Source organism: Lycorma delicatula, chromosome 11 (genome assembly GCF_047948215.1).
Source record: "Lycorma delicatula isolate Av1 chromosome 11, ASM4794821v1, whole genome shotgun sequence".
Classification (NCBI taxonomy): Eukaryota; Metazoa; Arthropoda; class Insecta; order Hemiptera; family Fulgoridae; genus Lycorma; species Lycorma delicatula.
The window spans coordinates 75,420,891-75,565,069 of NC_134465.1; positions in this window are offsets into that span (position 1 = coordinate 75,420,891).

Below are 144,179 nucleotides of genomic sequence, written 5' to 3' on the forward strand. Positions count from 1 at the left end.
CACGCCGAAACTAGTCAAAATAATTTCAGGGATGGTCAAGATGGATATTTCCGTTGAAATCTAAAAACCGAAATTTTTCGTGATCACAATACTTCCTTTACTTCATACAAGGAAAAAAAAGACGTTAGATGAAAGATTGAACGGTATAGAATTATTTCCTAGGAGGGAATATTAAAAATAAATTAGTATAAAATAAAGATATTAAGATAAAATTAATTGCAAATGACAAACTTGTATTAAAACTGAAAAACTGTCAGTCACAATAAGAAAAAAAGACGAATGGTTTTTTACTTTTATATAATTAGAATGAATAACAGTAGTAGATTAACAAACAAAATTTTTTATTTTTTCCGAAGTAAAAATTTAATAACAGATGATTATACAAGTATATGAAGATCTTAAACAACAGAAGATAATATAAGACATTATAAGAGCAATTTTAAGAAGAATATTAAAAGATGAAAAGAAAATTTTCCATCAAGTGCAAGATAAAAAGAGGTAAACATTCTGAAGAACCAAGGAATGAGCTATGCAAACAAATGAAAGAAGTTCTGGGCAGAGAGGAAAACAAAAAAAAAACAATCGCAAATGAATAAGTTATTTACTGTGTTCCAGTGTGAAATATTAAAAAAAAAGAATTATAACTTAAAGAAAGATAATAAAAAATTAAACATTAAATTAGGAAACCAGAAGTGGGAGAATTTTATTATTCAGATAGTAATATTACAATAAAATGACGAAGTAACACACTCATTAGAAAATCTGATGTTGACACCACATGACTTCCTTATGCACCTATTAAATTACTCTTTTTTTTCTTTTCTTTTGGTGAACCTCCGGGTTCACCGTTAGGCATGCTTCAGAGGATGAGATGAATGATTTGTAGCGTGCGTGAAAACGCCATACCTGACCGGGATTCAAACCCGGGACCTCCGGATGAAAGGCATTAAATGTATTATGTGTAATGTATTAAATTACATTATACATTTTTTTCTGCACTTCATTTAAACTAATTTGAAAGTGAGATATGATCCACCAACACTTTAATAAAGTGGACAGTTACACAATTGCATTGTAGTGGATACCACATTGCATCACATTTTTTTTGTGGTTTCCCTATCAGCATTTTGTATTAGTTTATATATTAATTTTGTTTCACGTCGTTCAAGTAGTTATTTGGTGTAGGTGAAAACGTGTCGGATCCGTAACCATGCACACATTAGTTCGACTCCAACTTCATATATATATATCCTAACTTTTTTTTTTAATTTAAATATATTGATTTATTAACTCAAAAAATTTTGGAAATAAAATGAAAAATACATAAAATTTAATTCACTAATAATTTCAGATTTTTTCATACTTTTTTTTTATTGTTGTTATTTATTGTAATATTTTTACAATCGGTAGATAATAATTATTATTAATAAATCAATAGATTTAAATTAAAATAAACGAAATGAAGTCTGATTCAAACCAATGTGCCTTGTAAGATCCAAATATTTCATTAATAAAAGTTTGGTTTGGCTTATAACTCTGGAACCAATGAAAATAAGAACCACTTATGATATATCTTTGAAAATCTGTCAATAAGGGCTTATTACTGCGGTTAAGAAAAAACCCAAGATCCATTTTTTGGGAGATTTTGGGCTTTTTTGGACACTTTTTGTCCACTGGATTGCAATCAAAAGAGGTCGTGCACAACTAGATGTTACAGAAGTCATAAATCCAAAATTCAACATCCTACGGCTAATTGTTTTTAAGTTATACGAGATACATACGTTCACATGTCACGCCGTAACTAGTCAAATGGATTCAGAGATAGTCAAAACGGATATTTACGTTGAAATCTGGATACCTAAATTTTTTCCGATCACAATAATTCCTTTACGATTTTCTAATTTAATTTCTGCTTAAGTTTATTCAATTACTTTGGAATTTCTGTTTAATTTTATCTACATTAAAGTTAAGTACAGAGTGACTGAAAAATAGACACTCACAATAACAACAAATACACTTATGTGTACATGCCCGATTTTTAATAAATTGGAAAAGAATCTTATTTTTTATTTCATTACTCCTCTGATTTTGTCGGACAATATTCTCCCTAAGTCAAAGTTGATAATCATTCCGTTTATTTGTTTTTATTGTCAATCATTTAATCGCTTTTTAGTTTAACATAAATCTTCTGATCGTAATTTGTGTACACGTTCTCTAGTTTCAGCAACTGTGTAACTATCCTCATTCTTAAAGAACTAGCTGTACCCGCCACGCTTCGCTGTGGCACATTGTGGTTGCATGGATGAGAAATGAGAAACAAAACAAAGCATACGATTAATTTTGCAATACTTGTGGATATACAATATTTTTCTGTTTTTCCACTATCTGCGTAGATATAAAAGCTATCTGGTTTGCCGACTCGGGAACCCGCACATACAGTTGTCCATGTGAGAAGCAATCCGCATCTAAATCTAAACCACACAATTCTAAAGATTGACCTTGAGCTTTATTGATTGTAATTGCAAATGCCAATCGAATTGGGAATTGCAATCTTTTAAATTGAAATGGTGTATCGTTCGGGATCATAAGTATTCGAGGAATGAGGACATCTTCACCTTTGAAAGGCCCCGTTAAAATCGTTGATTCCACTACGTTATTCATCAATTTCTTAACTGCAAGTCGCGTGCCGTTGCAGAGTTTTGGCTGATTAATATTCCGCAACAGGATAATTGGCACGCCTATTTTCAATTTTAATATGTGTGGTGGCATCCCTGGCAGATCAAGTGAGTTTAAAAATTCCGTCGGATAAGTAACTACTTCATCTGCTTCCACAACGGTGTCTATCGACTTATATGTAATTTCCTCACGTTGAATGCCGGATTGAATAACATTATTAAGTTGATAAACATCTTTATTCTTTGCGGCAAGGATAGCTCGTTCACCGAGCCGATCGTGATTTCTAAGATTAATTTTAATATCAGGAAATACTTTTTCGATCAGTTCTTATTTCAGTGTTACTAAATTACAAAAATTATCAGGAAATGATATTCGTCTAGACGTCTCATCGACTGGCAGCTGTCCGTTTCCAATGTCCAGTAACTGTCGTGAGAATACCTCAGCTGATGGATCATTCTGCAACTGGACACGCATATTCGTAGTCAACTACAATGTACGTACGTGTCGCCACAGGGTTGAATATTTCAGGCAAGCATTTATTTCGTCTGCTGGTGTCGATCGAGAAATTACAGGCATTGATTGCCTAAAATCTCCTGCGAGCAATATCAAAGCATTCCCGAACGGTTGAACGTTTCCACGCAAATCTCGTAACGATCGATCAAGAGCTTTAAGCGATTTTTTTATGTGCCATCGTGCATTCATCCCAAACAATGAGTTTACATTTTTGTAATACTTTTTCCATACAGAATGCTTTGGAAATATTGCACGTGGGAGTCTCGATGATTTGCATGTGTAATGGCATCTTCAGAGCTGAATGCGCAGTCCTTCCACCTGGTATCAATGTCGCAGCTATTCCAGACGAAGCAAGAGCTAAGGCTATGTCATTTTTTGATCGAATCGTTGCTAGAATCAATCTAATGAGGAATGTTTTCCCAATTCCTCCTGGCGCATCCAAGAAGAAGGTCTCCAACTCCGTCATTTATCATTTGCATTATGCGATCATAAATGCCTTTCTTTTCACGCGTTAATTTTGGAATGTTTGATTGGACATAGACTGAAGATCACCAATATTGTAACTCTGTTCACGGCGTAAATCCAAATCAAATGAAGCAATCGCAGCTCGGGTAGGTGCTGGCATTCCCAATCGACTAAGAACTTTATTTGCATTAGCCAAGCAGTTGTCTTCAATATTTATCAATGCTTCGTTGTAAATGCCTACTGTAAATTCAGACAAAAGTGAATATTTAACTTAACAAAGGATTTTTTGGTCATTATGTAGGGATATTATTTTCTGTGTATTTGGTTATTTCGACTTTTTTTGTTTGCATAGTCTTAAGTCTATCTGGGCTATAAGAAAGGTGGGTGTTTTAATTTATTTACTGTAAGTCATCCTTCTGGGTGGCTTTTCTTTTTGTTTTGGTGTTTTTTTTTTTGTTTTTTTTAAATAAAATACAGATGTTTTAGCTGTTAAATATAATTCAAAGAAATTTGGTCGTTGTGTTTGACAGCGGCCATCTTGCATTGATCTGATTGGTTTTCCTTTGTTTGCATTTCCAAATTAAAAATGTACAAATTAAAAATAGATAGATTTATTAAAAATAGATGAAAACAATTTTTGATGCGGGTTATATATCGTGCTAAAATTTGAGCTCAATCGGTGCAGAACATTTTGAGTTTTTGTAGCGTACACAAACGAACTTAATATTTATATATATATATATAGATTGGAGAATCGTACCGCACTTTGAAGTAAGTTTAAATGAACTTCAGCAAAAATGTGTGTATATAATTTAACAGATGTACAAGGAAATCATGTGGTGTCCACATCATATTTTTTTGTTGTTGAACTATTTGTATCCAACGTAAAGATTTGCAAAACCCGATATCCCATTTTTGATATGATCATTATACTTTCTCTCTTTATCTAGTTATTCTAGCTATATTCACCGAGAATTTATAATAATTTTTTTTTCAGATTTTTAAAAATATTTATACAATATTCTATTTTATAAATAAAAAAAAAAAAAAAAAAAAACTTGAAATTAATTTAATTAAAAAGGTTAAATATTATTCTTTTCGTATATAAATGTAGTTTAAATTTTTAAGTTTTAGGTTTCAGTAAGTAAAAGATATTATGAACGAAATAATAATAATTATAATTTGCGTTTCGTAATTTATTTAGATGACCCAACACATTTTTTTTTCAGTTTTCGATAAGCTTTATTTATGAACCTTGATGTGTTGAATAGAGGTAAACATAGTCGATAGATAAGCTGAGATGTCACATGTATTGATTGTACTGTATTATTTCAAAATATTAAGGGACTACTGAAACATCACGTGATGTTACGTCATACGGATAACTGCCAAAACCATTCATCAATAACATATGAAGCACATGTGAGCCAACGAGTTGATCGATCATTGACCGGTATAGGTTTCTATGTCGAAGGGATCGGATGGTGGGAGTTACGTATTTTGGATGTCGATGTTTTAAAGGAGGGGTTGAGAGAACGATTTAGTGAATAAGGGAGGAGGAAAATAGAGGTGGAATATTTAGACAGGATCGGTTTGACGCGTCAGAAAAAGGGGTTTGTATTCGGGAGGAGATACTGGTAGAGAAAACAGCGTCAGACTGAAAAATGATCCCTCAGTGGTTTTCGTAATTAAGCAGAACCTGTCCTTTTAATCGTTTTTACCTCATGTGCTACTATTCAACCGTGACGTTAACTTAACTCCTCCCCGTTTCCTTCTCATAACTCCTATCCCTTACAGGACCATCTTCACTGGCCCCATACAGTGTACCTTTACTGTGTCTACCTTTACTTCACCATATTTCACTCTAGGGGAAAAACTGTTAATTTTTTGAATTAAAAGTTACGTAATAAACTTTATGTCGTTATTTTTTTTTAACTACAATTTTTAATATCGTATATAGGTTATAGAATAATAAATATGTGATAAATGTTTTAGTTTTACAAATTAAAAACTATATTATAACTGACAAGCGTACATTTTTCTTAATTTAAACTGTTATAAATATATTAAAAAAACTACCGTTGTTGAACTTTTTTTTTTAAATATCACTTAATTTTTAAATATTTCAAAAATTTTATTTTTATTTCAACCGGTATTAAAAATAAACGTTAAGAATGGTCGATTATAACAAATTAAAAAAAATAAATGTGTAAGAAAAATTTTCAAAATTGTATCTTTAACTCAAGATGTATCTTCAAAACTTCATGTACAATTTAAAATACTAATAAATTTCTTAAACATGGTTTCGCTGGAGTATTTTAATAAAATAATTAAAATAAAATAATAAGTGATATATCCACCTTTTTTCCTGTTTAGCTCCGAGAATCACCTTCAGATATTACTTCATAGAATAAATGAGGATAATATGTATGAGTGTAAGTTAAGTGTAGTCTTGTACAGTCTCAAGTCGACCATTTCTGAGATATGTGGTTGATTGAAATCCAACCACTAAAGAACACCGGTATCCACGATCTAGTATTCAAATCCGTAAAAATATAGCCTTTACCAAAATTTGAACGTTGACTTCGAAATCAGATGATTTGCGAAGACGCGTTCACCAGTAGACCAAACCGGTAGGTTGATACATCCACCTTACCTGCAAATAAGGGTTAAGTTCTCGAGACTTTACGGTTTTTTCAAACTATCATTAGGAGTTAAACTGTAATTAAGTCAAAAGTAAAAATACATATACAGCCATGACTGTTTGCATGTTAACAACATACTGAAGATAATATGAAGATACTCTAGTGGACTGAAATATAATTAAAAGGAAAACCATGTTATCAGAAAATATATTTTAGTTATGATTATTATTTCTTTATGTTTGTATTTATTAATTTTTTAAATAATTTATCCTCTTAAAAATTTTTTGTTCATTAATTAATTTTTTTTTTTTGTTGGTATTATATATGTGTAATTTCTCTAAATTATGTGTATAAAATGATTGTAAGAAATATCTAAAAATTTTTATAAGTGTATTTGGATTTTAAATATGATCATTATTAAAAATATTTTTAGCAAAATTAGAATTTTCAAAACTATTTAATATATATTAAATCTCTCAGGCATGAGTGTGTGAGTGATCGTGTAACCCCCTCTTCGTTAAGAAGGAATGCTTCGTTAGCGGTTCCAGGAAGGGTGATAGCCAGGATTGGCGGTTTAGTCGGTAGTGCGCAGGTTTACATACGCATATTTATAACATTTTGCTGCACCTGTTAGCGAGCCCGACACTGCTTAGGCGTCCGTAAATGGGATTCCCCACCTTTTTAACAAAAAATAAAAAAAAATATATATATATTAAATCTATATAAATAAAAAAAGTTCTTTACCGATTGTTTTGAAATTTTGATACAACGTTGCATCCAAATACGCTCGTGTTTTGATATACCTTTTATTTATATACCTAAGATGTCATACCTGTGACAGGTAAAAACTTCCTTTTTTTGAAAAACTGCGTTATCTGTTGGACGTAAAAGCAACACACGCTATACTAACTATTTTACGATTCCATTTCAATGTTTCCGATATCTGTCATCGCTATAAACTAAACAACTACTAGACCGATATACGCGCAGAGAAAAGGGGAGAAAGGAAAAAAAATGGGAAAAGGGAAAAATCGAAAAAAGTAAAATGGAAGAAGGGGAAAATATAAAAATATAAAAAGGGAAAACGGGGAAAATGAAAACGGGAAAAGAGAAAAAATAACAGGAAAAAGGGGTAAAGGGGAAGGTGAAAGGGAAACAAGGGAAAGGGGAAAGGGAGAGAAAATGGAAAATGGGTGAAAGGGAAAGGGAAGGTGGAATGGGAAGGGGGAAAGGGAAAGGTTAAATTTTATGAAGTTCCGTAATGTTCATTTTGTTAATGTTTTATAAAACTATCAATTATGTTCATTTAATCTATATATATATATATATATATATATATATATACACTCAAACGTAGCAATAGTGAAGCTTTGCCGGGTGTGCTAGTATATTAATAATAATTATAATAAGTCAATAAACAGTAATGATTCTAAGCTTAACAAACAGGGTGTATATAGTATAGATTGTGATATTATATACGTCGGTATGACCAATCGTAAATTTACTATACGTGCAAAGGACATATTGATAATTTTATAAACAATAAACCCGAAAATTCTAAGTTTGCTAAATATATTTTAGATAATGGTCATCATCCAAATACATTTATAGAAATTTAATAAATTTAGTCGTTCCTTCCTATCTACCACTTGAATTTCAGGATTTTCCCTTTACCGAATGTCGAATCTTAAATGAATTTTCTAGATTATACATTGCTCTAGTGAGAATTATATTTTAGTACTTTTACGGATAATAAAATAATAGCGCTAAATAAAAGTATTTATTATTGTTACTTATTTTTTACGGGTCATTAATTCCATTTAATTTCGTTTACAATTGATAAAAAATGGTGGGGAGATACAATTACCATGAATCCGTATAACTCAAATTTTTACTCAAAGAGTAAATCGATTTTTTTACAATAATTTTATTATATATATTGTAAAAAAAAAAAAATGAACTAAAACGTTGAACGTTTTAGTTCATTTTTTTTTTTTTTTTTTTTGTAATAGTCAGCCGAAAGGAAAACCCCCAGTAGCTAGAATTGGATTACTTCCTTCTTTTCGACTTCACTGGGAAAAGTTGATAGAATTTTTTCCCTGTACGAAGACAAAAGTCGTATGAAAACAAAAAGTTGTATTGTTTGTAAAAAGACAAATGTTTAAAAATCATAAACTTAATTTCTTACATAATTTTTTTATTCAGATTTTTTGGTTGATTGGAGAATGCAAAGAAATATTTTCTTCTTGTATTTCATTTTTGGTATTAATTTTATTGATTTTATTATTATAAAGCGAAATATGAATTTATTTATTTATTAATATACAGAAAAAAATAATTTTAAATTTTTTATTTCCTTTTTTTTAATATTTCTTTACCTAATAGGTATTTTATATATTTATGTGTATGTGTGTGTGTGTATATTTCAGTACGTATCTGGGTTGCCTTGTGCAGTAAATCTCTTCGTATAGAAATGAAAGCTGAAAAAAAATTATATAGGTTGAACTAACCTGACGCGTTTTACTCGCGACAGGTTGCAAGGCAAGTCGGCCTGCTGCTACGTTTATTTTTTATTTTGTTTTTTTGGAGTGAGGAAATTTTAGAGAGTACACAGGTGCCTTTATTGCCCCGTTTACTTATACCTTCGCACACACCTCTCACAGACCATATTCTATCTCTCATTCTCTCTCTCAAATTCTCAGTCGCTCTCTTTATCTCATTCATTTTCTTTCTGCAATAGGCTATCTCTTTTCTCGTATAATCTTTCCACACCATCACTCTTGTAACTTTTTACAGCACTAATTAGCTAGCGACTAGATGAACATTTTTAATTTAACTTTTAACTGTAAACTTTTCAGGTTGTTACAAAAAGTTTTTTCTAAACGTGGACAACTTTTATCCCTCTTCTTGTTGTTGTTGTTGTTTTTGTATTCCATGAGGTTGTTCTGCTTTTACAATGTCCAACCACTTTTTTTCACAGCATTTACATTTTTATAAGTAATCGTTTATCAACTGATAACTATTCTATTTTTTTTTTTTTTTTTTTTTTTTACAACTAAACATTGAAACTGTAAAATACTTGAATAAGTGTTGTTTTTTTTTTAATAGTTATTCTGAGGTCTAAATCCTAATAAACGTTAATTTCTTTAATACGGTTTTTAATACTAGATAGTAGATACTGATGTACTTTGAAAACTGGGGTTTGATTTATCATATATCATTCAAATGATCAGCCTCAGTTGGTATAAGCCTACACACCTCATTTATATATCGTATATCTCATCGTCATTCATTTAAACGGAGGAGGGTGATTAAAAAAATTAGTCTTTTTTTTTTTGTCCTAAGTCATTTGACTGGTTTGATGCAGCTCTCCAAGATTCCCTATCTAGTGCTAGTCGTATCATTTCAGTATACCCTCTACATCCTACATCCCTAACAATTTGTTTTACATATTCCAAACGTGGCCTGCCTACACAATTTTTCCCTTCTACCTGTCCTTCCAATATTAAAGCGACTATTCCAGGATGCCTTAGTATGTGGCCTATAAGTCTGTCCCTTCTTTTAACTATATTTTTCCAAATGCTTCTTTCTTCATCTATTTGCCTCAACACCTCTTCATTTGTCACTTTATCCACCCGTCTGATTTTTAACTTTCTCCTATAGCACGACATTTCAGAAACTTCTAATCATTTCTTCTCAGATACTCCGGTCGTTCAAGTTTCACTTCCATATAAAGCGACACTCCAAACATATACTTTCAAAAATCTTTTCCTGACATTTAAATTAATTTTTGATGTAAACAAATTATATTTCTTACTGAAGGCTCGTTTCGCTTGTGCTATTCGGCACTTTATATCGCTCCTGCTTCGTCCATCTTTAGTAATTCTACTTCCCAAATAACAAAATTCTTCTACCTCCATAATCTTTTCTCTTCCTATTTTCACATTCAGTGGTCCATCTTTGTTATTTCTATTACATTTCATTACTTTTGTTTTGTTCTTGTTTATTTTCACGCGATAGTTCTTGCGTAGGACTTCATCTATGCCGTTCATTGTTTCTTCTAAATCCTTTTTACTCTCGGCTAGAATTACTATATCATCAGCAAATCGTAGCATCTTTATCTTTTCACCTTGTACTGTTACTCCGAATCTAAATTGTTCTTTAACAATTTAGATTGTTAACAATTTAGAATGTTAATTTTACGACTAAAAATTAGTCGTAAACTAAATTTTAAACTTTTTTTTTTTTTTTAAAAGACAAATAAATGAATTAGAAAAAGGAAAACGTTTATATATTTTATTTGTGAATCAATTTAAATTATTTATTCTTTCTTTCGATTTCTTTTTTATTTATTAGATTCCATTATTGATTTTTTTCATCAATTTTTTTTTTAAATATAAATAAAAGGATGAATAAAAATATATTTAATTTTCTAATTATAGTTCAATACTATTCATATTTATTGGTGCCGAATAAGAATCTAATCAATCAATTATATATCTTAAAAACTCGTTCTGAGTTTATCGGTTTTGGGTTGAAATTTTTCTATATGATCGCTAGGTTTTGCTTTAATGGCTGCACAATATCATCAGAAATAATTATTTCGTTATTTTATAATTGAAAAAGGTGTGGTTAAATTTTTATTAAACAATGTAAAAAAAATGGCAAAAATATCCCAATTTTTTCTTTTTTTTCCTAGATAACTCGATAACTGTTCATTTTAGAGGAAAGATCAAAAACGGAAAAAGGGTTATTATTAAATCTTACACACATTATCATCGGTTGTAAATCAAAAATACGTTATTATTGATGCAAAAATAGCCGTAACTGTCAAAAAGATTGATGTGGACACCACATGGGATTTCTTTGTATGCCTATTGAATTACATATAAACATTTTTTTAAAATGAAAAGTACATAATAGTTTATTTCATTCATAACCTCTGATAAGTTTTCAATTTAATTTTTTATTTTTATCATTGAATTATTATTCATTGTAATTTTATTATAATCAGAGGTTAACAATTATTAGTTAATCAATACATTTAAATTAAAGAAAGGAAATGAAGTCTGATTCGATTCTAAGTGCCTTCTCCTTTTACGTAGAATTCTAAGAAAGCTACCTATTGTAATGTGTACCATCATTCGACTTCCAGAAAATTTCGAGATACCTTCGTATTTCACATCTCCCAGACCTCAAAACACCGTCAGTATATATTAATGACGTATAATAAGTATATATATATATATACATATATATATATATATATATATATATATATATATACAGGGTATCCCATATAAAACGCAACCCAACCTTAATTGGTAGGTATTGAAATAATAAAAAGGCATGTGTAAATGTAAATGTAATTTTTATTATTACCATCCATTACCTTACATTTAGAGTAAATGTTGGAAGTGGCCGCCATCTTCTTGAATACAAGCTTCAATTCTTTTTACAGCGTTTCTTGCAACTTTTTTCAAAGTTTGTGGCTGGATATTTAATACACCTTGTTCAATATTGACTTTCAATCGTTCACGTGTTCGTGGTTTGTTGCTATAGGCTTTTTCTTTGAGGTAACCCCGTAGAAAAAACTCCGCCGCAGTCAAATCAGGAGATCTTGGTGGCCACAAGCCTCGACCGATAACACGATTACCAAAGAATTCCTCGACGAAATCAGAAGTTGAACCTGCGTAGTGCGATGTCGCACCGTTATGTTGTAGCCAGCAGTGTCTGTCTTCCTCTTCCAAGAGTGCGATGAACCGAAATAAAATATCCTGATATCGTTCTGCATTAATGGTGTACTCGAAAAAAATAGGACCAATTATTTTCTTCCGCGATATCGCGCACCACACGCCCAAATTCTGCGGGTGTAATTGTTTTTCGTGATAAACGTGTTGATTTTATGCGCTCCAAATTCTACTGTTTACGTAGCCATCCAAATGAAGCTGCGCTTCATCTGTGAAAAATAACGAATCCATAACATTAATTCCCTCACGCAGAAATCGACGGAACCGTTGAAAATATTGTAGCCGTTTTTCTTTGTAGGGCTCAATAAGTCGATGAACCGTTTGAATGCGATAAGGTCGTAATTGTAATCGTTTGGTCGCCCCATGAACAGTCGATTTAGACAAATTAATTTCAGCAGACAAACGACTGATCGGTTTATTTGGCGAGGCGAGTAATAGGTCTTTGATTTCAGCGACTGTATCTGTATTCAACACTGACGCAGATCTTTTGTGTTCCTTGTTATTAACACAACTAGTCTCTCTAAATTTTGAGACTAACCTTAATACTGATGTATTGTTAGGAGCCGGTTTATCTGGGTACTTATGGCGAAACAAATCTTGCACTGCAACCACGGATTTCGTACTGAAGTACGACTCGATAATGAAAACACGTTCATCTAGCGTAAACACCATCTTGTCTCAAGCAACACACTGAACGTTATGATTGCATTATTGTTACTATCGGTAGTGTTCTACTGCGTCGCCGCGATGTTCAGATGTTGGACGAGTCCATTTCAGTAACGAGTAGGGGAGTAAGCTTGACTTTTGAAATTTCATGGATGATTGATTGATGGGTTGGGTTTTATATGGGACTCTGTAATTTAATAAACATAGTACTAAATAGATATAAGACGAAAATTTATTTAAAGAATAATAAAAGGACTTTACTCTAACTTAATATTTCAGGTAAGATTGTTGAATTAATAATTGCTTAAATATTTGATAAAAACAAATATTTTAACAGTTGTGTAACTATCCACTTTATTAATGAATTGGAGGATCGTATTTCACTTTCAAATGAAATAAATTTAAATGAAATGCAGCAAAAAATTTATAAATGTAATTTAATAGGCGTACGAGCAATTCATTATGTGTCCAAATGAGATTTTTTTTTTATGCAAGGCATTAAAACATAAAATTTTTATTTCTTTCGATTCGATTAAAATCGATGTCAAATTAAGAAACTATTAAATAATTTCCATTTTGTATTTACTTCTGCTGACTTAGAAATTTAAATTTAAAGAATAAAATTTGTTTACATTTAATACTTGTTTACAGATACTTGGGAACTTTTTATATGAGATTTATGTATCAATTTAAAGTTTGCATTTTTTATTCTTTAATTTAATTTTTTTTCTTTTGAATGATATTTACTTTATGTATAATCAGATAAATTATTTTATATTTAGAAAACTTTAGGAAAATGTGGAATTTACAAAATTTTAGCCTATTAAAATAAAAGATGCTATCTAGTTCGTTATTAGTTATTATTAACTATATACACCATTTTCATTAGACCTGATTACACACACAAACAACAAGTGCACACAAACACACACACACATCTGGCTACCATATCAGATAATACAAATTATAATTTAAGGAGGCGCTGGAATGTAGGCTTTTATAATCCAACTTTCCAACCCCTTTATATTTTCCTGCAACATACATTTATTTAAAACGTCTAGACTATACGTTATATTAATATTTGTGTATCTTTTAAAAACATATTTTCGAAATAAAAATCTTTTGTAAATTAGACGATAAATTTTATTACTTTTTTCTTTTTATTATTAGCTCTTTTTTTTTTTTTTAATTGTAATCGGAGAAAATTTTAAGAATTGTTAGATAAATATAATAATATTACAAAAATAAAAAAAGAATAATTGAATAAAAATTTTTTCCGATATAAATTCGCCAAACAAGAATATTTGCCAATCTCTGTGGCAGAGTGGTGGCGTCTCGGCCTTTCATCCTGGAGTCTGAATTTCGAATCCCGGACAGGCATAGCATTTTTCATACGCTACAGATTTCTACTTATATATTCCAAGTACAAGTTCCTCTATAAGCTTCTGTGGTGAATTAATTCATCATTTAAAATAAACTTATAAATACCACAAAAGTTCGTATATCTGAATTCAAAATAAAATATTTTATTCATATTCCAGTTTGTTTGGTGTTTATTGTCTAATTATTTTTGATCATTTAGTTTTATTTAAGTCGATATTATCGTTTTTGCGAATATAAAAAAACTATGGTAAAAAAATAAAACAAAAAATAAAAGAGTTATTAAAAATAAATCCATATAGATAACATTTGTAGTAAACAAGAAAGAGAATTTAAATTATAATTTATGGAAGAAAAATGTTATGTACGACAGGTAGAATTTAAAAAAGATGGAGAAGTACAGGGTGTCCCATATAAAACGCAACCCAACCTTATATTGGTAGGTATTGAAATAATAAAAGGGCATGTGTAAATGTAAATGTAGTTTTTATTATTACCATCCATTACCTCACATTTAGAGTAAATGTTGGAATCTTCTTGAATACAAGCTTCAATTCTTTTTACAGCGTTTCTTGCAACTTTTTTCAAAGTTTGTGGCTGGATATTTAATACGGCTTGTTCAATATTGACTTTCAATCGTTCAAGTGTTCGTGGTTTGTTGCTGTAGGCTTTTTCTTTGAGGTAACCCCGTAGAAAAAAATCCGCCGCAGTCAAATCTGGAGATCTTGGTGGCCACAAGCCTCGACCGATAACACGATTACCAAAGAATTCCTCGACGAAATCAGAAGTTGAACCTGCGTAGTGCGATGTCGCACCGTCATGTTGTAGCCAGCAGTCTGTCTTGCTCTTCCAAGAGTGCGATGAACTGAAATAAAATATCCTGATATCGTTCTGCATTAATAGTGTACTCGAAAAAAATAGGACCGATTATTTTCTTCCGCGATATCGCGCACCACTCGCCCGACTTCTGCGGGTGTAATTGTTTTTCGTGATAAACGTGGGGTTTTTCAGCACTCCAAATTCTACTGTTTTGGCTGCTTACGTAGCCATCCAAATGAAACCGGGCTTCATCTGTGAAAAATAACGAATCCATAACATTAATTCCCTCACGCAGAAATCGACGGAACCGTTGACAATATTGTAGCCGTTTTTCTTTGACTGGCTCAGGAAGTCGATGAACCGTTTGAACGCGATAAGGTCGTAATTGTAATTGTTTGGTCGCCCGATGAACAGTCGATTTAAACAAATTAATTTCAGTAGTCAAACGTCTGATCGATTTATTTGGCGAGGAGAGTAATCGGTCTTTGATTTCAGTGACTGTATCTGTATGCAACACTGACGCAGATCTTTTGTGTTCCTTGTTATTAACAGAACCGGTCTATAAATCTTGCAACTAACCTTAATACTGATGTATTGTTACGAGCTGGTTTATCTGGGTACTTATGGCGAAACAAATCTTGCACTGCAACCACACATTTCGTACTGAAGTACGAATCGACAATGAAAACACGTTCATCTAGCGAAAACACCATCTTGTCTCTAGCAATACACTGAACGTTATGATTGCATTGTTGTTACTATCGGTAGTGTTCTACTGCGTCGCCGCGATGTTCAGATGTTGGCCGAGTCCATTTCAGTAACGAGTAGTGGAGTAAGCTTGACTTTAGAAATTTCATGGATGAGTGATTGACGGGTTGCGTTTTATATGGGACACACTCTGTATTAAATTACTATTTCGGCTGCACAGGTTAAAAATTGCTTTTGTAAAATCAAAAAATTTAAAAACGTAATGTTAAAATAAAGAAAACTGAGACAAAATAGTAAAAAAAAAAAAAAAAAAATCTTACAAATTCTTTACATGTTCTTGTACAATTTTTCCGTAATAAAATACTAATTTTGCTAATATTCACCAAAATTAGTTTTTCAAACGATGAGTTGGAAAAACAAAAAAAAGTTTTTGAAATTTTTTTAAATTTGGGAGCCCAAGTATCAAGAGAGCTTTGTTATTGATTTAATGATTACAAAAATAAGATTTAAAAATAAAAATTTCCAACAAAAAATTTATGTTTTTAAAACTTCCTTATTGTTAGGAGAAAATTTTCAAAAATTTATTTTAATGCAAGTGTTCCACAACAACAAAAAATTTAATAGAGAATTGTTTAAAAATATTGAAAAAGAAGCTGACAACATAGTTGTAGGACTTTCCCATCATGCGGCTTTTTTTCTGATGCACAGATTTTTTTTTATTATTTTTTTTTTAAACATTCTCAGTAAGATCGGTATACCCTTAAAGCACTACCACGATCACTCCGGAGTTTCATGGCAGCAGATTGCCCCGCCCTGACTTGGCCCCCTTAGGGGCCCCCCATCGGAGTCTCCCCTAGATCATAGGAACAACCCGATTTCCGCTTCTGGATAGCCGAGATGCCCATTCCCGGCCCTAATCTACTAGGTTCCAGAATTACATTTTGCATGCCCTTCCCCTCAACACATCCTCTCATCAGGGTCCTCCGTACCATTTTCGGAAGCACCCCGACTTCCCCGCTCTTGCGTGCGGGCGAGCCAAGGTGTCCTAGGCAAGGATCTGATGCACGGCTTACACAGACATACACGCACAATTTAATTAAAAATATTTATAATTTTATTTAAATATAATATTTTTTGAACAGCTGTACGTCAGTGCTACACTAGCGCTCCTTGCGGTGACAGGGGATACTATTGACACAATATACCCGCTTAGCCACTAATTTAGAGCAATTCTTAGTGCGGGGGAGTGCGATTTTGAAAAACGTTTTTTGAAAATATTTTTATTTTTTAATTAACAAATGTGTTTAAGAAAAATAAGATGTTAATTAGGCGAAATTTCGAAATACTGAGGGTGACCTTAGTGTACAGCCTCACCCCGTTGACCTTTAAAGTTGAAAATTTAATGTCGTCAATGTTCCCATTTACGATGTGTGATCAAACAATACGGTGAATGAATTTTTATAGCGGCAACTGCCGACGCTACATCCATATGCTGTAATTTATCCAATAGCTTGATCAATTGAGACAGGCAGGGACAAGTTGTAACACGTTCGAGCTTGCCAGCCAGCTGCCAGAGCCGCTAAAGTGAGGTTGTGTTTATCGTGTCTGTCGCGCAACATGGATTTTGAACAACGCATTAACATTAAGTTTTGTTTTAAGTTGCAAAAGAGTGCCAAACAAGCTCACGAAATGTTAGAATCGATGTGCGGCGATAATGTGGTAACTTTGAAGACTGTGTACAAGTGGTATGACCGATTTAAAAACGGAAATGAGTCTGTTGAAGACGAGCATCGTGCGGGACGTCCAGTAACTCAAAAACAGTTGAAAATTTGCAAACAGTGGAAACAGTGGTTCGTTCAAACAGGCGAATGACTATTCGAGAGCTATCGGAAGACCTTAACGTCTCGTACGGATCCGTTCAAAGCATTTTAACTAATGAATTGCAAATGAGACGAGCGAGTGCAAAATTTGTTACCAGACTTTTGAGTGATGAACAGAAGGAAAATCGTGTGTCAATTTGCACGGAGTTGAAGGGTCGTCTTCATGCAGATGTTACGGTGTAAAATATTCAGTTTTTATTATTGGATTATCTGGTGAATAATTAAAATTATAAAACAAACAATCATACAGAAAAAAGAAAGATAACATGAAGAAATATATATCAAAAAAACGACAAAAAGATGAATATGAATAGAATATATCAGCTCCGACTTAGGGAGAATATTGTCCGACAATATCAGGGGAATAATAAAGTAAAAGATAAGATTTTTTTTTGCAATTTATTAAAGAACGAAGCGAGCGTAGTTAAGTTTGGTTAAATTATATTTATAAAATAAATAAATATAAATAACCATTTATTAAAATTAATAAAGACACTGTTCATTTTCCACCGAAATTCGATTGACTACTTCGGTTTTAAATAAAGCTGTAGCTACGGTGGCGTTAATACGTAATTACCAAAAAAACTGCTGTCTTCGTGAAATAGTCACAAGAAACTCAAATAGAAAGAAATCTAGATCTTTTTATGATGTGATGTGAGATGTAGAAGTAATTATTATCGAGCCCAGACTAAGGTTGTATGGAATATAGAAATATTTTTGTTTTAATACGTTTACCTGTAACGTAAATACAAATGTTATGTTAAAAAAAATACGATTAAAAAGATACTATACTTATAAAAAAATAATAATGATAAGTAAAAATGAGGGGTAAATAATCAACCAAAAAGGAAATGTTTTTGTAAACAATAGCATATTCCATAATGACGGGTATTAAATCTATAAATCATTTTACAGTATTACTTTTATAACTAATTCGTTAGCAAAGCGTAGAGCTGTATAATATGTTAGATTAAAGCATAGCTAAAGCTTACATTTAACCATGAAAATTATTGAAGACAGTTGATGCTTAGAACTCATTAATTATGAAGTAAAGGATATAAATCACTGTATGAGTAAAAGTTTACTTGGGTGTACGATCGTCGATAGCTTCACTTTATATAAATTATGTGTAACGATTCTTAGACCTAATTTATTTTGAATTAAATTATAGTCATGCATTTTATGTGTGTGTGTGTGTGTGTGCACACGTACGTCTTTCGTTCGTAGTTTCATAAAAAAAAATACAAATCAATTGTAGCTAATAAAGTATATACATAAAAGCATGTCTTTATTTTATTTTTTTAATTTTTTTTTACATTAAAAAGAACGTATCACGTTTTCAAGGCACTATTACGTGACTAATTCCTTTCCCTCTCAATTTCTCCCTCCATTCTTTACTTTAGACGTTTCTGCACACTTTCATATAGAACGTGACACATAATAAAAGTTAAGAACCTTCTTAGAAATCTAATAAATTAATCGTTCTTTTTCATTAGTTAAAAAAATACTGTTTAAATTTTTTTTATTCTTTTCCTTCCTCTATATTTTTCTTCATATAGGTGATAATAGATGTCGAATTAATAAAGTCTGAACAAATATGTAGCCTAAGTATTATATATATTTTCTTAATTTCTCTTACTTAATAAAATTAAAAGTAAAACAAAACAAAAAAAAAAAAAAGAAGGGAAAGAATTTTAATTTCGACGAGGGAATTTCAAACACTTTTATGTCGTTCGGCTATTAGGAATACTTTTTACAAAATTAAAAAAGTAAATTTGAAAATCATGTTTAAGCTAATTAAGAAAAAAAATAACTGTAAAAAAAAGTTGTTTTTTTTCTTTTTTATATTCTTCTTACAAGTTATCCTATCCGTTTTCTTTCTCATTTTACTTCAACCTTTTTTCTAACGATCTTTCATTATCTCTTTTATTGTTTTGCAAATCATCTCTCTTTGTTTTCTCAAATGTTAATAGTGTACACAAGAATTTTATTGGTGTAGTTGAAAGATGTCTTAAAAATGTTTAATTATAAGGATAAATTTAGTACAATATATATTGATTTTATTTTCCTTTAGCCGTTTGACTGGTTTCATATTCTTCATTATCCTTCCTGTTATGTGTTTCGGTTTCTTACAATCGATAAAAACCATCTGTTTTTCGACGATCAGCTCCGTGAATCTGATCGGCAGCGTTGAATGTGTTTGGTGGGGGAGGGGTGTGAGGACTGTAATTACTATACGCTACATCTACTATGCTAGTTAAACGCACTTATTACTTCACAATACTTAAAAAAAATGATATAAAATAAAGAGTGTTCAAAAAGTTACGTATTATTTTGGGAAAATGAATAAATTTTAACAGTTGTTGAAAGTAGCCACCAACATGTGATTCACTTAATTGAATACGACTTTGCATGCTGTTAAACACATGTTGTAACGTTGAGGAATTACAAAAGACGCATCGTTTAATTTCGCTCTGCAATTTGGAAATGGAGGGAAGATGAGTTTTGTAAACGAAATCCTTAAGGTATCCACACAAGAAAAAGTCAGGACCAAGAGAGCCACAACCTCTTCGAAATCCCTTGTTCATGAAAACACTGATCTAAAAAAGCCATAGGCTGAATGAGTCGTAGCATTGTCCTGCTGAAACCATTGTCCTGCTCTAACCGGTTTGCAAGTATAATGCTTACAAATTGTTGCTCTATATATATGTAGCGGTCACGGTTCACTGTGCCGTGAAAGAATGTCATGAAGATTCGTCTACGTGACATTTCATACCAAATACCACTTTTTATCCGTGCAGAGGAAATTCCTGCAGCTGACAATTTTTGTCAGCTGGATTTTGTGATGGATTTTTCGCACACAAAATCCGTGATTTCTGTGTATTCACGTATCCATCGAGGTGGAACTATGCCTAGTCAGACCAAAATCAATTATCGAGTTCTTCACCGTCTGACGTTACAGATGATATGAATCACTGACAGAAAGCTACAAGTTTTCCAGCGTCTGCCGATAACAACTAGTAAACAACAGGAGTTCCATTCGCATCTTTAAACAAGTACCTAATGCCGTGTGGGCTCTACCAACGGGGAGACCAGACTGACTAGACACACAGACTTCTTGGGACGAACAGAATATGCAGCTTGCGCGTCGATCAATTTTTCGGGTGTTAACACTTTCGGTCGACCATTTTTGATATGTCACATTCCCTGTCTCTTTGAACTTGTGCAGCCGCTTGATAGATATCAAGCGGCTAATTTCCATCGGGCGTCGTTTGTTGCATCCACACCATACTTTTCTGTGAAGGCATTCTGGGTCTGGGCATAATTGGCACATCTACCGTATTGGGAAACAATGAATATTCTCTGCTACATTGTGTAACCCATTTTTCCTCAATTAAATCTGCAACAAAGGAAGGAAACATTCTTCCATAACGTTGCGTCACTTTTTGAATATCCGTTACAAGTATACAGTAATTAACATGTTTTCACAAATGCACTGCTATTCGCTGAAGGTCATTATACTTGATGACATCATGCTTACTATTACTCAGTACCCAAATTCACAGAGCTCTACATCGCGTAATACATCATTCAGCCTTAATTGTTTTTATTTTACTGACTAAATTGTTATAGTTAGGCCGAACGAAATAATTCATTTAGAGAGAAAAAAATTGTTACCTGGACTTATATAAGTGAAAATAGTAAAGGGGCTTATAATAAACATTAAAAAAAATTAGTGCGTGGGCGAGGTGGTGGAAGGTTGATTTGCGGGTTGAAAAGAGGTGGAAAGAGTATTATTGCGATTTCCGGAGAAAGTTGGCGTCAAAAAAATTAGTGGTTATTTAAGACAAAGAAAGGTATACTTTCATCAAGTTTCGTCAAAATTAAATTATTTTTGCGGAAATGAAAAAAAAAAAACGAAAGAAAAAAATATATTTTCCCCATTTTTCTCGGAAATGTTGAGGTTATGTTAAAAAGAGACCTCTACAATAGTTGTAGATTTTTTTTTCAACCCACCAGCCACCCAAATCACCTCTCCACCACCTCCGCTTTCACATTTATTATTTTTTTTTTACGTTTTTTATAAGCTCCTTTACCATTTCCACTTATAAAAGTCCAGGTAACCATTTTTTTTGTCTAAATGTAATTTGGTTGGACTAAGTATACAACAACAATACAGTATACTACGCAAGAAAAAAATATACTAATCGGGTCAAAGCTTACATGACGGGATTTTTGCTTTCGTTTGAAAATCTTGGCATTTCATGACTCTTTCTAACCAAAACGCGTTTTAGCCTAAAATAATTACAGAAGAATATATGTATTTTGTTTGATATCTCCAGACTGAATGAACTGATTTTGATGAAATTTATCTCGATGATTTCTATGTAGGAGCGTTGATTGATTCCGTTTAATATTTGTCACATTCAGCTAAGGGAGTAGGGAAATATGGATATGCCTTTTCTTCCTGCCAGGTATATTTTATTATTACAAGATTTATCAATTTTTTCAGGTAATTTAATGTTCCCCTAAGGGATAGCTAAGTCGTCGTAGGAGCCACCTGCCAAACGTCGTGAAGTAGACTGATCCTCGTCGCGAGGAGCCCCAGACTCTCGGCAAAATGCTTAATTTCGACAGCGGTGTCGGGATTACGACCCAACTGAAATTCCAAGGCCTTGACTTGACGAGGCAAAGTATCCATATGGTATAGGAAAGTTTCTCGCCGATCACCACCAATCAGAAAATCCAACTCCTCTACGTCCTCCATTCGGGACTTCTCGACTTCCTCAGTTCGTGGCTTTTTTTGCTCTTTTATAGCCGGAGGAGAGAGCCTCAACCTCCGCTTGGAGGATTTCCCCGCCCACCCTGCGTCGACCACCGCGGCAGTAGAGGCTGCCGATAAGGATGGGTAATCTCTTTCATATCCGCTGAAATCATCACTGTTATCGCTGAACTCTATAGCGAAGGCGATCACCCGTTGCTGACGGCGCGCCGACGCCTTCACAAACGTACTTTCCTTTCTCCTAGTTTCCATCTGCTTCGCAACTGACCTCCGATGAGTCCTATCATTGGAACTTGCAGCGTTCTCTGTACTGCTATCACCAGAGAGAATCTCTCGGACATACGGGAACTCCTCGTTTTACTGGATTGCCTCCTTCCAACTGGGGTAAAACCCCCTTCCCGGGTTGGGCTCGTATCCCTATTATTATTGTTACTATTATTATGTGTTCACGTTTATATGTACTTTTGTGTATATATAACGACTAATATAATAACAATGATCAGTGATTTATAATTAAAACTGCAATTATTACTTTCACTTTTATGAATTATAATTATTATTATTAAAATTGTATTCCGAATTGTATATATTTTTAATTTATATGTAAATTGTTAACAATTATTGTTATGTTTTTATGTATATATTTTATGTGTATGTTTATGTTTTGTATATGTTTTTATGTACTATTGTATAATATAAAAAAGGTTTATGTAGCTACCCTATTGAACAAATAAATAAATATTATTATTAATCATAATCATAATATATAATAATCATAATATTATTATAATCATTCTTATTATTGATTTGTCTTATTTTATATTTTTACTTATGTCCTTAAACTAATAAATTGTAATTTTCTAATATTTTCAATTGTTAATAATATCTCGATATCCTGACCGAGCCGCAAACACGCTACAACAGGTTTATATATATATATATATATATATTTATTTATTATTATTTTTTTTTTTAATATAAAAAAATTAAAATAACATTAGTTAATATACAAAAGTGTTAAAAATATTTTGTGAAAAACGTCAGTAAAACTATTAAAAATGTAACAAGCGTAAACGCAGTATAAATTTTATCGTTCTTGTTCATTTTATTTATAGCTTTACATCCTGTGTTAAATTGCTGTCTGCAATAAAAACGCTATTATACTGATGAAAATCAAGTAATATATCATTAAAAAAAAGCAAGGATTTTGTTTTATATTATGTTTTCTAAATTAAAAAAAAAAAATAGTTTGTATATTACAAATGTATATCTCTGGATATGCAACCGTTACATATTCCTGTAATACGGTAGTAAGTCACTGCCACGACTTTCTTCTAGTAATTTTTACGAGCAAGCATTTGCTCGTAAAAATTCGTAGGAATATAACAACCAGTAGGCTTTTTAATGTCGGAAATCTTTTAATTGATGTTTCACGTGTTGTTAATTTGTGGCACTGAACCAAAACCTCGTACGTTTATTACTTTTTACGAATAATTTACCTAATAAACCTTAAAAAAATAATATTATTTATTAACTGGCAAGAAAGAACCGAGAAATAATTATGTATAATTATTTTATATGTTAAATCCGCAAATGAAAAACTAACATTACCAGATGCAGTACAATAAAATTACCTATAATATTAAAACTAGCAAGAAAGAATTGAAAAAATTAAAAAAATCATTAATAACTACCCAAAACATATACAATAAAAAATTCCCATCGACAAAAACTAAAATCAGACATTAACAAACAGTAATTCTTCCAGAAATACAATACGCCAGCGAGACTCTCTTCGGACCATACAAAATTGGAGAAGTAGAAAGAATCGAAAAGATAGAACGGAAGATACTCTGAAAATGCATAAACAAGAAAAACATAGTAGAAGAACAGTGGGGGATAATCCCAAATGAAGAAGTATATAAAATAATAACCCCGCTAACAAGTTTCTTCAGGAAAAAAAGAATTTCATTCTTGGGGCACCTACTTAGAGCAGAAATCATCAAACTTAAAAAATAAAATAATTAACTTATACTGGGAAAGAACAACAAAACCGAAATGGATAAAGGAAGTACAAAAAGATATGGAAGAATTGAGACTCTCCAAAGAAGATCGGTTAAAAAAATCTGGAAAATACGATAACATTTGAACCTAAAATCAAAAAGAAATCCAGACGAAGACAGGCGCCAAATATCAGAACAACTCAAAAAGGTTGTGGGCAAAAAGAAAAGAAACAAGAATAAAACAACTCACACGATTCGGAAATAAGAAGAACAGATTACAAAATGAAGTGGCTCAGAAATTGAACTAAAGTGATCCTAAGAGATCGTAAAAAAAAAAAAAAAAAAAATTATAAATAAATTTAAAAAAATATTTATTAATTATTTAAAAAAACAAAACTGCTAAAGTATTACATATCTTCCCCTGCTTTGCTGGCTCATTTCAAAATTTTATCCGGCAAAGTTTTGCAATAATATAAATATTATGAATCAGAATTTTAATTGATAAAGAAAAATGTAATAATAAATATTATATTGTAACAAAAAATATCCTTAGAAAAAATAGCAATTTCTTCTTCGTTTTCCTTCTGTCCGTCATGTTTTTATTTTTACATAAAAATTTATATCTAAAGTTCGGATAGTTGAATCACATTAATATTTGATAAGCATCTTGGTAATAAAATTTTAAAATTAGCAAAAAAACAGGACTTAAATACCTTTGTAAATTACAAAATGGCGGTCATGTTTACTTTTCAGTCCGTTATACGAGGTACGACAATAAAGTAATGAGACTGATTTTTCTTTGCAAGATCTGGCAATCCTGCAGCTTGCATAGGAACACCATCTTTGACCTTGGTCTATAAGCTACTTCTAGTCCAAGCGGCACATTGATGCAACTGCTCAGTCTTGAGTTGTGCTGTAATATGTGAGCACGTGTTTGTGTCTCTCGTCATAGAACTGAAACCGCAAAATATTGCGCAACGGTATGCCATTTCTTTTTGCGTTAAATCGAGTGAAAACGCGACGAGAACTTACCGTAAGCTTCAGAAGGCTTTTGAAGAGGAGGTTATGTTAAGAGCTCAAGTTTTTCGGTGGCATAAAATTTTTAGCTAATTCAGAACGAATGTTGGAGATGAAGACCGCAGTGGACGACCATCAACCTCATGGACAGATGTCAACTTGACCAGGGTGCGTGAAATCGTACGATCTGATCGAAGATTATCCGTGAAAATTATTGCAGAAGAATGCAACATCGATCGTGAAACGGTTCGTCTAATAGTAACTGAAGATCTTGGTACGAGAAAGATTTGTGCAAAAATGGTCCCCAAAAATCTCACACAACAACAGCGAGAAACACGGAAAAATGTGGCAGCCGATCTGTTAGAGCAAACGGAAATCAATCCAGATTTGTTGAGCCGTGTTATCACTGGTGATGAAGGTTGGTTTTTTCAATACGATCCAGAGAAAACGCCAAAGTTCGCTATGGTACAAAGACCAAAAAAAGCTCGCATGTCAGTCAAAAGTGAAATGCACGCTTGTGTGCTTCTACGATTCCAAGGGAATTGTTCATAAAGAGTGGGTGCCTCATAAAGAGTGGGATATTTCTACAAAGAAATTTTAGAAAGACTTCGTAAACGAGTTCTGCGTGTCCGTGCCAACATTGCTGATAATTGGATTCTGCATCACGATAATGCGCCATCCCATACTGCTACCACAGCCACCTTATTCACCAGATATCGCTTCGTGCGACTTTTTTCTATTTCCAAGAGTCAAAATGGCGGTCAAGGGACACCATTTTCAAACAATACAAGATGTCCAAAAAGCTGTGACGAAGGTCTTGGAGGATATTACAGAAGATGAGTTCCAGAAATGTTACCATCAATGGCAGAAGCGCTGGAATAAGTGTGTGCAATCAGCGGGGAACCACTTTGAAGGATACAACACCAAACATGACTAAAACGGTAAGCAACATTTTTTTTCACATCAGTTTCATTACTTTATTGTCGCACCTCGTATCTTCGTAAATATTAGTTTTATAAAAATTTATGTTATTTGCTAAAATATTAAGCCTTTTATTTTTAAGAAAATTACATTTTATATTTTAAAATCGGTTAACAAATAGCCGAATTATGGCAGAAAATTGATGTCGTAATTTTGTTTCATAATTATTAAGTCTATTGCTGTGAGAAAATTATTACTTTACTTGATTCTAATTTACAATACTAGAATTAAGAATAAATAAAAACAATTAATATTTAATCAAATTGAACGTAAAGTTGAGGACATGAAAACAGACACATAATTACAACTGAATTTAGAAATCAATTTTCTGCCATACCTCGACTATTTGTTAACCGATTTTAAAACATAATATGTCATTTTCTTCATAATAAAAGGCTTAATATTTTAGCAAATAACATAAATTTTTATAAAACTATTATTTATGAAGATATAACGGATTGAAAAATAAACATGGCCGCCATTTTGTAATTTACGAAGATATTTAAGTCCTGATTTTTTGCTAATTTTAAAACTTTATTACCAGGACGCTTATCAAATATTAATGTAATTCGTGTATCTGAACTCGAGATATAAATTTTTGTATAAAAATAACAAAATGGTGGACAGGGGGAGAACGAAGGAGAAATTGCCATTTTTCTTAAGGATATTTTTTGTTTAGTTTTACAAGTAGAAACCGAAAAATATAGCCAGCCCACGATTTTAGAAACAATCTTTATATTGTATCATGTACCGAAATCAGATAAAAAATTTATTTACTTATTCTTTTAATATCTGTTAGATTTTCATAACTCTATTATAATTAGTGCTTTAATAAAACAGATTATAATGCATTATTTTATATAAGATATTTATCAGTAAACTTTTAAATATTTGATGGGATTATTTTATTGCATAAAACAATAGGTCGGGGAGAAGGGTAAAGGAAATTAGTTTATTCAGTAGTAAATTTATTAATATTTCAATTTTTGTTTAGCTATCTACTATTTGTATATCTAATATCTTATACGCAAGCTTTATACTAAATTAAACATATAGTTAAAGTAGTAAAAATTAAAATAGCAGAAAGATAAAACAACATATATAAAGAAGAAAAGTTTTATAATGAAAGATATGAGAATTTATTTATATCGGAAGAAAGAAAAACTATAAAGCTGAGGATTACGATGAAGAATTATACTAAAATTTAGTTTATTATTGTATAATTTATTCAAGGTGAAAAAGATGAGTAGTAGTGAGTATAAATATATTGAGTGAGTTTGTTCTTAGTAGTAAAGGTTTTGTTATGAAAGCTTGTCAGGTGGTTTTTATACGTAAACTTTTAATAAAAGTACTTCTAGTTTTTGCAGTTTCTTCTTCTTCACGCTCTCGTACGTTCCCTGTACTTTAACGTACGTTATACGTTATACGAGTAGATAAAGTTATATAGAATAGTGATTAACGAAGAAGAACTTAAATTTAGGACAATAAACTTAACCGAACTTAGCAGTTTACTTTTATTAATCGACTCTACTAATCAGACATAATTTGAAATTAATATGAACAACCTCTTTTATCATTTTTATTTTTAGTATTATCTCATATTAAATTACTCTTCTCTTCTTTTTAAAGCTATTTTTGGAATATTATATATACTGTAGTTAATTTTTTTTTTTTTGGTCTTCAGTCATTTGACTGGTTTGATGCAGCTCTCCACGATTTTCCCTATCTAGTGCTAGTCGTTTCATTTCGGTATACCCCCTACATTCTACATCCCTAACAATTTGTTTTACATAATCCAAACGTGGCCGGCCTACACAATTTTTCCCTTCTACCTGTCCTTCCAATATTAAAGCGACTATTCCAGGATGCCTTAGTATGTGGCCTATAAGTCTGTCTCTTCTTTTAACTATATTCTTCCAAATGCTTCTTTCTTCATCTATTTGCCGCAATACCTCTTCATTTGTCACTTTATCCACCCATCTGATTTTTAACATTCTCCTATAGCACGACATTTCAGAAACTTCTAATCATTTCTTCTCAGATACTCCGATCGTTCAAGTTTCACTTCCATATAAAGCGACACTCCAAAGATATACTTTCAAAAATTTTTTCTTGACATTTAAATTAATTTTTGATGTAAACAAATTATATTTCTGACAGAAATATAATTTCAGTCAGAAATTATATTTCAGACTCGTTTCGCATGTGCTATTCGGCATTTTATATCGCTCCTGCTTCGTCCATCTTTAGTAATTCTACTTCCCAAATAACAAAATTCTTCTACCTCCATAATCTTTTCTCTTCCTATTTTCACATTCAGTGGTCCATCTTTGTTATTTCTACTACATTTCATTATTTTTATTTTGTTCTTGTTTATTTTCATGCGATAGTTCTTGCGTAGGACTTCATCTATGCCGTTCATTGTTTCTTCTAAATCCTTTTTACTCTCGGCTAGAATTACTATATCATCAGCAAATCGTAGCATCTTTATCTTTTCACCTTGTACTGTTACTCCGAATCTAAATTGTTCTTTAACATCATTAACTGCTAGTTCCATGTAAAGATTAAAAAGTAACGGGGATAGCGAACATCCTTGTCGGACTCCCTTTCTTATTACGGCTCTTTCTTATGTACTTAAATTATTACTGTTGCTATTTGGTTCCTGTAAATGGTAGAAATTGTTCTTCTATCTCTGTATTTGAACCCTAATTTTTTTAAATGCTGAACATTTTATTCCAGTCTACGTTATCGAATGCCTTTTCTAGGTCTATAAATGCCAAGTATGTCGGTTTGTTTTTCTTTAATCTTTCTTCTAATATTAATCTGAGGCCTAAAATTGCTTCTCTTGTCCCTATACTTTTCTTGAAATCAAATTGGTCTTCTCCTAACACTTCTTCCACTCTCCTCTCAATTCTTCTGTATAGAATTCTAGTTAAGATTTTTCATGCATGACTAGTAAAACTAATTGTTCTGTATTCTTCACATTTGTCTGCCCCTGCTTTCTTTGGTATCATGACTATAACACTTTTTTTGAAGTCTGACGGAACTTCCCCTTTTTCATAAATATTACACACTGTAGTTATTACATATTATATATAACATTAAAGCTATGAAAAAAAATATTTAAAATTATTCCGTTTGTAAATTAATTATTGAAATTTAAAATAGTTTTAAACTTCTTGTAATAAGTGCTGCTATATGTACCATGCGTTAAAACTATTGTTTTTGCATGAGTTTATTGAGAGATTTTTAGTAACGGAAAGTGCGTGAATAAGAAAGAAAGAGAAAATGTAATGGTGAGAAATAATTTTTTTTTAAATAGAAAAGTGCAGAAATAACAACAAAGTGATTCAATTGAACTAATATCTAGAATAGTATTTATGAAATAAATGTTTTGAAACCATTACTCTTGAATAAACAAGTGGATAGATCGCTCTCTCACTCTCTCTCTCTTTCTTTCTGCTTAGCCTCCGGAACCACCGTAAGGCATTACTTCAGAGGATGATACGGATAGATGTAGATTAAGTGTAGTCTTGTACAGTCTCAGGACGACTATACATGAGATATGTGGTTAATTGAAACCCAATTACCAATGAATACCGGTATCCACGATTTATTATTTAAATCCGTATAAAAATAACTGGATTTAAACCTTAGAACTCTTAACTTCGAAATCAGCTGATTTACGATGACGAGTTTAACCAACAAACCAACCCGGTGGGTTAAGCGGATAGATATTACGAGAGGACAAGCTCTAAGCTCGGGGGTATAAATACTGATGATGTCCAGCGGATGATAATCTGGTAAAAAGATATACGAAGAAGCAAAAAGACCGTCCTACGAATGAAGAGATATCGTATCCCAGACGATCGAAAGAAGAGGTGAAAAAAATCTCCAAAACCCTTTCTTTTTTTTTCTCCCCTACCCCCCTGGGCCAGACACAATTAAGTAAAGCTCAACCCAGGAGAGTATCCTTAAAACTCTAACGAGCCTTCCCGCCTACTGGCATTAGGTCCGACATGACGACATGATGGGTCGGTCCGCCGGTTGGATCTTTTATCGCCTGCCTCTAATCCCTGAGAAGGGTTAACCAGGTCCGACCATGTCGTTCTCAGATTCCACCCAGAGGCCGGGACTCGGTCTTTTTTAATTTATACCAATCCTAACTACACAGGAATCCCCAGCAGTTCATCGGAACCGGCACACCTCGGCATGCCGGCTCTACCGACTGGGGCTGTTCCCAGTCCTCATATGGCCTCATACGATATGAGGCCAGATATGGCCTCTTCTGTCTTTTTTAAGGCTGGTATCGCCCACAACCGGCTAGCATCGTCCTAAGGCCGCCCACAGTCGTCCGGCATCGGTCACTCCGCCTCAGGTCTCCGGATTTCTCTTACTCTTACAGAGTAAGGAAGCCTTTTAAACCAAAAGATGTTTTATTTCAGATTTAGACATTCTTACGTTTAAATCTTGCTTTTGTAATCGTATCCGGTGTAGCTGGAAATATTTTTTTAGCCAGGAATATTTTTTATTAAAAGTGTACAGATTTATAAATATTTTTTTTTAATTTGAAATTTTTTTATTTGATATATATATATATATATTATTGATGAATTAATTCCCCACAAATAGCTTACATAGAATCGTGTACGTGAGAATTTAGTGATGAAATATTATAGCTTATAAAATATGCCATATCTGACCGGGATTCAAATCCGGAACCCTTAGATGATAGGCCGAGACGCTACCATTCCGCCACGGAGATCGACGGAGTTTATATTTTTGATTTTATGTTATTTAGCTTTATTATTTTTGATTAGAATATATATATTATTTATTCACTAAGTTTTCAGCTTATCGACAAACATAAAACGTTACTTGTATAGATGTATATGAAATATAAATTTAAGATAAAATTATTATTATTATGATAGACTGTGAGATGTGTTTGTATGTGTATAAGTATTTATATGTTAGTACGTACTTGTGAGAGTGTTAATGTTTATTCGTGGATTACAGTATGTAGTGTGATAATATATATACATATACGCTTGTATTTTGCTTTTGTGTTTATAGACGACGAGATCGAGTTTGCACGTCAATGTAGTCAAAACCGTTACCTATATATCCAACACTATTAGATTAATTGCTATCAATTTCCACAGTAAAGCACTCCTTCTATCATTAAACGAAGCGAATCTGCGACCATACCGACCCCTTATGTATCTTACCGCGACTAAGAACGAGGTAAACCAAATAAACCTCAAATCAAGTAACGTGCATCGAATTAGCTATTTTGATGGCAGCATGACTACCGACATCGTGAACCATTATATAAACCTACCACGGTCTCGGATGACGTATTATTAAGTCCCTTACACTTAAATCCCTTTAGTAAACCGATACACTAATATAACTTACTTTGTTTAATACATCGTTACAAAATTATTTAATTAATTGAAGATTTTCTAAAGCATGAAATATAATTTATTAAACTTTGCGTAATTAAACTAAAGAAAATTGTAATTAATTTAGTAATTAAAATTTTCTTCGCTTCACCGTTTCACTGTAGAGGTTTTTGTAAAAATGAGATAGAACGTGTAACATTTCAGTAAAATAAACTTTAATAACTAAAAAAAAATTTGATCTCTTTCTTAACAAAAGCTTCTTCTATCCCGCTCCAATTTTTTTTTTAATTTTTCTTTAATAAAATGTTCTACATTTCATCTATTAATTACTTCATATGTAATTAAACAATATATATATGTATATAATTAGATGGTTATTAAACTAAGGTTTGTTTCACAATCTTTTTACTTTCCTGGCATCTTAGTTCTAGAATTATGCTGGATGAAGAAAGGTATGGTAGGTTTTTTTTGTCTTTAATCATTTGAATGGTTTGATGCAGCTCTACAAGATTCCCTATCTAGTGCCAGTCGTTTCATATCAGTATACCCCATGCTACATCCCTAACAATTTGTTTTACTTATTCCAAACGTGGCCTTCCTACTCATTTTTTTCCTAGTACCTGTGCTTCCAATAGTAAAGCGACTATTCGAGATTGCCTTAGTATGTGGCTCATAAATCTGTCTCTTCTTTTAGCTATATTTTTCCAAACGCTTTGTTCATCTATTTGCCGCAACACCTCTTCATATGTCACTTTATCCACCCATCTGATTTTTAACATTCTCCTGTACCACCACATTTCAAAAGCTTCTAATCTTTTCTTCTCAGATACTCCGATCGTCCAAGTTTCACTTCTATATAAAGCGACGCTCCAAACAAATACTTTCAAAAATCTTTTCCTGATATTTAAATTAATTTTTGATATAATCAAATTAGATTTCTGACTAAAGGCTCGTTTCGCCTGTGCTATTCGGCATTTTATATCGCTCCTGCTTCGTCCATCTTTTGTAATTCTACTTCCCAAATAACAAAATTCTTCTACCTCCATAATCTTTTCTCCTCCTATTTTCACATTCAGTGGTCCATCTTTGTTATTTCTACTACATTTCATTACTTTTGTTTTGTTCTTGTTTATTTTCATGCGATAGTTCTTGCGTAGGACTTCATCTATGCCATTTGTTGTTTCTTCTAAATCCTTTTTACTCTCGGCTAGAATTACTAACTCATCCGCAAATCGTAGCATATTTATCTTTTCACCTTGTACTGTTACTCCGAATCTAAATTGTTCTTTAACATCATTAACTGCTAGTTCCATGTAAAGATAAAAAAGTAACGGAGATAGGGAACATCCTTGTCGGACTCCCTTTCTTATTACGGCTTCTTTCTTATGTTCTTCAATTGTTACTGTTTGCTGTTTGGTTCCTGTACATGTTAGCAATTGATCTTCTATCTCTGTAATTAAACCCTAATTTTTTTAAAATGCTGAACATTTTATTCCAGTCTACGTTATCGAATGCCTTTTCTAGGTCTATAAACGCCAAGTATGTTGGTTTGTTTTTCTTTAATCTTTCTTCTAATATTAATCTGAGGCCTAAAATTACTTCCCTTGTCCCTATACTTTTCCTGAAACCAAATTGGTCTTCTCCTAACACTTCTTCCATTCTCCTCTCAATTCTTCTGTATAGAATTCTAGTTAAGATTTTTCATGCATGACTAGTTAAACTACTTGTTCTGTATTCTTCCCATTTATCTGCCCCTGCTTTCTTTGGTATCATGACTGTAACATTTTTTTTGAAGTCTGACGGAACTTCCCCTTTTTCATAAATATTACACACCAGTTTGTATAATCTATCAATCGCTTCCTCACCAGCACTGCGCAGTAATTCTACAGGTATATTCCAGGAGCCTTTCTGCCATTCAAATCTTTTAATGCTCTCTTAAATTCAGATCTCAGTATTCTCCCATTTCATCCTCTTCAACTTCCTCTTCTTCCTCCATAACACCATTTTCTAATTCATTTCCTCCGTATAACTCTTCAATATATTCCACCCACCTATCGACTTTAGTATGGTAGGTAATCAGTTAAAAAACGGGAAATAGGTTTTTTTCTTTTCCCGATGTTTCACGACTCGAGGACCTTCAAAAAATCTGATGTGGGCACTACATAACTTCCTTGTGCGCCTATTAAATTACACACAAACATTTTTTTGAGAAGTACATAAAATTTTATTTCATTAATACATTAATAACTTCTGGTATTTATATATGTATTTTTTGTTTTATTATTATTATTATTGAATTATTATTTATCATAAGAATTTTCTTTTAAATCTTATTCGAACCGATGTGTAAGATCCAACCCTTGTAAGATCCAAATATTTCATTAACTAAAATTTCAATTGGCTATAATTCTGGAACCAATGGAAATAAGTACCAGTATGATATATCGTTGAAAAGCTCTCAAAAAATGATAATTTTTGGGGGGATTTTTGGCTTTTTTGGACACTTTTCGTTCAGTCGATTGCAATCAAAATGGGAGGTGCACTACTAGATGTTACACAGTCCTAAATCTAAAATATTAACATCCTATGGCTAATCGTTTTTGAGTTATGCGTTCTACATGCATACGTACGTACTGATGTCACATCGAAACTAGTCAAATTGGATTCAGGGATGGTCAAATTGGATATTTCCGTTGAAATCTGAAAACCGAAATTTTTTGAGATAACAATACTTCCTTTCTTTTTACAAGGAAGTAACAAGCAATTAAAATCATTTTATTTTAACATTTCTTTTTATGTAAATTCTCATAAAATTAAAAATTTAATCATTTATTTATTTATTTTTTTCCTAAGGTTAAATAAAATAATTATTAATGAAATTCAATTATACAGTTTAAAAGAGAAATAATTGGAATATAAATAAAGACCAGTCTGAAATATTTTCTGAGATTATTAGTTATATTATTACTCTTCAAATTCACCACCACTCATCCAAGTACATCAGTACCATCAGGCACGGCATTTTCACACTCACTTCAAATCATTCATCTCATCCTCTGAAGCAATACCTAACAGTGGACCCGGAGGTTAAACAAAAAAAAAAACAAAATTCATCACCAAAGATGTATAAATGTTATAAATATCAATTATAAGATTGATAAATGAATATTTATTTATATTTGTATATGACACAGGAAATATGTAAGATTTTCTTTCAGGTTAAATTAGCAATTCTATTACAGAAATTCTCTTCTATTTGCCGTTTGAGGTATAACCGTGTTGTGAAACAAATTTTAGCCGGATTAAACACAAAATGTATTAGAGTATGCGCACTTTGTTTGATTGTTTAATTGTATTTTTTGTAAACTTCTTTTGTTAAAGTATTTTCTTAGTTTCCTTAAACTGATGAATAAATGATCTCGACTAATTACATTTAGTCTTTATTGTCCATCAGATCTATATATGATGTTATTTGTATTATATATGAAACTAGCAGACCCGACAATGCTTCACTATTGTGCTATATATATATATATATATATATATATAGAGAGAGAGAGAGAGAGAGAGAGAGAGAGAGAAAGAAAGAGAGTTTATATGAACGCAATTGAGAATTTTATAAAAAATTTTAAAAACTGAACTTCACAAATTTTTCCTTTCACTTATTCTCCTTCCCCTTTTCCCTTTCCGACTTCTTCCTTTCACCCTTCTCCCTCATCCCTCTCCCAGTTTCCTTTTTACCCTTTCCCCTTTTCTCTTTCCACCTTTTCCCCTTTTGCCCGCGCGTAAATCGGTCCATTAGTTTTTTGGTCTTTAGCGGACACACATTTGAACATGCCTTTTATATATATATATATATATATATATATATATATATATGTAGAATAAAAAAAGTCTGTTTGTATATTTGTTTGTTTGTTTCGTAAATATTTCGACACCGACCCCACCTAGCGGGTATAGTTTTTGCAAAAATATTTCTTAGTCATATTCTGAATATGAACCAAATCGGTACATAAATATAATTTTTCTAAATATCTCAACCCCAGCGCCATCTAGCGGGTTCATTTTTTGCAGAGATAATTCTTTCCATGTAAGTAACACGTATTCTGAATATGAGGCGAATCGGACATAAATACAATTTTTCGAAATATATATTTTTTGACGCCAGCTCCACCTAGCGGGTCCAAACTAATTCAGAAACCTTCCCTGGCATGCGTCCAACCATTCTCCAAAGTTTCATCGCTATCGGATGAACGGTTTACGAAGGCATAAGAGACATACAGACAGAGAGACAAACATTCATTTATATATATATATATATATATATATATATATATAGATTACAAATTTATTTTCAATTTCAGTTCAACGAATTCTGAAATAGTATCTTTAATTTTATCCCAACGATGTTATGAGTGTCTTATCCAAATATAAGTAGATATTAATTTAATAAAATTAAAACTTAGTTTTCTCAAAATTTGGGAACATCTTTAATTATGTGGAAACGATTGAAAAGCCAAAGAATAGATACCGAGAAGTACACTATTTGATAATTGTTTTATGACTGTGTAGACGTATTTTATTACTTAAAACGTAAATTCGATGAAATAAAATTATTGGAACTAATTCAACACGTAATATTATGAGTGGAGGTATAAAATTACCTTTGAAATATGGAAATGTATATTACATTATAATAGGAGTGAAGAAAACGCGGTAAGCCGAGTCAAGAAAAGAAGGGGATTATATTCAACGCCAATTAAAAAATATGAAGGGTTGAAACCACGCAGTCAGTTACGTCACGGGTGGATTGAGGACGATATAAAGGGGTAGTAGAACTCTGTGGAGGAGTTTAAGGGCTCTCGATACAACCCTTACATTAAATCGGGCTGACTTGACAAAACCATCCCTGCTGTACCACACTCTCCTTGGAACCACTACTTTTTCCTTCTTTATCCGCTGTTATTTTCTCCTTTCCCCCTCTCCCTTTAACAACACGCTCACTTTTTTCTTTATCAACCTCTCTTTTTCTTTTTCTTCTAATATTTCCTTTTCATCTTTCTCTTTCTTTTATTATTATTTTTTTTTTTTTACTATTACCTCTCTAAGCCATCATTCGCATGATGATGTTCCACTTAAGTATACTCAAATCATTTTTTTTTTTTTTTCACCTATTTGGTCTTATTAAATATTGAAATTACTTCGCCAATATTTTCAGCGTGATTTTTTTTTTTTTTTTTTTGTTTAATAACCTCTTTCAACCTTTCACTGTTTAAATAAGTTTAATATGATCTGTAACTAAAATTTATTTTTACTTTTCTTTATTAACTTTACCACTATTTCATTCCTTGAAGGATAACTATACTTTTTTAAATATTTTTTTTTTATTTAATAAGTTTTTCAATGAAATTATTTATAAAAATTACATACATTATTTTTTTTTTTATTTGAATTAAATTCATTGTGAATAAGATCCGAATTTATTAGGCTTATTTTAATTTATATTTAATATTGTTATAGTTTTTGAACATAAGCCTGATTAAGATAATTTATGTATTATTCTACTGTTGTAATTTTAAAGTCGATAATCATTTGGATATATTAAGAATAAACGGTTATCCTTTGGGATTCAACCCGATCAATTAAATATCTTAATTTATGTGTAAATCTATTTATATGTAATGCTTGTTGTAATCCCTTGAATTCATTAAGTATTAACTTTCAATATTATTCCATTAACCATATAGATCGCTAATGTAATCGATTATTAAAGGTGATCATTTCAAAAATTTGGTTATTTATATAATAGTTTCCACTTACCAACAATCTTTAATAGTAATGTTCGAGCGCTTTCGTATTATTAATACATCCTCAGGAACAATGATGTGTTATACATTATAATTAATTACTTCACATATCATTATTTATATTAAATTGCATTTTATAAAAATATAAATATAACAATTGATCATCAAAGATACATAATTATAATATATAACTTATCATTGTTCCTGAGGATGGATTAACAATCCCAAAGCGCTTGAATATTACGATTAAAGATTGTTGGTAAGTGGAAACTATTACATAAATAATTTATATTTTAATATCAACGAGCCATGTTTAATAAAATTTCTAAAAATGGTGTATACAGTTTTTTGTAAATCTTCACGTTTTTGAATCAAATTAGTTCATCTAGTACAAAAGAAACATAGGTATGTATTTATAATCGTGTCTCACTGGTTTTGGCCTTATATCTCAGGACTGACCGAACCAATTTTGTTCAAATTTGGCTCAAATATATCTATATAAAGGACATTTATCATATTATCTTTTTTTTCAAAATTCGTTTACGTAGTGGGAGGTTATCGCGAAAAAACCATTTTCGATTTATTTCAGAGGCATTTTAAAGAAAACATTATTAAAGGAAACGTTTTTACCAACAAAGCATACATAAATCTTTATATATAAAAATGTTAAGTTCGTTTGTGTACGCTTCAAAAACTCAAAATGCTCTGCACCGATTGAGCTCAAATTTTAGCACGTTATATAACCCGCATCAAAGATTGTTTTTAGCAATTTTTCGCATCAGTCACATACCCGCGACCGCGAGAAAACTGTTTTTTTTTAACGGTCAGTTGTGTACCAGTGACCGCGCCATCTGCCGGAAGCGAGGGGAACACTCGCCATACTAGCTAACGACAACCGCAGTCACATGTGAAACAATATACCTGTTCCCAATTACATTGTTTATTAACAAAAAAAAAAACGTATCCACTTGCATCTGATTCAGATTATTATACAATCTGAATTAAATATTCACTTTAATCGAGGTACTTTTGTGTGATCGTATCGTGATTGAGCTGCGCTTTTCACCAAGCTCTGAATATATTAGAAAACGACAAACAGTGGGATATATGTATTAATGACGCGTGCAACACTTCACATCCAAACCAAATTCGCGCATTATTCGCAATTATATTAACCGCTTGCTTCCCTTCATCTCCCGCAGAGTTTTGGGAAAGATATCGATCGCATATGGCTGAGGATATTTTGCATTTAGAACGAAGCATTGATAAATATTTGAAGACAAGTGCTTAGCTATTGCAAATAAAGTTCTTAGTCAATTGGGAGTGCCAGCAACCACCCGAGCTGCGATTGCTTCATTTGATGTGGATTTACGCCGTGAACAGAGTTACAACATTGGTGATCTTCAGTCATATATCCGATCAAACATTCCCAAATTAACGCGTGAACAGAAAGGCATTTACGATCGCATAGCAAATGATAAATGACGGAGTTGGGGGGACCTTCTTCTTGGATGCGCCAGGAGGAACTGGGAAAATATTCTTCATTAGATTGATTCTAGCAACGGTTCGATCAAAAAATGACAATTATCCTGTTGTGGAATATTAATCACCCAAAACTCTGCAACGGCACGCGACTTGCAGTTAAGAAATTGATGAATAACGTAGCGGAAGCAACGATTTTAACGGGGCCTTTCAAAGGTGAAGATGTCCTCATTCCTCGAATACCCGTAATCCCGACCGATACACCATTTTAATTTAAAAGATTGCAATTCCCAATTCGATTGGCATTTGCAATCACAATCAATAAAGCTCAAGGTCAATCTTTAGAATTGTGTGGTTTAGATTTAGATGCGGATTGCTTCTCACATGGGCAACTGTATGTTGCGTGTTTCCGATTCGGCAAACCAGATAGCCTTTATATCTACACAGACAGTGGAAAAACAAAAAATATTGTATATCCACACGTACTGCAAAATTTAACTTCTATGAAACGTATGCTTTGTTTTGTTTCTCATTTCTCATCCATGCAACCACAATGTGCCACAGCGAAGCGTGGCGGGTAGAGCTGGTAATTTAATAAACTTTTTCCAAAAAAATCAATCTCTTTCTCTTAAAATTGAAATATATATATATATATATATATATATATATATATATATATATTGTTCTGCTCAATCTCCCTTCTGTTAAAATGTTGTTCAAAATGATTTTGAAAGTTTATGCTTCATATATAGAATAACTACATTTTTTTTAAATTGTAGACCCAGGACCTAAAATCCAGTAAGATTTTAGGGAAAAATTTTCCTTTTCTTATTTTAGCCTTTATCGAAGGTAGTGTTATATTTTGAGAAAACTTTACTTCAGAAAATTTATTAAGCTTAAACTATAAATGAATATTAAAAAGAAAAAAAAAGAAAAAAATAAAAAAGAAAAAAAATACAAAAATATATTTGATTACATATAAAAAATTATTTTTTAAAAAAGCGTTTATTTAACTAATATTAATATTAACATTAATAAAAAAAAGTAAAGGCGGGCCGAGACGTGGAGGGCCGTTAGAGTAAAGGACACTCCCCTGGGTTGTGTAATACTTAACTGAAGGATCCGGAATTTTATCTGGCTATTACTCTGCAACCAGTGAAAAGGATTACCACTTATGATATATCGTTGAAAAGCTCTTAATGAAGAATTATTACTGCAGTTAGAAAAAGTCCAAAATCCAAATAGTTTAGATTTTCGGCTTTTTTAGACACTTTTGGTCAGGACGATTGCAATTAAAAGGGGAGGTGCACAACTAGATGTTACAACACTCTTAATCCAAAATTTCAACATCTTACGGCTAATCGTTTCTGAGTTATGCGAGATACATATGTACGTACGAACAGACGTCACGCCGAAACTAGTCAAAATGAATTCAGGGATAGTCAAAATGGATATTTTCATTGAAATCTGAAAACCGATATTATTCGCGATCACAGTACTTTATTTACTTTGTGCAATGAAGTAAAAAGTTTTTTTTTTTTTTTTTAAATAATCATAATGAATATTGCAATGTAAGACAAAATTTTATTAGAACACACTTGCAGTAATTAATTTTTTTTTTGAGCGGGTTACATCGAGTTCGTTCGTAAAAATATTCCTATCATGGACCTCTACTTGAAATAAAGTTGTTTAAGAATTTTTAAGGAATGAGGTGTAAAATTTTCAAAATAGACATTCTGTCGCTTTTAAAACGGTTGTAATGGGAAGCAGCTTTAGAAGAACTAAATGTTGAAAATGAATTGGTTAATAATTTACCGAACTTTTTATATCCAAAAATATTTTTAATAACGATGAAACAGATTTTTTTATCGAGCTTTATCAAAAAAAAAAAATCGAACATGAAAAATTACATTAGTATAAAAGGAAGGATGTCACAGAAGAGCGATTAACAAACAATTTTATTTGTGCCAGCTTGGCTAGAGAAAAATCGATGTCTTTTAATAATTATTAAAACCAGTAGATCTAGCTGGTTTTAAGGACTCTGTAGTAACATTTTCAGTAAAAAGTAGTTTTACTAGAATGTTAATTTTTATTCCGTTTATAATAACCAAGATACCGGACTTTCAAATAGTTAGATTATAATACTTTAAAGGAGATTTTATTAACGTTACTCTATTTTTAAATAAATAATAAAATGAATTGAATAATTAGCAATTAGCATTTGTAAAAAAAATTGAATAAAACTGACTTCAAAAAATCTGCAGTAAGAACAAAATAAACGTTTATTCCACTTTGTTAGCTCATTTATAATAATTAATTATTAAAATTTTAATAAACATCAAATTCTTAGTTTCTGTAGACTTTTTTATATTGTTTTACTCAAAATGAAACTTTTTATAAGTTTTGTTGAAAAGTTTTATGTGATTATTACCCATTTAACAAAATTATTTTCCCTTAAACATAAAATAATATGATTTCCAACAGCAGTTTTTTTGCTTTTACTCTACACCTTTCAAAAAAACTATTAAAAATACATCTCTAGGACCTATTTGTTTTAATTTTTTTAGATCAAATTTCATATAAAACCATTTAATTTACCCTTCATGAATTACTCTATACGTCTTTTAGCTGATACTCCTTTTACACGGACAATATTTATTTCACGACAGGTGTCCGATAAGGAAGATATAAAGTGTGTATATATATATATATATATATATATATATATATATATATAATATATTAATGGCTTCAATGGCATATGTCACCTTGGAACCTTATGGTAACTGAAAATATATTAACGACAGCTTACGAGCTGCCGTTCGTCCGTGTTTGCACGGGTGGACGGCAGTGAGGAGGCATAGAGACTCCCAACCCCCCCCCGGATCAAAAAATATGGTGGAAAGACGAGTCCCAGCGGAGAGGACAGGGCCCCGGGAACGGCATACCCGAGCCCAGTTACCCCCGCCACTGAAGTTAGAGGCGGGCAAATTAAAATAAGAAGATTCAGAACCGACGGGCCGACCTGCCATACTAGACCTACTGCCGACAAGCGATGAGGCCCGTTACAGTCGCAAGGATACGCTCCTGGACTGAGTCATGTTTATCTGTAGATCCGTTCCAAGGATGTAAGGGGAAAAAATAACCTTATGGTAGCCTTGAAAGGGCCGTTAGTGTGTTCTGTGAGGTAGCCCTGAGAAGTCTGTTTAATCCGGGAGCTGGTCGCACCTCATCCGTTGAAATCGGATCGAGCTATCCCTCAGCGGCAATTGGGTCCTCACTACAGCGTGGGTCCCAGAGCTACGCAGTGTCGGGTCGGTATCGGTCGTCTTCTGCCGGCGCGGCCGAGGCAATTCTTCCCAAACGATCTCACGCTGGGTCGACTCCTGCTGATGGGATCGCCGGCCAGGGTGTTTGAACCCCGGAAAGCTGGGGCGGGAAAGGAGTGGATGCTGCTCCGATGGGGATGTTGGCATCCGCCGGGAGGTTCCATATTGGGCCGGCCAGGGAACTTCTTCTTCTGGTGGAGGTCGGTGACAGAATCAGCTTTCGGTGGGCTAGTACCGGTCTTTTATAGGCGCCAGCAAGTGGTGGGGTCAGTGTGGCGGGAGAGTTGCGCGGTCTGCTGGTTTGATGGGGAGGAACGCGTATGCAGACGCGTAGGTGAACTGCAAATACCCCCGACATCTAACGGCTAGCGTCGCACCCGCCGATTGAAAGCACCGCATTTAGCAACAATATATATATATTTATATGAATTTATAAATAAATTTATATATTTATATAAATTTATATATTTATATGAATTTATAAATAAATTTATATATTTATATAAATATATATATATATATATATATATATATTTATACACACACACACGCACGCACACACAAAATTTATAATGTTCTGTGTGTGTGTGTGTGTGTGTGTGCGTGTGCATATGTATATGTGATTGAATGTATGTGCGCCTGCACGAAAATGTTCATCTAACTTTCTGAATATAGATTTAGTGTCCTCTCCTGTAAATATTTCATTGAAGGTGGTTTTAGAAATAAAAATATCTTTTGCGATATATATATATATATATATATATATATGTGTGTGTGTGTGTGTGTGTGTGTGTGCGTGTGTGTGTGCGCGCGCGCGTGAAAAGAAAATGAGACCGTTATGAACGGGACGGAAAGAAGATTGATTGAACTGTGGTGGTTCACTATATTGGTATCAATACATAGTCATGAATAATAACGCTTTGCATTTCTCACCCACACCTACCAGCCAGTAATGTTGCAACTCTATCCCCTCCCTTAAAATATGAAGTAAAGGAGAGATATATAATTTTTTTTTAAACGCAGTGCTTGCATCGTTCTCTCTTTTCCGACTCATACTTTTCATTTCTTTACTTTCTTACCCTTACTTTATATTATTTTTATAGATTTATTTTTCATTATCCATTCCTGCATTTCAGTTTATTATAAAATTGAGATCATATTAATTTGTTAATTTCAGAGTAAAACTTTTGGGGAATAGAAAAAAATGTATTATTGATGTATAAATTTAAAACAACCTAACAGAATAATAAAATCAAGTTTTCGATTGTATCCAGTACTTCAAAACAAATTTTTAAAATAGGAAAAGGGAGTCTAGGGATGAGATTAATGGAAATTCACCAACTGCAAAAATCTGAAATAATAAATAAATAATAAAACTTTTTCCATTCTTATATAATGCCAACTTAAAAATTTCGAAATTAAAAAAATAATTGAAAACTATTTTACTTTCCCCGCGGATATACCTAGAAATATATAAAAAGGGTAAGTATTCTGTTAAAAATGACGTATCGGATTTTTTTTTTCAAATCTTTACGCTTTACGATTCTACTAATACATCTAGACAAAAAAAACCATATGTATGTATGTATACATGTGAATAGGTGCTTTCACCCTTATATCTCAGGATAGACTGAACCGACTTAATTCAAATTTAAAATACTTACGGTATTTAAAATTTTTAATTTTATTTTTATTTATTACTTTTTAAAGATTAGTAGGCCTGTGCGCAATAGTGGGACGTTTGTAGGCTGAAGAAGAAAGTTTAGTACATTTGACCAGCGCAAATTACTTAATATGTAGAAATATCTACTACAGGCCCCGGGCGGCTTGTAATCTTAAAACTAATGTAAGAATCTGCCCTGAGGTGATACCTATGTATTCAAGAAAACCGTATCAAAATCGGCCGAACCATTTTATAGAAACACATCTACTGCAGCCCCCCCCTGGTGACCAATAACCGTAAAATTAATTTAAAAACCTGCTCTGAGGTAATACCTATGTAATTCAAAACGCCGCATCGATCGGTCCAGTAGTTTTTGAGGAAGATGGTAACAGACATACGCGCGCGCGAAACCTCTTACCACAAACGCACATATAGTCTCCATTCAACGCCCACTAGTGGTCTATAAAACATGTCTAATAACCTGTTCTGAAGTGTTATTCATGCAATGCAAAAAACCACATCGAAATTGGCTCAGTAGTTTTTGACGAAAATGGTATCAGACGTACACAAACTCACACGAGCGCGTGCGCTCGTGTGAGTACACAAACCTCTTACCCCAAACGCATGAACCGTCTCCGTTCCGTCGTGGATAAGAAACATTAATCACTTTAAAACTCGTTACCTTTGAAATTATATCGGATACTGCCTCCTTTCTGAAACTGAAGATTTTATAAAAAAAAATCCCTTTACATTTATATTATTTCACCTAATAATTATGCATTTTACTTTTAAAATTTTAAAACAAAAATATAGAAAATACATTTATTCTCCGTAATTACGACACAAAAACATCAAGTGAAATGTCATAAAATGTAGTTGAATACAAAACCTCGTTTCGCTTTGTAATTTTTTTTTTTTTTTACTTTTACAAATGGTTTTGGAAATATAGATATTTCATAAGTAACCCCCCGGATTGGTCTAATGGTGAACGCGTCTTTACAAATCAGCTGATTTTGAAGTCGAGAGTTCCAATGTTCAAATCCTTGTAAAGGCGGTTACTTTTATACGGATTTGAATACTAGATCCTGAATACTGGTGTTCTTTGGTGGTTGGGTTTCAATTAACCACACATCTCGGAAACGGTCGACCTGAGACTGTACAAGACTACACACTTCACTTACACTCATACGTATAATCCTCATTCATCCTCTGAAGTAATACATGACGGCCATTCCCGGAGGCTAAGAACAAGGGAAAAAAATGAAGATATTTCAAAAATAAATTAATTGCCTATTTAATAATTACAACATATAATTAATTATGATTTAATCTACTTGTTTATTCTCTCACTCTTAAATAGTATTTCCTTTATAAGTGTTACTATCCTCATTTCATCAGTTATTATAGTACGGAAAAATACAAGAAATACAAATTTTAGATGAAAGATATGGGTAATAAGATATTTCCTTTAGTTTTCTCGATATTTTGAGATTCCCGGGGAAAAATATTAAAAAAAACTATTTTTCAATTCTGAATTTTATGTCGGTAGTGTACGTCTGCATGTTGGCGTCTATTTTTATGAACGGAAAATAATAAGATATAGTATGGTGATTTAAAGTTTTACGAAATTCGATCACGGGAGTTGTGGATAGATTTTTTTTTAAATTTATATCGGAGTTAAATAAATGACCAAGCAAACTGTATCAAGAAAATAACAGTTTTTTTCTGTTTTTAATATTAATTAACATCTCTCTCCGGCTTTGCTGGAGAATCCGTTAGAATTTCAAAAATTCAAAATAGTTTTTTTTAATAATTGTTTGGACTGTTGCTTTCAGAGTTTACCACTATTCAAAACTTAACCGGATAAATTGGAATATTTAGATAAAGGATGTGTTTCTAAAATAAATGATTGAATGAAATCGGGAGGATATTGAAGTTGTACTTCAAGCGCAGTTGTACAACGCGCATTGAAGTTGTACCCAAGCGCAGCAAAATTCAGCAATTTCATCATGCCATTTTTTGGTATAGCAATAATGATATATTTTAATAATTTTACTTCTTTGAATATCTTTCAAATTCATTTAATTTTAGAATAATAATAATCAAAAGCTGATTTGAGAACTAACGTAGTTCTCGAAGATTGAATTCGATTTTGAGCCGTGCATATACGTTACTCTTTTAGTACTTGAGAAGGCTTTGGCGTAGATTCTTGTAGTCTACAATCATAAATTTTTAGTAGCCCTAGAAATTCTTCCTGTCTATGACTTCACTGACCTATCCATTATGAAATATTAATACCAAATTGAAAGTCAAATTTATTCTGATTATATGTATTGCTTACTGTAATGGAACTTCTTAGTTCAGGATATAAAAATCTACAAGAATTTTACTCGCGAGGGGATGAGAACCGTCAGATTAGAAAATGTGATTTTTTTTTATATCCCTGCTTTCCGAAACCAGACCCCCAATTAAGCATGAACACGGTTTTGGGAGGTGCCTTCAACTCTAGCCGTCAGATGAAGGAAACGGCAGGCCTGGCTATGCCTTTCTTTTTCCTGTTTAGCCTCCGGTAACTACCGTTTAGATAATTCTTCAGAGGATGAATGACGATGATATGTATGAGTGTAAATGAAGTGTAGTCTTGTACATTCTTAGTTCGACCGTTCCTGAGATGTGTGGTTAATTGAAACCCAACCACCAAAGAACACCGGTATCCACGATCTAGTATTCAAATCCGTGTAAAAATAACTGGCTTTACTAGGACTTGAACGCTGTAACTCTCGACGTCCAAATCAGCTGATTTGGGAAGACGCGTTAACCACTAGACCAACCCGGTGAGTTAGGCCTGGTTATGCCGTTCCCGGCCACCATCACCCAGCAACCGGGACTCGGTCCTTTGTGCTTCGCCTCTAACGGGGAGACCCCTGAGGGGACGGCTCTGCCGGGACTCAGTCTTTTAGCTCAGGGGCTCGAGAGTCCCTGCAATTCAAAACTACCGCCGACGGGCGAAGCACAATGTGATTAAATTTAATGAAACACACAAGAACTTTCTGATAAAATCGATATCGATATCGAAATTCAATATTCTTTAAACCATCAGAACATTTTTAAATATGTAAATAGTCGTCATGCCCTTTAATTTTCTTATTTGATTAATTTGTTTTTTCATATATTACGAATATAAATTGATTTTTTATAGACAATGATATTAAATTTAGTAATTCACATAATAACTGTCTGATAAAGTCGATGTTGATATAAACAATGATCGATGTAGAACACGACAGTCGATTTAAAAAAAAAGATTTAAATTATATAAAAAAAATTATTTATACGGTATTTATTTACGGTATTTACGGTCATATTTCTGAGATTATAAGAAAGATACAGTTATAATTTCGTAATGATTTTTTCATTAGTTTCGCGGTTACCGGGAACAAACGAAAATTACATCTCTTTATATAATATTGGAATTAAAATTTAAAAAAAATTAAATTATATTTAATATTAATATTTTACGAATTAGTATTTAAAAATAATAATTATAACAATAGAATAAATATTTTCTTTCTTATTTGTGTTGAATAAAAATAATAACGATCTATATAATATACTCTGAAGTAAATTTTGTAATATTAACATTCATATTTGAATTTCATTGTTAAAAGTTGAAAATTTATTCATAACTGTGTAACTACTATGTACATAAAATGAGGAACTACAATCTACACTGTTCTGCTATTCTGCGCGTGTAGTAAGCCTAGAAGTAAAAGGTATGAAGAGATGGTGGATAAGATTCATTGTCAAATATACGTAGACGCCTCCGTAAAGTCACTTATTCAAATGGTTTTTCTGTTAAAAGACTCGTATACCGACCAAATCAGCTTACCATTTTATCCACAACTTGTCGCAGTTATACGTTCTTAAAACTTGTTATTTTGAAATTTTACGTAAAATCTTAAAGAAATTTTTTTAATATAAAATTTTTTATATTAAAAAATTCATATAAAATTACTATTCCAACTCGTAGAAGTTTTTATAATAATTTACATTATCATAAATATTTACCATTATACAAATATTTCTTTGGCAATGAATGAATATTTTCATTTTTACGATGTACCGAAGGTTAAAAAATCTTCAAGAACACTTTATATAATTATCATTAAAAAAAAAATAAATAAAAAATTATATTTAATTATTTAAAGTAATGTATTTAAATATAAATCTACAACAAATTGAAAACAATTAATGTATAACCCCTTGACAATACTTCAGGCTTTATCTTTTAATTTAAATTAAAAGTTAAAGAAATATATTCATGTTTACGGCGTGTAGAATTAATTTTAAAAAGGTAGATATTAATTTTAAGTTTTAAAAATGTAATTTTTTTTTTATTATTTAGAAAAGCATTGTAGTTCATGATTCAATAATAAATTAAAAAATTATGAATAAATAAGTTGCATGTTGCTAATATCTACGGAACAAAGAAAACTAAATAATGTTAACCTTGGAAAGAAATGTTAGGAGGGATGTATCAGATTAGAGTGAAAGAAAGATTGTAAAATGTGGGTGTGTATAAATGAGCAGGACGAAAACATTAGACCCAACTTTTATAGTAATTGACCACTCTTTCACAAAGAAAAACAGCTTTTTCTTTCTTTTTTTTTAACCTCCGGGATTACCGTTAGGTATTGCTTCAGATGACAAGATGAATGATTTGTAGCGTGTGAAAATTCCATGCTTGACCGGGATTCGAACCCGGTACCTCCAGATGAAAGGCCAAAACGCTATCACTCGCGCCACGGAGGCCGGCACATAGAAAAACAGCTATAATAACTATAACATAAATAAAATAACCGAGATAAAAGAAACGCGAATTATAGTTTTTACTTTCCTGTCAAGCGCTATAGCATAACTATAGCTTTAGAAGGGAAAGTATTGTAATTGGTCCAATTCGGGAATATCACTGGATTTTGACACTGAGGAACCGAATCGAAATTTTCTGTATATACGTCTGTATGTTCGGTGTCGCCCTATAAATCACCTTTTACCTCCAGAACTAATCGACCGATTTTGACCAAACTTGGTATTGGCATTGATACCGTTAAATTTTCAACTTAAAAGGTCAAAGGAATGAAACTGTAAATCTAGGTCATCCTCAGTATCTCGGGATTTCGCCTAATTAAGGTCTTATTTTTCTTAGGCACATTTGTTAACAATTAAAAAATAATATCTGAAAAAAATCCATTGCAAAATCGCAACCGAACCCCAAAAAATGTTCTAAATAAACTAGCGGCTTCCTGGGTATATTGCCTCAATATTACTCCTCTCTTACGACAAGGAGCGCTACTGTAGCACTGATATACAGCTGCTGTAATTCTCTGCTATGTTGTAATGTCACTGGTGATCGGTAGAATTAAAAAAATAAATAATATTTAAAGTGTAAATAAGAAAAATATTTAAAGTGGCTGCTAGTACCGCCAAAACCGCGCGAATCAAATATGGTACGTGCGCGCGCCTTAGTAAGAATCATCAAGTTAAATAAAAAAAAAAGAAAATTATACGAGGGTTATTTTTTTCAAGTTCTGATCGGTCACGAAATTAAAACCATAGTGAAAATAAAAAATGTTTTATTTGTAACAAGTAATTATATAGTTACGCTATTTCTCTACATTGTCGCCACTCCGATTTAGTCGTAGCGTGGTACCAACTTTCCAATACCATCGTCATAGAACGGGCTCCGTTCTAACACAGGTGGCTCTGTGTTTTCAGCCGTGTTTCTACGCCGGTCTGCAGATCGATGTCTGTGCCAAAATGTTATCCTCCTAGCCAGCGTTTCATGTGAGCAAAGATGTGAAAATCGGATGGAGCCAAGTCCGGGCTGGATGATGAGTGATCAAACACTTCCCAACGAAAACGCTGCAGGAGCTTCTTTGTTACACCCCAGTGTACGAATTTCATTCATAATGATGATGATTATAAGAATTACACTCACCTTATGATTGGTTAAAAAACAACGAATATGATTGGTTGGAATTTTGTGTCTGTTAATGATAAGAATTACTCTCACCTTATGATTGGGTAATAAACAACGAATAAAATTGGTAGAAATTTTACGCCCGATAATGATAAGAATTACTCTCACCTTATGATTGGTTAAAAAAGCAAGAATACGATTGGGTGGAATTTCGTGCCTGATAATGATAAGAATTATTCTCACATTATGATTGGTTAAAAAAGAAAGAATACGAGAATAGAGTGTGCGGCCGAGCATTGTCATGGAGAAAGACAATTCCTGATGACAACATTCCTCTCCGCTTATTCTTATTCACCCACCATATAGCCCGGACTTGGCTCCATCCGATTTTCACCTCTTTGCTCACATGAAACCCTGGCTAGGAGGATAACATTTTGGCACAGACATCGATCTGCAGACCGGCGTAGAAACACGGCTGAAAACACAGGCGGCTCCATTCTATGACGAGGGTATTGGAAAGTTGGTACCACGCTACGACACATGTCTAAATGGGAGTGGCGACTATGTAGAGAAATAGCGTAACTATGTAAGTACTTGTTACAAATAAAATTTTTTTTATTTTCACTGTGGTTTTAATTTTGACCGATCGGACCTTGAAAAAGAAATAACCCTCGTATTTAAATAATGATAAATATTTTAAAATAAGGTTTTGTGTGTGTAACCCGTGAATCAGAAAAAATCCGCGTCACGGGAAAGTCCTACAACTGTGTTGTCAGCTGTTTTTTCTTTTAGAAAAATGTTGTTCATTATATAACTAGTCGCTAGAAAGATGTTAGGTGTCACTTACAGAGATTTATTTAACTTTTATTTTAATTTGTTTATCATTTTAATATGCGACACTATATCCGACTTAGTGATACAGGTAACACAAACATAATACTACCATAATCGTTAATTTCCACACTAAAATTAGTGTTAGCTTTATGTTGTTTAGAGAATAGTTTGCTATTTTCATAACTTATCTATGTATCATACTCAGTCAGATATTTCACCAAACATTATTACATATTTTTTATTAAATACTAATATTGTATATATATATATATATAAATACATATACATACATAATACATAATATTATGCCGTTATGCTTTTTGAATGTAAGTGTCACGTGCACACGTTATAATAAAAAATATAAAATATAAACATGAAATACATCTTTGATATACTCACTTTTTTATCCAGTATTCTTCACAATATGTTTCATTTACACTGAATTTAAACAATTATTTTTTTTATTATTATGAGTACGTATTGAAATATTTCACATAAACAAACACTGACTTACAGTAATCAAACATATCAATGTATATATGTATACAAGCACAACCGAGAAGCAACGGGGTACGGCTAACTATAATTCACAGTCTATCTTTACCGTATACTAATCTATACGCGAGTATGGGCATGTACATTGAAAGAGAGAAAGATATCTATAGAGAGGTAGAATTGTTGTGAATCACCGGCAGTTTTTTCTCCCACATCCCATCCTCCTTTATTTTTTTTTCCTGTTTAGCCTCCGGTGACTACCGTTCAGATAATACTTCAGAGGATGAATAAGGATGATATATATGAATGTAAATGAAGTGTAGTCTTGTACAGTCTCAGTTCGACCGTTCCTGTGATGTGTAGTTAATTGAAACCCAACCACCAAAGAGCACCGGTATCCACGATTTAGTATTCAAATAGATTTTATTAAATAACAAAAAAGCTTCTTCAACCCCTTGTGTACCCGCCGGTATGTTAGTTCAATTTACTTTTGAAAGTACAGTTTTATTTACTGTAATACACAATTTGTAAAATCTATTTGTAAATAGATTTAAAAAATTCAGATTATGATTTTTTTAAAAAAGCGAAATGTTTAATAAAAAAAAAATAAAATAAAAAAAATAAATGTAATAAGTAAATTCTTTATGGTAATAAATGCTTTAATAAAAAAACAGTGGTTCGATAGCCAATGATAAAATAAAACAATAATTTATAAAATACGCTGACAGACGACTTTTGCTAAGAGAAAATTAGAGGTAATTATTTTTTCGTTTAATTTTTTTGTGATGACTCATCTATTAAAAACATCTGTCAGTCTGACTATTAGACGATGAAGAGAGGGAAGGGGGTTAACAAACACAGGTGGCTTCCTTCGTTCTGATTGGCTACCGTCAGACAGCACAGTATCACGCGATGTAAACTTGCGTACATGTGTACATGTGTGCGTACGTGTCTGTATTGCAGTCGAGTAACAAAATTAATATCTCTATTTCTTATATAGACGTTCGATATAATTAAATTAAATCAAGATTTGTCGATCATTTTTTATCTCTATTATTACATTTTATTTAAAATAATAATTAATCTCCCTTAATTTTTATAATTTAAAAAAAAAAAAATATTACGATAAAGTTTATCCATTTGTAAAGTAATTTAAAAGAAAAAGATTCTAATATTACATAATAGCAGATAAATTTTTTCCAGTTATATTTACAATTCGACCTCGTAATACCCTACACGTGTATTTTAACGAGCGAAGAATAGCGGTAGATGAAATTGACATATTAAAATAAAATAAAGCACGAGTATATTCAGAAACTGGAGAATTTTGTTTAGTTAAGAAATAAATTACAAATTACGAACGAAATAACGACTTTATATAATTTAATCACGGGATAGCATTTTTATAATATTTTGATCGAAGAGTGATCTTGTTAATGACGCGTTTCGGAACATAGAATTCAGCACATCTGATTAAAATCTAGTTTATAATAAAAACACATAATTTTCACTGCATAATTTAACGTTATAAACGAAATAATTCATACTTGTAATTATAGGAGGGTACCTTAATAATTGCATGGTTTCGACTATTTACTATAAAGGAAGATAAATGAAGCAAACATTTTCTTATTATTTATAACTATATTTTTCTACTTAGCGGTACTAGCGGTACTGAAAATTATTATTTTTTAATCTTTGCGATATGGTTATTGGCATTAAGCGTTAATTATTTATGTTAAAAGTTCATTTCAAAAATTTCAACTATTATTTCACCCCCTTTTTTGAGAATTAACACTTCCAAACTGCTTTTTCCTCCTTATTGTTAGATAACTGTACCTCTCACTCTTTTAAGAATTGGATTGAGTGAGCATACTCACTCAATCCATTTACCTTATCTCACATTCTCTCTCCCTCTCCGTGTGTGTGTGTGCGGGCGCGCGTGTATGTGTGGGAAAATATTGAATATGCATATGAAACGACGGTGTATGGGAAGTAATATTTCTTTCATTCTTCCACTACATTCGTTGGTTCATTACATCATCAAATACAGACACTAACACTTTTAAAGTGATTAAATTATCATTCATAAAAACGTACTTTTAATATTATTAATAATAATGTAATCTATGCAAACATACAAAATAAAACAATCGTAGGAAAAGTTTTTGAATTAATGGAGTAAGTTTTCCTTTAATTTAACTTAACATTTATTACAAACATCTAATATACATATGCACCCAAATATTTATATTCAGAAGGCGTAAATTGAAATATAATACCAGAAAATCATTTCAGGTGACGTTATAGTCGTTTAATATTGTTGTGTAATGTTACACGGTAGTGTTAAAACAAATAAGAATAAATAAAACAAAAAGAGAGGGTGGCAAAGTGGTAAAATACAGCTTCCTGTTGAGCTGCTGTTCGTCCGTATTTATATAGATGGGCAGAAATGATGGGACAGGTGGAATCTGCAGCCCCTGAGCCAGAAGACCGTAGTCCCGATGAAAAAGGAGACAAGGTAGTCAAGGAAGACAAGCTAAAAACCTAGACCTTCAAGGAAAGAGGTGAAAACAAATGCTGGAGAGCGAGGGGGTGATAGACAGCTTTCTGTGGAGCCGTCATTCGTCCGCGCTTGCGTGATTGATCGACGGTGATGATATACGGGGATTCCAGATTTCCCGAGCTCGAAGTCACCTCCCGGGAACTGTGTTATGCTTAATTGCGTGTCTGGCTTTGGGAGGAGAGTCGGTGAGGTGGAGATTTAATTGGTAGGACGCAAGTATACCTATGCATTTTAACAACATATTGCGGAACCTGTTAGCGAGCCCAACACTTCGTCCGTAAATCGGATTCCTCCCCTCACCGGAGAAAAAAAAAATTGATGTGTAAACAAAATAAGAAAACTTATTCGAAAACTTAACTTATTCTGAACACATGTATTCGTACGAGTACAAATAGTCGTACGGCCTTGAATCTAATTTCAGTATATTTTTTTTTTTTTTAATAGTCGACTAAAAGTTTTTAATACTAAAGACTTCTTTTTTTAGACGAAACTCTTTCCATCAAATATGATGAGTAGACAACAGCAAGAATATTTGTTTTTCCTTCTGATTATTTCGTTATCAAATTCTGAATGTATAGAAAATATTTTTCTTTAAATAATGATTATATTGTATATATATTTCGTTCGACATATGTCGTATTTTAATTTATTATTAATTATATGCGGCGGAAGTTCTGGTCGGAACACCGCCGATCCAGTTACGGGATACCCAAATGAAACGTATCTATGAGGGAATTGACAGGGAAGATGCCACTAATTTCTTTCTACAAGAATGGCAAGAGAAGTGAAACGCCGGTACGACTAGGGCGTGGACAAAGAAACTTATTCCTGAGCTAGGATCGTGGTTGGGGAGTAAACACGGCGACGTGGGTTACTACCACTCAGAATTCCTCTCCGGTCACGAAGGATTTGGTATATACTTACACAGGTTTAAAAAAGGGAGCTCCCAAATTGAGTGTATGCGGTCAAGAGGACACAACCTGCCACACCTTTTTTTGAACGTGCACGTTGGGAAGATCTAAAAACGAGATATAACATAAAACAGATTACCCCGGAAACTACAACAAATTATATGCTGAGAGGTAAAGAGGAATGGCTGGCAATAGAGAGATTCGTGGTTGAGGTTATACGAACCAAGGAAATGGATTGCAAAAAGTTTTAATAAATTAATATTTTCAATAATATTTATAACTTTAATATTAATATTACCTCCGTTTTCCATCATTTGAAAATCTATTTTCTTATTTTGTTATAGAAAATAAAAAGTTTTTAAGTATGCATTCTAACAGTACCAGTATAAAAGACCAAGGTAACGGATTTTTTCCAATTAAGAAGAAAGAAAAAAGAGAAAATAATAATGAAAAGAAAATTAAAAAAAAAAGGGATTACTTTTTTAGACTAAATTAATCGGTTTTCTTTAATACATACAATGGCACCTCGAAAAGCTATTGTTTGACCAAAAAGTGTTACCGGAACGGAATGAGAATTTATGGGAAAACGTAATGGCACGGACGATGAAAATGATTACGCTTCAACAACTAAGGGATGAAGCAGGTACTCGTTCTACAGGTCAAGGAATAATACTACCAGGGACCAGCGGACAAAGTTAGTAGTTCGACGAGGCTGTGTTCGGCGTAGTCATATAACAGTGAGTAGTTTTGCAAGACCGAGTTCGACGTGTTTGAAGTGACGACGATGTCAGTAAGCTTGTTGTAACCAGTGAAAAGTACATCATGAGCATTCTGTTGTGGACAGTGGGTGAATGATGGAAGTTGTTCGGTGACTTATTGGTAAACAGTAGTGAAAGTGGCAGTACTACACTCATTCATAATTATTTTAAACAGTAAAAGTAAAAATATTTGCAGAAATTGATTTCTATGAACTTTATACATTTCTAGTATTATCTGGTTGTTAATGAATACCTAGCTGTCATATAATTTTTTTATAAAATTAGACTGAACTATGGTTTTTATAATTTACCTGTCATTAAAGAAATCTTGTCCTTATTTGAATTACTAGCTTGTTTGAAGTATATTTATTTTATTCTCTATGTTCTAAGAGTAATCAATTTTATTTATAAGAAATTTTTAATTTATTAGTCTCTCAATATCCTGCTCGAGCCGCGTACACGCAAAACAGTACAATAATTATTAGTATAGTTCTAATAAGTTTAGTTTTAAATAAAATTATTAATTGAAAAAAGATAACAAATACGAGGTGCGACAATAAAGTAATGAGACTGATTTTTCTTTGCAAGATGTGGCAACCCTACAGCTTGCATAGGCACACCATCTTTGACCTTGGTCTATAAGCTACTTCTAGTCCAAGCGGCACATTAATACAACTGTTCAGTCGTGAGTTGTGCTGTAATAAGTGAGCACGTGTTGGTGTCTCTCGTCACAGAAATTGAAACCGCAAAATATTGCGCAACGGTATGCCATTTCTTTTTGCGTTAAATCGGGTGAAAACGCGACGACAACTTATAGTAAGCTTCAGAAGGCTTTCGGAGAGGAGGTTATGTCAAGAGCTCAAGTTTTTCGGTGGCATAAAATTTTTAGTGAAGGCAGAACGAATTTTGAAGATGAAAACCGCAGTGGACGACCGTCAACCACACGGTTTTTATCACACCGTGTTATCACCGGTGATCAAGGTTGGTTTTTTTCAATACGATCCAGAGACAAAACGCCAAAGTTCGCAATGGTGCTCAAAGGGATCACCCAGACCAAAAAAAGCTCGGATGTCAAAGTCAAAAGTGAAATGCACGATTGTGTGCTTCTTCCATTCCAAGGGAATTGTTCATAAAGAGTGGGTACCTCCTGGACAAACAGTTAACCGATATTTCTACAAAGAAATTTTAGAAAGACTTCGTAAACGAGTCCGTGCCAACATTGCTGATAATTGGATTCTGCATCACGATAATGCGCCATCCCATACTGCTCTGTCAGTACAGCAATTTTTAACCTTAACAAATTAACCTTAACAAATTTCAGTACTACCACAGCCACCTTATTCACCAGATATCGCTCCGTGCGACTTTTTTTCTATTTCCAAGAGTCAAAATGGCGGTCATGGGACACCATTTTCAAACAACACAAGATGTCCAAAAAGCTATGACGAGGGTCTTGGAGGATATTACAGAAGATGAGTTTCAGAAATGTTACCATCGATGGCAGAAGCGCTGGAATAAGTGTGTGCAATCAGAGGGGAACTACTTTGAAGGAGACAACACTAAACATGACTAAAACGGTAAGCAACATTTTTTTTCACATCAGTCTCATTACTTTATTGTCGCACCTCGTAGAAAGAATGCGTTTCGTAATTTAAATTTCTACCAACAATTTTCTTATATAGGTGTTAAGAAAATCTCTTTGAAAAATATCAAGCAACTTTTTTTTTTGAATACTCAGTATGTTTTTTTTTCCATGAATAAATTAAATTTATTTATTTATTTGTTATTGAAATGAATACATATGAATAACAATAATGAGACTACAAATAGGAAACTACTCGAAGATAATCAATAAAATAAACAGAGCAATCATACGCTAAAGCTAATTCTATTAAATTAAACAACGCTACAAGATATGTAAAACAAATATTCATTGGAGTACCGTAAACATGACAATAATAACAAAGCAGTAAAATATATTAAAATATTAATACAGTTGAACTGCACAGAAAATAATTTTAAATGAGAACAAAGCAAATACCTGAAGTATTTTTAATTATTAACACGCAATTTCTATCAAATATTAACGACATTTAAATGTTTATCAATTAAATTAAGCCTAATATTTGTTTTTAAAGGAGAAAAGGAGAATCCGTTTAATATTTTTTTGTATATTTATTGATCAGTTAATTGACCGGTTTAATGCAATTCTTAATATCGATCTTTTCAATGCGAATCTTTAAATCCTAACATAATTTCTACAGTATAAATCGACATTGTCTATTCCAATATTTGTCTTTCTAATAAGTTATTATTTTCTATTCATCCTTTTATTAACAAATTAATTAAATTAGGATGTCTTATTTAATATATAATCTAATGATTATCCGATTAGATATCGTGTGCGATCGAGTTTAAGGATATCAATTTTAAAAGTGGATGTACGATTTTCATATAAGAATGTTTGCTGCTTTGTTTGAATTAATGACTGAGAGTGTACGCTGAAACCTGATTAATACATACTGTAGTATTAGCCTATGAACAGACTGTAGAAATTAGTTTTTTTTTCCATTTCCACTGCTTTTTTTGTCAATCACTAAATTTTCTAATATTTTACTAAGAATATAATTTATAGGTAATTTATAATTAATATAAGGATTTTTATGTAAAAAAAAAAAACTAAAAACAAATAAATCCCCTCATGGTTGGTTTTCCTCATGGTTGCGAGAATAATTCTGATTAATAACAATTAAAGTCTGAAAAATTTTCTTTCTTCCAATCTTTCCTTCGTTCTTGAAATATAATCTCTGGTACGCTCCTGCTGTAGCAAATCTACAGCTTGAGTCTGAGCGTAGCGCTGCCTGTTAACAGCTGATCAAGAATCACGCACTTACGCTGTTTTATACGACCGAAATAACTCTCATTCTGTTATCAGACTTTGAATAATAAGATAGGATATTTCTCTTTCTTAAAAGCATATTTTTTAACTTTTGACAGTCAAATACCGACAGATAAAATAAAGAATCAAATCCATAAAAGTTCTCTAATTAAATAAATTAATAAAATATTTTACAAATTAGGTTAGATGATTAGAATATTGATCTGAATTTTCAAATTCTTTTTCTTTTACTATGCTAAAAAGAAATACAACGAAGTAAAAAAAGGTTTATTTTTTTCTCTGATGAATATCTTTAATATCTTAACCCCGATTAGGAATATCATGATAATTCTAATTGAAAATAATGACCAAGCCTCTCAGATATAAACCTACAAATTTTTATCAGAAACTGTCCAGTAGTTTTTGCGTGATACACACTAGTGATTCACACACAATTATTTTATTAAAAATAAAATATAGATAATTCATACACATACGAATTTAAAAAAAATCTCTTTCGGCATGCCGGAACGCGGAGGTAGATTTCACCGATGCTAGGTAGAGGATAAAAAAGATTTTCACCTTAAAGTTAAGAAAAACTTCAAATTTAATCAATACGACAGTGGTTGCACGTGAAAAAAGTTTCAAATGTTTAACATAAAAGCCCCATCTTCTTACAATTCCAGCAATATTTTGATCATCCCTTGCCGTAAGGGTTAGTCATATGAAAAATGTTTTCAGACTAAAGTTTTAGGCAATATTTAGAGGACTAAAGACTACTTTATTTACGATACTATTCCTATTAAGGGCGGTTTTAATTTTTTGTCTTCAAAACCCCATTTTTTCCGTCCCCTGAACCAATGGTTGGTGATCAAAAAACATTACCTACATAAATTTTAGGCCCTTATCCGAAGAATTGTAGTAACTTTAAACAAATTCGATATTTTACTTAATAACAAAGTTAGTGATTTTTTGTTTTTTTCGAAAAATTACCCCCCCCCCTCATTAGCACCCCAATAGTCCGATTTTTCCCATTAAGGAAATCAACCGAAATTTTGGGTCTTTATATTTGTATCAAAATGATTGGCGCAAATTTACGGCAGTTCTCGTGTCCACAAGTAGATGAAATTAAACTTTTGGGCTGACGGTGGTTTTGGGGTCTGGGGTACGTGAAACGCGAAGATTGGTCGAAATTTTTCGAAGTCGAATAATGGTACGTATTACACAATAGGTAACAAAATTTAAATATAGGTACGAAATTTACCTAAAATATTAAATTGTCCAAAAATATAATAAAATAAACTATTCTGTAATTTGGGGGGTGGTTTACCCATTTACAACCCCTTAAAATTGAATAATTCATTCGGGTTAAAAATAGATATTTTCGTAAAAATAAAAACAATAATTTAAACTTCTTCCAAAAAATGAACAAAAAATAAAGCGTGAATGCCCGGTAGTCGTGAAGGTGGAAGCGGCTCGCGACAGTCGCGCGGGAATAAAGCTAAATTCGTAACGTCAAATCGTCGGAGGAAGAAAATTCACTTTATTTTAGCTAATTTTGACGGATCGATACCATTTATTTGAAATAAATTTAAAATTGTAATATTTTAGAAAATTACCTTAAATTTAATGTACTTTTTTGATGTAAAATTTATGAATGAATATAATTGTTTATTTATGTATATAAATTTATGAAATTATGTAACATAATTTCATAAATAACTGGAACCGATCAGCGAATATTAATTGAACCGGATATTACATAAACATAACAAATAGTGTAAAAAATAGTATTCAGTCTGTGTTTACGCATACGGATTTTATACAGACAGAATTATAATTATAGGCCGTGGACAGTCCATTTCCGGTGTCTGAGCGTGTTACCTTCATCACTGAAGCAACGACTGATGGCTGCTATGGGTATGAATGTCAGTTGAGTGTATATTTTGCTAGGCGTGTGTGAGTATGTGTGCGTGATGAGTGCATGTGTGGTTGTTGAGCGCCTCTTTCAAGAGTGCCTTTCGTACTTGGTATTTCTCTTCACTTGTCTGTGTCTGTGCATTGGCGGGGTCTGTACCCGTGTGTGTGGGTGTGTATTTGAGGAAGTCTCATGTGCCTGTGGGAGTGTTTGTGCTTAGTTGGAACAGGGTTTGATATCACTTTGTGATATGTTGTGTTTTGTGATGATATGGTTTTGATGTTTCCTAGGGGTGAACAATTGTGTGTGTGTGTGTGGGGCATTAACACCCCCCTGAAGTAATGCTGTACCAGCTTGCCAGGAATGGAGGTTTAGTCGGTAGTTCGCAGGTATAAATTAAAAACGCACCGGGTTGGTCTAGTGGTGAACGCGTCTTCCCAAATCAGCTGATTTGGAAGTCAAGAGCTCCAGCGTTCAAGTCCTAGTAAAGCCAGTTATTTTTACACGGATTTGAATACTAGATCGTGGATACCATTGTTGTTTGGTGGTTGGGTTTCAATTAACCACACATCTCAGGAATGGTCGAACTGAGAATGTACAAGACTACACTTCATTTACAATCATACCTATCATCCTCTGAAGTATTATCTGAACGGTAGTTACCGGAGGCTAAACAGGAAAAAGAAAGAAAGAAAGGTATAAATTAAAAAAAAAAATATATATATATATAATTATAAAGAGCACTCATATTTATGAGTTACAACATATTACTATTTAAATTTATCAATTTTTTCATCTACAGAAACGAAGATTGTGGTAAGTATATAAAATCCGATTATGTGTAAAATAATATTTAAAAATTGATAGCTCGTTAGTTATCATTTTTTTGCACTACCCCAATTTAAAAGAAAATGATATCGATTCGTCCAAAATTCGCGGATTCGTCCAATATTCACGGAGATGAGCGATTTTTTTCACCTCCGCCGATTTGAAGTTACAAATTTAGCTTTATTCTCGCGCGACTGTTGCGAACCGCTTCCAATTCCACGACTATCACTCATGAACACAGTAGTTTTCGATCATTTTTTCACCGACTATAAATAAGTTTTACATTAATTTTTGGTCTAAACTTTTCACAATTTTAAAGTAAAAATCTTGAAGAATAGATTGCACTTTAAATGAATACAAAGAAGTTCTTAAAGCCAAAATAATTTCAGTCGCCTGAAGAATCTTTTTATAAACAGATTACAATATCTCAGCAACGAATAATCCAATTTTCTTGTATAACCACTTGTTGAATTTTAAATTCAAAGTGCTAACTTTTAAAGCAATAAAAATTGTAACAAGTTATTTTTTAATAAATATTGGCTTTGCAAAAAACCGCCATTTTTAACGGTTTTTCAGCATTTATGCAGTAATTAATTAACGAAATTCAACGTTTAATAGTTTTAATTATAGTAGTGGAAATGCCTTTCTTTCTTTTCCTGTTTAGCCTCCGGTAACTACCATTTAGATAATTCTTCAGAGGATGAATGAGGATGATATGTATGAGTGTAAATGAAGTGTAGTCTTGTACATTCTCAGTTCGACCATTCCTGAGATGTGTGGTTAATTGAAACCCAACCACCAAAGAACACCGGTATCTACGATCTAGCATTCAAATCCGTGTAAAAATAACTGGCTTAACTAGGACTTTAATGCTGGAACTTTCGACTTCCAAATCAGCTGATTTGGGAAGACGCGTTAACCACTAGACCAATCCGGTGGGTTAGTGGAAATGCCTAAAATTTTTATTGTGAACCTTTTCGCCTAGGAAGTTAACCTACAAAATTGTAAAACCGATTTTCACCATCCCTGAAAGGCCGCCATTTTGTCCGGTTAGCGATGGTTTTGTTCAGTCGCATATAAACAACTTATACATATCCTAATCTACAACCCCCATGTACTTCAATAAACTCTACTAATTTTCTTTAAAAATCTATATTTTTTCCACTCATTGACTGAAAAAAAGAAAATAAATATTTTGAGAAAATAAATATTTTCTTTTTCTCAAAAGAAAAATAAATATTTTTCTTTTTTTTAATTTATAGCTTTCTTTCTTTTTTTTCCTGTTTAGCCTCCGGTAACTACCGTTCAGATAATACTTCAGAAGATGAATGAGAATATGTATGAGTGTAAATGAAGTGTAGTCTTGTACATTCTCAAAAAAGAAAATAAATATTTTCTTTTTTTTATCAAGATTTTGTAAAATTTCAATTTCGAGACATTATTTCTTACATGATCAAACAGGTAACATTTTTTTATTGTAACCTGCTTTACATTTTTTTTTTCTTTTTTTTTTGTTTAACCTCCGGGGCCGCAGTTAAGCATTACTGTACAGATTTGTATATAAATGCATATTTGCATTTACTGTAATGATTTGTATCGTATGTGAAAAATGCCATGCCTGACCGGGATTCGAACCCGGGACCTCCGGATTCGAATCCCGGAGGTAAATGCTCAAATGTAAATGCTTTACATTTGAGATACATTTATGTACATTTACACCGGGAAACGTAAATTATATTCCCATTGTATAGCCTTATTGATTTCTGTTTGCGAAAATTTAACTTATTGGACGTGCATGACAAATTTTTATAAATGAAGAGTAGATTATGGAACCACTAATCATTATTTTCAAATTCATGTAAATTTAATTGAAGATATACTGAACATTTGTTTCTTTATATAGGCGGAAAAACTAATGTGCAATCAGAATGAAGTATGATCTAACGACGTCAGATGATATCTTAATTCAGAAAAACCAATAATGATAAACCAATGACAATTCATCCGGAGCCTATTATTCATTTTACTTAAGTTTATCCACTCCCAACATGAAATACTTTTGAATAATTCATTACTGATTCGTTCAAAAAATCAGACTACACCGATTTAAAATCACTTTTAATATCTCATCTAAGGAAATGCGTTGCAATCGGTTGAGAAGCTAATTACAAATATGAATAATTTTGACTAAAAGTAAAACAACAAATCTGATATAGTAAGTCTTAAGTTTTGTTAGCGTAGTTTTTGTAGAGGTTGGAAAGGGTATTTTAGACACGGGTGAGTAAACTATACCATTAGAGCTCCAACAAAACACCAAGACAGCAAAAGCCTTTCTCATTTCACTCCCAATGTATGTTCTCTCTACTTACCAACACCTACCCAGAGGTAAACAAAATAAACTACTATACACCAGTTAAATTCGGTTACAAAACTTAGATATACAGAATGTATGTACTTAGACCTCGTTTTTCCTTGAAATCTAGAAAGTGTATGGATTTTTTTTAAATGAAATTTTGAATGAAGATTTTTAAATATAGAGCATTTATGTTATTTAATTTTAATTACAATTTGGTTAAGGGGCAGGGAGATACCGATCATATGAATTATCTGAAAAAATATGTTTTTCACATAATTTAATGACCGTTAGAAAGTAGAGAGTTAAGGTACTTTCTAATGGTGTTTGATCTTATTTAAACCCCGGTAAAGCAAAATCAATTTTATCTTTTTTGTCTTATCTAAATTCAGTTACATTCTTATTCAAAGAGTATGATTTCATTACATTAATGTGTCATTTTGATTATGTATCTGGAATTTTTCATTCACGATTAGACATAATAAGCTAAATTTTATTTTTTTGTTATTTTTCGTCCGCTATAATTTTGCTTGATATTTTCAAAATGGATTAACCAATCGGTTTTTATAAAATGTTATTATCCTGACACCGGTAGATGAAGACATCGGCCTTGTGACAATCTCTGTCGCCACGCCACTCCCTACGTTCCTAGCTCTGATGGGGTTTACCGTATGAGAGTCGTCTTTAAGACCTTCTAAACTTGATATCACAATACTGTCATCAGTTTGGTGTCTGTCAGGATGCCACCGATGTAAATACTTCGGGAGACATTTCCATCAGTGTATTTACACAACCTACTATGGCCTCTTCCAACCACGACCATTTACCGTAACTTACAATTCTCGACTATCAAATTAACCGATTCGCGGAAGTTTAATCCCCACGCCTTCCTCTAACACCGAAAGTTCTTCACAAAACGTCTTCTTATATCAAATTTCAATTAGACTATGCATTCCGATCACAATTTGATCTATTCTTTAAACACCAAAAATACTATCCTCGTACCAATAAAACAAGTGTTTATTGCAACGACGACAATTTTGTGTACACTTCAATTTAAACAAAGTCTTTTTGATTTACTTAAAAATCAAGAAACAGATTCACAAATTTAAAAAGCTTCAAATAAAAACACTTCCTGTGTCTCTCTGCTTTCATCCGCTTTCGGAAATGAGGTTAGTGTCTATACCCTCTCACACTGCAGTTCCATCGTAGAGTTCTCCTCACATCCATTCCCATCCTAACTGCGAATATCTAAGCTAATCGGGGTCCGATGCCATAGCACCTATCATGGCGAAGTAAGCACCCAGGCGGGTCCCTAATCACCCGGGTTGCTATTCTATCTATACATCTATAACAGCATCAAACCCCCTCAGCCATCCTACCCAGGGCTAAGAATCTAAGGACGCCAGCAACTATATTCCATTCCTTTTCGATTTTCTAATTAACTTGCAGATCAAAACCACGATTGATCCTCGCAAGCTCTCTAGCCTTTCTGGTACGTTCAACTTCCCGAACACAGGGCACATCATTAATGGCCCTACACTCTGGACACAAGCCTGAATTAATCAAACCAAATCTGGCTAACCTATCTCGAAGAGCGTCATGTCCGAAAAGAAACTGTGTAATATGTCGGTTAGGAGAAATCTACCTATCGGCATATTTCTCACACCAGAAAAAATACCGTGCGTGTGACGGCCATCGGGCGATTCTATCCGCTTGGTGTGTCATAAATGGAAACCCTGGTCGTCTATTTCTTTTATGCGCCCAGAGGTAAGTTGGCCTACCTTCTTAGCATCATAACGTAATTGGGGTAGTCGCAAGGATATAATGGGCTTAATTCTATAAATAAGAAGGAGCGCCTCTCGAGAGACAGTCCTATAGGCACCAATCACTGATAACAGAAAAAGACTCTGGGCTCTCAACAAAATATTCCTATAACATTTGTACCTCATTCGATGATCCCAGACAGGTGCAGCATAGAACATTATAGCTTCGCATACACCATTATATAGAATACGCGTGGTTCTGAAATTAAGACCCCGATCAAGGTGAACTGCTCTTCGAACACTGAAGAAAGGAAAATAAGCATTTTTGACAGCACGTAAGGAGAACCCTAAAACACGGCTCATATAAATAAATATTTATTTATTTAATTTTTTTATTGATTAATGAATCCGTAAAACCTTATACGTGGTAATGTGAAAATTAAAATTATGCTATTCCTGATCGGGATTCGAACTCAGGACCTCCGAATGAAAAGCCGAGACGCTACCACTCCGCTACGGAGATCAGCAAAGTGGTAGTAGGTGCTGTGAAATCGGCGGAGGTATTTGTCATTATTGTAGGTGCCATTAATGGCGGGGAGACTAATGAATTGATTGATATTAGTAGTGGGTGTTCTAGAAGGGTAGAGGGATTGGAACAGTATGCTGACTATTAACATATTTGTTCATAAGGACAGCTTCGTCCGCCCTTGACAGAGTACTACTTAATACCAAACACTATTAATTTTATAAATGGTTTGTGATTTCAATTGTAACTCGATTTAATTAAGTTATTTATTTGGATGTGTTTCAAATTAAGGCAAGTAATTTTTTTTTTTTTTTTTTTTAATATTCTAGTTAAATAAATTATTTTTATACTTTTTATTTTTTTTACTTCATCGCTACTTCGCCCAGCCCACAATATAGATGTAGTTTCACTCGCAATGCTTTTTTTAATAGCAAACTTTATTTTTTTATAAATAAAAATTATTTAATCAACAATATTGTATTTAGATATTCATTAATTCCTGATAAAACGATAAATAAACAAAAAAAGGAAGATAAGAAAATTGAACAATATTTGTTAGACCAATCCATTTTATGATTGAATTAAAATAGTTCAGTATAAAAGTCCAGACCCATCGGGTTGGTCTAGTGGTTAACGCGTCTTCCCAAATCAGCTGATTTGGAAAGTCGAGAGTTACAGCGTTCAAGTCCTAGTAAAGCCAGTTATTTTTACGCGGATTTGAATACTAGATCGTGGATACCGGTGTTCTTTGGTGGTTGGGTTTCAATTAACCACACATCTCAGGAACGGTCGAACTGAGAATGTACAAGACTACACTCATACATATCATCCTCATTCATCCTCTGAAGAATTATCTAAACGGTAGTTACCGGAGGCTAAACAGGAAAAAGAGAGAGTATAAAAGTCCAAAAAAAGATTATTAAAAATTTATTAAAATCCTAAATCTAGCATCCCCATCGGGGCTTCGCCCGTGCTCCATGGTTACTTGCGCTTCCCGTCACGATCAGGGGGTCATGGCTCGCTTCGCTCTCCATTCCCGTTTTCTCCCGTTTCCCTTTCCTTATCCCGTTTCTCTTTCCCTTACGTCCCTTTCCCCTTCCACTTCCCCCATTTCCTTTTCATCCTTCCACTTGCCTCTTTTCTTTTTTCTCTTCCATTTTCTTTTCTCTGTTTTCCCAGTTTTTTCAATTTTCCCCTTCTTCCCTTTCCCCCGTTTTCCCCGCGCGTAAATAGGTCTAGTAATTTTTTAGTCTGTAGCGGAAACATATATCGGAAACATTGCAATGGAATAGTAAAATATTTAATATAGCGTTTGTTGCTTTTACGTCCAACAGATAGAGCTGTTAACACAAATCTAGTTTTTATCGATTTGAACCTCTTATAATCGAAATTTCGAAAAATCCTTTCTTAGTGCACGCGTACTTAAAGATACGAAGGTACCCTGAAAATTTCAAGTCTCTACCTATAATAGTTCTGGTTGCACGTTGATTAAGAGTCTGTAAATCGGTCAGGACATTCTGTTTTATATAAGAGATTCTGTAAGTTATCTGCCGATTTATGCAGCAACATAATCAGTTTTTGTTTTAGTTTATTATTGTACTATATATTTAATTCTGATTAATCTGCATGAATTGTTTTTTTCCGCTTAATGAATTCAAAATTTATTATCTCTATTATAAACTAAAGATGGACCACTGAATGTGAAAATAGGAGGAGAAAAGATTATGGAGGTAGAAGAATTTTGTTATTTGGGAAGTAGAATTACTAAAGATGGACGAAGCAGGAGCGATATAAAATGCCGAATAGCACAAGCGAAACGAGCCTTCAGTAAGAAATATAATTTGTTTACATCAAAAATTAATTTAAGTGTCAGGAAAAGATTTTTAAAAGTATATGTTTGGAGTGTCGCTTTATATGGAAGTGAAACTTGGACGATCGGAGTATCTGAGAAGAAAAGATTAGAAGCTTTTGAAATGCGGTGCTATAGGAGAATGTTAAAAATCAGATGGGTGGATAAAGTGACAAATGAAGAGGTATTGCGGCAAATAGATGAAGAAAGAAGCGTTTGGAAAAATATAGTTAAAAGAAGAGACAGACTTATAGGCCACATACTAAGGCAATCTCGAATAGTCGCTTTAGTATTGGAAGGACAGGTAGTAGGAAAAAATTGTGTAGGCAGGCCACGTTTGGAATATGTAAAACAAATTTTTAGGGATGTAGGATGTAGAGGGTATACTGAAATGAAACGACTAGCACTAGATAGGAAATCTTGGAGAGCTGCATCAAACCAGTCAAATGACTGAAGAAAAAAAATATATATATAAACTAAAACATGTACTTTTTTTTACAATAAATATTTATAATTATTAATTATAATATTGTTTCTGTGTTATAAGAGAAATTAATTTTTGTACATTTATTTCGAAATAAAAAATCTATAATCTAATGTAAGTACATTTAAATATATAAAATTACCAATTTAAAATTCTTTAACGGCTTATTTAAAAATAAATTGTTCCGTTTGTTACCATATTTTTACTTTCATTATATACGTTTATACGCTATTTTATATTGTTCAAGGAATTTTATGTCTCTATTTTGCTTGGTTAAATTTTCATTTTAACTTTATTGCACGTCATTTTATATTTTTATAACATACAGTTATCTTAAATAATACTTCATATTTGGACCAGAGAGGTTTAATGAAAAATTATAAATTAAAGAATCTACAGTTTTTGTTGTTATGTAAAAGGGCAGAATTTTGTTTGTACATTTTTTAAAGTTTATTTTATATTCGCTCCTTTTTGTGGAATTTAGGAAAAATATTTTATACTTTATTAAAAATAAAATCTATGTTTTGCTCAAAAAATGTAGCCATATCAGAAAAAAATGTATGATAACCAGGAAAATAATTGTTAGACAGGAAATTAGGATCAAATAAAGGATCTAACTTCAAAACTTTTTTCTGATACGAAACTTTTTAAAGATAATTGTTTTAGAGTATATAATGGTTTTAGATTTTAAAGTAATAGGCCTATCGTATTAGAAATAAAATAACTGCAGTTGATTCAAACTAAGTACAAAAAAAAAGTAAAGAGATTTCCTTTGTTTTACTTTTCTTCCTTTTTTTTACTTCTTTTAAGAACAAGAAAAAGTTAAACCAACCGTTATAGACAAGATCTTCAACCGGAACACTTCTTTTACTAAGACAAGATGAAGCGATACAACTCCTTATGAGAAGGAGAGATGAAGTAACTAACGGTTTTATACACGGTATCCTTGATCTGCCACTATTTACTCAATCTTTTCCATTTCCGATTTCTTTCAATTTCCTTTATCGTATGTGATTGTTTTAAAGCTACCGCAATTAACACATTCTTATATATTGTTCTACTTTTATCTCTTATTTCTTAATAAAAGTTTACTTTTATACATGATTTGTAAGTTGTTTTGTAAAAAAAACAACTTAAAAAACTGTTAACACTGAGTACCTCCACACTCTTACAAAAAAAAACTATTTACTCAAGCTCCGATCGATTTAAATTGTTAACAAGAGATAAATATTAAAAATTTAAACACACCTGCCAAAAAATCTTGTTGCTTAATATAGAATAATTAGAGCGTGCGTGTGACACGCTCTTTAAAAATAAATATATTTATAGACTAGCTATATAAATATAGCTAGCCTATGATACTCCCGGTAACGTAAGAATTACAACGCGGGTTCATGCAGATCGGCTTACCGGTTCCGGATCTTTCCTTACTTTCATGCTTTTGCCTGTAACAGCTAAGGCCAGGAATACCTAAATACATCTATATCGGTTCAGCCGTTGAGTTGCTACGGTGAAATACATATACATTGACTGTATTTTAAAAGTAAATTAAAAATATTTTATATTTTCAAAGGGCTAAATTTTTTTCTACTTAAAACTACTGTTTTTAATTTTTTTAATTCTTTCTGTTAATTTGTTACTAATTATAAGAGTTGATTTTTTTTTTTTTTGTTTTTCATAGACTGTATTAAATCAATTTTCTGGGAATAAACTTTTCTAGACGTTTTACTAATAAAATGGACACATTTATTAGTCTTTTGGAGTGTCGCTTTATATTGAAGTGAAACTTGGACAATCGGAGTATCTGAGAATAAAAGATTAGAAGCTTTTGAAATGCGGTGCTATAGGAGAATGTTAAAAATCAGACGGGTGGATAAAGTGACAAATGAAGAGATTTTGTGGCAAATCGATGAAGAAAGAAGCATTTGGAAAAATATAGTTAAAAGAAGAGACAGACTTATAGGCCACATACTAAGGCATCCTGGAATAGTCGCTTTAATATTGGAAGGACAGGTAGAAGGAAAAAATTGTGTAGGCAGGCCACGTTTGGAATATGTAAAACAAATTGTTAGGGATGTAGGATGTAGAGGGTATACTGAAATGAAACGACTAGCAGTAGATAGGGAATCTTGGAGAGCTGCATCAAACCAGTCAAATGACTGTAGACAAAAAAAAAAAAAATTAGTCTTTTATTGTACTTCAAACCTAAAACAATGTTTTTTGTCACTGAACTTTTCTGTTTTACGTTGGATATGATAACTACGGTAAATACAGTTCTGGAGCCTGTTTTATTCCATTTTTCACATCAAGAAAAATAAGAAAATACTCCTTATATAATGAAATAGTTGTTAGGTTTACCCCTAATAAACTGAAATTTCACCTGGGGTACTGAAATCCATGCAAAATGTTTCACTAGCAGTAACTCGATAAAACGTTTTCGGATATATATTTGTATGAACGTTTTCCTTATTTCTAGCTCTAGAATCAGTTTAGTTTATTTAAAAATGTTTTATTAAATTCTTTAAAATATTTTTGTGTAATGTAAGCATTATAGTCCAACCGTTTACAACTATAAATGGTTGGACTGTAGGAAGAATAAGGAGGAATGGATTAGGGGAGTTTGTGTTAAAATAAAACATGTGTTGTGTTAGAGCATATGCGAATTGATAATGTTTTATTAAAATAGGGTAACGAAAAATTAAGATATTTATTTGAACTTTAAAAAAATGAATATAAGTTTATCGGTGCAAGTATTAAAACAACCGGATTTGTTTAATCTACGTACATAATTTGGGAAGTCTTCTAATTTCACATTCCCTAACTCTCCAATTTCCAGGATCGCTAGAAAATTGAAATTTAGCATAGTTGCACCCATGGGAATCTTTATGAAAAGCAAGTAAAAATTATTTTGATTAACAACCCCTAAGGGATTAAATTAAATAGAGGTTGAAAAGGGGTCCTGAGACCGGAAGAGCTAGAAACTTAAACCTGGTAAGTATGTTCACCTTTGGGAGTAAGCTGCTGCGCTACTAAAGAGAGGTGGGATTCCTTTTCAACTAACCGCTAAGGGAATGAAAACAGAGCTAACCAATTTATCAAAACGGCTTTATTTCTTCCAGTTAATTTGCAATATTGAAATTTATCAACCAAAAATTACGGGATTAATATTTATTCTAAGTTTATAAATATCCCTTTAACTTTAAATTTTCCCTCCCAGAGATAATCAAGATTTTGACGTTCAGTAATATCGTTATGTATGTAAATAGTATATTTCTATTACCATTTAATCTTGCGCTTTTTCATATATCAATTTCTGTCCTACAATCTCGGGAATTATATCACCATAATTCGGATATGTCCCTTAATGCCGACGTCATCATATGACCGTTCTCACATTGACGATTTCGATGCAGAATTTACTTTATTGTTTAAATCATGTACAAGTTATGAGAATTAATTGTAATATAATAAATATTCAGCGTTATGAAGTAATCAGCGGTTAAATATACGCCGAAAATAAAAGCTTATTAGAAAAATAAGCTTATGGAATTATAACTTTATTTCTCAGCAAGATTATATAAAACCTTTTATATAAAAATGAAAAAATCTGATGTGGACATCACATGACTTCCTTGTACGTCCATTAAATTACATAAACACATTTTTTTTGTACTTTATTTGAAAATGAGATATGATCCTCCAATTCTTTAATAAAGAGGAATTTTCCACAATTCCTGAAATATTAGTTTTTATTAACATCAAATATTCATATAGTTATTAATTCAACAATCTTACATGAATTATTAGAATAAAGTAAGTGTCCCTTTATTACTCGCATTCCTAGATCAGTATTATTTGTATCTTCGTAAGTAGCTGATTAACAAAAAGGTTTCAGATTTCTGGCTGTCATTAAACTATTCAGTCAATGTACTCCTGTATTCTGGATACAAATTTTAATCTCCACCTTACGGTGTAAAATATTGAGTATTTATTATTGCATTATTTGGTGAATAATTAAAAATTAAAAAGAAACAATCGTACAGGAAAAAGAAAGAAAACATGAAAAAATATATCTCAAAAAACGATACGAAGATGAATATCAAGAGGAAGATAATGTTAAAACCAAAGAAAGAATAAAAAAGAAAACGTTGCAAACAAAAAAATAAATAAATAAATAGAAGAAAATTTTGCAAACAAAGAAAACAAAATATAAAAGAACAAAATGATCATCTCCCGACTTAGGGAGAATATTGTAGGACAATATCATAGAACTAATGAACTAAAATATAACAATTTTTTGCAATTTATAAAAAGATCGAGCATGTATGCCCCAGTGTAAATGTTGTTCTTGTAAGGGTCTATTTTTCAGTCATTCTGTAATTAACTTTAATATAGATAAAATTACACAGAAATTAAATTAGAAAATTTAAAATTAATACTATTTTTAATTATAATTTTCAATTAATATTGATCATATTTTTTAGATTTGTAAAAGTACATAAAATTTTATTTATTATTTTATTATTATTATTTTTATTTATTGTATTTTTTTTTTAGTCACGGGTTAATAATTATTAATAAATCAACATATCTAAATTAAAAAAAGATGAAGTCTCATTCTTGCCGATGTGCCTTCCCTTATAAGATCCAAATATTTCATTAATTAAAATTTTATTTGGCTATAACTTTGGAACCACTGAAAATAAGTACCACTGATGGTATATCTTGAAAAGCTCTCAATGAGAGCTTATTTCTACAGTTAAAAATGTCCAAAATCCAAATTTTGGGGATTTTGGTTTCTTTTGGACACTTGGGTTTTTTAGCCGCTTGGGGGTTTTGGACCCTTGGGTTTTTTGACACTTGTTTTTTAGGCACTTGGTTTTTTGGGACACTTGGTTTTTGGCCACTTGGTTTTTTTGATCGCTTGGTTTTTTGGTCGCTTGGGGTTTTTGGTCGCTGGTTTTTTGGGTCGCTTGGGTTTTTTGTCACTGGTTTTTTTTTGGTCACTGTTTTTTTTTTGGACACTGGGTTGTTGTGGAAATTTTTGGTTCCGTCGATTGCCATCAAAAGGAGAGGTGCACAACTAGATGTTACTATAGTCCTAAATTCGAAATTTCAACATACTAAAGCTAATCCTTTTTGAGTTATACGAGATACATAACTACGTATAGACGTCACGTCGAAACTTGTAAAAATGAATTCAGGGATGGTTAGAATGGATATATCCGTTGAAATCTGAAAATCGAAATTTTTTGCGATCCACAATACTTCTTTACTTCGTACAAGAAATGAAAACTCCATAAAATTTTAACTCAGAAAGGTTATTCCTGTATTTTAGTTATTGAAATATACAAATGATTTAAAATACAGTACGATTAGATTTAAAAATTCATAAAAGAATGGAAATTTACTAGGAAATATATAATTTATACAATATTTAATATCCTCAAGGAATATTTCGCTTGTCGTAACCTGAAATAAGTGTTTTAGAAAATGAGTCCCAGGATGACCAACAAAGAGTGTGTGGTAATATTAGGTAAATAATAATTTGCATATATATATATATGTTGTCGCTGTTTGCGTCTCGACCAGTATATTGAGACTAGCAAACTAAAAATTTGTTAGAAATACAAACTATTATTCTAAAAATACAGAAATAATAAATGTACAAAATAGTAATACAGATAAAAAGGGCATTATAATGACCGCTAATATTTAATATCTAATATTGAATTAATAAGATAACACTAGAAAAGTCTAAAGTTCATGCTATTCAATTTCTGCAATTAATACTTTTACTGTTTACAATACAACTTTATGAATGAGTATACTCTGTCACTTTCAATACTGTCTACCAATAACTTACAGAACAACTTCCTGCATTAGACCACTGTCCAAAATAGAATGCTCGTGATGTGTTACAACCAGTTTACTGATATCGCCATCACCATTACCGCGTCGAAATCGGGCTTGCAAAACTACAGAAATTGTTCGAATTAATTAATTAAGGTTCGAATTTGCGAGGCCGTGTTCGGCGTGACTACGCCGAACACGGCGTAAAAATTTTTGCCGTAAAAAACACGGCCTCGCAAAATTTTTGACCCTCTCCGCTGATTGCTGGTAGTGTTTATATCCCCTGGCCTGCAGAACAGTTACATCTCTTAACTGTTGAACGGAAATAATTTTCATCGTCCATGCACTTATGTTTTCCCATAAATTCTTATTCCGTTCCGTCAACCCTTCTGGTCCAACAATAACCTTTGGAGGTGCTATTGCCTGTATTTCAAGAGATTGTTAAAAGGATCTGTTAGTCTGCGAAAATAATCCCTTAAAGTTCCTTCTGGATTCTTTTTCATTATTATTTTCTCATTCTTCTTAATTGGAAGAAATCCGTTAACCTGGTCCGTTATGTTGGTCCTGTCACTCTGTCACTATATATTTATATATATATATATATATATATATATATATATATACGAGTATATATGTGCCAGTCAGCCAAAATCTCGCTGTTTTTGTTATCTTTATGTTGTGAAATTGATACTGATAAGTAACAATTAAAGCCTCAAAAGATCTTTTCTCCAACGTTTTCCTCGTTCTTGACATAGAAGCTCCTGCTGTAGATGAACATATCCCTTCTAATTCACCTTTCCATTACCCTTGAATACCATCCTATACCTCCGTAAGGGGCCAAGGCAGAGAGCTGAAAATTGGATATGTTATATATACGAATAGTTTATTATTTTTACGTCGAAAAACTAATAAAACGGTGTCGGTCATCGTCCAAGAGAAAATTCAGCCGCAATTTATCGAGGGCTAGGACCTCAGTCCTGGTGCTTGATGGCGTTCTCGTTACTACGGAAGACAGATGCCACTTGGTAAGTACTGGGCTGATAAGTTCTGTGTTGTGGGTCTGTTTGTGTGATGTGTGTGTGTATGATTTTTAACACTTGGTGTTGGATATTGTGGTTGCTTGAGTTATATTGCGTGAGTGTGTGTTACCATGAGTGTTCACAGTATGTAAAAATTTCCTGTGTTAGGTGTATTTTTTCTTTTTTGTTATCCTTGGTGTTGGTATTATCCTTGGTGCTGGTGTTATCATTGGTGTTGCATGAGTTGTGCTGTGTGAGTGAGTTTGGATGTTTCTGTTGATTACGGTGACCGATTTTATGTGCGGACGTTTCCCCCCGAAGGAGTAATACTCAAAGCGATTCCCAGGAGGGGCGGAAACCCAGGAGTGGAGATTTAGTCGGTAGTGCGCAGGAACACATACGCACTGAATAACATCTTGCGGAAGCTGTTAGCAAGTCCGACTCTACCTTCTACGCCTGTAAATGGAGTTTCTCCACCTCTATAACAAAAAAAGCAAGTAAAAATAGCCTCAGTCTATGTTTTAAGACCTCCCTTGAAATAATACTATTTTATCCTGAAAATTTGAAAGTAATCTGTCGGTTTGTTCTCGCGTGATGCAGTTGCAAACGAGTAGAATCGTCACAAACCTTGGAATTTATGTGGTATATAAGATAAAAAAAACATTGATTCAGAAACGTTGTTTTCAAATCATAGGTTACGAAAAATTTCGCACTAATTTCTGTTCAAATGTAAAATTAACCTTACTGAAATTCGTGGAACTTAGCATCCTATGTTAGGAAAAATGAGGAGGTTGAAGTAATTTGCGGCTGTGATTCATCAGTTGTATTTTGTTTTGTAGCCTTGGCATGTTAATAAGTACAGTATATTTGGAAATAGGAAACTGGTTACTTTTATACGAATTTGAATACTATATCGTAGATACCGGTATTCTTTGGTGGTAGGGTTTCAATTAACTACACATCTTAGGAATGGTTGACCTGAGAGTGTACGTGACTACACTTCATCTACATTCATACATACCATCCCTCTGAAGTGATACCTTATGGTGGTTACGGAGGCTAAAACAGAAAGATTATATTCGGAAAACTATTTTACACCTCATTTTCTATAGTAAACCCGGCATTATATGTTTGTTGCTATTTTTTAAAACGCTTTTATCAGTACCAGGCTCGAATTAATCTTATATGTAAAATTGTCAACAAGATATTATATTTAACAGTCCTAGCTAAAAGATTTTCCGTGCAATATGCAATAAAGAAAAATATTATTGCATGCCACCATCGATTTCCAAAATTGGTTGACAATGAATTAAAAAGAAATGTAAATATTCATTGGGCTCTCGTTTATATAAATATTTTTAATCTTATATAAAAATTTTAGATGTTACAACTGTTCATAAAAATTTCGTCGTATTGAAGAAAAATTTTATCAAAAATACAAAGACGTACACACATGCGCGCACGGACACACACACACACACATAGCTATTTGATGTTATATCCAGACTTATAACTTGACGACATTGTTTTTTCATGTCATAAAATGTCATGTCAGTTTAGAAAAATAATTTTTATAGAAAAATAATTTTACAAAAATTTGCTCAAATAATATCATATCCATGTTGAATATTTCATACGGTTTTCCCATTCTAGTCAAAGAAAAAAAAAATTGCAGAGGTTCTTTTTTAAGTTATACAAGCTTATATTAACAAGTCAAAACAAAAAATAAAATGGTAATTTTTCCACGTGTAGCTTAATGTAGACGTCTATATATACGCAGAATTTTGTGAAATGCTACGGTACATTGTTAATTGCTTTGTGAACTGAACTTTGCTTTAATTATTTTTTGGTTTCAAAGTAACTTTATTGAAATGACAGCCTTCCATCTATCTATCTATAGATCCATTAGGGGTTCTATATATTCATAAAGTGATGGCGGGAGGTGTAGTAGAAAAAAAACCTTAGTACTTTTAGAGTTTGCATTCTCATAAATGCAGTACACAAAAGGTTATTGTAAATAATAAAATATAATAATCAATAATCTATATTTTTTCTATCATGCGTAATAAAAATGTATTAAAAATCCCATTTATATATATACACAGAAATTCAAAAACATAATAATAATTTCATATTTATGCAATATTCCTTATATGTAAATTACATACATTATGTTAAAAGTTAGTTAAATATTTAAATTTGTCTTTCATAAAATAATGATTAACCCTTTACAATATATAATAAGTAACTTAATAAACAAACGAATTATTATTTTGAAGAAAAAATAAATATGAAAATCTATGAAAGATGTACTTATAGTATCTGCTTGCTGGTGTAATTATACAAATTGTGTAATTACAAATTGAGAAATAAATAAAAACTGCTACAAAAACTGTTTAAAATCCTAGAAGAATTTAAATTGAAAATTAAAAAGAAGAAAACAAAAATAATGGTAAATAGAAAGAAGAAAGAATATTTAAAAGCTGATATAAAACTTGAAAATAAAATCTTGAGGATTTACTTTTGTCCATGGCTTTGGACAAAATAATGAAAACGTTTTGGCAGGTGAATGATGCGGGTTCGAATATCAGATCTAAAAACCGAAACTTCAAAATATTATGGCTAGTCTTTGCTGATGACTTTGCTTTTTTAACTGAATCGAAGGAAGATAAACTTAACTCTTTAATTTGGGCAAAAGCAAACTTATAAGTTTCCTTTACCAAGACGGAAATTATGACTGACATTACATAAAACAGTAAGGATTAAATACGGAAAGATAAATGGCACTATTTTTAAGTGTTTAGGAGAGATTATAAGTAGAATATAATTAAAGTCAATTGGAAATAGAATATTAAAACTGGAGAAGCTTATATTTGTCAACAAAGATATCTACAATAAGAAAACTCTTTTCAAGATTGAACTGTAATAAGAAAATTAACTTTATATTGCACTGAAACATTACACTTATTCAGCCTCGAAAAACGTTGCCCAAGATTGAAAGAACTTTACCAAGGAAAATCCATGGACCAAAGGTAAGAGAGGAAAGACATGGAGATCTATCAAAATTAAGAAAATCTAAAAACATCGATATGGAAAAAAAAGGTTAAATTTCGTGGAACATATGATCAGGAATAGTATTTATCTATTTTATTGATTGTTGTATGTTCCCTGTATTCTTTGTCGTGCTTTCTTGATAACCGTTGTAATAAGATGCTTTACTTTAAATCATGTATTTACCTCTAGTGTTCTGATATATGATCTGAAAAAAGTATGATGAGTAGAATTTTCTAATACAGTGCGTTCGGAAAGTAGTTGTGCAGTATGGATTAGAATTATGTGGTGATTCTGTTCTTTTGGCGTTAGGGTGTTGTCCTGTAGGTTTGTTGGGCGACACCGGGTTGGTCTAGTGGTGAACGCGCCTTCCCAAATCAGCTGATTTGGAAGTCGAGAGTTCCAGCGTTCAAGTCCTAGTAAAGTCAGTTATTTTTACAAGGATTTGAATACTAGACTTTGGATACCGGTGTTCTTTGGTGGTTGGGTTTCAATTAACCACACATCTCAGGAACGGTCGAACTGAGAATGTACAAGACTACATTTCATTTACACTCACACATATCATCCTCATTCATCCTCTGAAGAATTATCTGAACGGTAGTTACCGGAGGCTAAACAGGAAAAAGAAAGTGAAAAGGTTCGTTGGGCGATGCTTAAAGTAATAAACAGAGACATCAGTCGTTGAGTTGTGATTGAACATTCGTCGTTTCGTTTCATGTTGTTTCGATCAACAAAATCAATATTTGCGAGAAACGGAACGGACTTTTTAATATTTCTCATTAGAAAAGTCGTTTCTGAGACTTTTTTAATGAGAAATTAAAAAAGTCTTTCGTGAAGGTGACAAGTATACTGATTTAGTGAAACACAATTTTTCTGAAACGTTTTCAAATACTCCTGTTCCTCACCGCAATGCAGTTTGAACTCTTTATCGAAACATTTCGGGCAGCAGGCTCTGTTGAAAACGTTAATCGAAGTTGAAGACCACCTAAACTAGACGAACAGAAGCTGCTTGATATTTCGGATGCTATGGGCGAAAGTCCTTCAAAGTCAATCCGTAAGTTAGAACGGCGACATGATATCGGACTTGCTACAGCACATAAAACTGTAAGAAAAGAACTGAAAAGATTCCGCTACAACAGAAACCTGCATTTCATGCAAAAAAGACTTTTTTTGTCTTCAGTCATTTGACTGGTTTTATGCAGCTCTCCAAGATTCCCTATCTAACGCTAGTCGTTTCATTTCAGTATACCCTCTACATCCTACATCCCTAACAAGTTGTTTTACATATTCCAAACGTGGCCTGCCTACACAATTTTTTCCTTCTACCTGTCCTTCCAATATTAAAGCGACTATTCCAGGATGCCTTAGTATGTGGCTTATAAGTCTGTCTCTTCTTTTAACTATATTTTTCCAAACGCTTCTTTCTTCATCTATTTGCCGCAATACCTCTTCATTTGTCACTTTATCCACCCATCTGATTTTTAACATTCTCCTATAGAACCACATGTCAAAAGCTTCTAATCTTTTCTTCTCAGATACTCCGATCGTCCAAGTTTCACTTCCATATAAAGCGACACTCCAAAAATACACTTTCAAAAATCTTTTCCTGACATTTAAATTAATTTTTGATGTAAACAAATTATATTTCTTACTGAAGGCTCGTTTAGCTTGTGATAATCGGCATTTTATATCGCTCCTGCTTCGTCCATCTTTAGTAATTCTACTTCCCAAATAACAAAATTCTTCTACCTCCATAATCTTTTCTCCTCCTATTTTCACATTCAGTGGTCCATCTTTGTTATTTCTAATACTTTTCATTACTTTTGTTTTGTTCTTGTTTATTTTCTTGCGATAGTTCTTGCGTAGGACTTCATCTTTGCCGTTCATTGTTTCTACTAAATCCTTTTTACTCGCGGCTAGAATTACTACATCATCAGCAAATCGTATCATCTTTATCTATTCACCTTGTACTTTTACTCCGAATCTAAATTGTTCTTTAATATCATTAACTGCTAGTTCCATGTAAAGATTAAAAAGTAACGGAGATAGGGAATATCCTTGTCGGACTCCCTTTCTTATTACGAAAAAAAAAAGACTAAATTATTGATAATGGTTTTAACGTTTTATTGACCAAAATTCCATAGGTATAGTCGACATTACGTTTTTTTTTTTTTTGTTTTTTTTTACAGACGTGGTTTTATCTGGCAGGGTATATTAATTCGCAAAATATGATCGAAAACTACCCCCATGGTTAACACGAACAATCTTTACACGAAGCGAAAATTGGAGTCTGGGTCGGTATGGGTTGAACGCGCGTTATGAGTCCAATCTTTTTTTGAAAATACAGGCAATAGTGATCGTTATTGTGCTGTTTTAACAAACTTTATTAATCAGTTAAGCGAAGTGGAAATCAATCACGAATGGTTCCAACAAGATGTCACCACAGCGCACACAGCAAAAGGTTAATAACATCTTTACTAAATGTCTTTGGTGAACGAATCATTCCAGGGGGTTTGTGGTCTGCTCGATCACCCGATCTGATTTCCCTAGACTACTTTGTATGGGTGGCAACGAAACAAGCAGTGTACCGCAACTTTGATTGACCAATTAAAAAACCACAATACCGGTATACGTACGAGATATTACAGTACACCAGCTGGTTAAAGTGTTGTTGGAGGAAGTCATTTTCAACAAGTTTTGTAAACTATTCCAGTTGTTATAATATCCGTTTGTATAAAATAATGAAATAAGAATACAAAGTAATAATTAAAAAAGTTTCTTCATTACACTTCCATAATTCTAGTGCACATCAACTTTTCGAACGTAATGTAGTTGTTTTAACTTTTACTTCATTATTTGTTGTAAAAGTATTATGTAAAAAGTAACAACTATTAACCACAAAAATTGCACATTGTAACTTTAAAATTTTAATATATTGTCAAGAATTAAAAAATTAAATCTAATATTATTTTTATTTATAAAAAACATTTCTGACGCCTAATGACGGAATTTATTTAAACTTAAATGGTTATTAGGTCATCATAAACAGAGGAGGTTTTCAATTCGACCATAATGATTTTTTTTTAAGTCTTTAATAATTTTATTTTTTGGATCATCACCGGCCACTCTATGAATGTTTGAAATGTAATTTCTGTTCGGTCTCCAGTCCTCCTTTAAATTTTAAGCGGTGTTATTTCTTTCTCTCTTATGACTAATTTTCATTACTACTCTTTCTTTTCTGTATTTCTTTGTCTTCTTTTTAAATATATTTTTAATTGCGTGTACAAAATAAAGGATGTATTGCGATCGCAGAAAATTTCGGTTTTCTGATTTAAACGGAAATATCTATTTTGAACATTCCTGAATCCATTTTGAGTAGTTTCGGCGTGTCGTCTGTACATGGGTATCTCGCAACTCAAAAACAGTTACCCGTAGGATATTGACATTTTGGATGTAGGACTTGTTGTAACATCTAGTTGTACACCTCCCATTTTGATTGCAATCGACTTGACAAAAAATGTCCAAAAAAGCCCAAAACTAATAAATAGAATTTTGGAATTTAACGGGTTCCACAGTTATTACCAAACAAAATTTCAGTTAATGAAATATTTTATCTTACAAGGGGAAGGCACAACGGTTCGAATTCGATTTCATTTCCTTTTTTTATTCTTTTTTTTTATTTAAACATATTGATTTATTAATAATAACCCGTGATTGTAAAAAAGTTTTACAATAAATAATAATTTTATAATAATTTGTTAAACCGTGGTCCCACAGGCCATGTTAAACAAGAATCATGACATCAAAAAAGAGAAAATATCTACAAAGTACAAGAACTAACAGACTCAAATTATCAAACTCTCACCTATCAGACACACACACACACACATATATATATATATATATATATACACACACACTCTTAGAAACAACTTGACAACTTAGAAACACCTATTTATCAACACATCCGTCGGACATAACCTCGAAAGATATGAGGAACGCCCTCAAGCACTGGAAGCACTAAGGCTACCCCTGTCACGCTCGGAGGGGCCACCAAGGCACTCAGCCGAAGACTTATCCAACCTGGCACCCTCCGAGTAACGTAATTCACAAAAATGTAACAAACTTTCAGGACATGTTCCACTGGCGAATATAAAGAAGAAAGTTTTTCATAAATATACATTCGAAACAGTATTGTTACCAAGTTTTGGCTGGCGAAAAATGTCTCCCTTATTTCTATGCATTCGATAAAAATATGTCTGTTTTTTCTTGGTAAATTTTTGCTAAATTTAGTGGTTTTATATGAATTCTGATGTAAAAAAATGGGTTCTAGAATTGTATTTTAAGTAGATTTTGAGAAATCTGAGATAAAAAGCGAAAGATTGTAGTCGAAAAAGACTATTTTATGTTTGATGTAAAACAGCTTTGTTAAATGGGTAACAAACAGACAGAAATTTTAAAAACTTGTAGAGAATTTGATTTTGAGTATAATGGTAAGAATAATGTCTACAGAATGTAAATACAGAATGTAAGAATATTGAAGTTTATTAAAAACAAATCGTATCAAAATGTGACAGATTTTAAGGTGGAAAACAAAACAAAACCTTCGATATTACAAAATAAAAGAATGAAATATTTAATAAAAATAAACAATGAAAACAAGAAAAACGAATAAAACAGGACTAATAATAAACAGGACCGAATAAAACAGCTGATTCCAACAATTAAATTTTTTGTATTACATTTGACATTCTGATCCTGTAGGGGAAGACATCGTTGTGACGACTGCAGTCGCCACACCACCAATTTCAATTTTTTTCAGGACTTATTCTTTCCATCTTTTCGTAAAAAATTAGATTTAACCCTTAATTTGGTTCCAAGGGTTTAATTTTTACTGGATTATTTTTATCATAGGCGCTGAAATCAAGGTAAAATTTTTCACAAGTCGACACTTTCTAACAAATCTTTCCAAACCAATATTTATGTGAATTTCTTCTTTATTTTCATCAGTAGACACATTAAGTGAAATATTCTGTGAAAACTATTATTTCAAAGCTTATTAAATGTTGTTTAAAAAGATTTAATTAATTAATAATAAAGTAGATCATTTTAATATTTTCTTAATTTGAGAAAACGAAAATTTCTAAATTTATGGATTATTATTATTTTCAAGGAAAAGCTGGGCTGAAAACATTTTCAGTCCGTGTGGGCGTCCTACTACTCGGATTGAGCTGATTTTTTCCCACACATATGCCATTAAGGTCATCGGATCCCAAACATGAGTCTCTACTCATTTTTTTTCTGTTTAGTCTCCGAAACCACCGTAAGGTATTACTTCGAGGATGACAGTTCATTTGAACTGTAGTCTTTTACAGTCTCGGGTTGACACATTCCTGAAATGTTTATGGTTAATTTAAACCCAATCACCAAAGAACACCGGTATCCACAATATAATATTCAAATCGGTATAAAAATAACTGCCTTAACTAGGATTTGAACCTTAAAACTCTCGACTATGAAATCAGCTGATTTATGATGACGAGTTCACCACTAGACCGACCTGGAAGGTATGAGTCTCCACTGAGAAACCAAAAAAATTCTCATTTATTTCTTCAAGAATTTTACGAGGTTATTATTACTCACAGGGAAATCAATTTGAAGGTCCGCCGATTCTTGATGACATATCTGCCGACCATTCCAAGCAGAATAAAAGAGAAATCAGGTGATTTATCCAGTAGAACGCCCACATGAACTGGAAATAAGTTTTCAGCATGCATTTTACCTGCGGTAAGAAGAGAAAAACAAGGGGGTTGTAGGTAAGACGTGTTGTAAATGGGATAGGTTTTTATCCGATTTGTTTTAAATATATAATATTATTGTAATAACACTGCTGATCACCAAGGGGCCAGAAGTATACTAAACAATTTTAATAAATGTTTAGCCTAATTGGCGGTATAGGTTTTAATTAAGACTATATTCAGTTCTACTTTTGTAATGTAAATAAATTGTTATATAATTGGTTGTGTACAATGTTTGTAAAGTGGCAATTAATAATTCGAATTAATACGTTTATTATTTAATCTGTTGATGAACAGACTTCTGTTTGATGGTGTGATGTATGATAGAAATGGTTATGAAATTGATCGAGTGAACAGAACTATTATAAAGAGTTGTTTTGGTTCTGATAGAGTGATGGAGCAGAAATTATTGATATTATGGTAAGCGAGAGAGTGGTTAAAACATGTTCAGGATGGCTTAGAATATGTATATCGGTCGCTGATTTGCACTAATGATTGCCATGTAAACAATTTCCTGAATACGATTGTTCGTTAGCCATCAACGCTGAAGCTATCGCACTGTCACTTTCTCGCCATCTCTCTTTCTCTATGTGTATATATATTACTCTATCTCCTTCGTACACTCAATCATCATTCAGGTATATATGTGCGTGTATTTGTCGATGTGCAAGTTAAGTTATATGAGTGGGATGTCACTGGGAAATTTACTGTAGAATATACATACGTCTGATTATATTTTCATGAACAAGATTACTTAGTTATTAAGGATATAAACAGTCTTCGATGTTAGTATAAATTTATTTGAATATTACCCAATTAAATTTGAAATAGAAAAAAAATTATGTATATATATATATATAAATCTGATATGGACACCGCATGACTTCCTTGTACGCCTATTAAATTATATTTACACACTTTTTAAAAAAACGTAAAATTTTATTTCACTATAACTTCTGAATTTTTTCATTTTTTTTTTTATTGCTATTATTGAATTATTATTTATTGTAAATTTTTTTTACAGAAAATAATAAGATTTGATTTGATTCCATGAATCAAATTCCTCGAATTTACGGGCTGATTGGAGTATCGGACTCGCTAACAGGTTCCGCTAGATGCTATTAAGAGAGCGTATGTGCCTGCGCCCTATCGACCTCATATCTCACCCATCCTCCCCTTCTGGGGTCGGGTTGGCAATTAAGCATTGCATGTCCCCGGGAGGTGGCTTTGGGCTAGAGGAATCCAGAGTCTCCATGCTTCATCACCGACGCGGACTTCCACCCAAACGCGGACGAACGACAGAGACCTGAGTTTCGCCCTCCGACCCTCCGGTCATGTTCTTCTGTCTCAGTTTCAGGATTTTATATTGTGGTACTCTCTAGAAGATCCATAGAAACATCTATCAATTCCTCTCTTCCTGAACTTTGGTTTGCAGGACCCCTGTCACGGATCCTGCGACGGTTTCAAACTGGTAATTGCTTTTCAACGCGGTGTCTATTATGTGTCTGCTCCGTGACTATAACGCAGTGGCGACGTTTCTCGTCTCACCTGAGCACTGAAAATGAAATCTTCAGGAGTGTCAAGTTCTTGGCAGTATGAGCACAGAGAATCCTCCGCCTTTCTCCTTCCGTGTAGATAGGATCGGAAGGTTCCGTGTCCGGTCAGGAATTGGGTGAGTCAGAACCACAGCTCACCAAAATCTCTCCCGACCTATGTCTCTATACGTGGAAAGAAGCGATGCGTCCGCCGTTCCGTAGTGGATGCTACGAAAAGTAACGGAGATAGGGAACATATTTGTCGGACTCCCTTTCTTATTACGGCTTCTTTCTTATGTTCTTCAATTGTTACTGTTGAAGGTTGGTTCCTGTACGTGTTAGCAATTGTTCTTCTATCTCTGTATTTGAAGCCTAATTTTTTTTAAAATGCTGAACATTTTATTCCAGTCTACGTTATTGATGTGTTACAATGTTTTACAATTAGAAAAAAAAATTTTTAAATTCACATGAATATGAATTGGAAAGTTTCTGAAAAATTTTGCTATGATTCTTGTTCCAACTATAAAATAAAACCATATTGAAATTCTTAGAACTTATATTAAGTGAGTAATTTCATGGTTTTTTTATGGTTTTCAAAATCGAATCAAACATTTTCAAAGACTATAGATTAGTAATTTTTTAAGAAAATTAATTGTAAAACATAAAATCTTAGTGTCGTAAAAGAAAATTTGTCTATGACGAATAATAAATTTGTTAAATTGCCAATTAATAAAATTAATTTTTTTAGAGAACTTAATTTTGAAAAAATTATGACATTTGTTGGTTGAATAACACCTCCATTTCATTGGGCTTGGAATTTTCATTTGATACAATATTTTTAATTAAGTGAAGAAGGATTCGCATCTCTACGTATTATTGACATTTCGACCGAGATAAACCCGAATAACCATTTTAAAAATAGAACAACCTTTGTTCCCCAGACCGTACTCAGTTGTGTAGTATTAAACTGGCATATATTTGTTGAAATTCCTGCATTCCAATATTGAAATACCAATTTTTTTTTTCACTTAATTTTAACTGAAATATTTACACCACTACGGAAGTTCGTTGTCTTCCGTTATAGAATGTTAGTGGCTATGAATTTTTCAGAAGCTCTTGGGTTCAAATCCCCGATAGGTTATAATATTTTGTTAGCTAAAATAATTAATTTGTTATAAAGAATTTCAGTTTCATGTTAGCCTGTAGTTCCTAAAAAAAAATATTAGATATGTTCATAAAAAAATATTATGTTCGTTGAAAATTAAACGAATCGATAAAATATAAATCGATAAGGTCTTAAGATGTAGAGGAGAGAAGATATATTTATAATTTTGCAAGTAAAGCAGTTCTAGCTTAGTGATCCATGTACTGACACATTTAAGTCAAATTGTAGAAGACATCTAGGATGTAATAATATATCTATCATTATGTTAAAGTTAAAAAATTTGTAATATAAGGGAAGAAATGAATTAAAAATCAAATGAATGATGATTCCTCCAACACAAAAAAAAAAATTCAGTTATATTATCCAAAATGAACTTCCTATATTCAAAATATTTTTCTTAATTAAAAAAAAAAAATTATAAAATTATATTTTTTTAAATTTATATATATTTAATTAAATCTTTGATTCCCGAAGAATAGAAAAAAATTTCAGGTCTACTGGTAAAAATAAGAAGAGGAAGTTGAGGAGGATGAAATGGGAGAAACAATACTGAGATCTGAATTTAAGAGAGCATTAAAAGATTTAAATGGCAGAAAGGCTCCTGGAATAGACGGAATACCTGTAGAATTACTGCGCAGTGCAGGCGAGGAAGCGATTGATAGATTATACAAACTGGTGTGTAATGTTTATGAAAAAGGGGAAGTTCCGTCAGACTTCAAAAAAAGTGTTATAGTCATGATACCAAAGAAAGCAGGGGCAGATAAATGTGAAGAATACAGAACAATTAGTTTAACTAGTCTTGCATCAAAAATCTTAACTAGAATTCTATACAGAAGAATTGAGAGGAGAGTGGAAGAAATGTTAGAAGAAGACCAATTTGGTTTCAGGAAACGTATAGGGACAAGGGAAGCAATTTTAGGCCTCAAATTAATAGTAGAAGGAAGATTAAAGAAAAACAAGCCGACATACTTGGCGTTTATAGACCTAGAAAAGGCATTCGATAACGTAGACTGGAATAAAATGTTCAGCATTTTAAAAAAATTAGCGTTCAAATACAGAGATAGAAGAACAATTGCTAACATGTACAGGAACCAAACATCAACAGTAACAATTGAAGAACATAAGAAAGAAGCCGTAATAAGAAAGGGAGTCCGACAAGGATGTTCCCTATCTCCGTTACTTTTTAATCTTTACATGGAACTAGCAGTTAATGATGTTAAAGAACAATTTAGATTCGGAGTAACAGCACAAGGTGAAAAGATAAAGATGCTACGATTTGCTGATGATATAGTAATTCTAGCCGATAGTAAAAAGGATTTAGAAGAAATAATGAACGGCATAGATGAAGTCCTACGCAAGAACTATCGCAAGAAAATAAACAAGAACAAAACAAAAGTAATGAAATGTAGTAGAAATAACAAAGATGGACCACTGAATGTGAAAATAGGAGGAGAAAAGATTATGGAGGTAGAAGAATTTTGTTATTTGGGAAGTAGAATTACTAAAGATGGACGAAGCAGGAGCGATATAAAATGCCGATTATCACAAGCTAAACGAGCCTTCAGTAAGAAATATAATTTATTTACATCAAAAATTAATTTAAATGTCAGGAAAAGATATTTGAAAGTGTATGTTTGGAGTGTCGCTTTATATGGAAGTGAAACTTGGACGATCGGAGTATCTGAGAAGAAAAGATTAGAAGCTTTTGAAATGCGGTGCTATAGGAGAATGTTAAAAATCAGATGGGTGGATAAAGTGACAAATGAAGAGGTATTGCGGCAAATAGATGAAGAAAGAAGCATTTAGAAAAATATAGTTAAAAGAAGAGACAGACTTATAGGCCACATACTAAGGCATCCTGGAATAGTCGCTTTAATATTGGAAGAACAGGTAGAAGGAAAAAATTGTGTAGGCAGGTCACATTTGAAATATGTAAAACAAATTGTTAGGGATGTAGGATGCAGAGGGTATACTGAAATGAAACGTCTAGCACTAGATAGGGAATCTTGGAGAGCTGCATCAAACCAGTCAAATCACTGAAGACAAAAAAAAAGGTAAAAAAAAAAAGAAGAAAATTCATTCGTACAAACATAGGTTCGGAAACGCTTCATTAGCGAGTATCAGCTAGTAAAAAATTTCACCCTGATTTTTTTTTTCATGTAACCTAAAATTAGGCCACACTAATTCTTTCGATCCAGATTAACAGTAAAGTTAGTGGTTTTACGCGAAATTTGACGTGAAAATTAAAAAAAAATATAGGTCACAAAACTAATATAGGTCTGAAAAATGTTTTGAGAAATCCGGGGTAAAAGACAAATGATTGCGAAATAGAAAATCACACTATTTTATTTTTTGTGTAAAATAACTTTGTTAAATGGATAATAAACAGATAAAAATTTTAAGTAAAACTTGTAGAAAATCTGATGTAAAATGGCTTGAATAAAGTCCACATAAATTTAACACAAACGTAAGAATTTCGAAGTTTATTAAAACAAAATATGTCATATTTTACCGAAAAACTTTTAAGTGATACAAAACAAATTAATTAAATATTTTAGAAAAATTAAAAAATATAATAAAACCGAATTATAGTCGTTTAAACTGGTAAAAATATTCACCAGCACAATGGAAACAGCACTATGCCGGATGAACTTTGGTGGGTTTTCGTATTTCATAATTGTTGTTTTGTAGATGTTGAATTGCACTGAGAATTCTAAATAACTCTTCTCTTGTATTACACTTATTACAGTAACTAATAAGTTCAAATGGTCCCACAGGTAATATTCTAGACGTGTTAATTAAGAAAACTTGAAGGTCGATTGTTAGGTCTGCTACGTCCAATAGCGGATTGGACTCTTATAAATAAATGGTGTTTATAATAGTCGCATTTAAGTGTTGTCTAAATAGTAGAGAAAATTGTGGTTTTGCCCCATCTTGCTGGAAAATCACCTTCCTTCTTGATATAAAAGATAGATCTACCAATATATCTGGTAAATTATTCAGCGAAAAGATTTTGCAGGCTTCCGTGGCGCGAGTGGTAGCGTCTTGGCCTTTCATCCGGAGATCCCGGGTTCGAATCCCGATCAGGCATGGCTTTTTCACACACGCTACAAATCATTCATCTCATTCTCCGAAGCAATACCTAACGGTGGACCCGGAGGTTAAACACAAAAAAAAACATTCTGTTTTAAAATAAATTGTGCCTATATTTTTTTGCGCATAATACTGTTCCGAACGTTTACATGAACCTGTGTAATTCAGTTTCCACGGCGTTGAGTGAAATTTATTGAATTCATACGTAGCGGTTTTTGATTAAAAATTTCACTTCGAGTTGATGTGGCATCCTCGATAAACAAAATAGAATCTGCGTTATTAACATAGTTCTTGCCGATAATTCAATCATTCGTCTTTTACCCCGGGTTTCTCGAAAACTACTAAAAATGCAGTTCTGGAACCTATTTTTTTTTTTTTTAATTTTTTTCATCAGATTTCACTTAAAATCACTAAATTTACTTCTTTATTTCGCTGAAGATTTACAGTCTGGCTTAATTTTAATTTAGGCGCAGAAATCAAGGTGAAATCTTTCGCCAGTCGATACTCGTTGACTAAGCGTTTTCGAATCTATGTTTATATGAACTTTCAGTATTATTTTCATCGGTAGAATATCTCCTGAAAGTTTCCCACATTCTTCGAGACTTATCCTCTGTGTGTATAGAACTTAAGAGAAGCATGCTAGGGAAGGGAAATGAAAGGAGCAGTATGATCATTAGATAGGAATTAAAATATGGAAGCCTTGCCGAGTCAATTAGAAAAACGAAGCTCAGATGGTTTGGGCAAATTGAAAGGATGGTGAAGAAAGATAACCAAAAAGGATTCTGCATGCCGAGGAACTGATAGAAGACCAAGGTGTAGACCAAGAATACAATGGATGAATACGATGATGTAGGAAGTGTGTAAGAAAGGGGATGTGGTGAAAGTAATGGAAAGGAGATGGTTCATGAATCGAGACAATTGGAGAAATTTTGTATTTTGAAGATTAAATGGAACTGAAGATGATGATATATATATATATTGTCTTCAGTCATTTGACTGGTTTGATGCAGATCTCCAAGATTCCCCATCTAGTGCTAGTCGTTTGTTTTACATATTCGAAACGTTCGTTGCCTTCCTGCACAATTTTTCCTAAGTACATGTCCCTCCATTATTAAAGCTACTATTCCAGGATGACTTTATATGTGGCCTATAAAGTTTGTCTTTTCTTTTAACTATATTTTTCCAAATTCTTCTTCATCAATTAGCCGGAACACCTCTTCATTTGTCACTTTATCCACCCATCTGATTTTTGACATTCACCTATAGCACCACACTTCGAAACCTTCTAATCTTTTCTTCTCAGGTACTCCGATCGTCCAAGTTTTAATTTCATATAAAGCTACACTCTAAATATATACTTTCAAAAAATGTTTTCCTGACGTTTAAATTAATTTTTGATATAAGCAAATTATATTTTTGACTCGCACAGGCTCGTTTCACCTATGCTATTTGACATTTTATATCGCTCCTGCTTCGTCCATCTTTAGTAATTCTATTACCAAAATAACAAAATTCTTTTACCTCCGTAATCTTTTCTCTTTCTATTTTTGTATTCAGTGGACCACCTACATTATTTCTACAAAATTTCATTACTTTAGTTTTGTTCTTGTTTGTTTTCATGCGGTAGTTCTTGTGTTGGACTTATCCATGCCATTCACTGTTTCTTCTAAATCTTTTTTCTCTCACCAAGAATTACAATATATCGGCAAATAGTAACATCTTTAGCTTTTCACCTTGCCCTGTTATTCCGGATCTAAACTGTTCTTTGATGTTTAATTGCTAGTTCTATTTGAAGATTAAAACGTAACGGGGTTAGAGACCATCCTTGTCGGACTCGCTTTTTTATTACAGCTTCGTTCTTATGTTCTCCGATTATTACTGTTGCAGTTTATAGTTGTAGTGATATATTATTTATATATATGTATTGTTATTTATATAACAGTATATTATTTATATACTGTTTTAGTTTATATATATATATATATATATATATATATATATATATATATATATATATATATATAAAGATAATCCTATCCATTTACGGGATGATATTTTAATCTAATTTAATTAAAATTAATTAATTTTCTAATGCTATTAAACAAAAAGTTTTTTACTTAATAACCTGTCTAAAATATTAAATAGTTTAATTTAGAACAAGCATATCGTCGTTGTTATTGTTGTATTACTGAAAGTTGTTACGGTTCAAGGAAGCTAAAGAAAATATAATAATATTACATTGAAATTTTGACATATTTAATTCTTGTCAAGATTGTCAGTTTGACAAATTGCATATTTTAGTTGATCGTTTATTGATAGATGAAAGGTAGGCGGCAACCGTGGAGTTTTTAGTTTGGTTATATTGCTGGAATTTGTTGGTGTGAGTAATAGAATAGGGGTTGTCCTTGCAGTAAAGAAAAGAGAAAGGAGAAGATGTGATGTTGAAAGGAGGGAGAGGATTATTTTGAAGAGATGAGGAAGTATAGTCGGATAGATACACACACGCTCTTCTCTTCCCTATGTTCTGTACAGATGTAGTAGTCTGTTGTCGGTTTCCGTAAAGCCGCTAAAGCAAAAGTGTTTGGCTTGACTTAGCTCGGTTTGGCAACAAACAGAGTACGCTGTTGTGTTACTTTACTGTACAGGTTCATTGCTACAACAAAAGAGAAAGGCAATATGAAAAGCCCTTATTGTTTTCTATTTTCTAAAGCTGTCACACAATATTTTGTCTCAATTTATCCAACAGCTCGTTCTTACATTCTACACTTATTATTGAACTCCCATTTTATCTTAATTAACTAAACGTATAAAGAAGCTATTCAAAATTACAACGCGTTTGTAAAGATCGTTATACGTTTCGAAATTATAAATATCTGAACCCTATGATTTTTTTTCAGAAAAGTTTCTAATTAATAATTTATTTATAGGAGAAATATCTGTTAGTTTAACTACACTTTTTTTGAGCAACTTTATAGACGTCTCATTCCTTTATTATTATCTTTTACAAATTACAAAAAAGTGAAAATCCACCTTACCAGCAAATTAAATGTTTCCCCTAGTTTTTTCAGTCGTTACATCATCGTCAGGAGAATAAAATAATATTATAAAATAAAGTTAAACAAAAGTGATTAAACAGTCATGACTGTTTGCCATTATCAGTATATTTCTTATTTTTTCCTGTTTAGCCTCCGGGAATCACCGTCAGTTATTACTTCAGAGGATGATATGTATGAGTGTAAATGAAATGTAGTCTTGTACAATTTTAGATTGACTATTTCTGAGATGTGTGGTTAATTGAAACCCAACCACCAAATAACACCGATATCCACCATCTAGTAATCAAATTCGTATAAAAGTAATTTTCTTTACTAGGTCTTGAACGCTGGAACTCTCGACATCGAAAGCAGCTGATTTGCGAAGACGTATTCACCGCTAGACCAACCCGGCGGGTATTGGTACTATTCAATTAAGTATACTGAATTGAAATGTAAAGTGTATTCTGGTGTAATAAAATGAAATTAACGGGAACCATGTGGTAAGAATATTTTATTTATTTAAATTATTATCTTTTTATATTTATAATCGGGGTATGTTTAAACAATTTAGCATTTTTAAAAACATTTTGCTCATTAATTAGCTTTTTATGATTATTGGAAATGTGATATTTTTCTAAATTAGATCTACGTATTATAATAATTACATGAAATATCTCAAATTTTCATAAATGTATTTGGATTGTATGTACGACCATTATCGAATATATGTTTAGCAAAGTTTGAATTTTCTGGTTTAATATTTTTAATACTACTCCATGTATACTTTTGCGCGTATAGAGAATTTACGATTTGTCATACCGATATGTTATACCGATCATGTTACAATCTTCACACCCCAAACAATATGGAGTGTATGTAGGTGTTATGTTAATTTTTTAATACTATTTTTCACAATTTTTTGACTAAATGAAGTGTATTCATTTTTTATATACAAGGTTATCATAAAAGAATGGTGCGGTTTCAGTAATTCATAGGAAGATTGTAGGGAAATTTCTAGGTGTTTTATTGGTATCCCTGAAAGCCTACAACCCAAAAGTTTGTTTATCAGCAGTTGTAACCACAACGTCAGTTATTGTATTGTTGTTGCGGTGAATTTAGTGAGTTACTATGTTCTCGGATAAAGACAAAGCAAAGTGTGTTTTATTGATATCTGAATTAAAATTCGTAATTTTAGTTCAACGTGGGTTTCGACGTGAATTCGGAAGAGATCCACCGCACAAAAATAACATAACACGTTGGTTCAAACGATTCGAAGAAACCGGATCGGTTAAGAAACAGAAATCTACGGGCAGACCAAGTGTACAGGACGAAACGGTTGAACTAATTAGACAATCGGCAATTAGAAGTCCTGGCAAGTCCATCTCCCGTCGAAGCGTCGAATTAGGTATTCGAAAATCAACAGTTCACAAAGTTTTACATAAAAAACTGAAATTACACGCTTATAAAATCCAGATACTGCAGGAATTTAAACCCGATGATGGTGAAAACGTTACTATTTCGCTGTTGAAATGTCGGACAGAATAAGTGAAAACGAATCATTTTTACAGACGAAGCTACATTCCATGTGAATGGAGGTGTTAACAGACACAATTCACGAATATGGGGCTCTGAAAACCCACACGCAATTATTGAGAAACAACGCGATTCACCTAAAGTTAATAATTGGTGTGGTGTGATGAAAAATCGTGTAATTGGGCCTTTCTTCTTTGCTGAAAAAACAATTAATGGAGTTGTGTATCTTGACACGTTAACCGAGTATTGCTTTCCTCAGCCGGATGAACTCGAAAACATTCATCGACTTCATTTCCAACAAGATGGTGCTCCCCCGCGCTTCAATGCATCGGTCACGGACGCTTTGAATGAAAAATTAGGAGATCGATGAACAGGCCGGCAAGGACCCATACTTTCGCCTCCAAGGAGTCCAGACCTGACACCTTGCGACTGTTTCTAGCGGGGGTACATCAAAAGCGTTGTTTATACACAAAAAATTCGCGACCTAAACCACTTAAAAAACAGGATTATTGAAGCAATACAACTCCGCTCCGTTCCTAACGGAGCGGATAACAGTCTGAGGTCGTTTTTTAAACTCTCTAAACCTGATATCACAACACAGTCATAAGTTTGTTCTCTGTCAGGATGCCATCGACGCAAATACCTCGGCAGATATTTCCATCAAGGTATTTACACTATTTACTATCTCCTTCGTATGACCTTTTCCAACCACGACCATCTACCATAACTTATAAATCTCAACTTTATGAGATCCGCGAAAGCGCGATCCCCTTTCCTTCCTCTAACACCGAAGGTTTCGCACAAAAACTGTTCCTATATCTAACTTCAATTAGGCTATGCACTCAGATAATTACTTACAACAAATTAAGTGTTGATCGCAACAACGACACTTTTGTCCTAGAATTCAATTTACTTAAGTCCTGTTGATTTAGTTAAGAATTAAAAAACAGATTCTCAAATTTAACAGGCCTCTAATGAAAACATACCTTATCTTTCTCTCTGCTTTATTCTGTTTTCGGAAGCAAGGTTAATGCCTACATTCTCCCACACCGCAGCTCCATCACAGAGTTCTCCCCACATCCATCCTATCCTTACAGCAAATATCTCAACTAACCGGGGCCAAATGTCAAAACGCCTAAGGCTTACTTCGCCTTAGCGAAGTAAGAACCCAAGTCGGCCTCTAGCCAACCAGGCTGGTATTCTATCGATACATTTTTAACAGCATCAGACCCCCTCAGCCATCCTCTACAGGGATAAGAATCTAAGGAAACCAGCAACTACGTTCCATACCCTCTTGGTTTTCCATTTAACTTGCAGATTAAAACCAAAATTTATCCTCGCGAGCTTTCTAGCTACTTTGGTATGTTCAGGTTCATACCTGGAACAGACGTATTAGACATAGTGCACATCATCAATGGCCCTACACTTCTGACGTAAGCCTGAATTAATTAAACCAAATCTGCCCAACCTATCCCGAAAAGTACCATGTCCAGAAAGAAACAATAGGAGACTCTGGGCTCTCAACAACATATTCCTATAACATTTTTACCTCATTCGATGATCCCAGACAGACGCAGCAAACAACATACACCCTTTATAGAACACGCATAGTTCTGAAATTATGCTCCTAATCGTGATGAACTGCATTCCAAACACTGAAAAAATCCCAACAAGCCTTTTTGGAAATTGAAAATGTTCCTTGAATCGAAGATCTCATCAAGGATAACATCTAGAATGTTGCAGTTTAGACATGAACTATGTCTTCCTGTTAGACGTTTAAAAATTTAAACATTACTATAATATTAAATACTATTTTTTCCCCACCCTCGCAGGGTCGGACACGCGTTTAAGCATTATCACGGTCCTGGGAGGTACCATCGCTTCTAACCAGCGAGATGGAACAGTGCTAGGCCCGGCTATGCCGTTCCCGGCCGCCCCAACCCGTAGACGGGACTTGGTCATATGATGTCATGCCTCTAACGAGGGCACCCCTAGCTCGGGGGTCATGAGTCCCCCTGTTTACTAAGGAAAGTTAAGCGTAATTACATATTAACACCCACAGTCCAGCGAAATATTAATGATATACAGCCCTGCCAGTTACATCTTCGTTCTGTTCATCGCTTACACTGGCTGTGTATTTACAATCATTACTCTAAGAGAAAGCAATTCTGATCGAATCATTTTGTCCTGTTTCGGTTTAACAAGAAATATGATTAAATACTAGACTATGGAATTGAAAATTAGTAAGGCTGTTTCTTTTTGAGCGAATTAAAAAGTCCAAGCGATATGGATTTTCATGAAATGTTGAAATCATAATTCATCATAACGGCAACATTATAATTTTAAGAAGTGTTTTTCATAAATTTTTGTAGAATTGAATTTTCTTAAGCGGGTGAGTGAGGTAAAAACCAATTTTAGCGAGATATCCTTGCCACATCTCAAGTTTCCAGCTCTTTTATTTTCGATACTGCTTTTCAACTTCTCTTTAATTTAACCCCCCCAGGAAAGATTATCCAAACTACTTATTATTTATTTTTTCTTAAAGATCACCCCATCGGAATCAAATTCTGATTTCCTAAATGGGGTAACTAATTATATGGGAGATAATGGTTTGCTTCTCCCTCCCATTCATTTAGACCTTACTAAAGAAAAGTCTTAAATTTAATAATAGGATATTACCTAAGGGAAGGGAGTATTGAAACTGCTAGTTATCAGGTTTCCAGCCCTTCCAGTCCCGGAGTAATTTATGTAATTTGTTAACCCTTACTTAATATAAGCCATTAAGGATTGCTAATAAAAATAATTTTTGTTTATTTTTCATAATGAATTCTTTGGGGTTACATTGCCCAATTCCGGATTTTTAGTTGTTCAGGAAATGAAAAAATTAGTGATTGTTGTATAATTTACTGTGAATATGGGCTGTTTTAATTAAGTATGGGAACACTCGACAATTAAAAAAAAGAAATAAAAAAAAAATTTAGAAAGTGCTTTGACCTCAAAACAGTGTATTTTTCGATATGAACTTACCACACCTTTTCCTTTTCTGTTTAGCCTCCGGAACCACCGTAATGTATTATTTCAGAGGATGAATGAGGATGATACGTATGAGTGTAAATGAAGTGTAGTCTTGTACACTCCAAGGTCGACCATTCCTGAGATGTGTGGTTAATTGAAACCCAATTACCAAAGAACACCGGTATCCACGATCTAGTATTCCAATCCGTGTAACTTATCACACCTGCCTTCAGAGGACCCCACCTGGGGGAAATTAGTTCAAACGTTTTATTTGAAAGGGAAAGATTTTCACAAATTATTTCAAAGGAAATTGAAAAACAAAATTATGACATAAAAAATATCATACTGCTACAATCCAAACCAAAATGGCCGTTAATTAATTAATATCTTTTAAAGCTATTTTTGAAAGTGGCATACAGTATACCTCGAGTAGTAGTTTCATACAAAAGAAATACGTAAGAGAATTCGATAAATTTATTGTTTTAGCGCTTCATTCTTGATTAGTTGTTTAATAGGTGCTGGAAATCACTTTTTAGACTAGTTTTCCCATTTAAATTTTTTTTACGTCAAAACGTTTGTTTTTCTATGCCGTTTAAAATTGTATGCGTCACAACATTACCCTGTCCATTTTTTTTTTCTTTTTAACCTCCAGGGTCTACTGTTAGGTATTGCTTCAGAGGATGTTTTGTAGCGTGTGTGAAAATGACATGCCTGACTGGGATTCGAACTGGGAATCTCCGGATGAAAGGCTGAAACGCTACCACTCGGCCTTTCATTTAAAATTTTTAAGTTGTCCTCTTAGTGCTCTCAGAATATTTAGGGTGTATGGTGGTCTCATAACGTAAAATAAATAATTTTGTGATGGGAGCGTCTCCTAAAATTCATTTTTCTGTGTATAACTATTGAATAGTTATTTATGCAGTGCTATACGTTAACGCTCTGTGTGCATATATATATATATATATATATATATATATATATATATATATAATGTTACCATAAATTTGATTAATCTGGTGACTATTCATAATCACCGGTGAGTTTGATAAATCGTTTACATTGTTGGAGAATAGAATATATTATTTGTATATTTAATGTTAATTAGACTGGTTAGCGAGCGAAGAGAACATAATCTACACTGGCTTCTCTCGCTAACCTCGACCAATTAACAGTAATGTTATCATTATTATATGGATTATTATTATATGCATAAATTCAGTAATTACTGCTTATAATAGAGTTGCTATTTTAATATGTAAAATATGCAACTATAAAGAACATTTAAAATGACCAGTATTTTTAATAAATTGCTATATATTTATCAAATTCTCCAAAATAATAAGCAATTAATAAAATTCACCGGTATTTATGCATAATCACCGGATTAATCAATCTTAACGAAACTGCGGATATAAGTTTGAATTAATCAAACCAAATCTGCCCAACTAATCTCGAAAAGCATCATGTACAGAAAGAAACACTAGAACCCTGTGGGCTCTCGACAAAATATACCTGTAACATTCGTACCTCATTCGATGACCCCAGACAGATGCAGCAAATAGCATACATCCATATATAGAACACACACGGTTCTGAAATTAAGCCCCTAATCGCGGTGAACTACTTTTCAAACAATGAAGAAATCACAAGCCTTTTTGGCAACAAATACAGAGTGTTCCTTGAATCGAAGATCTCATCAAGGGCAACACCTAAAATGTTGTAGTTTAGATAATAACTGCAACATTCTACATATATATATATCCCGGTTTGTCCCGGGTTCAAATCCGGGACAGGCATGGCATTTTTCACACTCTAAAAAAAGCCATTTTTATATTCCACGTACAAGCCTTTTAAAGATTCTGTGTAAATGTATCAACCAAAAAATAAATAATTAAATATATATATATATATATATATATATATATATATATTTATTTATTTATTTATTTATTTATTTATTGTGTGCGTGTGTATGAAAGTGAACTCCTCCTAAACGGCTGGACCGATTTTCATGAAATTTTGTGTGTGTGTTCAAGGGGATTCGAGAATGATTTATATTCACAATTTGGTCCACTAGAAAATGTTTTTTTAATTAATTTTTTATTTAAAAGTAGTGTTGATTTTGGAATGTTTTACATTGGATCCGGCAGACTGCACTACCATGGCAGTATCGAATATTCAGTAATATTCTATTTTAATTTTAGTTTGTCCCGACAGTTGGTGCTGAGATCAAATTGAGAAAAATATTTCGTAATTTTGTGTTATTATTGTGTTACAAAGAATTGCGAGAAAACAACTTTTTAATAAATAAGAGGCTAATAAATCAGATGGAAATGTAAACAAAGGAAAACCAATCAGATCAATGCAAGATAGCCGCTGTCAAACACAACGACCAATCACAAAGAGCCCGTATGGCCGTTGCCAATGTAAACAAAATCACAACTGATTAAGTAACAAGTAGGCAGCACTGCAATCGCGTTTAGAATTGTGCGCGAATTGAGAAATATTATATTATTATTTATTGAAATAACGTTTTAAAGTGTAATTAAAAAATATAGATTGTGCAAATTTGTAAGGTACAGTATTGAAGTGAAAATGTTTTTTTAATTTATTTATGTGTTGTTGATCCTGGGATGGTTAAGGTTCACAATTGGGTCCGGTAGGCAGAGCTGCGATCGCGTTTTAGAAGTTTTTTTAATTTTTGGTTTATCAGTCAAACCCGGTAGTTGGTGCTGCGATCGGATTCTAGGAATGTTTTTTATTTTGTTGCTTTTTCGCATATCAGTTACTTGCATCGTAGCTTAGTGTTGTTATTACATTAAAATTCGCATTTAGAGAATAGTTTGAATTAAATCCGATAGGTAGTGCTGTTCTGACAATTGAATTTATTTACATTCTGAATTTTATAAAGTTAAAGGTTAAATTTTGTTAAATTGCTGATGTTCAGTTTTTTAAGGTTTTATGAAACTTTCAGTTGTTGTCATTTAATCTGTATGTATACTCAGATCTAGCAATAGCGAAGCATTGCCGAGTCTGCTAGAATTGCGCGCTTATTGAGAATATTATATTATATTATTATTTATTGAAATAACGTTTTAAAGTTTAATTAAAAATGTACATTGTGCAAATTTGTAAGGTGCAGTATTGAAGTGAGTATTTTACATGATTTTTCATGAATTTTAATGATGTATACACGTGCATTCAATAACAATCAACTTAACCTACAAATTTAAATTGTCAGTTCCCATTTGATTCTATGCAACTTATGAAGTATTGAACGGCTCTTTGAAAATAAAAATTTAAGTTTGTAAAATAAATTATAACATTTATAAGATTAAAATATAAGTTACTTATAATAATTATAGTTTAAAGTATATTTGAAAAATTGAATTTATAATTTTTTAGCTGATTAATTTTATAAAACGTTTTCTAAAATTATTTTTAATTTACAATTATATAAAATTTGGTAAAATAGATGTTAAAATAAAGAATGAGAAAAATGATAAAAATTTTAACTACGTTGCTTTTTTACAGTGCTTTAATTTTTTTATTAATTGATTAATTAAGCTGTTGCATGGTTATGAAACATCAAAATTATTAAATAAAAAAAAAAAATATGTAGGACGTACTTTTTTAGAATGATGTAAAGTGAAAATTAGTAGTCATGTGGATGAAAATTTATTAATTACACTAATTATTAATTTTACGACGTTTCGATTTTTTAATTCAATTTTCATCGGACATGTCAATATTTAGTGAAAATAAATATTAACAATTAATATAAACATAATTAATAATAAACCCATTACAATAATACAACAATCACAAACTGATATCATACTAATAGTCATTTTAATGGAATTTAGAACACATTCCTGCTAATTTTAACTTAATTAAGTTACTTATATTTATGTGTGTGCATTTATTACAGAATAATGCCGCGTTAGGACAACGTCTGTCGGGTCCGCTAGTATATACATATATATATATATATATATATATATATATATATATATATATATATATATAATAAATGGATTTTTTAGAGTTTGAAAAATGCCATGCCTGTCCCGGATTTGAATCCGGGAAAATTTGAATCCGGAATGAAAGACCAAGACGCTACCACTCCGCCACGGAGATCTGCAAAGATCGCCAGGAAGGAAAATGTGTGTTTGTGTGTGTGTATATATATATATATATATATATATATATATGTGTGTGTATGTGTATGTGTGTGTGTGTGTGTCGTCGTCCTTCATTATTTGAAAAAAAAAAAAGATTGTTCAGTTTGTTTTTACAATTGTGTAAGTAGAGAATTATTGATTGGTCAATTAGATTCGTTCTGGTGATTGGTTAGGAAAATACGGTATTCTGATTAGTTACTTACTGAAGTAATATCTTTGGTGGCGGTGGCGGTAAAACTTACGTGTAATCTGCGATATGAAAGGACGAATTTATATTGTCTCTGGTTTATTTTTTATCGGCTTTACAATGGGAGAATTACAATCGTGATGGTCATATTCCAATTGGTTAGTTTTTCACACCTTACGATTAGTTAATAAACCGGGATTATGATTGGTCGAATTTACTGCCTAATAATTGGTCATATCAGTTCCTTTTACAGTTGTGATTGGTCTGAAGTAGTGAATTATTGATCGGTCAATCGTATTCGGACCTGTGATTGGTTAGGATTATAAGGTATTTTGACTGGTTAGTTATTGGAGTAATCTGAAGAGGCGGTGAACTTAAGTCTGCGATATGCAAGGATTAATGAGTATTGTCATTCGTTTTTTTTTCGGCTTTACTTTGAGTGGATTAGTTTCGTGTTTCGATCACATTTCTTTATTTATACGCCCGTTTGGTGAATGTTATACGGGGATAAAATTAAATAAATTGCATTTTTCCAAATTGCACTAAGCAAAAAGCTAATGGATGCCGATATCGTAATCTTAAACGTATTCTTACATTAACCTCTGCCATTATAAAATTTCAAACAAAGATTATTACTTGTACACAAGTATTTTTACGATTACTCGTTAAAATATACTAGAATTTGAAAATTTGAAAAGTTACCGTTATAGGAAATTTTAAAACGAATTGCATATTTACGGTGGAGTTTCATTAATTTGTAAGTGTTTTATTAAGTTATTATACCATTTATTTCGGATTATGACTTTCAAATTATACCGTCCAATTCGTTACCATGTTTTTTTTTTTTTAATATAAAAACCGTAACATTTAAAAGTGATTTTTTTTTTCAATTATGTCCATTAAGTTAACTAATAAAGTTGTTGGCATAAATCTTCAGTGAATTAACTAATTTTTTCAAGAAAATCACCACTAAAGTTTCCTAATTCGTTTAGATGTTAAATTAATCAGATTTCAAATTCAGATTGACTGTTATCTATATCTAGATCTTTATTTTACTTAGAGTGTAACTTATTTTAATTATTGACAACCGACTGTTACGAAAATAACATTTTTAATTTTTTTTAATTTTAATTATAATCATATATATGGCACTATATGTACGGATACAAATTTATAGTGTTAAATAATCCCTGATGATGGAGAAGTTAATTCTGAAAGCGATTGGATTATACATTAAACAAATTATTGGTAAGTGGAAATATATTGTGTGTAAAAATTGTTAATTCCAAATGTTAAAAAAAATTAAATCTAATTCATATTACTACTGTGGTAAAATATTTTTTTTTTTTTTTTTATATTAGGTACGTAAGTTTATTCTTTGACATTTTTATTATGCTATTTTATATAACAATTTCACACCAATAGTCAAGTTTAAGTATAATTGCTTCAAAATAGAATATACGAAAGAAACTTAATATTATTTACAATTTAATCTTTTACTTAAAAATATGTATTAAGTGTCATTTACCAGTAAAAACCTTATTAATCTTTAAATTAGCGATGAATGGAATGATAGTTGATCAACTATCTGGTTATTAATTAAATTGTTTAACCTCTATTCTAGTTTTTAATTAACCAACAAACTAACTAATTTTGTATGTTTCATTTACATTTGATTGTGTAGTTGTATTTAGAAAAAAAAAAGGCTATCAAATGTAAATATTGATGAATCTAAATAATGATACAGATGCACACACACACACACACATTTATATAAATATTGAAAATGTGTGTGTGTTTTTGAATGCATATCTGATATAATTCCATTACAAATCAACATTGAACAGCTTTAGTTGACGATTTGCATACGGGGTGATGACGGTATAGGATAAGGAGGGTGGAGGAAAATATTTTAGATTGGCGAGGGGGTTAGTAACGATTATATTAGAGAATGGGAAAATTGTATGATTTGTTTGGCACTCATCCATAAAAAAAGACAAAAAACAACAGAACAAAAATGGTATTTACTTGATTACTAATGTCATTTATTATTTGCAATGACTGTACATAACATACCATCATTCTATCAGATGACTATAATACATATATCATAAATAGAATATTAGTAATTAAATAAATTTTTACTGAAAAGGGTTGTATGTTTTAATATACCGCTTAATTCCCTGGAATATTTAGTCCAGGGTATTATCCGAAATTTATAAAATCGTTTCTTACTCCTATTGATAAACTCCAGCGAGTGGGATTCTGGTTCAGTAGTTTATACCTGAGTTGTGTTACTTCACACTTCAGAAAATTTTAGGGATAAACAAGATTATAACTCTTCACAAGATTATGACTCTTCAATCTATTATCGGGTGGCTCTTTAATTCCTGGAGGATAATAATGTATTTTCTTTCTGCTGATCGATTGTTATAAAACCTTTTTTAAATTTAAAATAAAATAATTTTCCAAACATACTTTTTGTTATTTTAGATTAAAATTTTATTTTATTAAATTAATCTTGCGCTTGTATCTATTAATAAATACATGTTGTCCCTGTTTTTTTTAACCGATGATAAGGTGTGACTAAAAGTAACCAATTGGAATACAACAAATTTTGACCAATAAAATACGTACCGACCATGAATGCTGTTAACACTACTATATACAATCATAAAACTACATTTTGTCAGGCACAAAGAATGAGAATCTTCCAGCCAACAAATAATTTTATTTAAACACAAGAAATAGAAATATAATCCATCAATATTTTATCCGATAAGCATAACAGAAAAATATGTTAACCAATCCAAATCCATTTATGATACAATATTTATATATGTATATACAACGCACTGTAAAAATTTACTTTTAATATATGAAACCATGCGATTCTATACATCAAGTAGTTTAGACAGGTGCAAACAAGAATCTGTTTGTAGGCGATAAATTAACGTATAAGCAGTTTATGTATAGAAAAATATGGGAAGAAGGGAAGCAATTTTAGCGCTCAGATAAATAGTAGAAGGAAGATTATAGAAAAACAAATCAACATCCATGGCATTTACAGACTTAATTATTTTCAAAAAAAAGCTGATAACACAGTTGTTGGATTTTCCCGCAACGCGGGTTTTTTCTGATCCACAGGATATTCGCAAAACTTAATTTAAAATATTTATCATTTTATTTAGATATAATATTTTTTGTTCATTTAATTCAATGATTTTAACTAAAGCGCTAGCGCATATCGTATTTCATTTGCGCGGGTGTGGCGGTACTACCGACCGTTTTAAATAATTTTGTACGTTTTAAATTTATTTAAAAATTCAATATTTAAATATTTCAGCATTCTACTTAGCCGTAAAATGCTGAAATTTTGAACTTACGACTGATGTAACATCTAGTTGTTTATTTAATTCTGCCGGTCACGTGTGACATCACAACATAGCAGGCTACTACAGCAGCTGTCTGTTAGTGCTATACTAGCGCTCCTTGTGATGAAAGGAGAAACTATTTACGCACTGTACTAGTTTATTTGGAGATTTTTTGAACATACATTTCTATATACGAACACCCGTAAAATTTCCATCCGGTTTAGATTTTTTTGGACTCCTTCGATGTCGAAACGTAAAGATCGGGGGAAAACCGTATGTAACCAAAATGAATCGATTACAATACTTTCCCTTCTAAAACTATTGCTGTGCTATAGCATCAAACGGGAAAGTAAAATAACAAGGTTCTTATATTATGTATACGTTGAGGAAATGAAATGTGAAGTGTTTTTGTACACCCCCTTTTTAATTGCAAACTGGTCCAAAAGTGTCCAAAAAAATTGGATTTTCAACTTTTTTAACTGCAGTAGTAAGCAGCTATCATTGACAGCTTTACAACGATATGTCATAAGTGGTATTTCTTTTCATTGGTTCCAAATAAAAGTTTAATTAATTTGGATCTTACAATAGGAAGGCACATCGATTCAAATCAGATTTCATTTTTTTTTTCTTTTTCAATTTAAATATACTGATTTATTAATAATTATTAACCAACGACGGTAAAAAAAAATTTACAATAAATAATAATTCAGTGGCAGAAAAATAATATACAGAGTGAGTTTTTAGTCTTGTTATCCAATTTTAAATGTAATTTAAGAAAGGGGAATTTAGGTGGAATAAAAAAAGTATTTGTTACTTGCAAAAGAGATTTAATAAAGAGCTATTACTTACATAATTGTTAAAGAATATGATCAAAATGCCCACCCCTTGCGGTTATACACGCACAAGGAAAGGCTTTTCATAATATTAGCAGAAACCTTTTTAGAGTTGCATTGGAAATATTCGTGATTAAGTCTGTAATATTGACTTTAAGTTCATCAATAGTGTGAGGATTGTTTTTGAAGGCCTCGGACTTAATATAGCCCCACAAAAAGTAGTCAGGAGATGTGAGGTCTGGGGACCTTGGAGGCCATAAGCCTTGCTTATTATTCGATCATCAAAGAACTCTTGCAGAAAATCCACGGTTTCTCGAGACGTGTGGCATGTAGCGCCGTCTTGCTGAAACCAGCAATACCGTTCTTGAGGTTCCAGGAGGGACACAAATTGGCGCACAATATTCCTGTATACTTCACCACTTACTGTCTGTTCGAAGAATATGGGTCCGACTATACGATGACGAGATATCGCACACCACACACCAATTTTTTGCAAAGATTTGTCTTGTAAAGCGTTAGGATTTTCAACCGCCCAAATTCGACAGTTTTGACTGTTCACATAACCATCGAGATGGATCCAAGCTTCATCACTAAAGAACACTGTGTTTAAAAATTCGATTCCGTTATCATTTACGAGAGACCTAAACCAACGGCAATATTGCAATCGGTTGTTTAAGTGTGCTCTTGCACTAATCGTACGCGATACGGATACAATTTCAATTTTTTAGCAGCTTTCTGAACATTCGAATATGACAAACCATCTTGCGTGGAAAGTTTTCGTAAACTTTTCCGTGGAGAATTAAGCAATCTTGATTTCACATTCTCTAAAACGTCATCTGTCAAGCGAGTTGGTCGACCACTACGTTTTCTGTCGCAAATACTACCTGTCTCTCGAAATCGGTTTACTAGCCTAGAAATTGTAATTTTTTTGGCGGAGGAACACCAATAAATTTAATTTGAAATGATTCTTTTACATTCGCGTACGATTTCGTAGCAAAATATTGTTCAAGAATGAAAACTCGTTGTTCTATGGCAAAAGACATTCTGTTCGTAACACGACCGGAAACGTCACAAAAGTTTACACAGCTCAAGTAGAGTCAACTCACACTGCCGTATCTATACCGGTTGAGTAGCGCTACCAACTTCGTGTCACAAAACAAAATTTCCCTTTCTTAGAAAAATATTACCAGACATTAACTGTTGGGTAACAGGACTAAAAAATCATTCTGTATCATTTTTTTTTAAATATGTATTAAAATATATGCTATTTAATAGGCGTACAAGGAAGTCATGTGGTGTCCACATCAGATTTCTTTTTACCTTTGTTGTGATCTGTCAGACTGGTTTTAAGTAAAGCAAGCACATAATTATGCTCAGAGAAAACATCTCTTGAATAGGCTTTTTTCATCCCGTTTTTTATACTCGTATTTGTTCAAAATCATAAGAAGGACAAGGACAGATAGTCGAAAGTAACGAATTATTATACGTCTATCGGGGAAAAAGTGCGTTATATACGGTGTGATTTACGAAGAATATAAGAAACTTTCAGGATATGTTCTCTCGGGTGAAATAAAGAATAAAGTTAATATAAACATAGGTTCGAAAACTCTTCGTTTAGCGAGTGTCGGCTGGGGTTAGATTTCGCCAGTGACAGCTTGCGTATAGGCACTGTTGACCTGCAGCACCCAAAATTTCTACTTGATATTATCGGTAACGTTGAATATAATGAGTCCTTTTTTTTTTTTTTATTTATACTTCTTTATATACTTCTTTATCTATACTTCTTTAATATATAATTCTTTAGCTTAATGTTGGTAGCCATCCCCCAGTTTATGAAAAAGATACATAAAGTTTTGTATGGAACTGTGCGCTTTACAGTTCCAGCGGCGTGATGTTTGGCTGTTGTGCGCATGCGCACGTACGAAGCTCCACGCGAGGCTGCGATGGAGAGAGAGTATTGTTGCTCCCGCAGTGCCGACCTTGGCGTGCTGGTGGAAGTTAGTTTTTTTTGTTTAATCCGTGTGTGTACGGAATGTCCCTTGTTTCTTTCTTATTTTTGGTTTAGTCGGCGGAAGAAATACGAAAGCGGTTTAGCGGTTTTTTCAGTAGTGATAGAAAATGGCGTAAATCAAAGGCTCTGTGATTGCCAAAACTGCTCAAAATCACGCTGGAAGGGCGAAAGAGAAGGTAATTGGTAAAAACGAATAATTATGTATTTGTTTCTGTGTACATAAAAATTTTAATTAAATACGGTTGGACTATATTGTTTTTAAGCGAACATTTTGTTAAATTGTTATCTAATAATACTAAAAAATATCTGTATTGACATTTTATTATTTATTCCGTTAAATCGTGTACGATATTCTTGAATGTGAAAAGTGTAGAATTAGATTATTATCCTGCTTCTAACTATTCTATTTGATTCATTTTTTCCGGTTCTTTAATTTACAGAAAACTTTAACCATGGTCTTGAAAAGGCCCAGAAAAAAATTTTGTGGAGTAGCACCCCCACTAATTTTAGCTACGAGCCGCCACTGGATTTCGCCCTGATTTCTGCGTCTTCGATAAAATTAAGCAAGACTGTAATTTTTGGGATCTAAATTAAGACGGTAATTTAGTGATTTTATATAAAATTGGAACTAAAATATTGAAAAAAAATCCCACAATTACATTTTTAGTATTTTTTGAGAAATTTGGAGTAAAGACTAAATATTGGGGGCGAAAAATACATTATCTTATGTTTGTTCTAAAATAACTTTATTTTAGACCACTGAATGTGAAAATAGGAGGAGAAAAGGTTATGGAGGTAGAAGAATTTTGTTATTTGGGAGGTAGAATTACTAAAAATGGACGAAGCAGGAAAAATTGTGTAGGCAGGCCACGTTTGGAATATGTAAAACAAATTGTTAGGGATGTAGGATGTAGAGGGTATATTGAAATGAAACGACTAGCACTAGATAAAGAATCTTGGAGAGCTGCATCAAACCAGTCAAATGACTGAAGAGAAAAAAAAAATAAATAACCTTGTTAAAAGTTATTCAAATACGCAAATTTCTCAAACGTTGTTTTTTTGTTATTTTTTAATAAGGAGGGTTTGAGAAGTCGATTTTACAAAAATCTCGATATCCAACATTTTTGGCGATCACTATACATTCCTGTATTTCAATTTAAAAATTTTTAAAAATTAATGATAATATTATTCTGTACTTCTTCAAATTTCTACTTGTTTTATATCCGCGCGAAATTAAAGATAAATATCTGCTAAGAAATTTTTATTCTCTGTTATGTTCTTTATTTCTAAAGTCAACATTCGAAGGTAAAGACGAATATTTTTTTTAATATTTTCATACGTATTTCGAAATTTCTTTTATTGTATTTTATAATTTTATTTTACTATTTTTAAATTATTATTATTTAAATTAAGGGTAAATTAATTACGGTTTCATTTGAAACTATTAAGTCAAGTAACCAATATTCCGTATTGCATAACAAGTACAACATAAAACATACGCTTGACTTAGATATCCTGTAAATCAACGACAAATTCCTGTTTATGAATTTATGTTTGAAGATAAATGTAATCTCAATCCTAACTGATTAACTATTGACCTAGATTCGACGAATCTAATGAAGAAATTCTGTATGAAGAGAGGGTTCTGACGTCTAGATATAATATCAAAGGGAAAGGAGCTTACGTGCTATATTCAGAAAGAGTTTAAGTCGTTTGACGTAAACATGGAATATACGAGTATTACAGGAATTGAATTTGTCTGTTGCAGGAGCTCTGTGAAACAACTATATTCTTCTGTTAGCAGCAGTCTAAGACAGTTGGAAAATTTTAATTGAAATCTTTTCCTTTCTTTCCCAAATATTTTACCTCACCGTTGTTATTAACTGAAGCTAGATACGTATCATAATATTTTTGTTAATCATATGGTTCAATTCAAAAATAACTCACCTATCTTTACTAAGATCCGAGATAACAAAGCTTTTTACTTCCTTTTACGAAGTAAAGGAAGTATTGCGATCGCGAAAAATTTTGGTTTTCAGATTTCAAAAGAAATGTCCATTTTCACCATCCCTGAATCCATTTTGACTAGATTCGGCGTGACATATGTACGTACGTATGTATCTTGCATAACTCAAAAACGATTACCCGTAGAATATTGAAATTTTGGATTTAGGATTGTTGTAACATCTAGTTGTCCATCTCCCCTTTTGATTGCAATCGACTGAACCAAAAGTGTCGAAAAAAGCCCAAAATTCCCAAAACATTAGATTTTGGACTTTTTCTTAACTGCATTAATAAGCTCTCACTGAGAGCTTTTCAATAATATATCATAAGTGGTACTTATTTTTATTGGTTCCAGAGTTATAGCCAAATAAAATGTTAATTAATGAAATATTTGGATCTTACACGGGGAAAGTACATCGGTTCGAATCAATCTTCATCTCATTTTTTAACTTTTTTTTTTAATTTAAATATATTGATTTATTAATAATTAATAACCTCTAATTGTAAAAAAAAATGGTAAAAATGAATAATAATTCAATAATTAAAAAAATATGAAAAAATATCAGAAGTTATTAATGAAAGAAAATTTTATATACTTTTCATTTTTTTTTTTAAATGTGTATACGTAATTTAATAGGCGTACAAGGAAGTCATGTGTTGTACACATTAGATTTTTTACTTTTGAAAAATTAAAATAAGAGTTTCTGCCATTTTAATGTAAGCATAGCATTTTACAATTTCTTTACAAGGTAAAAATGTTTTTTATAACTTACATTTCACTTTTTCTTCATTTCTTCATGTCAGATAACTGTTACCTCTTGTTAACTTTCAGGAGATTCTTTATGTACACTCAAACACGTTCTCACAAACACACACATAAATGTAGTGAAATATTTTGATCTGTATAAAATACAAGAACACATGCTTGCACATACGAATAAATTTAGAAAAAACTGTATCACAGGCATATTCCCTCCTTATTTCCTTACGTTATCTAATCTCTCTAACCTCTTTCTCTCTCTCTCTCTCTCTCTCTCTCTCTCTCTCTCTCTCTCTCTCTCTCTCTCTCTCTCTCTCTCTCTCTCTCTCTCTCTCTCTCTCTCTCTCTCTCTCTCTCTCTCTCTCTCTCTCTCTCTCTCTCTCTCTCTCTCTCTCTCTCTCTCTCTCTCTCTCTCTCTCTCTCTCTCTCTCTCTCTCTCTCTCTCTCTCTCTCTCTCTCTCTCTCTCTCTCTCTCTCTCTCTCTCTCTCTCTCTCTCTCTATCATATGTATATATATATATATATATATATATATATAAATTCCTTTAAATATGGAATTTTTAAAAAACCAGCCTCTCTTCTTCCATCATAGTAATGGATAAGACTGGAAAATGAAGAACGAAAGAGGAACGCGAATACAGATGATCTCTACGGCTTCTTAGCTCGTAACTTTTAGTTCAGTGCGGTAAATGTGATAGCCATGTACAAGATTCTTGGGATTGGATGCCACCTGCGACCAACCATTTCTAAAACATATCTTGCTACACAACGCATTTCTTTATTTTTAAAAATATTATTTTTATCTAAAAATATAATTTTATATTTAATATATAATTTCTTTTTTTTTTATTTATTAAAAATACAAAGAAAGATTTAAAGTAAACGGTTATTGATATCATTTCAAAAATATAAAATATTGAAAAATTATCTAAAACATAATCAATTATAAACAAGATCATTTCGTTTGCTAAGCAATAAACATCACTAGATAATAAATATTTATCATAAAAATTTTAAAAAAATTTACCAATAGTTAATATTAATAATAACTCAAAAATATTTACCAATATTTTATTTTTATTTGAATTTACAAAATAAAAATAAATTTACACTAAAATAAAAGCTGACAATACGTATGTATGATTTTTCAGTCAGACTTATTAATTCTGTTCTTTTTGAGAGTAAAAGTCTTTTATACCCAAGTATTATGTTCCCCAACCAATTAAACGATATTCCAAAATCGATAGTTTATGAAATACCCAAAGGATTACAATTAACAATTGTAGTTCGATGTTCCTGTCGTTGTTTCTCATGCACGACTTACACACACCATAATAAATTAAAAATATTGATCATTTTATTTAAATATATTATTTTTTCGTTTATTTTATTCAATGATACTAACTAAAGCGCTCGCGCATACCGTATTTAATTCGCACGGGAGTAGCAATGCTAGCGGGGACGGTCGGCACTGACTAAACTAATGTTATTTCACAACTTACATAGAAAAAATTTCGTTTGTACGGTCGGTAGATTGGTGTCTGGTGTTTTGAGTTTGAGACCCAGCCAGAACGAGTTAATTTTACACACGTTGAATATTCACCGCTCACCTGATAAATATTTATTTAATTCTCTCAACTATGACGTCACAACATAGCAGATGATTACATCTTTTTTTTATTGGGTGCAATTTTGTAAAATATTTTTAACAAATATTGTTATTTTTTAATTGTTAACAACTGTGAATAAGAAAAATATCACCTAAATTAAGCGAAATCTTGAGTTACTGAGGGTGACCTTGCTCTACAGACTCAACCCCTAGATCTTTTAACTTAAATGTTTAATGGCTTCAGTGCCCTGTATATAGAAGTAATATGGCCAAATTGGTCATATCGATGGCCAATTGGTGAAAATCGATCCAGTAGTTCTGGAGATATAAGGTGATTTATAGAGAGTGAGAAAGATCCGGTGAAAACCGCAGATGCCTAAATTGGACTGATTACAATACTTTCTCTTCAAGAGCTATAGAGTTATCTAGACGGGAAAGTAATTTTGGAGCCTCATAATATTAAACAAACCTAGTCTAAAATGTAAAGTTATCTTAAAAATAACCAAAAATATTTAAACTAGAGTCGCATACAAAATATAGAAATACAATGAGAATAATAAACTAATCAAAATAATATCCTTCCCATGAACACAGTTTAAGAGGAGCAATAACCGTTAAATGTTTTTATGATTTTTAACAGATTTAAAAAGTTTAAATATTAAATCCCTGATGTTATTCAAAAATGAAATTTTTCTGTCATAGTTAACATAAATTTCCAATATCTACTTGTTATTGAAAATATTCTTTCTTTCTTTCTTTATATGATAGTTATGCTCCAAGAAGTATTATAATCTGTCAAAAAATGGGGGATAGGTTTTTCTAAACATTTCATGAACCAGGGACCTCAAAACCAAAAAAAAAATCCGTTTCTGCTCGCTGGAAGGCGGAGGTTGATTTTACCGGTGCTAAGTAGGGGATAAAACGTTTTCAACTAGTAGTAATCGCACCTCAGATGAACTTCAATTGGTTTGCGCATAAAAAAATATAAATAAATAAAAAATAGAACGCCGGCCTCCGTAGCGCGAGTGGTAGCGTGTCGGCCTTTCATCCGAAGGTCCCGAGTTAGAATCCCGGTCAGGCATGGTATTTGCACACACGCTACAAATTATTCATCTCATCCTCTGAAGCAATACCTGACGGTGGACTCGGAAACTAAAAACAAAAAAAGGTAGTTCCACTTTAAAGTAAAGAAAAATGTTTAACTTACTCAATACGACAATGGTTGCATGTGAAAAAAGTTTCACATGTTTAGCATACGACAAGCCCCATCTTACAATTCCAGTTTGGTTATTCCTTGCCGTAAGGGCTGGTCATATCAAAAATTGTTACAGACAAATGTTTTAGGTAATATTTAGAAGATTAAAGACCAATTTAAACCGATTCGATACTGTGCCTATTAAGGGAGGCATAATTTGTTTTGTCTTCAAAACCCTACTTTTTCCACCTCCTAAGCCAATGGTTGGTGATATCAAAAAACTTTACTTAAATAAACTTTAGGCCCTTATCCACAAAAAATTAGGAACTTTAAACAAATTCGATATTTTACTTAAGAAAGTTATAGCGATATTTTTTTTTTTTCGAAAAAGCCATCCCATTTTCAACCCCATGGTCCGATTTTGTCCTTTAACGAACTCGACCGAGATTTTTGGTCGACTTAATTTTAGTGAACAATTTGAAAGTGATTGGCACAAAATTACGGCAGTTATCGTTCCCACAAGAAATATATATATTTGAAGCTTAACAACTTTTGACTGGATAAGCCGATATTTTATGAAATTGGCACAGAAACTTGTATATATAGAGCAGTTCGTTGGTAAAACCTTTGAGGTTAATATCTCGGATTTAAGGTAGATAAATTATGGGGGACAATTTTCTCAGAAGTGAAGAAGAGTGATTATCGCACTTCACTATGTAATGAACAGCATTGCCTGTTCATTACAATCTCTTCGTCAAGCATGAAAAACCACTTTGAACAAGGTTACGAAATCTTCTGTTGAATAGTCGGTGTTTTTCACCCTTACCGCATCAGCAAACTCTTCCTCTCCAATATCCCGCGGGACATCATATACAATCATCCTTGGCCAGAAAGTTTTACTGGCAACGGCAGTGATGGTATACTTGTTAATAGTCTAGTTACCTTTTATACCACGCTCCGTCTCGCTAACGTTGGCTATGATCCTTACACTATTAGGGTTATCGCGTACGCTGGCTATTCTCAACCCTTCTTTCAAGCCTCCAAGTTCTTCATTACCTCACCCTTGAAGGATGAGGCGGTAACACTTTCAGGATTATCGATTAATATAAATTTCGGTTTCGATACTTGCACCACCTCCGAGTCTAATCTTTTTGACGGGAACCATCTGTCGTTGGCCCATTCTTGTCTCCACCCAAGGAATAACCACAGTAAAATATTATCACCCTTATGATCTAAAAAAGGAATAGAAACGTAAACCCATACTCCGTCCATCATAAAAACAAAGTAAAATAAAATGTACATACATCATTTTAACATTAAATACCTGACAGATAAATAGAAAGACTCAGCAGTAAGGAACTGACGTCCAATCTTCAATAAATAGGAAGATAGATATCCCCCCGACATTCTTGGGTTCCGTTCATTTTCATTAAGGTAGACTTATGGGAAAATATATCCGTAATTACTGTAAATTATGAAAGGTTGTTAGATTAGTGAACAGTGATTATAAATAAAATGGTTAAAATTTTAAGCGAATTTGGAAATAAGCGAAATATAGAAAAAGGATGATTTATACCCTGCCTTGTGATTAGAGTGAAGAAAAAGAAACAAGGGTGAGTACCAAAGCGGAAAGTAGGAAGATAAGGATATAGACTCTACCACAAAATGCTACATTTAATAACATTTCATATTCTACTATCTCATAATGTTTAATTCGCCATTATATATAAATGTATTCACTTTTGCCACATTTCATTACCTTTGCTTTAATATTGTTTATTTTAAAATTATACTTATTTCATATCAATGAAATTTAGTACTTCGTTTATTTTTTATATCATTACAGATATGTAGAATTTTTTCCTGCTTCCATTATTATTATTATTATTTTTCATTTGAATTTTTCTTTCATTTCCTTTCGTGAAAACAAAACTAATCGACTAAATTTGTTTTTCTTACAACTTTCCCCGATGAAACTTGACCTTTATACATCCTTTTACGGAGTAAAGTAAATATTGTGTTTGTGAAAAATTGAGGTTTTCAAATTTCAACGGAAATATTTATTTTGATCAATCCTGAATACAATTTGACTAATTTCGGCGTGACGCCCAAAGATGGCGGACAGCCGCCATCTTCAATTGACGTCATGAATTCAAGATGGCGGTGGTCGGCCATCTTGGATTAGTGACGTCAGTGGCGCACGTAGCCCCAGTGTTGCCAACCTAGTTATATATTTTGTATTAAATATGAATTATTAAGTATAAATTAGTAAATTAATATTTCAAAGGTCGGTGACACTGTTTAACAGCTTTTGTTGTTTGTGACGTCAGAGTTGAGCGGTAGAATTGAATAAATGAATGATATTTAAAGTTAAAAAAAAAATGCGGATCGAATTCGATTCGAACCGGGGACGGTTGGTTTTCTATATGTGAGTGTGCGTGAGTTGTTACAGACTGACGCCTTAGACCGTTCGGCTACGACGGATGGCCGATAGGGTGCGAGAAATTTGTTCTGAGTTGTTCTGAGTACGTAAGTATCTGCGTATATATCTCGCATAACTCAAAAATGATTAGTCGTAGAATGTTGAAATTTTTAATTTAGGACTGTTGTAACATCTAATCGTGCACCTCCCTTTTTGGACTGGACCAAAAATGTCCAAAAAAGCTCAAAATTCAAAATATTTGGATTTTAGACTTTTTCTTAACTCCAGTAATAAGCCCTCGTTGAGAGATTTTCAATGATATATCATAATTGGAACTTATTTTAATTAGTTCCAGAGTTACAACCAAATCAAATTTTAATTAATGAAATAATTGGATCTTACAAGGGGAAGGCACATCGCTTCAAATCCGACTTCATCTCCTTTTTTTTACTTTTTTTTTATTTAAATGTATTGATTTATTAATAATTATTAGCCTGTGATTGTAATAAAAGTTTTACAATAAATAATAATTCAATAATAACAATAAAAAAAAAAACAATATGAAAAAATATCAGAAGTTTTATTAATGAAATAAAATTTTATGTATAATAATTCAGTAATAACAATAAAAAAATAAAAAATATCAGAAGTTTTAATGAAATAAAATTTTATGTACATTTCATTTAAAAAAAAGTATGTATATATAATTTAATGAGCGTACAAGAAAGTCATGTGATGTCCACATCAGATTTTTTTTTATCAACTCTGAATGAAAGTAACATTTATAATTTAAATTATAAATAAATAAATTTTCTTTATTTATAATTGTATCCAATATGCTTTAACGTCATATTACTCAGGAAACGTGGAAAGGTTTATTCTGATAATGTTTTATTATCTATAATTTGCTGATAAAGAAATTTTATTACAGGTTAAAAAGTTTAAATTTCACTTGTTTTTTACGGACTTTTCGAAGAAAAGTTGTCCGTCGGATCCAACCAGATGCTAATAGAAAGAACTGAAACGAAAAAACCCACTGTACTTCACTGTACTCCTACAATATCCACTGTACGTCTACAATATTTCAAAATTATTTCTATTTTTTTTTTGGGGTGGGCTACAATTTAGCAAAAAAACTTTTACATACAATTTTTTTTTATAATTGTTCACAAAATATTTTTAAAAAACGTGCAACGAGAATCACCCCTTGTACTGTTTTCTATTTTTTTTTTGTCTTCAGTCATTTGACTGGTTTGATGCAGCTCTCCAAGATTCCCTATCTAGTGCTAGTCGTTTCATTTCAGTATATTCCCTACATCCTACATCACTAACAATTTGTTTTACATATTCCAAACGTGGCCTGCCTACACAATTTTTTCCTTCTACCTGTCCTTCCAATATTAAAGCGACTATTCCAGGATGCCTTAGTATGTGGCCTATAAGTCTGTCTCTTCTTTTAACTATATTTTTCCAAATTCTTCTTTCTTCATCTATTTGCCGCAATACCTCTTCATTTGTCACTTTATCCACCCATCTGATTTTTAACATTCTCTTATAGCATCGCATTTCAAAAGCTTCTAATCTTTTCTTCTCAGATACTCCGATCGTCCAAGTTTCACAGTTTTCTATAACTCTTCAAAATTAAAACCATTTTTAAAGGTGGGGAAGAAATTAACAAAAGTTCATTTCACAATAGTTTTTTATTTGTTATTTGTTATTAACCTCCGGGACCACCGTTAAATATTAATTCAGAGGATGATAATTTTGTAGCGTGTGAAAATGCCATGCTTGACCGGGATTCGAACTCGGAACCTCCGGGTGAAAGGCCGAGACGCTACCACTCGCTCCACGGAGGCCGTTATATTTTACAATAGTTGTTTATTAATGTTCTAAAAATTATCAAAAAATAAATAAAAAAATAAACTGTAATGAAAATCATCCCTTGTACAGCCTTCTGTAATATAAAAATTAAAACCATTTTTAGTGGTAGGGGTGAAATTTAGCAATTTTTTTTTTTTTTTTACCAAAATTGGTTACTTTATTCACAAAATTAAAAAAAATATATATACTTAATTATGCTAAATCAGGAGACGATCTCGTTTTTCCTTCCCGTAACTCCCACCCATTGATCTTTTAAGTTGAAATTTTATTAGCATCAATGCCCCTACAATAGAAATATTATAGCAAAGTTTGATGAAAATCGGTCATGTAGTTCTGAAAATATAAAGCGATTTACACGCCAACATACATACATATATACACACATACATACGTACGTACGCACATTTTGTCGCGGAAATCTCGATGCCATTATTCGTTTTTTCTGGGGTCCTTAGGGGGTCAATTCGTGACCCCTAAAATTTGGCTATCCGCCAAAACCGGATACGCCCATTGACCGATACCATTTATCGGTTTTCTAAATAATTATAGATAAGCTCTCCGATGCCATAATCACGCCCGATGCCCTCGCAGATTTTCTGGGCTCCTTAGCGGTTAATTCGTCAAGATTCGGTGAAAGCCGGATATATCCAATTTTAACCGATCACCATAGTTTCCCTTTTATATACCTATAGCTGCTATATAGACGGGGAAGTCAAAATTATTGGAAGTTGATTTTGGATGGGGAAAGTAGAAAAAAATATATAAAAACAAGTTTTTAATTTTTAAAACCTTTTTATGGTTTATTTAAACTTATAATTATAATTTTACAATAAAATTTAATCATAAATTATCCCCCAATACAAAAAAATCTTCCGTAACTTTTTTCATTTATCGTTATGTTTGAACTGTATAAAAATAAATAACCAATTCCAGTAAAGTATTACAACTTTGTTGTTAGCTTTTTTAGTTCAATACTTACATATACTTTCAAGTTCCACTCTTCCTCTGAAGTAGTAGTTTGTTGAGGGAAAAGCTCTCATTAGTCAAGAGTTGGATAACGTTTTTCTGGATTGAATAACTTTCTCGGTTGTGCTGGGAAACATTTTGCTAGCATTTTTTTTTTTCTTTAGTAGTTGGGATACCAGGATGCAATCATTGCAATCTTTATCGGTTGGATAGATAGTAATTAATTTTCATTATAGAATTTTTTTTATTAATTTTTCTTGTTAAAGATGCTGAAAAATTCAATAACATTTTTTGCAGCATTTTTTTATTTAATTTATTATTAAAGTATTTAAAAGATTATATTAGAAAAATCTAGCTTAATAATCTCCTCTTAAGGAGCGTGCATGTGTATGAATATATATAAATAAATTTACATGACTATTTTATCAGCACAAACTATACAGGTAATACATATTTTATAAATTTTCATATAAATAATAAAGTATCAAATGTAAGCTTTATTACTTTTATCTAGTTTTGATTCCTTTTTTAATTAATACTTTTTAATTGATAGCTTTTTAAAATATTAAAAAGCTTAGCTTTTAGTAATTATAATAAATTACTTATTAAAAATATATATAGTATTTTTAAATATATCAGATTTGCATACATTTACTAAATCCCATAAGTAGCACAGCATATTTGCTTGTAAAGCAAAACATAGTAGCATCAGAGTCATTCCAACACTCTGGCCCAATTTCCATATTTATTGTTTCGATAAATTACATACGGTACTTAACGGGTAATGTGTTTGTGAGGGGGAAGGGAGAAACAGACAGGTAAAACGTGTATAAGTAATGTAGCATATACATATTGGAAAACTTGCTTACGTTACCCTATGTATAACACTAAGGGAAGTTTACGTATTATAAAATCCTTCTATATAACAGATATATATATATATATATATATATATATATATATATACGTGAACAGTAAGAAACAGAGTAAGAATGTAGATGAAACTGAGAAGGGTAGATAAAGAAAATAAGTAGAGATTCAGTTTTATAGATTAATTTGCGTGAACATGTATGTGTAATTTTAATCAGACAGATATATTTTGTATTTCCTTGCTTCGAAATAACTGTAAAATTTTAATTTTCTTTTTAAAGTTTTACATTATTTTTAGCAAAATTTAATATTTCTTATTATAACTTACTGTAAAACCTTTTCCTTCTCTTCTTCAATTTCTCACCCCCTTCATCATTCCACCGACATTATCTCTTTAACAAGATTTAAGTAATTTTTATCTTTCTAACATATGCAGTTATCTATTTTACGTAGACACACTTGTGTCGTTTTTACTCTTCTATATTATCGACTTAACTTACTTAGTGTCTGGAAGATTTTGATTTAAATTTATTTCTCTACTTTCTTATTAATCATAAAATCCTGTCGTATTTTATCAAATTATCTATTTTTCAAGTATATTTGTAACGTTACATTTCCAAAATCCCTATCTTTTCCTTTTTTCTTTCAATTTTGTTCTTATCTCGCTACCATAATTTGTGAACGTGTTTCAATTCTTAAATTTACATCTGCATTTTGGAAAATCTTTATCAACACGAAGGTTTTCCTCAAATAGACTAGACTAGTGGTTCCCAAACTTTTCCAAAAAGGACGTCGCGGCGTCCTTTTTCAATTAAAATTTTTCCACGGCGCTATATGTTTGCGCTCATACGTCACTCAAGTAGTGGGGATATACACGCTGGACACAGTCAGTCGTCGCGCAATATCAGCCGTGTACGCAACTCGCCCCTCTAGCGGCATTATTAACAATTTTATATCTCATTTGTTTTATTTTATGTAACTTATTCTCATTTCACTCAAGTCTCTTTATGACGTGTATAATTTCGTTTTAGAAGAAACAATGAACGGCATAGATGAAGTCCTACGCAAGAACTATCGCATGAAAATAAACAAGAACAAAACAAAAGTAATGAAACGTAGTAGAAATAACAAAAATGGACCTCTGAATGTAAAAATAGGAGGAGAAAAGATTATGGAGGTAGAAGAATTTTGTTATTTGGGAAGTAGAATTACTAAAGATGGACGAAACAGGAGCGATATAAAATGCCGAGTAGCACAAGCGAAACGAGCCTTCAGTAAGAAATATAATTTGTTTACATCAAAAATTAGTTTAAATGTCAGGAAAAGATTTTTGAAAGTATATGTTTGGAGTGTCGCTTTATATGGAAGTGAAACTTGGACGATCGGAGTATCTGAGAAGAAAAGATTAGAAGCTTTTGACATGTGGTTCTATAGGAGAATGTTAAAAATCAAACGGGTGGATAAAGTGACAAATGAAGAGGTATTGCGGCAAATAGATGAAGAAAGAAGCATTTGGAAAAATATAGTTAAAAGAAGAGACAGATTTATAGGCCACATACTAAGGCATCCTGGAATAGTCGCTTTAATATTGGAAGGACAGGTAGAAGGAAAAAATTGTGTAGGCAGGCCGCGTTTGGAATATGTAAAACAAATTGTTAGGGATGTAGGATGTAGAGGGTATACTGAAATGAAACGACTAGCACTAGGTAGGGAATCTTGGAGAGCTGCATCAAACCAGTCAAATGACTGAAGACAAAAGAAAAACAATTTCGTTTTCTAATCTATTTACAGTCCACTCATTGTTTTATTAAATATCATTCTTGACTGAATTATGAGCATTGTTACTTTGTTTATTTCACGCTATTCGAATTGTGAAACATCCATATTTAGTCAAACATCCTACCGTAAATAAAAGTATGACTACTCGTAAGTAAGAGTTAAAAATAAATAAAACTCGTGTATCTTCATTATTTTTTTTACTTCATTGACATTAAATTAATAACTATAAATGTCTTTGTTCAATTAATTATGAAGCTTTTACAAGATTTCGCGGCCCCTATGAAGAGGCCGTGGCGCACAGTTTGGGAATCACTGGAGCATATTACCGTCGTTTTCTACTTTAGTTTGTTCCTCCTTTTATTTTTCTACGAAAATAAGAAAAAAATTACGCAGTTTTGCTCAAGAAGGCCGACTTTTCGTAATTTAATTTGATTTTAATATTTTTTTTTAATTTGGTTTAATGTTTCTAACATTAGATACCACAGATAAACAAACGTCAACGTTCCAACCTACAGCATCATACCAAATCACGCTTCTAACTTGCCTCACTCAAATCTTTTTCATCTTAAATTGAGTGTAAATCAAGAACGGCTCAACCAATCTTGATAAAATTTTCACATCTACAACTTCCGATACATTACTAGAGCATATATAGATTTAAATGAAATTGATCCAATAGTTTTGGAGAGTTTCAAGCCACAATATTTTATACATAGGCCTATAAAAAAAAAAATATATATATATATAAGGAAACCTCAATTTAAGTAAACGGTATTTTCTACTGAAAACGCAAAGAAATCTCATTTTCACACACTCCACAATCCCACCGTTTGACCGAAATTAATACCGTACTTTTTTTGAAAAGTTGGTAAACTTTTTTTTACGTTTGTTCTGTATCCAAATTGAATTTCTTTATCAGAAATAAAGCCATGCCATTCAGAATTTCATCTAATTCATTTTTTATTTGTCTCAAATCAAGTAGAATATCATCCCTTTAATATTAATATTTTTTTCCTTGAATTGATAAATCATTCTTAATTTTTTTGTTCATTTCCTATATTACTTAAAAGTTCTGCAAAATTTGAGGTTAATCATCAGAATTCTTCATTTCGTTTCGCCATTTACTTTTTTGTTGGTTCTTTGATTCGTTTTACTGTTTCTTTGATTAGTTATTCTTTGTGCGACTGATAAAACTATTTTTCTTCCTATTTTCTTTGATTTTTATGTTCAAAACTTTATCAATATTCTTTGGACTCATCTTTGCATGTTCTTATTTATGTTTTGTATATATTCATGTATATTGTTATTATATGTACATACATAGTTTTTTTTTTGAGAAATTTCAATGGAAACCTTTCTCTGTTTGTCATTTTTATTTTTTTGTATTAAAATTTACTTATGGTTTCGGTAAATTGGAACCGAATGTAAATTAAACACTGCAGAAAAAAAAGTTCCTGTTATTTCTTTATATAAATTGAAAAGCCACAAAGAGTAAATTTTAGTTAGTTATTTTTCTGAATTAGAATTCAAATATTTATCATTGCAACCTGTTCCATATAACGGTTGTATTTATATCGTTTTTATTCTTCATTTCAGTCTAACTTTGTAATAAATTTTGATTTATGCTTTCTTTACTACGAACTGTTTTCCATATATTATATATCTATTAACCGAAAATACTCGTATATTATATTGGAGCATAAAACATTATCCAGAATGGTTGAATTTATGGAAGTTAGTGATTAGCGAGAAAGTTAAGATATTTCCCGTTTTACTAATAAAATTTTAAGAAAAATTCTATGTTTCAAAAATATGGTAGGACATTTCAAAATAGTTATAATAATTATTATAACAAGATTTAGTAAGAAGTTTGTAGAATGTTTCTTTTAACGATAAATAATCTAATAAGATTCTTTATTGAAATACTAAGATAGAAATTCTTTCGTTTAAATTTTTTTTAAATGTTCTATAACAATTTATTTTATCTTTAACCCTAAAAATTTTTTTTTTTTTAATTTATTTTTCGTTGACGATGTTCATCTAACGCTGAACATCATCAACGAAAAATATATATTTATATGTACAAACCTAAGATATGTAAATTCGGTGATTCATCTAGTATTATACTCTACACAATGTTTGACAATGGTCAAACATTCTATGTTGAGCATTATCAACACTTTTTTCCTTAAAGAAAGAAAACAAATTTTTAAGGAAATTATTTGATCCTGTAAAGAACGATATTATTTAAATAGAAATGTCCTCTAGTAGGGTAGGATATATATATCCTACCCTACTACAGGACATTTCTATGTAGGTCTGTATGTATGTATGTATGTGTGTGTGTTTGTGTGTGTATGTGTGTGTGTGTGTGTGTATGTGTTTCTTTCTGTATATGTGTTCCCCTTAGCTTAGCACCAGAATGTACCGATCACTATTGGAAAGTCCCGATTCGTTATTATATATCGATATATCGCAAGAAGTATATAAATAACATATTTTTTACTTCCTTGTACGAAGTAAAGGAAGTATTGTGATAGCGGAAAATTTCGGTTTTCAGATTTCAATGGAAATATCTATTTTGACCATCCCTGAATCCATTTCGAATAATTTCGGCGTGACGTCTGTATCTCACATATTTCAAAAAAAGATTAGCCCTAGGATGTTCAAATTTTGGATTTAGGACTGTTATAACATCTAGTTGTGCACCTCCCTTTTTGATTGCAATCGACTAGACCAAAAGTGTCCAAAAAGCCCAAAATCCAAAGAATTTGGATTATGGACTTTTTCTTAACTGCAATAATAAGTCCTCATTGAGAGCATTTCAATGATATATCATAAATTGTACTTATTTTCAATGGTTACAGAGTTGTAGCCAAATAAAAGTTTAATTAATTGAATATTTGGATCTTAGGGGAAGGCAAATCGGTTCGAATCAGATTTCATCCTTTTTTTTTACTTTTTTTAAAATTTAAATATATTGATTTGTTAATAATTATTTATTTGTTGCACCGAGCGGCAGGCATAAAGGAACCTGGAATACGTCGAGCTGAAGCCGAGTTCATTGAACGGTTCAGACAATCTTTCGATACACGTCATACAATGTACTAGATGGAGCAACCACCCCCTCCGAGTCTGAAATCGAGAAAGAGATTTTTGAACTCTACATCTATCGAGCCCCCTCCATGATTCCCAAAAAGGGCTCCAACACCTCCAGGACATGACCTGAACTGGCAAACGTGGGTGACTTTAGACCGGCTTCGAACTGGGGTTGCACCAATCAGAGTTAACCGCGCTAGATGGCGTCAAATAGAGCCTAACGACCTGAACTGCGAGTGCGGTGAGATTTAGGACTCTGAACATCTCCTAAAATGCACCCTCTGCCCAACCAAATGCACGCTAGAAGATCTGTGGGAAGGAAATTCTTCTGGCGTTTCGGTGGCACAATACTGGTCGCAAAGGTTTTAATGTCTCATCGCTCGGACACGAAAAAGTAAAGTAAAGTAAGTTAATAATTATTAACATCTGATTGTAAAAAAGGTTTTACGATAATAATAATAAAAAAAATATATCAGAAGTTATTAATGAAATAAAATTTTATTTACGTTTCATTTTAAAAAAATGTGTATATGTGTTTTAATAGGCGTACAAGGAAGTCATGAGGTACTCGCATCAGATTTTTTTTTAATTAATCGATATATATGTTCCAGATATTTCCTTGATCTTTAGTATAAGTTTTACTTTTTTATTACTGTTCGATATTTATCTTTTTTTTCCTTTTTTACGGATTTGATACATAATGAAATTTGATTAAATTTCTTAGGAAATTTATTTTATCACACTAATATGTAGTAGCATTCTTGTTTTTAAAACAAATAATAAAAATAAATTTATAATTTATTATTATAAAATTTCTATTTTGTTTTCAATTATCTTAACCTATTGGCATTCCTTTTTGAAATTTATTTGATATTCTGTGTTATATTTTCTCGTAATTTTTTATTGTTCAGATACCCAGAATAATTTATTTATTATTTTATAATATAGGTGTGTCAAAACGTCAAATTTTTAAAATTTGTTTTAAAATTCTTTGTTGAACTTTATTTATTTAATAATTTGGTAAAACCATTACCTACAATACAGAGTTATATGGTTTATAAAATATTTCATTTTAAAGTCGAAATACTCCGTGGCATTACAAGATTTTCTATGACATTTATTGCTTCAAAATTATGATAGATTTCTAAGTTCATCCTTAACGTACAAATTTAAAAATTCAGTATATAAATGAATTATAAATACCCCATAACTTTGTGATTGTACAAAAATGAATTTGGATTGAAATATGTCAATCTTTAATTCTTTCTTTGCTTCTTGAAGTTGAATTTTTTACCCTTAAGTCGATTTGAAAATAGTTTTTTTCATTATAATTTAATTGTAAAGGACATGTTGAATTATATTATATAATTAAGTCGCTTCCATTTTATCCACGTGTAAATAAATAAATATTTGATTCTGTTTAATAATACATTATATACCTTTATCGTTTGGTAAATTCTCGGCCGGACAGAGAGATGGCTGAAGTATGATAAAATGACCATGATATTTGTTAAGTTTGATCTTTTAGATGGCGTGCTGTTAAGTTTCAGACGCGTGTGTTTAGTTGCTTGTTTATGTAGATAGAGTAAAGATTACAAGTTTTGACATTTTCTGAAAAATGGATAAAATTGAAGTTCGAGCTGTTATAAATTATTTTGTTTTAAAAGGTTTAATCCCGACGAACAAATATGAAGAGTTAGATATCATTTTAAAGAAATCTTTTCTTTCGTTTACGACGTTAAAATATTGGGGGACTGAATTTAAACATGTTTCTACATCAATTAAATAAATGCTCGAAACGCTGAAAACCCGACGAAATTGTTACAAAAACCATAATTCCTTATTATATATGACCTCCGGCCCAAGATACGCGAGATCGCTGATATAATAAAAATTGAATAGTCTTGTCCATATAGTTTACATAATGTTTTTGAATGAAAGAACTATTCGCTGGATGAATGTTACATTTGTTAACAGTCGACAAAAAACGTATTCTACTCAAGGGCAATTAGACTTATTTAAACACAATTCCGCTAAGTTTCTTTGACATTATGTAACAGTAGATAAAATATAAATCTACCATTATACATCAGAGACCAAACAGGGGATGGCAGCAAGTTAAAGTGCACTAAATAAAGCAAAAGCTGTTCTATCTTCAGGAAAAGTGATGGCTATCGTTATTTTAAAATTCTCGTGGTGTTGTGCTGGTAGGCTACCATTTTTTTTTTTAAACAGTTGGGAGCAACCAGAAATCGCCATTAGACATCTAGTCGGTCGACCCCCACATGTCATGGTGAATGTCTAATCCCACCCTAACTGAATCTTTTATGGGATCTGCACCAGTCAGGGTCACCCCCACTTCATCGGAACACCAGACCTCCTGTTCAGGATGGCCCAAGCACTCCTCCATGGGGGAGCTACCCTTCCCGGCCCTATCCTAAAGTACTGCATATACATTCCATATGTCCTTCGCACCGCGCCCACCCTCTCTCATACCCATGAGGGTCCTCCATAACATCATCGAGCACACCCGGACCCGCACATTCTTGCATGTGGACTTCCTCAGACGTCCTAGTCATAGGGCCCTTGTCCCTCAACACCATCATGCTTCGACCCTTTAAAAATTATTAAAATTTTGTTAAGGGGTTTCTTCCTCGCTGTTGGATTTTAATATAGCAACAATTAGATCTTCTCATTGCTGAGCATAAGTTTACAACTGTATCGGGTGTCATGACTGCTGTAAACCCCCTTTGTACGTTCATCCACCTATAGAAGAAAGGAGGATCACTATCGGAAAATATTATGGTTCACAACTGGACCGATTAAAAAGTGTTATTCAGTCTAAAACCTCCATTTTTAGCGAAAAATAAATTATTCTTTCATTACGATAATGCTCTTGCACACAAATCTCCGGATTGTTTACTGAAAAAAAAAATCCATTACCCATGCTTTGATGCTCATATTTGCCGGATATTTCTTGCAGCGATTACTTCATCTTTTCAAACCTAGAGAATACAATAGCTGGATCAACATTCAGTTGAAATGATGAAGTCAAACCTCTTATTTTGAAGAGTTGGACAAATAATATTTTAAAACTTCCCGAACGACTTTCGGAGATTTCGTTAGGGATGGGTAAATGGGCTACTCAATGAATAAAAAGAAATACTACCCAGATTTTTTCCTGAACGGATCAAATAAGGGAAACAATGGCAAAACCTTATATTTTTTACTCTGAGCGTTTGAAAAAATATTAAGGAAAGAATCGCATGACAATCAAAGTGAAAAAATATTAAATTTTTAAATTCAAATTTATATTATTTTTAAAGAAAATTAAAATTGATTTTTTTTTGGAAAAATTTCCCTTTAATTTACTAAGCCTTTGGCACCGTTGGTATTAATACAATTGTGTAAATTAAATGTCCACTTACCAACAATTTAAAAAGTGTAAATCTTAGTACATTCGGGGCTGTTACTCCATCTTCAGGGATTTTCAGGGATGTTAATTTAAATTCAAATCAATAATCGTTTTTAAATTAAACTGTTAATAATAGTCGGTCATCAAGAATAGAATTAATTCGTACGTCAATAAGACAGTAACGTCATGTTTGTAAGATGTTTGCAACTATTATGCTTTCTTGCGACTATTATTACTTTTCTTTTATTTCAACTAAGATTTCGTTATAGATGCAAGGAAACAAATTTACGGAGAGGTTTAAAAAATTATTTATATCCCTGATGGACTAGACATTTAAATTTTAAAGACCTTTTAGAAAAGACCAATCTGCTTTTAGATACGTCTTGTCATTTAAAAGCATTTACGTTACTGTTTAATTATAGGAAAACATGTAGTACCTAATGAGTCAGATTTAATACAGTCACTGGATCAAAGAGAATTGTTTAACTTCTTCTTTTTCATCTTCTCTTTCTTCCTCCTGCTGATTCTTTTTCTTCTTGTTTAGTAATCTAACTTTCAACATTTTCTCTACGTTTCTTTGAACATTTTCTTTCATTTCGTTAAAGCTTTTTCTCGTTTTAATATCTGTAAATATTCCAATCAATTTTTTCCTCTTTCTCTAATCGCAAAAATAAAAAGAAAGAAAAAGAATAAAAAATTAAATCGAGAAAGTAAAAAAAAAAACAAAAACCTTTGCCTTATTTCAATCAAGGTAGGTATAGAAATGGAAACGAAAATGTTTATGAAAAGGTACAAAATACTCTTTTATATCCCAAGTGCAGTAGACATTTAAAATTTAAACACCTGTTAGAAAAAAACCATCTTGCTTCTAGACAACATGTTTTCTCACTCAGAAGAATGTACTTTACGGTCCAATTATGTGAAAATATTTACTACCTAATGTGGCTTTTTCACTGTAGCCATTAGATCAAGGTGAGTTTATTTCTCTCCTTCGTCTTCTTCTTACTCATCCTCCTTCTGGTTCCTTTTTTTATTCTTGTTTCTGTCGATCAACAAATTCCTCTATGTTTCTTTTAGCATCTTCCTTCATTTTTTTAAAAGCTTCTTCTCTTTAAAATATTTGTAAACATTTCAATCCATTTTTTTCCTTTTTCTTTACTTTTACCAAATTTCCCTCTGTGAGATTTTTTAAAATTAAAAACAGATTCTACGTAGAATGTTCCGAAGCCTGGATGTTCCCCTTTTCCTTGTTATCTTTATTAAATTCTACTTCTCACCTATTCTCTTCTCAATACTTCCTCATTTCTCATTGTATCCAGTCGTTCGCTTTCACCATTTTTCTGCATAAGAACTTCTTATAACCTTTAAATCATTCCTTTCTCTTTTAGGTAGATTTCATAAGAAAGCTAGCTATTGTGATGGATACCATGAATCGACTTCCAAAAAATTTCGACATATCTTTGCGTTTCACATCTCCCAGACCCCAAAAGTTGATATATACATTTACATATGTATTTCACTTTCTTGTGGATACGATAACTGCCGTAATTATGGGCCAATCACTTTCAAATTGATAGATAAAATATAAAGACCGAAAATCTCGGTCGAGTTCATTAATGGGCAAAATCAAACTATGGGGGTAGAAATGGAGGAACTTTTTCAAAAAAACAAAATATCGCTATAACTTTCTTATGAAAAAAAATATCGAATTCCTTTAAAGTTCTTACTACTTTTTGGATAAGAACCTAAAACTTATATAGGTAAAGTTTTTTGATATCACCAATTATTGGCCTAGGGGATGGAAAAAATGGGATGGAAGACAAAAACATCATACCTCCCTTAATAGGCACCGTATCAAATCGGTTTAAAGTGGTCGTCACTCCTCTAAACATTACCTAAAACTTTTGTCTGTAATAATTTTTGATATTACCAACTCTTACGACAAAGGATGACAAAAATTTTGCAGGAATTGTATGAAGATGTTGCTAAATATGTGAAACTTTTTCACATGTAACCATTGTTGTATTGAGTAAATTTGAAGTTTTTCTTAACTTTATTCCCTACTTAGTACCGGTGAAATCTACCTCCACCTTTTGGCGTTCCGAAAGGGATTTTTTTTTTATTTATTTGTCGATTTATATCTATGTGATAACACATTTCATAGAAATCAGTTATTAAACTGCTTCATAAATGAAATTCTGAAAAGAACTTATTTCCAATTATAATTATATAATAATTTCTACAAAATAGTAAAAATAAATGAATAAGAGGACTGGATAATTTTACTTCTGAACTTAAGCTGGTTTGGTTGCTATATGAACTACGAATAAAAAAGGTGAAGCCTGATGTGATGATGGAAGGAAAAAATTAAACCACCGGGTTGGTCTAGTGGTGAACGCGTCTTCCCAAATCAGCTGATTTGTAAGTCGAGAGTTCTAGCGTTCAAGTCCTAGTAAAGTCAGTTATTTTTACACGAATTTGAATACTATATCGCGGATACCGGTGTTCTTTGGTGGTTGTTTCAATTAACCACACATTTCAGGAATGGTCGAACTGAGACTGTACAAGTCTACAACACTTCATTTAAACTCATACATATTATCCTCATTCATCCTGTGAAGTATTATCTGAAAGGTAATTACCGGAGGTTAAACAGGAAAAAGAAAGGAAGGAAATAAATACATAAAATTTGCATGTCATGATTTAATTTTTTATGTATTCTAAAATATTTAATTCTTTTGCTTTATAATATAAAATTTTTTTTCGTTTAATACGCAGTTAAAATCTGTCAATTTAATTAGTTTTGTTTTTAATAGGCTTTGAAATTCTTACGTTTGTATTTAGTTTCTATAGACTTTACTGAATCATTTCACTCAAATTCAAATTCTCTACAAGTTTTGATTAAAATTTTTTTGTTTATAACCCATCTAATAAAGTTTTTATTTTTCAACACCAATTTTTAGTTTTTGCTACATTCGCTCGTAGGGTAGATCCTTCGCTAACCTCTTTGTTTGAGCATATTTTTCCTTTTCCTTAATCCCATCCATTTGAAATTTCTTCCTTTCCTTCCATACACCAATCCTTCTATCGCATCCACTAATAAAGACCTTCTTCTCATATAATGTCCTAGCCAGTTCCTTTTTCCTATATTCAATCACATATAACATTTTCCTGTTCTCTCCGATTTCCCTTAATACTACTTATATATTTGTTACATGGTCTTGCCATCTTACATTTATCATCCTGGCCACACCCATATCTCAAAAGCCTCAATTCGTGTTCTGTCTCTAATCGTCATGTTTCACCTCCATAGAGCATCACATTAAAAATAAAATATTTCGTTAATCTCTTTTTTATCTCTTTGTTTAACTTTTCTATCAGATTTCTTCCCTAGATTTCTCGAAAATTACTAAAAATATTGTTCTGGGACCTATTTTTAATTTTTCATATGAGATTTCATAAAAAACCACTAAATTTATCCCTTAATTTGATTTCCAAAATTACAGACTGGCTTAATTTTACGTACGGCATATAATCAGGGCTAAATCTTTCGCCAGCCGACACTCGATAAGCGTTTTCGAACCTAAATTTGTATGCTTTCTTTATTATAACCAGTAGAACATGTCGTAAACTTTGTTACATTATTCATGAATCATGTATATGAAAGTCATGTTCATGTCTATTCTTCATAATCATGTATATTAAAGATCATTAAACCACCTAATGAAGCAAATAACATGATACGGTTTTTGGAGTACGTACTGATTAATGCGATTCATAAATTAGCTCCAGAATTTAAATTTGTTTTTTTTGCATATTTACGCAAACACTTCTTGTTAAGCGTATACAGGCAGATTGATTATAAATTGCAATCGCAGCAATAACTGTAAATTTACAAACCGGAGTTCCATTTTATTTTTCATAAGATAAAAAAGAACGGTTGTTAACTTGAAATAAAATTTCATAAGGCCTCTTTAGTCAAAGTTTATATTAGTAGCTGTATTTATCAGAGAAAAAGTGGACCGAAAGACCCAACCGTTGCCGGGTGTGACAGTGTTAAAGGATATTCTGGCGTTGCGGAAGAGAGGAAAAGGTGGTAGTGCAGTGAACACGGTGGTGATGAACACAGTAAGGGGTGGGAGGTGATTCGGTCTCGCCATTAGCCACGGCTGAATAATGCATTGCACCCCTCTAACAAGGATTTACTTCTCAATACTCCGTCGCTTTTAATACCGAACGACCCCTGAAAACCTAAAAGTTTCGCACTTCGGTTACGTCTACCTGTTGCCAACTGTGGTACCTTAAATTTTTTTGTTTGTAAATCTTCTATATTATATATATATATATATATATATATATATATATATATATATATATATATATATATAAATATTAAACTAATATCTGTGTGGCACATTTCGACAGTTATTTTAATAATTCTAGTAAAAGAAAATCTGTTTTGAAAAAAAATTATGTTTATGTACATCGCTATGACAAGATAATACATTTGCTCATATTCTAATCTTATAAAATATAATTAGCCTTTTAAAATCAAATTAAAACATACACAAATAAGAAAGTATATTTAAATTTTTTATTAAGTACCAACAGAAACGGCAATGCTTCGCTATTGCTAGATGATTTTTTATATATATACAGAGAGAGAGAGAGAGAGATATTAAATGAAAACAATTGAAAGTTTGATAAAACATTAAAAAACTGAACGTTACGGAACTTCACAAAATTTAACCTTTCACTTTTTCCTTATTTCCCTTTCTCCCTTATTTCCTTTTCTTTTCCCCCTTTTCCCTTTCCCTTTTTCCTTTTTCCCACGGGTAAATCGGTCCAGTAATTTTTTAGTCTAGAACGGACGTACATGAGAACATTGCCTTCTTCTGTATATATATATATATATATATACAGAAGAAGAAAGTCTGTTTGTATATTTGTTTGTTTCGTAAATATCTCGACAATGGTGCCACCTAGCGGGTATAGTTTTTACAAAAATTTTTCTTTTCACGGGACTAATTTATATTCTGAATATGAGCCAAACCGGACCATAAATACAATTTTTTAATATATCGACCCCAGCGCCACTTAGCGGGTCTAAATTAATCCAGAAACCTTCGCGCGCGTGGGCATAACAACTCACAAAGTTTCATCGCAATCGGATGAATGCTATAGGAACGCACATGGGACAAACAAACATTCATTTTTATATATATTCACTAGCTGTACCCGCCACGCTTCGCTGTGGCACATTGTGGTTGCATGGATGAGAAATGAGAAACAAAACAAACCATACGATTAATTTTGCAATACTTGTGGATATACAATATTTTTTGTTTTTCCACTGTCTGCGTAGATATAAAGGCTATCTGGTTTGCCGACTCGGGAACACGCACATACAGTTGTCCAAGTGAGAAGCAATCCGCATCTAAATCTAAACCACACAATTCTAAAGATTGACCTTGAGCTTTATTGATTGTAATTGCAAATGCCAATCGAATTGGGAATTGCAATCTTTTAAATTGAAATGGTGTATCGGTCAGAATCATGGGTATTCGAGGAATGAGAACATCTTCACCTTTGAAAGGACCCGTTAAAATCGTTGCTTCCATTACGTTATTCATCAATTTCTTAACTGCAAGTCGAGTGCCGTTGCAGAGTTTTGGCCGATTAATATTCCGCAACAGGAAAATTGGCACACCTATTTTCAATTTTAATATGTGTGGTGGCATCCCTGCCAGATCAAGTGAGTTTAAAAAATTCCGTTGGATAATTAATTACTTCATCTGCTTCCACAACGGTGTCTATCGACTTATATGTAATTTCCTCACTTTGAATGCTGGATTGAATAACATCATTAAGTTAAGATAGACATCTTTATTCTTTGCGGTAAGGATAGCTCGTTCACCGAGCCGATCATGATTTCTATGATTAATTTGAATATCAGGAAATACTTTTTCGATCAGTTCTTCTTTCGATGTTACTAAATTACAAAAATTATCAGGAAATGATATTCGTCTAGCCGTCTCATCGACTGGCAGCTGTCCGTTTCCAATGTCCAGTAACTGTCGTGAGAATACCTCAGCTGATGGATCATTCTGCAACTGGACACGCATATTCGTAGTCAACTGCAATGTACGTACGTGTCGCCACAGTGTTGAATATTTCAGGCAAGCATTTATTTCGTCTGCTGGTGTCGATCGAGAAATTACAGGCAATGTTTGCCTAAAATCTCCTGCGAGCAATATCAAAGCATTCCCGAATGTTTGAACGTTTCCACGCAAATCTCGTAACGATCGATCAAGAGCTTTTTTTATGTGTATTCATAATACACATATTTTTTATCGTGCATTCATCCCAAACAATGAGTTTACATTTTTGTAATACTTTTCCCGTACAGGATGCTTTGGAAATATTGCACGTGGAGCCTCGATGATTTGCATGTTTAATGGCAACTTCAGAGCTGAATGCGCAGTCCTTCCACCTGGTAACAATGTCGCAGCTATTCCAGACGAAGCAAGAGCTAAGGCTATGTCATTTTTTGATCGAACCGTTGCTAGGATCAATCTAATGAGGAATATTTTCCCAGTTCCTCCTGGCGCATCCAAGAAGAAGGTCCCCCCAACTCCGTCCTTTATCATTTGCATTATGCGATCATAAATGCCTTTCTGTTCACGCGTTAATTTGGGAATGTTTGATTGGACATATGACTGAAGATCACCAATGTTGTAACTCTGTTCACGGCGTAAATCCACATAAAATGAAGCAATCGTAGTTCGGGTGGATGCTGGCATTCCCAATTGACTAAGAACTTTATTTGCATTAGCTAACCACTTGTCTTCAATATTTATCAATGCTTCGTTGTAAATGCCTTTCAGGCAAAAGTGAATACTTAACCTAACAATGGATTTTTTGGTCATTATGTAGGGATATTATTTTCTGTATATTTGGTTATTTCGACTTTTTTTGTTTGCATAGTCTTAAGTCTATCTGGGCTATAAGAAAGTTGGGTGTTTTAATTTATTTACTGTAAGTCATCCTTCTTGGTGGCTTTTCTTTTTGTTTTGGTGTTTTTTTTTGGTTTTTTTTTAATAAAATGCAGATGTTTTAGCTGTTAAATATAATTCAAAGAAATTTGTTACTTAATCAGTTGTGATTTTGTTTACATTGGCAACGGCCATACGGGCTCTTTGTGATTGGTGGTTGTGTTAGACAGCGGCCATCTTGCATTGATCTGATTTGTTTTCCTTTGTTTACATTTCCATCTGATTTATTAGCCTGTTATTTATTAAAAAACTATACAAATGAATAATAGATAGATAGATTTATTAAAAATAGATGAAAACAATCTTTGATGCGGGTTATATATCGTGCTAAAATTTGAACTCAATCGGTGCAGAACATTTTGAGTTTTTGAAGCGTACACAAACGAAGTTAACATTTTTATATATATATAGATTCAGTAGCGACACTCACCCAGGGTTACCAATACAAATTTTTAAATTTCCCGTTTCCTTGAAACACTCGTATATTAAGATGATTACTGCAAATAACTAAAGGAAAATGTTTAATATGTTGGATTATTTAATCCAACATATAAGATGTTGGTCATATTTATCTTAATTAATTGTTCATTTTGTCAATTTTGCAGTTTTCACTTAAACAACAAAAATTATTTGAAACCAAACTTTATTATTGTTGTTGTTTTTTTTTGTTATCTTATTTTACTGTTTATCTTCTACGTTTTTACCACTTACTGATCTTTCTTTAATTTTTTATTATTATTATTCTTTTTCCTTATTGTACTTAATTTTCTCTTTATTTAAATGTTTCTCTTTATCTTCATGTTTCGTATATATTCACTTTAATGTTTCCCCCTTTTCTTCACTTTTCCCCCCTTTTTCTTTAATACCATAAATTGTTTAGTGTTGCATTATGAGTATTATTATTATATGAATATTTGTTTTATGTTGTTACTGTTCTACTATTATTGGATAAAGTACAACGTATAAAATAATGTTAAATAAAATACAAATAAAAATTCAGAGTGCATGCAGACATTTTTATTAAATTACTACAGGGGTAGGCGATATAATGTTTATCATAGTATGAAATTACCCTGTGAATATAAATAAATACGATATACTGAGACAACGTTGTTATAATAAATGTTATTCTGTACACTGCACGCTTGTACAGTGTACTGTAAAGTTGTTTCAGAAGTTATTTGAAAGTTTGTCCTATTTAGTAAATGTTCCGATGAGGTCTTGCTTTATTGTGTGTGTTTTGTCTTCAAGTTTTACCTTAAAATATTTTACTTTGTGTCTGCGGTATTTCTGGTAAGCCGATTTTATGCGAACTGTAGAAAATGTTGCGAATTTATTCTTCAAATATATTGCATTTTATTAATCAAGTATATAATTTTTTTTAAGTAATAAACGAAATTATTAAATTTCTATTAAACATTTACAATCGATTTTTTTATATCGGTAAAAAACGGTTAGTTTAAATAATATTTGTGTTTAAAGAAATTATAAAATCAATTTAAAACTTTATTTTTCATATAATACATAATTTTTTTTTTTTAGTTTGTTACTCAGAGACGTTACTGGTTGCCACACCTCCCCCTCCGGTCTAAGCCCTGAGGGACTTTACCGGAGGTCGTATTTAGACCCTCTAACTGATTACATCTCATGAACACAAGTCATGAACCAGGCCTCCGATGCCACCGATTTAAATCCCTTGACAGACATTTGCATCAGTAAAATGCATATCAAATTTCGCTTTCATGTAGACCTCAAACGGACATCTTCACACCCAACCTAACATGTATCCCTCAAAATAACTGACCGAAACCGCATGCAAACGCAACTGTCTACAGGGATTGGCAAGCTAGGTGAGACGCGTTCACGAAAGGGAGGTAGACGCTTCGTTTTATCACGCACATTGAGCTGCGGGCTGGGAGGGAGTTTGGCAAACTGGGATTCTGGTTGATACAATTCCTGACCGTCTAATGGGGTCTTTCGTTCATACCTGTATGGACGAATAAGTGCTAAAGACCCCTTCTGCACCTACTGTCGAGGCTTAGACTCGCCGGAGCACGTGATATTCCCTGTGGTGGGATGGGGAAGACCGTGTGACTGTGCTGCCGTAACTGGACATGTCGGGGTTGGGACCACCGATGGAACGATGTTACGCAGTCCGGTGGACATCGAAACTGAGACGGATTTTGTGTCGGTAATACTGAAAATGAAATATCGTGAAGCGAAGGGGTGAGGGACAGCTCCGTACGGAGCTGCCGTTCTCCTGTGCTACGGGTGGGCGGCGGTGATGAAGGCGGGAATTCTTGAGCCCCTGAGCTAAAAGACTGAGTCCCGGTGAAGCCGTCCCTTCGGAGGTGTCCCTGTTAGAGGCAAAGCACAAAGAACCGAGTCCCTGTTGCTGGATATTGGAGGCCGGGAACGGCATAACCGGGTCTGGCGTTTCCCTCATATGGTGACTAGAGGCAAAGGCACCTTCCGGAACCGTGTTAATGTTTTATTGTGGGACCGGGTCTGGGAGGCAAGGTTAAAAAAAATAATAAATAATTGCAATAATTTCTGAATTTATTATTTAATTAGTCTTTACTGTGTTAATTAGTCAAGGTTAGCGAGCAAAGCGAGCGTAGATTAAGTTGAGTTAAACTATATTAATAAAATAAATAAATATGAATGGTTATAAAAATGGTAAAATAGTGGTTATATCGGATGATATTAACAATAAAGTTTGCAATGTATTGGTTGACGGAGTAATATGTATGTACCGAATTCTTTTGTATGAAAATATAACGTAGCTATGAAATTATGTAAAAAGAGAAGAGAAAGAAAAATGAACAAAAAAAAGTAACAATTATAAGCTATTTTGAATGTTGTTTGGAAAAAAAATCGTTAGTCAGGGAAAATCACTTAAAATCCCCTACTACTATGTCTAGGCATAGTTACCCCAAAACTTAAAAGTTTTGGGGTAACTATGCCTAGACATAGTAGTAGGGGAAGTGACCCAAAAAGAAATACTAAGGAAGGGGGGGGGGAGACAATCGAAGTTTAAAAACAGAAAATGTTTTAAATAAAAAATTTTTCTGTTTATTTAAATTTTGAATAATATTATAATAAAATTTCATCACAATTCACTCTTCCACAACACCAACAAAACAAAAAAAAATCTTACAAAAATTTTTATTGGTTGTATATTTTTTAATGGAATTTTTTTCTTTTATAGTTTCTTCCATATAACATAGTAAACGTAGAAAAATCAAAAAAAAAAAAAATTATTAAAAAGTGATTTTAAAGGTTGGATAGCAGAAAAAATATTATATTATTTTTTTTTTTAATTTTTATTTTTTTTTGTTTTTAATCATATAATGATAATTTAAAAAAAAACTACATCAGAAATTACCTTCATCCCAAAAATTAAATTGTAGGTAAATTTTTTCATGTATAATTATTTATTCATTGTATAAGAATAAATAACCAATGCCAGGAAAGTACAGCCACTTTGTTTTCAACTTTTTTTTTTATTAATAGATTTTTTTTTTTTGGCTTCAGTCATTTGACTGGTTTGATGCAGCTCTCCAAGATTCCCTATCTAGTGCTAGTCGTTTCATTTCAGTATACCCTCTACATCCTACATCCCTAACAATTTGTTTTACATATTCCAAACGTGGCCTGCCTACGCAATTTTTCCCTTCTACCTGTCCTTCCAATATTAAAGCGACTATACCAGAATGCTTTAGTATGTGGCCTATAAGTCTGTCTCTTCTTTTAACTATATTTTTCCAAATGCTTCTTTCTTCATCTATTTGCCGCAATACCTCTTCATTTGTCACTTTATCCACCCGTCTGATTTTTAACATTCTCCTATAGCACCGCATTTCAAAAGCTTCTAATCTTTTCTTAAAGGCTCGTTTAGCTTGTGCTATTCGGAATTTTATATCGCTCCTGCTTCGTCCATCTTTAGTAATTCTACTTCCCAAATAACAAAATTCTTCTACCTCCATAATCTTTTCTCTTCCTATTTTCACATTCAGTGATCCATCTTTGTTATTTCTAATACATTTCATTACTTTTGTTTTGTTCTTGTTTATTTTCATGCGATAGTTCTTGCGTAGGACTTCATGTATGCCGTTCATTGTTTCTTCTAAATCCTTTTTACTCTCGGCTAGAATTACTATATCATCAGCAAATCGTAGCATCTTTATCTTTTCACCCTGTACTGTTACTCCGAATCTAAATTGTTCTTTAACATCATTGACTGCTAGTTCCATGTAAATATTAAAAAGTAACGGAGATAGGGAACATCCTTGTCGGACTCCCTTTCTTATTACGGCTTCTTTCTTATATTCTTCAATTGTTACTGTTGCTGTTTGGTTCCTGTACATGTTAGCAATTGTTCTTCTATCTGTGTATTTGAACCCTAATTTTTTTTAAATGCTGAACATCATATTCCAGTCTACGTTATCGAATGCCTTTTCTAGGTCTATAAACGCCAATTATGTTGGTTTGTTTTTCTTTAATAATAGATACGTTTTGTAAATAAAAAATACTTCAGAAATTACTCTAAAGATATATATAGTAAAAGAAAATATCTAATTTTCTAATTAACTTTTTATTTTTGTATTATTAAATATCGAGGTATCGATATTAAATGATTTTATTAAGTTAATAATTTTAAAAACATAATCTAATTATAGGTGTGAACAATTATGATTTATATCACATACATCAAGCTTTGATTACAACAAGAAATAAAAATATATAACAGGCTTTCACATTCCACTGATTTTACTTATGTAATATATATATATATTATAATATATTTATATTAAGTATATATATATATATATATATATATATATATCATCGAAAAATAAAACACGTAAATATCTTTCTAAATTCTACATAGTTCAGTATAACAACCCAGTTAGCTAGGTCGACGGCACGGTACAGAGGGTTGTACGTGTTGTCATAGGCAGTACGTGAGCTACGAACATAGGAGGTCTGACGGCGGTTGTGTTGAGGTTGTCGTCGGTACCGCCGTCTCTAAGCTTCCTTAGAGAATGCGATGTGCCGTCGTTAGAGTGAGATAGTATACACAGAGCTAAAATTTTCATTAGTTTGCAAAACCCATGTGACATCCATCATTATGCTGAACGCGGACCCTCAGTGACTATTAATTAACTAAATTAATTAGGGTTGGTGGGTGGAGAGCGGTAGATGAAACGGTTAGGTGTCTCTAGAAGGCCAAAGAGAGGGTGATATACTGTTAAGGGAGAAAATAGAAGTGTGAATATGTGTGTGTGAGTGTATTTAATAAGTATATGAAAGTAAGTTCGCGTGTGTCTGGCAAACGACGACATAGACGGAAGATAAGGGAGAGGAAAATACAGAGAAGAAGAGAGAGAGAGTCACTGAATACAGTTGACAAGCGTAAAGGAAACATATATATACCCTAATATACTTTCACTCTAATTTTTATTAAAATAAGGCTCTTCTGTTTAAACTAATAAATTCAGGAATATGAAGCCTACGTTACAGTAAGCATAGCGGAAAAATTATATTATTAACGCGTATATTAATTATGAATAAATAATAAGAACCGGAGAAATTACACTGAAATAATTCTGGCAAATAATTCAAGAAGATTCGCTGAAAACAAAAAAAGTAATCAGATGAAATTCATTTATGAGTTTATTGCTTCTGACGGTGAGGAAAAAAGTAATTTAATTATAATCTATTATACTCTCACTTTTTTATTATTATTATTATGGAGGGTTAAGATGCTGATTATCATTTAAAAATGTTTCTCTGGTAACCATGGTAACAATAAATTATAACCACTGATATAAACCATCTATTATTTGATAATTCTATTGTTCTAGTTGTCAACTATAATAAAATAGTAAAGACAGGTATAAAAATTAAAAAACACGACTAAAAATAATTTTAAAAATAAATTGAACTAAAAAAACTACCATAAATAAACTAAAAAAAAAAGAAAAGAAAACAAGGTATGGAAAACAAGGACTCAACGTCTTTAAGCTAGGAGTTAGAGGCCACGGGGGTGAAGGATATTCCCTCATGGAGTCACCGTTCGTCTGGGCTTGCTTGGATAGGCGGTGGCGGTGGTGAAGTGGGGGGACTCTCAATTCCTTGACCTACTGAGGTCTCGGTAGATTGCTGTGATCGATAGGGATTACTGAGAAATAAAAGATCCGAATGTGTGGGGGAAGCCAGCAATAGTGTTCCCTCACTTGAGTGGACGAATAAAAAAAAGACCCGAACCGGTGGGGGGAAGCCAGAAATGGTGTAACCCTGCTTGAGTGGGCAAAAATAAAAAAAGAAGAGACCTTCCTTTGGGTTTCAAGGACATGCTCCTGCGCTGAGCCATGCTTAACTGTTGATCCAGTGCAGGAGTGTAGAGAGAAAAAGCATCGTTAAGCAGTATTTAATTAAATGGAATAATAGGTGACCAATCGACTTTCAGACAGTTTTAATTTGTTTAAATATATTTTTAGTGTTGTAGAAATCGCAGGCATTTAAAGTTGTCTAATGATTAAGTTCTCACCAGGTTTTACATCGATAAGAAATTTCTCTCCAACGAAAATATTTGAATGGAGTCGGGTGACTCTTTAATATAGAATAATTACTATTTATAACTCTTTAATATAGGACAGTTACTATTCAGAGCCCCTCCAAATGCATTTACCGAGATTCAGTACTGTAATACTTTGCCAGCTTTCTTATGCAAAATTTTATTCTATACAAGATAATTTGATACAGATTTATAATCTAGTAGTAATGTATGGTCGATACTTTGGAATTAGTGGAGTGGGGACTCCTGGCGGAGCCATGGTGGAGGGGGTAAATTAAGGTCCTAGTCTCGGTAGGGGATCTCTTCTAGGGTTCCCAATTAGAGACAAGGCGGGAGAACGTAAGACCGTAGTCCCGGTGGGGGATCCCTCTGGGGGTTCCTAACTAGAGGCGAGACGTAAAGGTCGGAGTCCCTTCGGGGTCCCCTCATTTGAGGCATGGTGACTAATCAAAAGACCGGGTACCGACTACCTGGAACCTTGAGTTTTTCTGAGGTAGTTTGAGATAATGGAACCCCCCCCCCCCACCACAACGGAGCTGTATGCGGGTTCGGCTCTGGGAGGCCGGGTAAACAATGAGAATAAAAACAAATGTTTTACTTTTAAAATGAACGTTGTGTTCAATTTGAAATTTGAAAATTTAAATTAATTACATTTATTTTTTTATTAAACAAATAATTTTAAATTAGAACGTTTACCAAATTTAATTAAATTAATAAAATACTTTTTTTTTTCAGATACGAATTTTTCTATAAAAAAAATAGAGACAGAAAATATAGAGCTTTTTTTTGCATATATCTTTATAAGAATGTAATTTTTTTTTTTTGAATGAAAGATCACTTCTAATTATTTAGCTGCTTACTTTTGAAACACTCTGTATCATTATAAATATTTCTTAATTTCGTTAATTATCTTGTAAAATTATACTAGTTAAATCGGGTTAAATTAAACATTAATTTTTTAATTTAATTAATTATATTAATAATTTTTTATAAACGTTTATGAAATAACATAAAAATAAATATAATTGGTACAGAAGTAAACGAACAATTTTATCGATTTATAAATGATTACATAGTGGTTGGTGAAATTGTAACAGGCTAAGGGAATTAAAATCCCATCGTTTATTTCCTTTTAGTAATTGCTTTTATTGCCTTAACATTTTTCGTTTCTTAATGATTACAAAAATTTCATTTCATTTCATTTCACCTTCACATCATTTAGCAAACTGTTCACAGCAGTTTATTTACCTTGTAATTAAGTTTTATTGTAACAGTTATAATAATAATAATACAATAATGATACATTGGAAATATATGACGTAATACAGTAAATAATATTTCATACGTTTCAAGATGTATATATATTTATAAGGTGAACAATTTAAAATCGAACCCAACCGATTCAAACTGCAGATATTTGAGGAGTAAATAAGGTGATGATGGAGGCTCCGCCCCTTTGCAGATGGCAGGAGAGATGGGATCAGCATAAGAATAGATTGGCCCATAGACTGAACCCAGCCCTCCAGAGATGGCTCCATTACAAGTACTGGGAACTGAAATATGAATTGAACAATTCCTGGCCGGTCTTACTTCAAAATATAACCGAGTGCGCGGACATTGGACCCTTCGCCGAGTTCAATTACTGTGAAAGGGAAGACACCGCAGAGCACGCTGTGATTGAATGCAACAGGATCTTACATAATAGTGAAGCATACCTTAGAGAATTCAGCATGCCAACCCCTGATAAATCACGAGGATTATGCTGTAGGAAGAACGGGTGTGGCACATGGTATAGTGAATACCATGGTATGCTGATGTCGATCATCGGAACAAAAATAGCAGAAGAACTGCAGGGCTGAATTCTCCCTGATTTTCTCTTGGGGCTTCTCTTGAGAACGAGACTAAGTCTAAGAAGAAGTAAAAGATAAAAAATCCTTTATGCTGTTAACGATACTATTGATTGTGTATGTTATTACTCTGTTATCAGTTGTAAACTCTTCAAACTTCAGTGCGTTATAGATTTTATTCTTTGTAGTTTCTTTTTCTAAATGCCTTATTTTATCGAGCGTTGGTATAGTGGAAGCTTAAGTGCGTTCTGGATCTTTTCAAGAAACAGATCAAATATTCGTAGAAAAATTTCCGAATGCCAATACATCCACGCAAAGAATAGCGTACACGATTTATTTAAAAAATGGCGTGCAATGGGCTCGGTTTAAAACAAAAATTAAAGGTTGCAACCTTCAATTAGGTGTCCAGAAATCATAGTCGATATTTAAAGAAGAATTTCTGCCGGTTCGAAAAAAGTTTTTATTATACATTATCATAACAAAATTGTAAAAAAATTCACATCTTTCTGTTAGATTGTTTATGATTTAAATATGAAACAGCATTATTCAAAAACTGTACACCAATTTAATAAAACAGAAACACGTAAAAGTCTTTTATAATTATGACACTAGCTTAGCTTCTCAAATACATTATTAAAGTACAAATAGATCTGATGCTGTATTTTATTTCAGTCAAGGCACAGTTTTATTTATATCGGATTGTTTATTCGCATATATATATATATATATATATATATATATATATATTTATATATACACATACGAGTATATATCTAAATTATATTGTCACGGAATGGCTTTGACGGCACGTGACACTTACTGACCTCATGGTGGCCCTGAAAAGGGCCGTTTTTTTGCGTTAGCTCTGAGAAGAGCTGTTGGGT